At 38.7% G+C, this 144,179-nt stretch overlaps 2 protein-coding genes across 7 annotated transcripts in view; one reads left to right on the forward strand and one right to left on the reverse strand.

Moving 5' to 3' along the window:
• Positions 1-13,537, reverse strand: part of LOC131998147 (uncharacterized) — a 20,676-nt gene extending 7,139 nt beyond the window's left edge. The window contains exons 1-4 of one of the 6 annotated variants that reach the window (XR_009398614.1): positions 13,415-13,520; positions 13,109-13,200; positions 12,796-12,873; positions 6,625-7,170 (exon numbers count right to left, since the gene is read on the reverse strand). The gene's annotated coding sequence lies outside the window, so the exon portion shown is untranslated. Of the gene's footprint in view, positions 1-6,624; positions 7,171-8,869; positions 9,101-9,158; positions 10,151-12,795; positions 12,900-13,108; positions 13,201-13,414 lie in introns of those variants that run through there. The other 5 variants (XR_009398611.1, XR_009398615.1, XR_009398612.1 and 2 more) reach the window with 5 other exon arrangements.
• Positions 13,538-36,453: 22,916 nt separating this feature from the next.
• Positions 36,454-105,805, forward strand: LOC106092836 (paired box protein Pax-6). The gene is made up of 5 exons (XM_059360511.1): positions 36,454-37,154; positions 73,249-73,446; positions 103,172-103,312; positions 103,874-104,403; positions 104,501-105,805. Exons 1-5 carry the CDS (start codon positions 36,995-36,997, stop codon positions 105,326-105,328), a joined length of 1,857 nt encoding a protein of 618 aa, XP_059216494.1. The 5' UTR covers positions 36,454-36,994; the 3' UTR covers positions 105,329-105,805.
• Positions 105,806-144,179: the final 38,374 nt, after the last annotated feature.

The raw sequence follows: 144,179 nt of genomic DNA on the forward strand, positions 1-144,179 counted from the left end.
CTCAAGAAGTCAAATCCCCAGATCTGTTTATATGACAGCTATATCAGGTTAAGGACCGATTTCAACCATACTTGGCACAGTTGTTGGATATCATAACGAAATACTTCGTGCAAAAATTCATTCAAATCGGATAAGAATTGTGCCCTCTAGAGGCTCAAGAAGTCAAGACCCAAGATCGGTTTATATGGCAGCTATATCAGGTTATGGACCGATTTAAACCATACTTGGCACAGTTGTTGGGTATCATAACAAAACACGTCGTTCAAAATTTCATTCTGATCGGGTAAGAATTGCGCACTCTAGAGGCTCAAGAAGTCAAGACCCAAGATCGGTTTATATGGCAGCTATATCAGGTTATGGACCGATTTGAACTATACTTGGCGCAGTTGTTGGATATCATAACAAAACACGTCGTGCAAAATTTCATTCCAATCGGATAAGAATTGCGCACTATAGAGGCTCAAGAAGTCAAGACCCAAGATCGGTTTATATGGCAGCTATATCAAAACATGGACCGATATGGCCCATTTACAATACCAACCGACCTACACTAATAAGAAGTATTTGTGCAAAATTTTATTGTTTATTGTAGCCCAGTTCGTGAGAAATTAATACATATGTACAATTAATTTAAGCGACATTATTTTGCTCATAGGGGCTGGTACTCTTTCATGTGAAAAGCTGTCAAACTCAAAAAAAAAAATTTATATGAAAACTGTATGCAAAATTTAAATGCTTTTTTAGCCTAACGCCCTTAAAATAAAACAAGTAAAAACATTTTTGGTTCGGCCGTGCCGAACTTTGGAAACACAGCAACAAGGATACAATAATCATCCTAGTTTATCATAACTCCACTATACTGCTATATCCATAGTAAATAGGGGCTGGTCTGGATCATATTTTTTCAGGTCCCGATAACTCATATACAAGTAACAGTTTCAGCGAAATCAGGATAGAAACCCGCTATTTATGGGATTAAGACCCAAAATAAAGAGATCGGTGTATATGACAGCTATATCTGTATAGTCTGATCTGATTCATATTTGGGTCGGATGTTGGAAGGCTTAAAACAACTCACTGTTTAAAATTTCAACGAAATTGGGTAATAAATAAGGCTTTTCTGGGCTTCAGACCCTTTGTCGGCAGATCGGTCTATATGACAGCTATATTTAAATTCAGACGGATCTAAACCATGTTTGGGTCAGATGTCGGGAGGCCTAAAACTACTCACTATTTTAAATTTCAGCGAAATCGGGTAATAAATGCAAAAAGGCAAATGCAAATTTCCCTATGAATATTCCATTAAGGTACAGGGGCAAACTTATCACATATCAATGAGTGCAGTCCGATTCATGTTTAATCCTATAGGTAAGGGGCATCCTTTTTATAGCCGAGTCCGAACGGCGTGCCGCAGTGGGACACCTCTTTTGAGGAGAAGTTTTTACATGGCATAGTACCTCACAAATGTCGCCAGCATTAGGAGGGGATAACCACCGCCGAAAATTTTATGATGGTCTGTCCAGGATTCGAACCCAGGCGTTCAGCGTCATAGGCGGACATGCTAACCTCTGCGCTACGGTGGCCTCCAATCGGTCTATATGGGAATTATATTTAACTATAGTCCGATCTGAACCAAATTTAGGTCGGATGACGGGAGGCCTAAAACATTTCACTCTTTCAAATTTCAGCGAAATCGAGTTTATGTTTATGGCTTCAAGATCCTTAATCGGGAGATCGGTCTATATAGCTGCCATATCCAAATATAGTTCGATCTGAACCATATTTAGGCCTGATGAAGGGAGGTTTAAAATAACTCATTGTTTAAAATTTAAATGAATTCAAGAACTTAACAAGCGTGCGTCAAAAATACGTATTTGTGCCAAATTTCAGCTCAATATCTCAATTTATGAAGGCTGTCGATCATCTTAGAATTTACGAAGATTCAAAACACACATACTTTGTAGGTTCAGAAATAGATATTTCAATGTGTTTCAAACGGAATGACTAAATGAATATACCCCCTATCCTAAGGTGGTTGGTATTAAAATATAACAATTAGAAACTATTAATCCTAGTGTAATTGAGACCACGATTGTGTTGGTACATATGTGAGACGTTTGCCCCTGTTCCTTAATGGAATGTTCATGGGCAAATTTGTATTGGTAAAAATATTCGGATATGTGCCGTTCACTTAAAAACAAATTATCACCTAAACAAAAAGCCAACATAATTTCTTGAAGTGAAGAGCTTCTTTAGTGGTTTCAATGAAACAGTTATTGCAGCCCTCATGGCAGCGAGATGACGGCAGAAGTGAGCGATGGCTTTGCTAAGCTCACAAGCAGAGCGAGAAAGCGATCCGGGGCACGACGAAGGATACAGGGAAGTATGTACCGGCAGCGCAATCGGCGAGTGCAGGATGCTGGAAGGGATAGAACTGACATTCCAAGCACTTCTATGGAAACTGGAAAAATAATCAGTTCTCCCGAAGAGCATAACACTGCTAAAATTCTGAAGAAGAAAAAGAGCTCCCCGCATTCAAGCACAAAACGAAAGACCAATTCATTATATGATGGAATGTCAAAACATGCCGTACAATATTTGCAAAAGGCGCAGAAGAACACAGATAAAAATTTGCGACAGAGCAGTTATAGTCCTGACATTGCAATGGCCATCCTGTACCACCTCAGTAGGGTGCGGCAGCTTCACCACATCTAGGACATGTCCCTAAAAACACGAAGTTTCTTCCTTTTGGTAGATAATAGTACTATATGAATCTCTCTGGGATTTATGCCGAGCTCATAGGCCATCTAGTCAGCTTCATATTCTCAATTCCATAGGTCTTCCTATTCATTCTCAATTGTTAAAATGTAGAAACATTTTCTGAATCCCAAATTCATTGTTTCCAAAATTTTTTAATTGGTTTCCCAAAATTTAATCTATTTTCCTTAATTTCTATTCATAAAGAATTTCACAATTTCAATTTGATTTTTTTCCATTTCGATTCCAAAAACGATACATCGATTTTTCTTTTCATTGCCTTTTTCTTTTTCTTAAGCGTTATTTACACGGTTCATCAAATATTTATTTATCGTGTGCAAGTGTTGATTGCAGCTTTTCCCAAAACGATATACGATTTCCTTCTTTTTTCCTTTTTCTTAGGTTTTTTTTTCTTTATTTAATTTATTTCACAAAAATCTTGTTATTCAATATCTGTAAAGTTATAATAAAAAATTTTTGTTTAAACGATAAGTCGGTCGATACCAATCATCGCAAAAATGAAATGATTTTAATTTTTGCCGTGAGAGATGGTCCTATGAACGTGTGACGCATACACCTTAATTTTCGCCAATTCAATTATTAGTGAAAATAAATGTTTATGCGTCAAATGTATACATGACCATCAGTCATGGCTCAAAATCATTTAATTTTTCGATGATTGGTACAAAAAGAGAAAAAAATTTAAGAAAAATTAATAAAGCAAAGAAAAGAAAAAATCAATGTGTCGTTTTTGGGAAAAACTGCAATCAACACTTACCCACGATGAATAAACGTTTGATGTACCGTGTAAACTATGCATTAAAAATTTTTGATTAAACTATAAATCGCTTGACGGCAATAATCGAAAAATAAAATAATTTTGATGTGTACATTTGACGCATATACATATATATTTTTTATAATGATCACGCATCATGATGTGCCCATGTAAACTCCTCAGTATGGCCAATTTACACGGAAAGTCATGAAACGTGATTATTATAAATGTATTAGTCGTAGCTTGCACGATATATCAAACGTTAATTCATCGTGTTTATGTGTTGATTGCACTTTTCCCAAAAATGATACATCGATTTCTTCTCTTCTTTGCTTGTCTACTTTTCTCTTACAATTTTTCTCTTATTGTACTCTATTTCGCAAACATCTTGTTATTCAATATTTGTCATGTAATAATTCCATATTTCGGTTTAAACGATAAGTCCGTTAACATCAAGATAATTTTGATTTTTAGCCATGACTGATGGTCATGTGCGCATGTGACGGATGCACATTTTTTCACTGATAGCACAATGATATACCGTGTAAATTGGCCAAAAAGCAAAGAAAGATAACAATTAAAAAGTAAAAGCGTACTAAGATCGGCCGAATTTTATGGGAGAAGCCGTTGTTCAAAAGCGTTTGTAAAAAATGTCAGCCAAATCGGATAATAATTACGCCCTCTTGAGGTTCAAGAAGTCAAGATCCCAGATCGGTTTATATGGCAGCTATGTCAGGTTATGAACCATAATTGGCACAGTTCTTGGAAGTCATAACGAAACCCGTGGTCTAAATTTTCAGAGTTAAAGTTAAAAACAGAATGTCGAAATTGCTATACCCCCATCCTATGGGAAAAGGTATAAAAAAAGCCATAAGCAGAGTTTACATGGCACATCATTATTGTTCTCATCGTGTGTAGGTGTTGATTGCAGCTTTTGCCCTAAACAGTACATCGATTTTTTTTCATTGATTTTATTTAATTTTTCATACTTTACTTCTCATTTCAAAACCTTATTTGTCACAGAACGTGTTCTTCAAATCTGTCAATTAATGATTACACATTTCTTTGAAAACGGTAATCGATAAACGTCATTCATCGAAAAAAATCAAATGATTTTGATTTTCAACCATGACTGATGGTTATGTGTACATGTGACGAATACGCGTTTGTTTTCACCAATACTATTACAATGACCATACATCAGATGAGCCATACATCAGCAATAAAAGAAAAGAAGAAGAAATGAAAATTGAAATCGGATTCGAAATGAAAATTGACATAGCCTTTTATGCAGAGTTTACATGGCACATCTACATATTCGTCACATGTTCACATAACCATCAGTCATGGCTGAAAAATCAAAATCATTAGATTTTTTCGATGAATGACTTTTATCGATTACCGTTTACAAAGAAATGTGTTATCATTAATTGACCGATTTGAAGAACACGTTCTGTGACAAATAAGGTTTTGAAATGAGAAGTAAAGTATGAAAAATTAAATAAAATCACAGAAAAGAAAAAATCGATGTACCGTTTAGGCAAAAGCTGTAATCAACACGTATACACGATGAGTACGATCATGATGTGCAATGTAAACTATGCTTTAAATTCCAAAGCCAAAATAACAAAATTTATTTGAAATTGGGAAATTCATAACAAAAAAATTTTGGAAACTGAACTGAAATTGAGAAAAAATAGATTAAATTTTATGAAATAAAAAAATTAATTGTTAAAACATAGTTTGGCAATTTGCCCATGAACCATCAATAAAGGAACAGCGGGGACACCTCTCATATCAATGGGTGCTGTCCGATACCAGTTAAGCTCAACCTCAACCTCCACTCTAGCGAAAACACTTAGTAGAGAAGTTTACACGGCTGTTTGCAAATTTTCCCATGAACATTCCACTAAAGAACAGCGGATACTTCTTCCATATCAATGAGTGCTATCCGTTTCAAATTTAATCTCAATGATAAGGGACCTTCTTTTTATTGCCGAGTCCGAACGGCGTGCCGCAGCGCGACTCCACTTAGTAGAGAAGTTTTTCACGGTTGAATATCTCACAAATGTCGCCAGCATTAGTAAGGGTTAAATTACCCTTTTTCAATGTTCTTGCCGGGATTTTAACCCAGTCGTTCAGCGTCAAATACGGACATGGTAGCCTTTCAGCTATGTTGGCATCCTAAACATAGTTTGGAATTATGAAAATGAGTGAATTTGTTCAAATTGTGAAACAACTTCCTCAATGCACACTGAAATAGGTAATAGTAGAGATAGATCGACCAATCAACAGGATGACCTCAACCGTGTTGGCAACAACTTGGACCCTATGCTCTTCAAAACCTCTGAAAACCCCATTGATAACGAAGTGCCTCAAAACTGGGAAACAATCCCCTTCTTCTTTTGTTCCTTTAGCCACAATCTTCGCAATTCAGCCCATTGCTAGTGACGCTCTAATAATACGACCTTTGAACACCGCATTAATTTAACTCAACAAGATGAACATCTACGACTTTGCCACCAACCCCATCCCATCATCTACCGGATCGTAGGTCAGCCGGAACTACTTTAGTTTGTAGTGTGAGGAAAACTTCATCAGATGCTGCGTAGTTTACACGGTATCGCAAACGTTTATTCATCATGTCTAAGTGTTTATTGCACTATTTCCCAAAAACGATACGTCGATTTCTTTTTTCTTCGCTTGTTTACTTTTTTCTTCTTTTTTTGTACTTTATTTCGCAAACATCTTGTTATTCAATATTTGTCAAGTAATAATTACACATTTCTATTTAAACGATAAGTGCGTTGACTCCAATCATCGAAAAAATCAAAATGATTTTGATTTTTAGCCATGACTGATGGTCATGTGCACATGTTACGCATGAACATTTATTTTCACTAATAGTATTTATAATGATCACATATCATGATGTACCGTGTAAATTGGCCATAAAGCAAAAAAAAAGATAATAATTAAAAAAAAACCATAAAAGAAAAGAAGAAATCGATGCATAGTTTTAGATCGAAATCGAAATGAAAATTGAAATCGGAATCGAAAAGAAAATGAAATTGGCATAGCCTTTGAAATTCTAAAGCCAAATTAACAAAATTTATTGGAAATTGTGAAATTCATAACAAAAAAATTTGGAAACTGAGCAGAAATTGAGAAAAAAATAGATTTAATTTTGTGAAATAAAAAAATAAATTGTTGAAACGTAGTTTGACAATTTGCCCATGAACACTCAATTAAGGAACAGCGGGGACACATCTTATTTCAATAGGTGCTGTCCGATACCAGTTAAGCTCATTGATAAGGGACCTCCACTCCAGCGTCAACACTTACACGGCTGATTGCAAAATTGCCCATGAACATTCCCCTAAAGAACAGCGTGATAATTCTCTCATATCATTGAATGCTGTCCGATTCAAGTTTAATCTGAGTGATAAGGGACTTCATTTTTATTGTAGGATCGTATGTCAGCCAGAACTTCTTTAGTTTGTCGTGGGAGGAAAACTTCATCAGATGCTATGCGCGGCGGAAGTTCTCCATGAAGGGCGATTACGCGGTAGATATTTACCTATTCCGCTACTGTATGTGAATATTACTCAGGAGGATACGCTGCTTTCCTGATCCTAAAATTTTTAGATTTTCTAATTATTCTATAAGCTGGGTTCGGTCATGCGTTGGCATGAGCTTGTATGCTACTGGTGTTTGTGGATAATGGCCATTGTGGAAAATAAAAATTTATGTTTCTTCATTAACAATTAAGAAAATTAAACATCTTGTTTGTTACATGAAATTTTCAAAAATGTTGCTTTGTTTTAGTAATCTGATTTGGTTCGAAATTTACAAATTGGAAAAAATATGTACATATATTGAAAATTGACACATAAGGCTGGAAAAGGGCATATTTATTAGGTTGCCGCATCGACGAATTGCCACAACAAAAAACATTTTTTGGGAAATTGATGTAAAAATTTTTTGAATAAGGCGAATAAAATTCAATTCGCGAGACATTCTATGGGCTGGGTTCGGTCATGCGTTGGCATGCGCTTGTATGCTATTGGTGTTTGTGGATAATGGCCATTGTGGAAAATAAAAATTTATGTTTCTTCATTAACAATTAAGAAAATTAAACATCTTGTTTGTTACATGAAATTTTCAAAAATGTTGCTTTGTTTTAGTAATCTGATTTGGTTCGAAATTAACAAATTGGAAAAAATATGTATATTGAAAATTGACACAAGGCTGGAAAAAGGCATATTTATTAGGTTGCCGCATCGACGAATTGCCACAACAAAAAACTTTTTTTGGGAAATTGATGTCAAAATTTTTTGAATAAGGCGAATAAAATTCAATTCGCGAGACATTTAAAATCTGCTGCAATCAATCAGACCAAGAAAAATTAGAAAACAAAACCAATAAAACCGTGCTAAATTCGGCCGGGCCGAAACTTATATACCCTCTGCGGAATAAAGGAAGAAAACGTACGTATAGTACTGTAATGGGTGGACGCCACCGACGCTGAACGCCTGGGTTCGAATCCTGGCGAGACAATCAGAAAAAATTTTCAGCGGTGGTTTTTCCCTCCTAATGCTGGCAACATTTGTGAGGTACTATGCCATGTAAAACTTCTCTCCAAACAGGTGTCGCACTGCGGCACACCCTTCGGACTCGGCTATAAAAGGAGGTCCCTTATCATTGAGCTTAAACTTTAATCGGACTGCACTCATTGACATGTGAGAACTTTGCCCCTGTTCCTTAGTGGAATGTTCATGGGCAAAATTTGCATTTTCAGTACTGTAATGGGTACTTTCTTTATGGATTTAACTAGAGGTCTGAAATTGGGGATACAGGTACATGATAACAATATATATTAGGCAAATTTAAGATTTGTTTGAAATTCGTACATCTGGATACTAAAATGTACAAGATGGCAGTTTATAGATTGAGCTACAGCTCTCGAAATACACAGTTTATAGCTACAGCTCTTAAAATACACAGGATACAGTTATAACTTGGCCGTATATAACGGGCGACTTGAATTTTTTTTTGGAAATACGTAGAATTAGGTAGAAACTTACAAAATGGTACTTTCTCTACGGATGAATCAAAATTTTAAAAAATGGGATACAGTTAGCGCTTGACAGTTTATATTGGCCGACTAGAAGATTTTTCAGAAATTCGTACATTAAGATACTAAAACGTACAAAATGGTGTTTTCTTTACAGGTTGAGCTACAGCTTTCAAAATTGGAATACAGGCACAACTTCACATTATAAATCGATTGACTAGACTTTTTTTTTGAAATTGTATATTAAACAACTCGTATTGTGCATTAAACAACATTGTGTATTAAAACATTTTTCAAAATTCGTACCAAATTGGTAAAAAAGTTATTGTTGTTATTGATACTATTTGGCTTCTACCCATCCAAAATCGCCAAATTTAGATGTTTTGGTTAGACGTAACGATTTTATGACGTTTCTTGAGAAGAGAGAAGATTTGACAATGTTTTATTTCTTAATGTTGACGACTTTTCGAGAAAAAGAACTGGCGGCACTGGTGAAGAAAGAAATCAATAAACAAAAACACATGAATTCAATGAAAAAAGTCTACGTTGGTTGATGGAAATGATTTTTTAATTAATTTATGTATTTTGAGAAATATAAGCCTTTGACAATATTTATTAGATATAGGAACATGTATTTTATTTACTCACTAAAGACGAATATAAACTTATTAAAAAACTTAACTACATTAGTAAATTCTTTGGAGTTAATAGGGGTTTACTAAGAACGCAAAGAAAATCGGGCATATAACAAATTAAAAAACATATAATTAAAATGTGTACCCACCAGCATTCATTTTTCGAATGGATTTAATGAAAAATGTATATCTAAGTTGGTGGGGATAGTTTTGTTTTATATATTTATTATGAAATTATAAAACATTGATTGACAATTGACAGTAGTATTATAAAAACGAAATATAAACATACTTATAACGAGTAAAAGAAAAGTTATTAAAAAATTTATTTTATTTTGGCTATATCGAGGTATGGTAAAATGTAGCATATCTTTGAGATGACAACCGATGGAGTAAAACGCATCTGCATAGATGAGAAAACCCATTACATATTTGCAATACTTTAGCGTGATAAAACAGACGCACTCAAGGATAAATAGAATGTGTCAACATAAGTATGGTGTAAATAAGGATTGGGTCGTGGGTATATAAAAATACGAATATAATCAAATAAAAATTGTAATAGCAAAAAAAAAAATATAAAAGCCAATAAAAAAATGGAAAGGAGGTTCTATTATGATCGACGCTTCCACAATTTAGACTAAGGATACGACAAAACCGACTTAGAATATCAATAACATCATCAATATATAGGTCATGGGTGAAACATCTCAATTTCGATGTGTTATAAATTGAATAACCGGATATATTATCACATAAACTTCTGGCGATGGAGTATTGTAGATTTCTACAATTTAATATATGTTGACACTTTTTGTAAGAAAAAATCTCCCTTTTCCACTCAGGCAACAAAGGGCAGAGAATTGTGGCAATTATAACTCATAATAATCTAGCGAGTATATTCTAAAATATAGGGTGATTTTTTTGAGGTTAGGATTTTCATGCATTAGTATTTGACAGATCACGTGGGATTTCAGACATGGTGTCAAAGAGAAAGATGCTCAGTATGCTTTGACATTTCATCATGAATAGACTTACTAACGAGCAACGCTTGCAAATCATTGAATTTTATTACCAAAATCAGTGTTCGGTTCGAAATGTGTTCATTCACCGTAACGTTGCGTCCAACAGCATCTTTGAAAAAATACGGTCCAATGATTCCACCAGCGTACAAACCACACCAAACAGTGCATTTTTCGGGATGCATGGGCAGTTCTTGAACGGCTTCTGGTTGCTCTTCACTCCAAATGCGGCAATTTTGCTTATTTACGTAGCCATTCAACCAGAAATGAGCCTCATCGCTGAACAAAATTTGTCAAAATTTGAACACATTTCGAACCGAACACTGATTTTGGTAATAAAATTCAATGATTTGCAAGCGTTGCTCGTTAGTAAGTCTATTCATGATGAAATGTCAAAGCATACTGAGCATCTTTCTCTTTGACACCATGTCTGAAATCCCACGTGATCTGTCAAATACTAATGCATGAAAATCCTAACCTCAAAAAAATCACCCTTTATATGCAGAGACAGTCAAAAGTAATTACACATGGTACATTTTTATACCCACCACAATAGGATGGGGGTATAGTAATCTAGTCATTCCGTTTGTAACACCTCAAAATATTGATCTAGGACCCCATAAATTTCAAATATATTCTTGATCGTCTCGCTTCTGATTCGATCTAGCCATGTCCGTTCGTCTGTCCGTCTGTTGAAATTACGATAGCGGTCCAACGCGGAAAGCTATCCGCTTTAAATTTTGCACAGATTTCCTACTATTAACGTAGGTCGTTGTGGATTGCAAATGGGCCATATCGCTTCAGATTTGGATATTGCTCCCATATAAACCGATCTCCCGATTTGACTTTTTGAGCCCTTACAAGCCGCAATTTTTGTCCGATTTGACCGAAATTTTGCACGTAGTGTTTCGTTATAACTTCCAAAAACTGTGCGCATTATGGTTCGAATCGGTCAAGAACCTGATATAGCTTTCATACAAACCGATTTCCTGATTTGATTTCTTGAGCCCCTGTAAGCCTCAATTTTTATCCTATTTGACTGAAAATGCATGTAGTGTTATGTTATGACTCTCAATAACTGTGTCAAGTACGGTCCAAATCAGTTTATAACCAGATATAGCTCCCATATTTTAGCAGAGTCTATGCACATAGTGTTCTGGTATGACTTCCAACAACTGTGCCAAGAACGGTCCAAATCTGTGTATAACCTGACATAGCTCTCACATAAACCGATCTCCCGATTTGACTTCTTGAGCCCCTCAAAGCCTCAATTTTGATCCGATTTGGTTCAAATTTTGTACATAGTGTTATGTTATTACTCTCAATAAATGTGCCAAGTTCGGTCAAAATCAGTCTATAACCAGATATAGCTCCCATATTTTAGCAGAGTCCATGATGGTAGGTTCCCAACATTCGGCCCGGCCGAACTTACCACACTTTTACTTGTTAAACATATTTTTACATTTGTTGTGGGATTGTTTTATAATTGATTTTGACAAGTGACCACAAAAACTTGTTTATATGAAATATGTGTGTTCCTAACAACAATAACAAGTAACAAAAATACTTGGAATTTGTCCAAAAACGGTCTATTTATAAATAGTTTTGAATACCTTTGCAAACGCGTTTACATGTTAAAGAACCTACATTATAGAACAATTCTATAATGACAAAAAACAATGAAATCATCAATTGAGACATCTTCGTAAAGATACGGGAAAAAATTTATAAGAATGAAACCCGGCAGAGCACCACCTGCGAGCTTGTTACGCAGGTGACAACCTAGAAAATGATGAGTGAGGAACTGGGTTTCCACCGCAATGTTGAGCCATTCCAATTTCGGCAAACTTGAGATAAACATTAATTTGATAAAAATTTTTGAATGTAAATTTTTCGTAAAACGCCTTATCAAAAAACATTTTGAAAGTCGTTTTGTCTGTGAAATCTTTTCTTTCGAAAAATTGATTGGATTAAATATTTAGAATTTTGTCTTAAGAGCCAAAACACATATGAAATTTTTTAGATGAAATTTTATTTAAAGAGAAAATTAAAATGAAATTTTGTCTTGGAAATTTCATTGAAACTTTATTGTAAGAGAAAATTAATAGAAGATTTTGTTTTCAAAATTCATTGAAACTTTGACTTCAAAAAATTTCAATGGAAATTGTGACTTCAACGAAAATTTATTATCAATTTTGGGTTTAAAGAGAATTGGATCGAATTTTGTCCAAATTCTTTAGTTCTTTTGTCTTTAAAAAATCAGGTCCCTTGATCAATCTAGTAATATTAATAGGGAAATCGCAAAATAATCAAATTGTTTTTCCTATACTCTTAATATAACCCAAAAACACGAATATGAAGTCCAAACGATCAATGCGGTGGGACAAGGAGATGGACTTTGGAGATTCCCGACCAACAAAAAAATAGCTTATCGCGATATTAGCCACAAGATTTAGTTTTTTTGCCGTTTTTCCAAACAAACTACACTTTTGCTCAAAATAGCATACTTGTTTACTTTTTACATACCAATATTCTGCTTTATGCTCCTCTGTCAAATCCGATGCTTTACTGTCCCGATGCACTGGTACACATACAGCTGCCAAACTAAGCACAATGAAAAATAATAGTACCTATTATCATACAAACATATAAAAAAATTTTTTGGTACTAAGACAAAATTTCAATAAAATATTCTTTAAAGATAAAATTTCAATGATTTTTTTTTTTAAATTTTCTCTGAAGACAAAAATTTTAATGAAATTTTCTCCACAGACAACATTTTAGTAAAATTTTCTTTAAAGACAAAATTTCAGTGGAATTTTCTCTAAATTCTACTTACCTATATTTTTTGTGGATTGTTATCTCCGTTGCTTTTGAAAATTGTCGATGTAAAATTTAATGGCAAAATTGAAATAAAAATCCGCTTCCAAACTAAAAAAATAACTAAATTACACATTTCTTCGCCATGATTAAAATAAGAGGTTGTGGATGGATAATGGTGAATGACGTTCAATAAATAAAAAATAACCAAACAACATTATCCATAAATTCTTTGGTGTATAAAAAAGTGATTAAATATTACCTAATAACAAACTATATACATACTAACTGAAATTTTATTAAAAATTTAACAATAAATTCTTACCTGAGCACATGGATTGCCAATGCTTAAAAAATTTATGGCAAACCCATGCGTCCTGCTGCTTTCACGACCAAATCAAAAAGGACAGAAACAAGTGAAGTTGGTCCCGAAGCCATGACGTCGAATGCAACTATGGCAGAGATCAACGATGTTGCATTAAAAATGCAACCATGTTTATCTTCATTATACGGGTATTTACGAAGGGATGTTTACACCTAAAGATTTTTTTGTACCGCTGAAATCAATGAATACTTTTCATTAAGCATGTTTTATTGGGCATATGGTTTTAGTGAACTAGTAAAAGCAAAACGATTTTTTTGCCTTCAAAATTCCATTGAAAATAAATAAATAACGAAAATAACAATAAAAACTTACCTGACCGAATGGATCACGACCGCTTAAAAACACGTCTACACTGATCAATAAAGCTTATTTAGATGGTACAATCATCTGTTTCCCCTTTATAAAATCAACTGACATGACGCGGTTTAAGATTCTATCGGACTATATGTATTCTCAAATTAAGCATCTCTGAAAGTTTAACACATTGACTGACACATATAAAAAATTTGCTACGAAAAATAAGCATTTTGAAAAATATACCCTGAACGAAAAAACTGATACCAACGGTATTGATTGTGAATTATTACCAGAACAATACCGGATGGTATAGGTGATAGAAATCGTTATATATACCATATGCTATTCTTTTACCATCACTACCATTGATATCATAGGGCATACATTTCTTCGATTAAAGCGAGCTCTTATTTCATGGAACATACATGTAGACACATGTGTATAAAAAAACAACAATACATGCCGATTTGAGCTTACTTTATTCCTATTTGGCGCATGTAAGAAAATGCATACATATCGCTTGAAAGCACCTTTTAAAATTCTTTGCAAACAAAAAGGACGGAAAGGAAACGAAGGTGAAGTTTGTCTCTAACCCATTACGTCGATGAGATCCCAAATGAATCTATTGCAGAAATAATGATATTGCACAAACATGCAACCTTATTAAATTTTTTATTTGGGTACTTATGAAGGGACGTTCACAACTAAAGACTATTTGTATTCAAGGCTGAAATTTTAAAAACTTTTAATTATGCATGTTTTACTGACGTATTGATACATTAGTGCACTATAATATTTATTATCACGGAAATCGATTCGTTTACTCTAAACATTTTAGGCTGAACTTTGGGTTAAAATTTACTGCTTCTTCCGGATAAGCGCAACATATTCTGTTTATACATAGACTAGCTTTTTCTCAAATGGTTTCGGAAAACATTTAAACCATTCACACCGTTATAAATGTTTTGTAAATTTCATTTTTCAAAATTTCAACCGATACATTCCAATGTAATCGAAAATAGAAAAAGACTCAATAAACATCACTGCAACTACTCCATTTTTTCTTCAACGCTTCGCAATGACGATTATACTTCGTTCGCCTAATTTAACTTCCTCGGATCGCACAGGGGATTATTTTTCATCAAATTTTGGAGAGGATTACTTTATATTAGCCGTCTTAATGCCCGGACTTTTTCGTGAAAAATGGCAAAAATTGAATAAAATGTATACATATCTTCAAATAATAAAACCAATAAAATCGCCACATCTAAAATTTGACAAATTGATTTATATTTCGCGATTTCCAATGCTTCATTTGGTTTATTATTATCTTCAATAATACCTAGAACATATCATATCCAATGACAAACTTTTTGTGAAGTATTTTACTGAAATTTTCTCTAAAGAATAATTTCAAATAAATTTTCTTTTAAGACAAGAAAATTTCTTTATAGTCAATTGTTTGCTTGAAAGGAATTAATCAAGACAAAATTAGTATTTAGACTGATCATTTATAATATGTAAAGGTCAAATATATCCAACATTCATAATCGTTAAGTATGAACGACCCATACAATTTAAAGCAAATGATTCGAAGTACCAAGTACCAAAATATATATTTTGGTACTTGGTTTTGTACCAAAGGCAATGTAAAAAGTTCAACAGAGTGAAAAAATTTTGCTATCCAAAGAAAAATGAAAATAAAGATTGTATATTAAATTTGGTGAAATTTTTAATATCACATCAAATTTACAATGCAATGCATCCTTTTCTTTGAGTAGCACGATTTGTTTCTCGACATTCTATTATACAATTTAAAGAAGATATTTTGCTAGAAAAATTCATCTCTTATAACAACAAAATTAATTGATGTATCGTTAGAACCTACTTTCCCCATCTGAAAGTAGGTTTTGCAGGAAAGAATAAATCAAACCAATTTCTGCTTCCATCGTAACATTGAGTATTCGGAATGGGCCAGAGGATCACGGAGACTGTGTACCGAAATCAATTGATTCTTTTGACACGAGACCATTATCTTCCATCAAAACAACGCTCTGCGATCGTTTGGTCCGACTTCTTCATCACCAGTACCAATAGGATGCAAAGGTGATTTCTTGTTTAACATTAAAGCTGCGTTGACGGAATGCAAAATCGCCTTTCAACATATCTAGATTTAGTGAATATGGAACCTACTTGAGTTAAATAGGGGTTTCCAATAAAAGGTGTTATTTTAGTATTCAAAGATGTTAATTTCATAATAAAGAGGAAGGTATGGCGTCAATAAGGAAAAAGAACATCAACAAAATTGCCACCACGATTGGTTATGAAATTTTCCATAACCAAATCGCAAAATGGCTTATAATCTTACGAACTCGATCGATAACCTTACGAATTCTATCTTTGAGATCTTGAATCGACGCTGGGCTGTTAGCGTACACCTTATTTTTCACGTTGGCCCAAAGAAATAAACCGTAAGGCGCTTATTCACAAGATCTCGCTGGCCAATTGCGTTTACCTCTTCGAGAGATAACATGAGCGATTAATTGCTCAAAAGTTCAAAATTTGTATGTCCCCAAAATTAGCGGGCGACATATTGGAAAGCACTATATTACCCCTCTCGATACGCATGCCAAATAGACCAGAAGCTGCAGAGGTTAGTATGTTCGTCTATTACGCTGAATGTCTGGGTTCGAGTCATTTCGAGAACATCAGACAAAATGTTTAGCCTTGTAACCTCTACTAAGTGGTGTTACTCTCTCGTACGCCTTTTCGCCTTTGGTAATAAAAAGGATATCTTTTATCAGTGAACTTGAAAATTACATTGGACAGCACCTTTTGATGCGAGAGGAATATCTCCGCTGTTCCTAGCTTCTACATAAACCCATCTCCTCATTAAGGGTTGGAAATGCGCAATTCTCAGATTTCGCGCAATGTTGCCGGACCATGCATGTTATCTAGGTCTGACCACTTTGTTTAAATATCTGAAAAAAGTTATTTAACATTTGTCGGTTTGCGCTTATTTATACCCACCACTGAAGGATGGGGGTATATTAATTTTTTCATTCCGTGTGCAACACATCGAAATATCCATTTCCGACCCTATAAAGTATATATATTCTTGATCAGCATAAAAATCTAAGACGATCTAGACATGTTCGCCCGTCTGACTGTTGAAATCACGATACAGTCTTCAAAAATAGATATTGAGCTGAAACTTTGCACAGATTTTTTTTGTCCATAAGCAGGTTAAGTTCAAAGATGGGCTTTATCGGCCTATATCTTGATATAGCCTCCATATAGACCGATCCGCCGATTTAGGGTCTTAGGTCAATAAAAGCAACATTTATTATCCGATTTTGCTGAAACTTTGGACAGTGAGTTGTGTTAGGCCCTTCGACATTCTTCGTCAATTTGGCCCAGATCGGTCCAGATTTGGATATAGCTGCCTATTGACCGATCCTCCGATTTAGGGTCTTAGGCCCATAATAGCCACATTTTTTATCCGAAATTTGGTACCGTGAGTTGTGTTAGGCCCTTCGACATCTTTCATCAATTTGGCCCCGATCGGATCAGATTTAGATATAGCTGCCATATAGACCGATCCCTCGATTTAATATTTTGGGCCCATAAAAGGCGCATTTATTGCCCGATGTCGCCGAAATTTGGGACAGTGAGTTAAGTTAAGCCCCTTGACATACTTCTGCATTATGGCACAGACCGATATAGACCGATCCCTCGATTAAATGTTTCGCGCCCATAAAAGGCGCATTTATTTCCGATGTTGCCGAAATTTGGGACAGAGAGTTAAGTTAAGCCCATCCACATATTTCTGCAATTTGGTCTGGATCGATCAAGGTTTGCATATAGCTGCCATATACACCGATATCTCGATTTAAATTCTTGGCCCCAAAAAAGGCGCATTTATAATCCGATTTGACTGAAATTTGACACATTTGGCTTTTCGACATCTATGTTGTATATGGTTCAGATCGGTTTACTTTTAGATATAGCTACTAAAAGACCAATATTTTGTTATACACAATTAAACTATGACTTGTATTTATTAGTATTTGGTCCAAATCCGATCATATTCCGATACAACTGCTTTGGGACTTAAGGTATGCAATTTTCACCGGATTTTGATGGAAGGTGGTTTTCATATATACCCGAGCTGGTGGGTATCCAAAGTTCGGCCCATCCGAACTAAACGCTTTTTTACTTGTTTGTTTGATCTTTGGTTATTTAACATTTTAACAACAAATTGGATAACATATTTAGATTATATCATGACATAGCTCATATATAGTCTGATCCTCTGATATAACGTCAACAGCTCATAAGACGTATTTTTACACAATTTCGCGAAATTATTAACATCGAGTTTTCCAAACCCACCGAAAACGAATATGGTAGTGAGGTGACTTTTATTGATATAGGTGCCAGCTTATAAAATATACATATATTATAAAATTTTTAGAAATGTGTGCAGAGAGTTTTAGTAGACTACAAATCTTCCGTCCAGAATATGCCCCAATGTTAGATATCCATAGCTCCCAAAGGCCAAACAACTCACTAATTTTTAAAAATTAAACTTTAAGAAGATCGGATGGATGAAGATTGGATTCAGATCTGTACTGGGATTACAAAATAACATGGACATAAGCTATGTAGTAGTGTAGTGCAGTAGTGACCCCGTAGTCCACAATATGGGCTCCTCATTTCCATGTTAACATTTTTGCAATTGAAAAACCCAAACAAATTTGTTTTTGTATAATTATACTTCGTCACAATATATGTGTTCACGTACTGACAAATTACTGCAAATTCGCACAAATTTTTAATGGAAGCCGTTCGAGCATTTTATTTGCCAGTAGAAGAGAGTGCGAAAGTATGTTTATTCTTTCAGCTGCTTTCCTGGGAAAAACATCGAAGTCGGATAGAAAACAACAACGCCGACACTTAGAAATCACAAAAAATTAAGAGGTGATGGCAATCCTTTTTTATTTGTTTACAGCGTTAAATTTGAGGACGCGTCCTCAAAACTAGCGATATGTAAAATGGTGTCCCTGATATTAACGGTATGTAATAAATTTGTGTTATATAAAGAATGAATAGGACAAAAATCTTTTTTTTGATATAAAAGAGGTTGAAAAAGTCTGGAGAATATATTTAATCGGTCAAAAGTTAAAAATTTTGATGTCCCCAAAATTAGCGGGCGACATATATATATATATATATATATATATATATATATATATGTATATATATATATAAATGAATTTGTGTTTGTTTGTTTGTATATTTGTTTGTGGGTTTGTAAATTTGTTTGTTCCGTATAGACTCAATAACGGCTTAACCGATTTCTTTGAAATTTTCACAGATTGTTGGGAGTGGTCAGGAAGGAAGGCTATATAAGTACAAGCCAAAAATAAAAGTGGACCAATTGGGACAATATGGGACTTAAATGAAATGTATTCAAGAGTAGAGTACAAATTCCATATTAAAAATTGAGTCCAAGTAATTGGGGGGCCGCCCCGACCCCAAAACCCCCCAAAATAGGTTTATTGGACGATAATGACAAAATGGGAATCGAATGAAAGCTATTCGGGAGTATATTACGAATATGGTCCGGAAGGAGCAATAGGCTATATAAGTTTTTTATATCGCCAGATGGGCGCACCCTCCTACTTACCCCAAAAGTACCACCAAAACTAAAAGTGAACCGATTGGGACAATATGGGACTTAAATGAAAGGTATTGAGGAGTAGAGTACGATTTCCATATTTAAAATTGAGTCCAAGTAGTTTGGAGGGCCGCCCCGACCCCAAAAACCCCCAAATTGGTTTATTGGACGATACTAACAATATGGGGCTCGAATGAAAGGTATTCGCGAGTAGATAATGAATATGGTCAGAAAGGAGGTATAGGCTATATAATTTGTTAGAAGGTGGCGATTTGCGATGCGCCTTTTATGGTCCCAAAACCTAAAACCGAGATACCGGTCTATATGGCAGCTTCCAAATCTGGGCCGATTTGTGCGATATTGCAGAAATATGTCGAGGGGCTTAACCTAACTCATTCTCCAAAACTTCGCCGACATCGAACAATAAATGGGCCAAAAACCTTAAATCGAGAAATCGGTCTATATGACAGCTATATCCAAATCTGAACCGATCAGGGCCAAATTGAAGAAAGATGTCGAAGGGTCTAAGACAACTCACTGTCCCAAATTTCATCAAAACCGGATAATAAATGTGGCCTTTATGGGGCTAAGACCCTAAATCGAAGGATCGAAATTAACGAAAGAAGTCGAAGGGCCTAACACAACTAACTGTCCCAAATTTCAGCTAAATCGGCTAAAAAATTTGGCTTTTATGGGCCTAAGACCCTAAATCGGAGGATCGGGCTATATGGCAGCTATATCCTAATCTGGACCGATCTTAGCCAAATTGACGAAGGAAGTCGAAGGGCCTAACACAACTCACTGTCCCAAATTTCAGCTAAATCGGATAATAAATGTGGCTTTTATGAGCCTAAGACCCTAAATCGGCGGATCGGTCTATATGGGGGCTATATCAAGATAAAGACCGATATGATCCATCTTTGAACTTAACCTGCTTATGGACAAAAAAAGAATCTATGCAAAGTTTCAGCTCAATATCTCTATTTTTAAAGATTGTAGCGGGATTTCAACAGACAGGCGGACGTGTCTAGATCGTCTTATATTTTTACGCTGATCAAGAATATATATATACTTTATAGGGTCGGAAATGGATATTTCGATATTTTGCAAACGGAATGACAAAATGAATATACCCCCATTCTTCGGTGGTGGGTATAAAAAAAGACTAAAATTTAATAGGTAGTCATATGGTATGATGGTTGTCTATGAATGACTATTCATAGACAACCACCATACCATATGATCCACTCTAGGCGAGTAGCACTAACATTTAAATTAGCGTCATCTGGCAGTCTTTAACTGAAATTGTTTGATCCAATTGGATTTAGTTTATCTAATTAAAAACATGCTAACATGAACAGAGAGAGGGCAGAGTGGTAAAAATCAGCATCAGCATGTATCTTTGTTATGACAATCTATCGGTCTTTTGAATAAAAAAAAATAAAATATAGGAAGGATATACAAGCAAAAAATTTGGCATCAAATTCTGGGTTGGGATGCCTTGGAGTGCCGCCCAACCCCAAAACCCGGCAAACGGATTTATAGACCAGCCACTACAAATTGGGACTCAAATTAAAGGTATTTGAGAGTAGGAAACGAATCTGATATCCAATTGCGGCACTTAGTGTTTCGTGGGTCACCCCACCAATGTAAAACCCCTCAAATCGGATATATTTACCGACCATGGCAATATGGATCTTAAATGAAAGGTCTTTGGGAATAGAGCACGAAATTTACTTTCACTTTTAATACCAAGTATCTGGGGGTCACCACATCCCAAAAAGGACTTTAACTGACCATTGCAATGTGGGGTTTAAATAAGAGGTACTTGAGTGTAGAAAAACCCATAGGAAAATTGGAGTACATTTTCAACTACAATTACGCAGAAATGTTCAAGTTTAGAGTACTTCTCTCCAACATAGCTAATCGGGCGCAGCAGAGCGCTCCGGGCTCAGCTAGTCTTACATATATAACAAGTAAAAGCGTGCTAAGTTCGGCCGGGCCGAATCTTATATACCCTCCACCATGGATCGCATTTGTCGAGTTCTTTTCCCGGCATCTCTTCTTAGGCAAAAAAGGATATAATAAAAGATTTGCTCTGCTATTAGAACGATATCAAGATATGGTCCGGTTTGGACCACAACTAAATTATATGTTGGAGACCTGTGTAAAATGTCAGCCAATTCGAATAAGAATTGCGCCCTTTGGGGGCTCAAGAAGCAAAGACGGACGGACGGACGGACATCGACAAAAAATGTCACGACGATCAAGAATATATATACTTTATGGGGTCTCGGACGAATATTTCGAGTAGTTACAAATAGAATGAGGAAATTAGTATACCCCATATCCTATGGTGGAGGGTATAAAAAGCTAAGTTCGGCCGGGCCGAATTTTGGGTATAAATCATAGACTCCTCCAAAAATTGACCTTTATTAATGCAGTTGAATTATTTTGCAACAATCAAACCAGGAGTTGATTGCGACTTCTATGATCAAGAAGATCTTTCGGAATATCGATATTTAAGGAGGCCTATATCAGTATATAGACCGATTAAGATCAGATGCTGGAAGTCATAACAGAACTCGCTGTGCGAAGTTTCAGCCAAATAAGGTGAACATTGAGGCTTCTAGGAGCTCAAGAAGTCAAGTCCGGGGATCAGAAACTATGGGGGCTATTTTATATATAAAAATCAATTTGTGTTTGTTTGTGTGTTCCGTATAGACTCAGAAACGGCTGAACTGATTTTCTTCATATTTTCACTGCGGTGCATAATGATCCCGTGGTGAAAATAGGGTACTACATGTTTTGGTATCTGAAGTGGGAGCGGACCCTCCCCCTTACCCTAATTTTCAGAAACGCCAGATGTCGGAAATTTTGTGTGCTCTCTTATAGTAACCCCACCCCAAAACTTACAAATATATATATATACACCAATCACGACAATATGGAACTTAAATAAAAGATATTTAAGGTTAAAAAACGTATCTGATATCGAATTTTCGGACCAAGTGTTTGGGTGTACACCCCAACCCCCAAACCATTGCAATATGGGACTCAAATGAAAGGTATTTGCGAGTAGAATACGAATCTGATATGCAAATTTGGGACAAAGTTTCTGGTGGTCCACTCCTTTCCCAAAACACCCCCAAACAGGACTTATTTACTGACCATGACAATATCGGGCTTAAATAAAAGGTATTTGAGTGTAGAATAAGAATCTGATTTCTAGATGTAGGACCAAGTGTTTGACGGGCCGGTCCGAGAACATCCCCCAAAGAAGACAAATTTACGATGGTGCTCAAATGAAGGGGTCTTTGGAAGTAAAGGACGAATCTGATATCAATGTACGGGAAAGTGTCTATGCGCTCACCCCACCCCCATAACACCACCAAATATTAAGTATTCGCTGACCATTGCAATATGAGGCTCAAATAAGAGGTATTTTAGAGTAGAACACGAATCTGATATATATTTTCAAAGCCAAGTCACTGAGTGGCCGCCCCATCTCCCAAAACACCCCCCAAACCGGTCATGTTTGCTGAGGAGCTCAAATGAAAGGTATTTGGGAGTAGAATCTGATTTCAACATTCGGGACCAACTGCCTAGGGGACGTCCCACCACCATAACAACCCCCGAGTAGGACTTATTTGCTCACCAAGACAATTTGGGTCTTCAAAACAGTGGAGCTCGATATTCAAAGTTTTTAGGGCCCATACCCCAAACCAGATATATTCGCTGGCTTTTCCAATAAGGGGTTTAAGTGAATGGTATTTGAGATTAGAAAGCGAATTTGATATCCAATTTTGAGGCCAATGGCAATGTGGGGTTCAAATATATGAGAATAGAGCATGTTGCTGATATATTTTCAGGGCTTAGTGATTGGGGGACAACCCCACTCCCCAAAACACCCCTAAATCGGGAATATTTACCGACCATGTCAATGTGGAGCTTAAATGAAAGATATTGGGGGGTAGAGCAAGAATTGATATCCACTTTCGGGACAAATTTTTTGGGGCTCTACCCATTCCCAAAATACCCCACAAACAGCAATTTTTTACTGACCATCGCAATATGGGGCTCAAATAAAGGTATTTGGGAGTAGAATACGAATTTGATATCCAAATGTAGGACCATGTATTTAAGGCATCACCCCTTCCCCAAAACACCCCGCAAAGAGTAAACATTTTTCGACCATATGTGCTAATATGTGCCTCAAACGAAAGGTATTTGAGATTAGAAAACGAATTTGATAACCAATTTTGGGACCATGTGTTTGGTGGACGCCTCATCGTGTAAACTCCTCTCAAAACCAATGACAATATGGGGTTTAAATAAATGGTATTTGAGCGAACAGCACGATGCTGATATTTTTTCAGGGCCAAGTGTCTGGGGGACCACCTCACCCCCGAAAACACTCCTAAATCAGACATCATGGGTATATTGGGCTGAAATAAAGTATTTTAAGAATGGAGTACACCTTACATCCAAACTTAAATTCGTGGACCAATAAAGATCATATGGGATTCAGATAAAGGCACTAATATTGTTAAACTGTTTGTCAACGATATACTATTTTCGTAGCATGACATTTCACTAAAAGCTCTTTAATTGTCGAAAATAAATATTCCAATGGAAATTTTGTTCCACATAAAGTAAAAGAAGCGGGGCGGGCCCGGTCCACCTAGTATCAGTATATAGAGCGATTCCGATCATACTTAGTATGGGGCCTATGTCCAAATCTTAACCGATATGGCTCATTTGTTATCCCTAATTACCTACAACGATAAATTTCAAATTTCGAGCGGATATATATATATTAGTCTGAACGCTATCGTGATTTCGACAGACGGGCAAAGCTAAATCGAATCAAGAAGTGACTCAAAGCCGATAGGAATACATTTTTGAATGGCTGTAGCTCTTCTAATTCTTAGCGTCACAACCCAGCAAACAATTTTTCCAGTCTTGGAAGCGATACGAAAATATTCTAACATACTAATGCTCATTTTGAATGCTCTATAAGTAAACATGAAACTATAATATAATGTAAAGCAATATTCTTTAAAGTTTTTCCAGAGAAATATGGTTTTAACATACTTTTGTGCAGAAATCTATTACATAGGGTATGCATGAAACATGGCTTCAAAGTATGGTAAAGACGAATTTGTTTTGCATCCATATTGCTTCTGATCAGCAGTTGTGTATGCTAATAGTGTTTTGAGCTCATTAAACGAAGATCAAGTAAAACAATTCTTGCTTTACGAAAGCTGGAAATTGGCACTATATTTATCCGCATGCTTCAAAGAAAGTTTAGTATCTTCAGTTGAATTTGCGAACTCGAACCAAAAAGGTTATGTTTATTCTTTTTAGCGCAGTATTCTTAAAAGATTTTAGACTGAATTCAAATTTAAAAACTTTTATTTTATACCATTAATTTTTTTTAATTAATTACTATAAAACGCCACTTTGTATGCATGCATTTGGAATCTTTAAACAATCGCATTTAAGTGGGACATCTCCCACAAAAATCATACATGCCGGAAGCAAATGTGTATGCTAATGTCACGATAATATTAACTTACACTATTGCATCCAGGGGTGCAATATTTTCTGCTGGGATGTTTAGGTTTGGTTGAAAAGAGGGTGCAGATATTAATTCGCTCCATGCCATTGTAGACATACACCTAAGCCAGTAATAGGCTGTGTGTGTTGTGTGCTCTAAACACTATACAGTAACCTCCAAAAAGAAAATTTATGTTAGGAATTCCATGCTACTTGCAAAATCCTTGATTGTATTTATGTCTCGTATTGTGTCCCCACTTAAGAGCCGGAATTTGTTAGACGCGAAAGTCGGGCAATGGCAAAGGAAATGCTCCAACGTCTCATCATCTTCCTCGCATGCCCTACTCATGCTATCACTTGTCGCACCGATTTTACATAAGTGAGCTCATAGTCCTGTGTGTCCCGTTATGATACCAATGGCTATACTGACCGTCTTCTTACTTCCTTTCCATGTTCGAAAATCCGCCGTTAACCAGATCCTCCACTTAGAACCTATGATCTGGTGGAATCCTACAGTCAGCTCATCTCTGTTGGGCTTCCTTGCCACTCTGCCGTAAGATGGCGGTTCCTTACCATTCTCATTAACCATCTTCTCCCTCAATGATGGCTGTGACCTTCTTTTGGAAGACACAGTACTCCATGAAGACCAGGGGCCGTGCGCGCTTCCTTCGTTCCTGATCCAACTTTGTCTACCTCCGCAGGACACTGTCTGGAGTCACCATTGCGGGATGGCTGGCTTGGTTTTTCCAGAGTACTTGAAAGCTTGGAGCTCTTTTTCTTCTTCAGCATTGTAGCAGTGTTATGCTCTTCGGGACATCTGATTCATTTTCTAGCTTCCGTAGAAGTGCTTGGAATTTCAGTTCTATCCCTTGCAGCATCTTGCATTTTCGCCCGATTGCGCTGCCGGTATATACTCCCCTGTGTCCTTCGTCGTGTCCCGGATTGTGAGCTTATCAAAGCCATAGCCTACCTCTGCAGTCATCCCGCTGCCCTCATCACTCGATTCGGCTGCGATGACTGTTTCGTTGACACCGTCGCTGTCTGAATCCGAGTCGGGTACACCTTACTTACTTTACTTTAATTGGCTATGACAGACCATTTGCTCCACTAACCGAACATAGAATGGTGTTCCAAGCGACTCGATCTTCTGCGCTCATTCTAAAATATCTGACATCAAGTTTCGAGGTATCATCCACCACTTGATTTTCCCATCGGGCTTATGGTCTTCCCGGTTTGCGTGTACCACCATGTTTGCCTTCAAAAGACTTCTTTGCTGAGACTTCGTCATCCAATCTGACAACATGACCTAGCCAAGCTAGCCGTTGCATTTTGGTGCGTGTAACTTTACTATCGTCGTCATACACCTCGTGGTTCACACGTCGCCTATATTCTCTATTAACGCAAACTGGTCCATATATATTACGAAGAATCTTTCTCTCACATACTCCAAGCACTGCCTCATCTGTTTTCACAAGTACCCATGCTTCAGAACCATATAACCGCACTGGTAGTGTCAGTATCTTGTAAAGTGTAATCTTCGTCCGTCGAGAGGTGGCCTTGTTTCTAAACTTCTTACCTAGTCCAAAGTAGCATATGTTTGCCATTATTATTTCTTGCTTTATCTCAAAACTGGTGTCATTCGTTTTCTCAAAACTGGTGTCATTTGGGAAACAAAACTGGTGTCATTTGTGAAACAAAGTTGTGTTTCCCAAATTTTGCCATTTTTTTTATCTGCCCGGTTGTGCAAGGTGTTTTAAGAGTTGAAACTATCCATTTCGTCTTATCTCCATTTACTTCCAGACCCATTTTCACTGACTCTCTTTCAAAGGCTGCAGTTACTACTACTTCCAGTGACCGACCTATGAATGTCGATGTCGTCGGCATTGGCGAGTAGCATGTGTGCTCTTATGATAAGTGTCCCATATCTATTCACATCTGCTTTTCGTATAATCTTCTCCAGCAGGATATTAAAGAGATCACACTATAGGCTGTCCCCTTGTCTGAAACCTCGTTTGGTATATATCGTTCCGAGAGATTCTTTCCTATTCCTACTGAGGAACTCGTATCAGCAAGTGTCATCCTGCAGAGTCTCATAATTTTACAGGGATACCAAACTCAGACATGGCGGCTTTGTAGCCAACAAAGAGATGGTAGGTGTTGATTTGTACTTCTCAGGGCTTTTCCAGGATTTGGCGCAGTGTGAATATCTGGTGCAGGTTAAATTTATCAGGTGTAAACCGCATTGATGGGGCCAATTATCTCAACGACTTTAGGTTTTATTCTTTCACACAGTGCGCTCGAGAGCATCTTGTATGCGATGGGGAGGAGACTTATTCCTCTGTAGTTGGCACATTCCGTCTTGTCTCCTTGTCCGCGAATCATCGGGTATGCGTTCGTCTAGCCAGATTGCACAGATAATTTGATGCATGTCGCGTGTCGCCTACGGTCTTAAATAGTTCAGCTGGTAACGCGTCGGCTCCTGCTGCCTTGTTGTTCTTTAGTCGGGTCACTTCTACCTGGACCTCACTCTGGCTAAGAGGTAAACATTCTATACCATCATCTGGGATTGGTTCTGCGGTATCCTCTTCGCCGCCAACGTCGGACACTAGCAGTTGGGTAAAATGTTCTTTCCATGTCCTCAGCATGTTATTTGTGTCAGTTACCAGATTTCCTTCTTGTCTCTGCAGGAGGATGTGTCTGAACCAAAGCCATCGGTTGGATGCTTAATTCTTTGGTAAAATTTCCGGACTTCATTCTGGCTCCTGTACATCTCAATTCGCTCACACTCACATTCACGCCTTTCCATTTCCTTTTTCTTTCAGCGGAATAGACGTTTCTATTCTCTCATTTTCTCCCGATACCTCCATCATCTGGCGCATTGCCACTGATTGCAGGGTTGCTCTATATGCCGCATTCTTGGCATCTCGACACTCTTGGTCGTACCATGGGTTTCTTGGAGGAGGCTTCCGGTACCCAAGTACAGATTTCGCTACATTTTCTATGGAGTGGGCAATAATTTGCCACTGCGCCATTATATCATCGGAACAAGGAATGTTGGATACACTACATTTACTTAAAGGCTGGGGAAGACCTGTGAATCCCTCTGGTTTATCCGTCTCGTCTTCATTAATTATTCTGACGACTAGTAATGCGCTTGAAGCATAACTCTCGACTACAGGTGCAAAGGCACCCACAACTATAGGAGGGGAGAATAACATGCTACGGTCTGACGCCACCACCGCAGCTGTTGGGTTTTTGGAGTTCATTTCTAGCTACTGAGAAGCAGTTGTCATGGAATGACTTGTGGCATTTTTAATGGCTGACGAAATACTGTGTTTGAGGCCTTCTATTATAATACAATATGCTACAAGTTTACTGTGCATGTGTATGAGCTCTCATATAAAGTCAACTTTCATAAGTTTTTGAGAGAAGGGCAAATGCTGGGCTCCAACATGATATAGCTGCCATATAAACCGATCTTAAATCTTGACTTTTTGAGCCACTGGAGGGCGCAATTCTTATTCGATTTACCTGAAAATTTGCATCACTTGTTTTGGTATGACTTCCGACAACTGTGCCAAATATGGTTTAAATCGGTTTTGGGTTTGTTATGACTTCCAACTAATGTGCTAAGTGTGGTTGAAATCGGTCCATAACCTGATATAGCTGTCATATAAACCAATCTGGGGTCTTGACTTCTTGAGTTTCTAGAGGTGCAATTATTATCCAATTTTACTGAAATTTAGCATGACGTGTTTTGTTAAAACTTCCAACTACTGTGCTAAGTACGGTTCAAATCGTTTCATAACCTAATATATTGTAGCTGGCATATAAACCGATCATGAATCTTGACTTCTTGAGCCACTGGATGGCGCAATTCTTATCGGATTTAGCTGATATTGCATGACGTGTTTTGGTATGACTTCCGACAACTGTGCCAAATATGGTTTAAATCGGTCCATTACCTGATATAGCTGCCATATAAACCGATCTGGGATCTTGATTTCTTAAGTCTCTGGGGAGCGCAATTGTTATACGTTTGGCCGAAATCTTTTACAACGGCTTCTGATCTTCAACCTATGTGTCAAATATGATCTGAATCAGTCTATAGCCTGTTACAGCTCCCATATAAATCGATCTTCCTATTTTACTTCTTGAGTCCCTAAAGGGCGCAATTCTTATTCGAATTAAAAATTTTGCACAATGACTTCTACTATGGTCTCCAACATTCAGTTCGATTATGGTTCTAATAGGACCACAAGTTGAAAAAGCTCCAATGGCATGACAATTATTTCATTTTAGCCTATGTTGGTATAAAAAAAGAGATACCGGAAAAGGAACTCGACGAATGCGATCCATGGTGGAGGGAATTTAAGATTCGGCACGGTCGAACTTAGCACGTTTTTTTTTTTTGATAAACGTTAGTCAACGATTTTTTGATTGGTACTAGGGAAAAAACTTTGCAAATTTACATACGTATGTCAATTACATGAACTTAATGCGATTTCTTTGGGAATAGAATATAATTTCCATAATTTAGTAAAATTGCATAACATAATAGAAAGTTTGCACAAGGTGAAAGAAAATGGTTTTACCACATTGGAATAAATTTGCTACTAGAAAGTAAGATACTCTTTCTACAGTGTGTTCCTGTGATATCACAAAGGACGAGCATGTCGAAGTGGGTCTGACAACAGACTGCCACTTGAACTTATCCTAACATAAAATGGACGCAGCCAGTTTGTGGGTAGAAAGTAGATTGAATATATTTTTATACCCTCCACCATTTCGTCATTCCGTTTGTAATATCTCGAAATATGCGTCTAGGATCCCATAAAGTATAAATATTCTTTCTGTCGAAAGCACGGAAAATTTCGAAGGAGTTAATCTAAGCGCTTGAAATTTTGCACAAACACTTCTTATTAGTGTAGGTCGGTTGGAATTGTAAATGGGCCAAATCGGTCCATGTTTTGACATAGCTGCCATATAAACCGATCTTGAGTCTTGGCCTCTTATGTCTCTAGAGGGCGCAATTTTTATCCCATTTGTCTTGAATTTTGCACATATCGTTGATGAATGACTTCCACAAACTGTGCTAAATATGATCTAAATCAGACCATTACCTGATATAGCCGCCATATAAACCGATTTCCCCATATGATCTTCTTGAGCTTCTGTAGGGTGCGATTCTTATCCAATTTGGTTGAAATTTTACATATAGTTTTGGTATAACTTGGTATAACTTTTCTATGACTTCTAACAACCATGAGGTCATCGGAGGTTATTAGGGAATTTGTGTCTGAGCCGAAAATCCTTTGGGCTATAAGAAGTTTCTACTCCTTTAACTTGCCAGGCCGTGATGATGTATCAAAGGTTGAATTACAAGCTGTGTCTGATAGACTGGTTCCTTGACTTTCGGAGTTATACTCTGCTTGTATCAGAATGTCATATATACCTGTGGGATGGAGGGACATGAAGGTCATTTTCATTTCGAAAGCAGGAACACCCTACCACACGAAGGCGAAAGATTTTCGCCCTATTAGTCTGTCATCCCTTATGCTGAAGACTCTTGAGAAGTTGACAGAAACATATCTTTGGGCAAAGATCCCTGGAGATTGCTTGTCGCGGCAGCACCATGCATATACTAATGGCAAATCCACTGAAACAGCCCTTCACGACCTAGTCGGTTACATAGAGGGTTCTCTCGCTGGTAGCATTTCTTGACATTGAAGGTGCTGTCAATAATGTAAAACCGACGTCAATCATGAAGGAGTTGGAGTTTCTAGGCATTAACTCTACCGTAAGAAAGTTTATTAATAACTTACTTACTAAAAGATGCATTACGGTAGGCTTGGTATCTGTGGAATATAAAAAGATGGGTCAGCAGAGGAACACCTCAAGGAGGCGTACTGTCTCCTCTACTTTGGAATATAGCCATTAACAATATGCTGATGACGTGGCAATTGCGGTTAGGGGAATGTCTCCCAGCACTCTAAGAGATATACTTCAGGAAGCTCTACGTGCAACAGCAAAGTGGGCTAAATAAAGTGCTCTAGGTATAAATCCTTGCCAGACAGAAGTAGATCTTTTCAGCAGGAGATACAAGTTGCCTATAGTGGAATCGGACAGGAAATTGAACTTCAAATCCAACATTTTGGAAAGGGCAAGAAAGGCAATTCTTGCCCTATACACCTGCAAGAGAGATATTGGCAAAACTTGTCCACTATCGCTTCAAAAGTCCACCTTCTGTTCTTAACCGGATCCAAAGGATAGCTTGCTTGTGCATCAGAGCCGCACTGAGGACGGTACCATTTGACGCACTGAATTTAATGCTACATCTTATGCCTTTGGACATTGTGGCTAGACAAATTGCAACGACCACTGCCGTGAGGTTAAGAGAGCTTTCTCATTGGTCATGTGGCGGCTACGGACACTGTGTTATCCTGGATTCAATATGCGATGTTCCAGGCAGTGTGGATTACACCCTACCCGAGCCGCCTTTGGATAAAAAGTACTGTACCACTATTCCTGATAGAAACGATTGGAACTATGATATCCCTGGTAACAGAAGTTACATAGATTTATATACGGATGGTTCCAAACTAAACGACCAGGTGGGCTTTGGGGTGGACTCTAAAAAGCTAGAATTGGTCATATCGACACCTGACCACTGCGGTGTGTATGAAGCGGAGAAACTTGCAATTAAGGAAGTGGTGGAATGGCTAAGATATAATGTCATTACGACGATTGGCAAAAATATCTGCTCAGACAGCCAGACAGTCATTCAAGCCCTAGAAAACGTATTTCTGAACACAAAAACCGCCCTCGACTGTCGCAGATCTCTCAACGAGATGGCTGAACAGTTCAAAATTCACCTGTTCTGGGTGCCCGGCCACAGAGATGTAAGCCTTGTAAGCGGACGAGCTTGCGAGACTAGGAACTACCATACACACTCCAGGGATACTGGAATCTATAAGTATGCCTCTGGCGACATGTAAGCTAAGTCTTGAAGAGGTATACCGCTTTGCTGTCATTGGCTAGAACAAACGTCTTAGTCATTGTGTCCGTCATGACACGTCACTGTCTAATGGGAACATATGCTGACAGACAGAAGGTTGTCAGCAACAACTTTTGCAGAAGCTGTGAGGACATCGAAAAAGAAGAGAGACTTTGGAACACCTTCTGTGTGTATATGTCCCGCGCTAGCAGTAAGAAGGAGTTCCACTTTAGGTTCTTATTTCTTTGAGAACCTGTCCGATTTAGCGGATGTGAACATTCCCAAGTTATTGGGCTCTTTAAAGCTATCTAGATGGTTCGACGGTAGGAACTAAAAGGCATCTTCCTTCTTCTGTCCTGTGGTATCACAGTGGACGCAAACGTCTAAGTGAATCTGATGGCAGACTGCCGCTTAAACATAACCTAACCTAACAACCATGACATGTACGATCCATATCGGTCAATAACTTGATGTAACTCATATATATATATTGAAAAGTCATTCAAAGAACTTGACAAATACGATCCATGTTGGAGGATATACAAGATGCGGCCCGACCGAACTTAGCACGCTTTTCTTGTTTTTTTGTTGTTCTTTCTTGTTTATCTTGGAATTTTTCTACTGGGCTGCCGTCGTTCGACCTCAATATAAAAAGAAGATCCCATGGATTGGCACAAAAGCTTGAATGAGTGAATAAAAGTGTTACTCACATATTTCTTATGAGTCATGTCAAATTTGGCACATTTAAAAGTTTTACATCTGGAAACATACGATCAAAAAAGTTTATATATAAAAGGGTGATTTGGTAACACTGGTTTACCCAGCTCACGCACGGATATTTTCTACGAGCGTTTAGAGAGAGAATATGACGGCTACCCGCCCCGCCCATGATATTAAAATCGTTCTGGCTGGTTTTAAAGCAAAGATAGGGAGGAAGACATTTTTGGTCCAACAGTCGGAAAGTTTAGCATCCACGAGACAACGTCCAGTAATGGGTTTAAGCTGATAGATTTCGCCGCGACTAAAAACATGGTAGTCAGTAGCACCATATGTCAAAATAAAAATATTCACAAAGCCACATGGCTGTCACCCGATCAAAACACGAGGAAACAAATTGATAACGTTGTGATAGATGGAAGGCATTCATCCAGCGTGTTAGATGAATCATCGATCCGTGGATCGACTATAGATGCGGATCATTACCTTGTTGCAGCAAATGTTCGCAGCCGTTTAAACATGGCGAGGAAAGTACGATCTGACACTACACGGAAGCTGGACATTGAAAAGCTGCAAACACAACAGATGGCAGCGGCATACTCCACTCGATTGATTGTAACCTCAGCATACTATGTCCCGTACACAAGACAGGAGAAAAGACGGAATGTGCCAACTACAGAGGAATAATTCGCATACAAGATACTCTCGAGCGTACTGTCTGAGAGATTAAAACCTAAAGTTAATGAGATAATTAATTAATCCACCCTAGATCAAATGTTCACACTGCGCCAAATCCTGGAAAAGAATCAAAAAGGATAAATCAACACCATACATCTCTTTGTTGACTACAAATTCGTTTTCGATACCCCTTTACGTTCAAAGGTATTTCAAGCCATGTCTGAGTTTGGTAACCCAGCAAAAATAATAAGACTCTGCAGCATGACACTTGCTGATATGCGTTCCTCAGTTAGAATGGGAAAGAATCTCTTGGAATCATTTAATATCAAACGAGGTTTCAGACAAGGAGATCCTGTTGGAGAAGATTATACGAGGTGCAGATGGGGATAGATATGACACACTAACCAAAAGGCACGCATGCTACTCGCCTATGCCGACGGCATCTACATTATAGGTCGGTTTACCGGAAGTATTGTAGTAACTGCAGCCTTTGAAAGAATCGAAAGTGAGTCAGTGAAAATGGGTCTGGCAATAAATGGAGATAAGACGAAATGGATGGTTTCAATGCCAAAACGCCTTGTACGACCTTTCAAATAAAGAAAATGGAGAAAGTTGGGAAACACAACTTTGAGATAGTCAGCAACTTTATCTACCTCGGTAACCGCGTCACCGAATCGAATGACGCCAGTTTTGAGATAAAGCGAAGAATAATACTGGCAAACAGATGCTACTTTGGCAGTTTAGAAAAAAGGCCCCTCTCGACAGACTAAGCTTACACTATACACTGACACTGATGACTGACACTACTCGTGTTGTCATATGGTTCTGAGGCATGGGTCCTTGTGAAAGCAGATGAGGCAGTGCTTGGAGTATTTGAGAGAGATTCTTCGTAAAATATATGGACCAGCTTGAGTTAATAGAGAATATAGGCGTTGTATGAGCCACGAGCTGTATGACGTCGATTGCATAGTTCCAGGTATCAAAATACAACGGCTGCATTGGCTAGTACATGTTTGATGAATAAGCTCCAGCAATGAAGTCTTTCGCAGGCAAACACGGTGGTACACGCAAACCTAGAAGACCAAAAACCCGTTGTAAAGATCAAGTGGTGAGATACATCTCGAAACTTGGTGTCAGAGATTTTAAAATGAGCGCAGAAGATCGAGTCGCTTGGAACACCATTCTATGTTCGGCTAGTGGAGCAAATGTTCTGTCATAGCCAATTAAAGTAAGTAAGTATGTTAAAGCTCATGGCTATACAGACAATCCTGCTTGAATTGACGCATTGAAAGTCAACATTGAAGCATTTATTCGTGAGAAACCGGCCCAAATGTTGGAAAGAGTATGCCAAAATTTAACTAAGCGGATGGACCATTTGAGGCTCAGTTACGTTCAATATTTGGATGAAATAATATTCAAACTGCGAAATTATAATATTCGAACATAAAATTATATGGATCGACTCAAACAAAGATTTCATGCATTTTTCTGAATTTTATGTTTTTTTTTTTTTTAAAGACTTTCCTATAGCGTGATATATACATATCTATGTCGTTTAGAGCTTGCTCTACTACTTTCATACAGATATAGGAAAATATATAGGGATACAAATGTGACAGACCATATGTGAAATACATGTCGTCTGATAGGAGCTTAAGGAAAAGTTCGTTGAAAAAACTGCCAGGATTCGAACCCAGGCGTTCAGCGTCGTAGGCGGACATGCTAACCCCTACGCTACGGTGGCCTCCGTTTTAACATGCCAGAATACCTTACAAATGTAGCCGGCGTTAGTAAGGGATTAACAACCGCTAAAATTTTTTGTTGACGTTCACGTCGGGATTTTAACCCAGGCGTTCGGCGTTATAGGCGGACATGCAAACCTCTGCGCCACGGTGGCCCCGGTTTATTAACATACTACCGAAAATATTGATTTATTTTGATACTCTACTAGCGCTGCTTAGATATGTTTATAACACTTCGTTTGAACTTTTCCAGTAAGTTTTTTATTTGAAGTTAGTTTTTCAGTTTTCGAGGATGAGGGCGTAAATTCAAAGTGGAATTATTTCTTAATTTCCTTCCCTGATATGTCCATCCACCTACACGGCAAATACAATACAATCACATTTTAAAATATTCATGTTTGAGTACATTCATGTTTAATTGGCACAAAATGTCCGCACGTCACATGCCTTTCCCGCCAGACCCTTTCCCAGACGAAACACACACGAACACGAGTGCAGCTAAGTGAAGAATTTGCAAGGCGGTGTAACTTTAATTGCCCTTCCAATTAGACGACCATTGCTTCTATACAGCCAGACACTCAAACAACTAAAGACATTCGGCAGCGGCTAAGGCCCCACGGGAAGTGTTATTGTTTTATTCGATTAGAAGCGATTTACTTATGAAAGTATGAGCGAGCAAAAAGGTGAGACCGAATGAGTGCTCGCATACTCATTCATTCGTCGTTCACTCTTGCTGCTTCTGTAACACATTCATCCACACCCACCCGAGTGCACAAACATTCCTATTAGCAAACATACATTTCTACAAACACATAAAGTCACACAAGCAGCCAACAGTACAAGGGATAGGAAGCGGTAGCAGTCATTTGTTGGCTGTGGCGTGGCGCATTGTTGACATTCAAAAACGCAAGCATGTGCAACTAGTTCTGCCCACTCGAGATGTTGGCCAGTGATAATAGTTTCGTGTCGGTTAACGATGGGAAGGGCTTTAGGCGAGCGAGTGCGAAGTAAATAAAATTATGGAACCCTGACAGGTCTGTTGTCTCTGTCACACAGTGCGAGCTATACACCCCAATGGCAGTAATGGCGGCATCCCAGCAACTATCAAGACTTTGTATTGGCGGAGTAAGAATAACTGGTTTTATAATCGCATAGCTATAGTTAGCTTGCTATGTTGTTCTCTCTCTTCCCTTTACTAATGAGTACAACAGCGACCAGTCTCACTCAAAACATTACAAAGAAAGTCAATCGAGCAAAAACATACTCACACGGGCATTCAATGTGCGTGTGCTTCACTTGCCTCGGGCACTAATGAGTGAATAAGCGGTGAGCGAAAGCAACGGACAGTTCGACTCAAAAGAAGAAACCAGAGTGAACATCTCAGTCTGATTACTGGTGGTTTCGTGTTTGGATCGTGATTGCGCTTCAATTTTTTTTTTTAATTTTGACGACGGAAAATCGGAAAGGAGAACATGTTTCACAACTCGTTTCATTGGGGCTCTTTTTGTGTTAATGACGATTTGAATTACTTATGTGTCCCATAAATAAGTGAACGGAAAGATACATATATACAGAAATTCTCTCGAAATTAAGGCAGAAGTCCCAAACTGAAGTGCATGAAAATAAATAAATAAATAAATAAAATAATAACAATAAAGACGGTAGTGCGCATTGAGTCAAATTATTAAAGAAGTGATACTACACATGCGGGCACCCTTCCTGAACGGTTTATACGGAATTGAATTATATTTTCGCACATTAATACAATTGAAAAGCACCAATAAGTGAAAACGCCGGGAAAAAGATTGCGCTTTACTTTGGAAAAGCGAAAAAAATAAATTGTCATGTTGATTGAATCGGGTATCAATCGAGATTTTGGACCTATTGCACCAGCCAGCTTTAACATACCAGCACACTGGAAAATGGATCCACCCAGAATACCCACACTCAATGCCCCCGCCGCTGGAAGTGTCGGTGGATCGATGCCACCTTTACATCCAAATGGTAAGTAGAAGGTCGCCGTCCAAAATTGTTTTAGTTCTTCAAACAAAATTCCGCCGGGATTTCATCGGAAGTGTGTATCACAATTGGCAATACGCCCATTAACCTGCTGCTGTTGGACCCGTTTAAAAATAAATTCCATATGCGAGCCTAATAAGGACTTTGAATCCAGTGGGCCTAATTGTCCTCCTTGAATTTTGAAGAGCAATTCTAGATAAGCTCCTTGGAAGGAATTACTGATATGTTGGACAGTGGAACTAGTGGCCTTTTAAAAATCTTCACCCGCTAAAGAAAAACTGCAGGTCGTTGTTATTGTTTACTAATTTCAATTTATTTAATGTTGTTGGAATTCCGTCCAGCTTAAACCACTGGGTTTTGCTTCTATTTAGAATAGAAGAGCAAACAAAATTAAAACAGTTTAGGCCAAATGCATTGGCAGGCTACAGTGTTAGAGATTGCGGCCTTATCAGGGGCCTCTTTGGACTGCACTCAAAGATGACATGCTTCCACCTCCCCACGAATTAGAGAGCAGTGCACCGGATATCCCAACTCAGAAGAACTATAGACCTAAATTTAACCGATTAAACATGGTATTGACTTTTAAAAAGCCTTTCAAACCAGGAGTTAATTGCTTTTGTTATATATGACATAGTAATTGGATTTTTTTGGATGACGGCAAGTGATTGGTAAAAAGGCATACTTTGAATACAATTATAACTGTACAAATTAAACTGTTATTTAATAGAATAAATTGTGCATTGATAAAATTGTATTGTGTTCCGTTTTACTATATGTTATGCGAAAAGAAGTACGTATGAATCAAATAGATGTCAAGCATTTGTCAAACACATACACAAAGTGGTCTGGTTAGACAAAAACAATATTAAGAAAAATTTAAAGTGTGTTTTCTTTTTTATTATTTTTCCATTAAGGAATGTTTGCTGTTTCACTTATAGGCTGGTACTAAGTTCATTTTCATACCCACCACCGACGGATGGGGGTATATTCATTTTGTCATTCCGTTTGCAACGCATCGAAATATCCATTTCCGACCCTATAAAGTATATATATTCTTGATCAGCGTAAAAATCTAAGACGATCTAGACATGTCCGTCCGTCTGTCTGTTGAAATCACGCTACAGTCTTTAAAAATAGAGATATTGAGCTGAAACTTTGCACAGGTTCTTTTTTTGTCCATAAGCAGATTAAGTTCGAAGATGGGCTATAACGGACTAAGTTCGAAGATGGGCTATATCGGACTATATCTTGATATAGCGCCCCATATAGACCGATCCTCCGACAGTGAGTTGTCTTAGGCCCTTCCACATCCTTCGTCAATTTGGCCCAGATCGGGCCATATAGACCGATCCTCTTATTTAGGGTCTTAGGCCCATAAAAGCCACATTTATTGTCCGATTTTGCTGAAATTTGGGGCAGTGAGTTGTCTTAGGCCCTTCGACATCTTCCGTTATTTTGGCCCGGATCGGTCCAGATTTGGTTATAGCTGCCATATAGTCCGATTTAGGGTCTTAGGCCCATAAAAGCCACATTTTTTATCCTATTTTGCTGAAATTTAATGCAGTGAGTTGTCTTAGGCCCTTCGACATCTTTCGTTATTTTGGCCCGGATCGGTCCAGATTTGGCTATAGCTGCCATATAGCCCGATCCTCCCAATTAGGGTCTTAGGCCCATTGAAGCCACATTTACTATCCGATTTTGCTGAAATTTGGGACAGTAAGTTGCCCTGATCGGATCAGATTTGGATATAGCCGCCATATAGACCGATCCCTCGATTTAAGGTTTTGGGCCCATAAAAGGTGCATTTATTGTCCGATGTCGCCGAAATTTGGGACAGTGAGTTAAGTTAAGCCTCTTGACATACTTCTGCATTATGGCACAGATCGGTCTAGATTTGGACATAGTTGCCATATAGACCGATCTCTCGGTTCTAGGTTTTGGGGCCATAAAAAAGCGCATTTATTGTCCAATGTCGCCGCAATTTGGAACAGTGAATTGTCCCAAATTGCGGCTTCAATTTCACTCAGATCGGTTCAGATTTAGGTATAGCTGCCATATAGACCGCTCTCTCGATTTAATGTTTTGGGCCCATAAAAGGCGCATTTATTGTCCGATGTTACCGAAATTTGGGACAGAGAGTTGAGTTAAACCCCTCCACATATTTCTGCAATTTGGTATAGATCGATCAAGATTTGCATATAGCTGCCATATATACCGATACCTCTTAAGCCTTGGCCCCAAAAAAGCGCGATTATAATCCGATTTAACTGAAATTTAACACATTGACTTATCGTAGGCTTTTCCACATCCATGTTGTATATGGTTCAGATCGGTTTATTTTTATATATAGCTACCCAATATTGTACTTATTAGTATTTTGACCAAAGACCAAATCGGATCCTATTTCGATACAACTGCTATGGGACATAAGGTATGCAATTTTCATTGGATTTTGATGAAAGGTGGTTGGTGGTATATATGTATACCAGAGGTGGTGGGTATCCAAATTCGGTCCGGTCGAACTTAACGCCTTTTTACTTGTTTAAAGCTGAAAACACATGTTTTCGCGATTATAACATAATACTTTTATTAAAATTTTCTCAAAAATAATGGGTGAATGTCCACTGAATGAAATCAGTAAGTTTCAAAAGCTTCAAAATCAATTAACAAAAAAAAAAAGAAAGTTTATCACGAAAAAATTTCGCGAAAAACAAACTTAGTACCAACCTTTTTGTAAAAATTCTCAAAAAAGCGTTTTTGTAGTGGTATCACAAAAAATATGGAAGAGCTAAAACTGATCTTAATGCCACCTAAAAGTAGAATTTATTTTATTGTAATGTTTAAGTAAAATAAATGTTTTGTAAAAAATGTTACGCTGAAATAGCGTAAAACAGAAAAAATCGGGGCTTGAAAAATGGAATGGATAAATTCCAAAAACAACCAATTGCAGGATTTTGTATAAAGTGAATATGGTATATATTATATAAAATAAAAAAGTGCACTTAGTGCTTTTCTATTCTAAATAGAAACAAAAATAAAATCCCATTGGTCTAAGCTGGTCGCAACGACAACATGAAATAAATGTGGAAACAAAATAAAAAGAAGCACAGAAATAAATAATTTTAGTTCATTCTAAAAAAAGGTTGTTAAACTACATTTTGTGATCGGGCCCGATAGCCTCCTGGCTACGTCGCAGCTCTGAACGTCAAGGTTTTCCGAATCCACTCCTGTTCCTTGGTAATGATTGTTCACACTCGACTGAAATTGTCGTCTCAGTTATCCGTAATCGCAAAAGTCGGCATATGCCAGCATGGGTCCATTGTAATAGCCTTATGTTTTATTTTCTCTCCTGTTAGAAAATTAACTTTGTACAAATGAAACATACTCATCTTGAGTACAGATGAAAGAACTTACAACTCAGGTAAAGTTTGTCACTTTCTTGGGAATATTCAAGAAATTTACTGAAATGTTAAGAAATTGAACTTCTTAAAGTTATTTACGGCCTTTTTCACAAAACTAAATATACACATTTCGTTAATAGAACTATCAACTAAACCGATTTTATCAAGTTTTGTGAATAAGGCCGTTAAATTTTTAGTTCAATATAACTCAAATGCGCATTTTCATGTCCATTTGTTGAGTCACAATACATGCTCGAAATTTATAACAATTAATTAACCGTTAGTTCGGTAGGTAAGTTTGAAAAGAGGGTGCGGATATTAATCCGCCCATGCTACTATGGACTTACACCTAAGCCAGTAATCAGTTTGTGCGCTCTATTTATTTAAAAAGGTAATCTCAAAAAAGAAAATCTAAGTTTGGAATTCCGTTTCTAAGTGCTGAACTGAAAATACAGTTTGAGAACTGTTGCATTAATAATTGCAAAAATTATTTAAATTTTTTTGTTTCCCCATAAATCCGTGGAATCTTAAAATAGTGAAATAATTAGTGGTCACCGTAGCGCAGTGGTTAGCATGTCCGCCTATGTTGCTGAATGCCTGGGTTCAAACCCGGGCGCGAATATATCAGCGGTGTTTTATCCCCTTACTAATGCTGGCTACATTTACGAGGTACTTTGGCATGTAAAAACTTCGCCCCAAGGATGTGTTGCACTGCGCAACGCCGTTCAGACTCGGCTATGAAAAGCAGGCACCTTATCATTAAGCTTAAAATTGAATCGGACAGCACTCTTTGATATGTGAGAAGTTCGCCCTGTTCCCTAGTGGAATATTCATGGGCAAATTTGGAAAAATAAAATTGCATTGCAATAATTAAAAACCATATTGCTGGTCCAAGATTCCAACTCGAAACGTTTGTATTGTAAAAGAGAATCGCATGCTCTGTGCCTCAAATCTCCTATTCATTTTATAGCAAAATGTTATTTTAGATTATACTCACTTCTACTGGCGAGATATTGTGTCCACCATAAATAGAATAAGTTGAATCTAAACAAAAAATCTTGTTGTTGGCAAATATTGAAGGGAGAAAGTAGTTTCCGATTCAAATAAAAACAAGTAAAAGCGTGCTAAGTTCGGCCGGGCCGAATCTTATATACCCTCCACCATGGATCGCATTTGTCGAGTTCTTTTCCCGGCATCTCTTCTTAGGCTAAAAAGGATATAAGAAAAGAGTTGCTCTGCTATTAAAACGATATCAAGATATGGTCCGGTTCGGACCACAATTAAATTATATGTTGGAGACCTGTGTAAAATTTCAGCCAATTCGTATAAGAATTGCGCCCATTGGGGCTCACGAAGTAAAATAGAGAGAACGATTTATATGGGATCTGTATCGGGCTATAGACCGATTCAGACCACAATAAACACGTTTGTTGATGGTCATGAGAGGATCCATCGTACAAAATTTCAGGCATATCGGATAATAATTGCGACCTCTAGTGGTCAAGAAGTCAAGATCCCAGATCGGTTTATATGGCAGCTATATCAGGTTATGAACCGATTTGAACCTTATTTGACACAGTTGTTGAAAGTAAAAATAAAATACTTCATGCAAAATTTCAGCCAAATCGGATAGGAATTGCGCGCTCTAGAAGCTCAAGAAGTCAAATTCCCAGATCTGTGTATATGACAGCTATATCAGGTTATGGACCGATTTCAACCATACTTGGCACAGTTGTTGGATATCATAACGAAATACTTCGCGCAAAAATTCATTCAAATCGGATAAGCATTGTGCCCTCTAGAGGCTCAAGAAGTCAAGACACAAGATCGGTTTATATGGCAGCTATATCAGGTTCTTTACCGATTCGAACTATACTTGGCACAGTTGTTGGGTATCATAACAAAACACGTCGTGCGAAATTCCATTCCAATCGGATAAGAATTGCGCCCTCTAGAGGGTCAAGAAGTCAAGACCCAAGATCGGTTTATATGGCAGCTATATCAGGTTATGGACCGATTTGAACCATACATGGCACTGTTGTTGGATATAATAACAAAACACGTCGTGCAAAATTTCATTTCAATCGGATAAGAATTGCGCACTCTAGAAGCTCAAGAAGTCAAGACCCAAGATCGGTTTATATGGCAGCTATATCAGGTTATTGACCGATTTGAACTATACCTGGCACAGTTGTTGGATATCATAGCAAAACACGACATGCAAAATTTCATCCCAATCGGATAAGAATTGCGCACTCTAGAGGCTCAAGAAGTCAAGACCCAAGATCGGTTTATATGGCAGCTATATCAAAACATGGACCGATATGGCCCATTTACAATACCAACCGACCTACACTAATAAGAAGTATATGTGCAAAATTTCAAGCGGCTAGCTTTACTCCTTCGGAAGTTAGCGTGCTTTCGACAGACAGACGGACGGACGGACGGACAGACGGACGGACATGGCTAGATCGACATAAAATGTCACGAAGATAAAGAATATATATACTTTATGGGGTCTCAGACGAATATTTCGAGTAGTTACAAACAGAATGACGAAATTAGTATACCCCCCATCTTATGGTGGAGGGTATAATGATGTGGATGAATGCGTACAGCGTCTGATTAGTAAACAAAAATTTCTTGGTTCAATTCTCGACTGCGACAAAAGGTAAAGTGTTATTTAATTTATAATTGCAATGTTAAATGGTAGTTTAAAGCGAACTAATACTGGATAAAAATAATTTAGCTGTTAAAAAATGTTTGACCTCAGAATAAGTACGTAATTCTTTGGCGCTATGCAAAATTTCTTCAATTTTGCCCATCAACGAACCATTAAGGAACAGGAGCTAACTTCTTCTCTTAATGAGAGCCGTCCGATTAAAGCTGAAGCTTAATGGTAAAGGACCTCCTTTTTATAGTCGAGTCCGAACGAAGTGCCACAGGGTATATCCTCTTGGGAATGTATGGTTCTCTCCTCCTAATGTTGGCAACATTAGATTACACAAATAGGATTACTCGTATATCTTCATTTCGTTTTTACATCTCGAAATGTTGACGCTAGATCCTATAACGTACATAGTTTCTTGATCGTCATGATATTTTTAGTGAATTTAGCTTTATCCGTCTGTCTGTCAGTTGAAATCACATTAATTTATTAACGGAAAGCGCAGAAGATCGAGGCGCTTGGAACGCTATTTTACGCTCGGCTAGTGGAACAAATATTCTGTCATAGCCAATTAAACTAACTCCACCATAGGATGGGGGTATACTAATTTCGTCATTCTGTTCGTAACTCCTCGAAATATTTATTTAAGACCCCAGAAAGTATATATGTTCTTGATCGTCTTGACATTTTAAGTCGAACTAGCCATGTCCGTCCGTCTGTCTGTCGAAAGCACGCTAACTTTCGAAGGAGTAAAGCTAGCCACTTGAAATTTTGCACAATTACTTTTTATAAGTGTTGGTCGGTTGGTATTGAAAATGGGTCAAATCGGTCCATGTTTTCATACAGCTGCCATATAAACCGATCTTGGGTCTTGACTTCTTCAGCCTCTAGAGGGCGCAATTCTCGTCTGATTTGACTGAAATTTTGAACTTGGTGTTTTGGTCTCACTTCCAACAACTGCACAAAGTATGGTTCAAATCGGTCCATTATCTGGTATAGCTGCCATATGAACCGATCTTGGATCTTGACTTCTTGAGCCAATAGAGCGCGCAACTATCATCCGATTCAACTGAAATTTGGCACGTAGTGTTTTGGTATCACTCCCAACAACTGCACTAAGTATGGTTCAAATCGGTTAATAATCTGGTATAGCTGTCATATACACCGATCTTGGATCTTGACTTCTTGAGGCAATAGTGGATGCAATTGTTATCCGATTTGGCTGAAATTTTGCATGAGGTGTTTTGTTATGACTTCCAACAACTGTATTAAGAATGGTTAAAATCGGTCCATAACCTGATATAGCTGCCATATAAACCGATCTGGGATCTTGACTTCTTGAGCCTCTAGTTTTGTCTACCCACGCCACTTTGTGTCTGTATCTGATAGAAGCGAGGCATATATATGAATTATTCTCATTTCTTTTCGCAATGGATATGAGAAAGGGACCACAATATTATCTTGTTCAATGCACAATTTATACTATTGTATGGCAATTTAATTCGTAAAGTTGAAAATATGTTCAATGTATGCCTTGTTTGCCAATAACTTGCCGCGATACAAAAGAAAATCGAATGTCTATTTCAAAAATATTATTAAAGCAATTTACACCTTGTTTAAAAAGCGTTTTATAAGTCAATATTATATTTTATCGGTCAAATGTAGGTCAACTGTCATTTTAATCAGTAAACTCTACATTTTCATCATAGTAAAGAACACGAACGAACAACGTTTGCAAATCATAAAAATTTACTACTGAAATGCGAAGTCGGCGACCGCTATTTTAAGAGCATTAGCTCCAGTGACATTAACTTAGTGGCGAAGCTAATTTTGGCTGAATGGGTACGTCAATAAGCAAAATATGCGTTATTGGTCAGGTAAAATTCCACATGTGCTTCACGAGTCAACACTTCATCCACAAAAAATTACAGTTTGATGGGGCTTGCATTGCGGCGGCGTGATTGGGCGATACTGCCAATGGTCACGTTACCATAAATTGACAATGCTACCGCACCATGCTCACTGGTTATTTTTGGCCTGAATTGGAGGATATGGACCTGAACGACATATGGTTTCAGCAGGACTCACAGAGTCACGACCGTAGCTAAAAGTGTCAAAACTCAACATGTTCGGAATGTAAATTTGTGGATGCGATTTGATAGAGAACATTCCACATATTGCAAATGTGAATTTTGCTGTGCATAGTATACAAAAAACTATTTGGGTTCAAACCCCGGCGTGAACATCAGAAACACTTTCAGCGGTGGTTATCCCCATATTGATGCCGGCTACATTTGTGGGATATCCCGCAATGTGTGAACTACTCAACCAAGTTTATATTATATTGTTTATAAATGACTTGCCTGAAGTTCCAACTACATGCAAATTCCAAATGTAAGCTGATGAAGTCCAATTGCACTTGCGCAAACTCTATGACATACAATCCTGCAATTCCTGATTCCAATATGTAAGAGAAATTTAGCAATTACTGAAAGCGCTGGCATTAAAATCTGCAACTCAGTGATAAGCCATGTTCAGTAAGCTACAGTCCTTGGTCTTACCTTTAACTCAACTTAATCTAGGGCAAACCATATTATTGCTACTGCTGTTAAGTGAAGTGAAGTGTTCGCAAGTCGTGATGCAGACGATAGCAATAAGCTTAATGTTTGGGTGTTTAATATACTTTATTCTTAAAAGTCTTTATGACAGCCACATATTGTCATGCTGTCCGATTTGGGGGTGTTTTCAGGGGTTCCCTAGACACTTGGACCTGAAAAATATCAGCATCGTGCACAAATAACATTTATTTATTGCCATTGTTTTAAGAAGAGTTTATGAGATGGGGCGTCCTCAAACACTTGGAACCAAAATTTGTACTCTTTGGGGGTGTTTGGAAAAGGGGCGGTGCCCCAAATACATGGTCCCACATTTGGATATCAGATTCGATTTCTACTCTCAAATACCTTTATGTGAGACCCACATTGACGTGGGTCTCACATTGACGTGGGTCTCTACTCTCAAATATCATTTATTTGAACCCCATATTGGCATTGGCCTCAAAATTGGACATCAAATTCGTTTTCTAATCTCAAATATCTTTCATTTAACCCTTTATTGCAAAAGTCAGCAAATATGTACGGTTTGGGCTATGGGCCCTAAAAACTATCAACATCGAGATCCACTCCCCTTAATATCCAAATTGCCATGGTGAGCATATCGCCCCATTTACAGGTTGTTATGGGGGTGGGACGTTCCCAAGACAGTTGGTTCCGAATTTTGATATCAGATTCGTGGTCTACTACCAAATACCTTTCATTCGAGCCCCATATTTCCATAGTCACAAATACGACCGGTTTGGGGAGGTAATAGAGGTGGGGTGGCCCCATAGACCATATTGCTATGGTCGTGAATTTGTCCTCTTTTGGGGGTGTTTTTGGCTCCACATTTGGATATCAGATTCGTATTCTACTCTCAAATACCTTTCATTTCAGTCCCATCTCAAAGTGGAAGTCCGATTTATTGGTGTTTTCGGCTGGTCCCCCTAACACTTGGTCCGACAATTGGATATCAGATACGTTTTCTCTTCCTAAATACCTTTCATTTGAATCCCATTTTGTCGTAATTGATCTAAAAATATATATTTGGTAGGTTTTAGGGTAGGGCGGCCCTCCTAGAAACCCCATCCAAAATTTGAATACCAAATTTTTATTTTTAGTGTACTATAAGAGAGCGCACAAAATTTCGCTTAAATCGCACCACCCATCACCGAAATCTGGCGTTTCTTAAAATAAGGGTAAGGGGGAGGGTTTGGTCTGGTCTATCGATGAGCTAAAAATAGTTGCAATCTTACCGTTAAAGTTTGCAACTCCTCCTATCACGGCGAACGTCATAATTTTTGGGGTATGGCGGCCTACATTTATTTGTGTCCCTACATATTAATTAAATCACACACTGCCCTGTTAAGTCATTATGATTGTTTTGAGGTAAGGTGGTCCGCTAGATATATCAGCAGAATAAAGATATCAGATTCGTAGCTCACAAGCGTATACCTTTAATTTAACCCCAAATTGTCATGATTGGTGCATACGGCAGTTTGGTGGAGGGCGTCTATATGAGGGTTGTGTGCGCCACACTTCATCTGCCACTTGAGCACATATTTGAATGACGCACTCTACTCAAAAATATCTATCATTTGATCCCCCATTGTTTTAGTTGGTCAAATAATCTATTTGAGGCGATTTTTGGAGGTAAAGCGCCACCTAGTTTCTTGGACACAAAGTTTAATATCTTATTCGAAATTAACTCCCAAATACCTTTCATTTGAGTTATATATAGCTATGATCAAGTAAAATCCCATTTGGGGGGCATTTTGGGGGTGGGGCGAGCCGCAAATCTTCTCCCGACTACCTTACATTTGAGTCCCATATTGATATGTACGTGCAATATGTTCGTTTGAGGAATTTTTAGGGTTTGAGTGGCCCCTGGGTTTCTTGGACCCAACTTTTAATACCACATTCGTATTATACTTTCCAATACCTTTCATTTGATACCCATATTGTCCGGAACGGTCAACTTTGATTTTGGTTGATGTTTTTGGGGTAACGGGGGAGGGTCCGCCCATTTCCAATATTAACATATTATATAGCCTTTTCCTCCTTCCTGACCATATTCGTAATCTACTCCCGAATACCTTTCATTCGAGTCCTATATTGTCATTCTCGTCCAATATGCCTATTTGAAGGGGTTTTGGGGTCGGGGCAGCCCCCTAGGTACATGGACCCAAACTTTGGTATTAAATTTGTATTCTACTCCCGAATACCTTTTATTTGAGTTCCATATTGTCCCAATCGGTCCACTTTTATTTTTGAGCGGTACTTTTGGGGTAAGCGGGAGGGTCCGCCCCCTTGAGATATCAAAAAATTAAATAGCCTATTGCTCTTTCCGGACCATTCCCCACAATCTGTGAAAAAGTTTAAAGAAATCGGTTCAGCCGTTTTTGAGTCTATATGGAATAAACAAATTTACAATCCCACATATAAACAAACAAACATTCAAACAAAAATGTATTTTTATATGTATAGATTTGGCATGGTTGGGGTGGATGAGAGATGTATATGGATGCTAAACACTAATCTGACCCGATTTTTATAAAATTCAACAATATGTCGACAGTTATAAGAGAATTATATGTGCCAATATTCGTGAAAATCGGTTGACAAATGACAACATAATTGCAAATTACTATATCTATAAATCTTAACCGATTTCGACCAATCTTCTTAGATACTGTGGTAGTCGTCGAGGAAAGCGCTGTGCAAAATTTTGGCAAGATTGATCAATAAATGCGCTTGCAGTGGCTCCAGACGTGAAAATCGCTCGATATATAGTGGGGAGCTACATCAAAATCTGAACGGAATTCTATGAAATTCATCAGAAATGTCGATGGTCATAAGAAAGTCTTTCTGCAATATTAGTCCAAATCGGACGAGCATATGTATCGGATGAGCATATCTTAACCGATTTCTATCAAATTCACCACAGTGTCGAGACTCATAAAAAACTCTCTTTTGTCAAATTTCGTGAGAATTAGTTCACAAATAACGATATTATTATACAAAACGGACGAATATATGAGAGATATATCCAAGTCTGAACCGATTTGATTCAATTTCAATTGGCTTCGTCTCCAGGCCAAAAAAGATGCCAGTGCCAAATTTGAAGACGATCGGATGTAAATTGCGATCTGTACTTTGTACACAAATTAATTAGCCATCGAATCAGAAAATGATTCTGAGTCAATCGGTATTCTTATCAATGAGTGTAGTTCTATTCCTTCTGTGTGTTGCAAACAAATGCATAAAATACCACAGAGTATAATTATCTGTGCCAAGTTTTATTCACCTTTGCCAACTCCATATATTTTTGTGCCGCAGCCACAGCCACAAAGCACACATTACAATCGATTTATTACAGAGTAAGTTTGATAAGCGTGTTATCTCAAGAAATGGCCCAGTCGATTGACCGCCTCGTTCTTGCGATTTGACGCCTCTGGACTATTTGCTTTAGGTCTACGTCAAGTAATTGGTCTATGCCAACAAGTTGACGACGTTGGAAGAGCCAACATTGAACGGAAAATAGCGACCGTTTCCTCTTAAATGTGAAGCCGAGTCATCGAAAATTGGGTCCAAGGGATTGACAGATGCAGACGTGCCCACAGTGGCCATATGAACAAAGTCAAGTTCCATTCATAAATGTTTCGATTTTACAATACTTCAAGTCGATAATAAAGTTTTTGAAATATCTCAAATTGTTTGCGCTTTATTTAAAAAAAAAATTCAGGTACTTATTGGAAAACCCGAAAGATAATATGTTAAGGTTCACAATTCAATCTTATGGATTGAATGTCTATACGGACAGGTTGTCAAATTAATATTAGGGAGCAAACTACCAAATTTTAATTTAACTATGTAGTTATATATTATCTACTTACGAGTATATGTGTTTGTAGTAAATGTTAATTTTGTGAAGTAACAAAGCAAACAAAAGCATGATTTAGAATACAATACCATTTTTTCGGAATGCAATGCTTATCAGCATACAGAAAATGCTCTTCTTCCAAAATCCATGATTGTAAGGGTATGTATTTGGTTACATCAATTTGATATATGAGTTGCGTAATCCTATTGATGTTGACGGCCGTCATGCTCTCGCACTGTTTCAAAATTTTTGAACTAAAATTTGAAGAACTTGATCTAATGAAGACATTTCAAAAAAAAAAAAAAAAAAAAAATCCACTTAAGATTCCTTCATCACGATCATTCCAAAATTAACCACAGATACTAGAGAATAGTTTGTTTCAAGCCATTAAAATATGCTTTTTGGCCACATTTATCGTGATTTTTAAGAATCATTCAAAGTGGTGTTAGACAGTCAATCAGTTAAGAGGCAATTAAAATTCAAATAATTTTACTTAAATTCAAGCACTTTTCACAATATCTAAAGGGTGATTTTTTTGAGGTTAGGATTTTCATGCATTAGTATTTGACAGATCACGTGGGATTTCAGACATGGTGTCAAAGAGAAAGATGCTCAGTATGCTTTGACATTTCATCATGAATAGACTTACTAACGAGCAACGCTTGCAAATCATTGAATTTTATTACCAAAATCAGTGTTCGGTTCGAATTCAAATGTGTTCAAATTTTGACAAATTTTGTTCAGCGATGAGGCTCATTTCTGGTTGAATGGCTACATAAATAAGCAAAATTGCCGCATTTGGAGTGAAGAGCAACCAGAAGCCGTTCAAGAACTGCCCATGCATCCCGAAAAATGCACTGTTTGGTGTGGTTTGTACGCTGGTGGAATCATTGGACCGTATTTTTTCAAAGATGCTGTTGGACGCAACGTTACGGTGAATGAACACATTTCGAACCGAACACTGATTTTGGTAATAAAATTCAATGATTTGCAAGCGTTGCTCGTTAGTAAGTCTATTCATGATGAAATGTCAAAGCATACTGAGCATCTTTCTCTTTGACACCATGTCTGAAATCCCACGTGATCTGTCAAATACTAATGCATAAAAATCCTAACCTCAAAAAAATCACCCTTTACTATAACGCATTAATGACGTCCTCAGAATAGTGGTGGTATTACGAGAATAAATATTACATTTTAGAAGTTTGTTGGGAGGAAAATAGAGAGTTTCGTCTTCACTCACTAGCGATAATTTGAACAACGATTGTGATATTCCAACTAAGCAGATTTCTTTTCCTATAAAAGACTATTTAAAGCGGGTTAGTGCATTCAAATTGTAAAATAAAATTTAATTCTTTTACAAAATTTAAGATGTAAAATCACAATAAGTCAGGATGCAACGACAACAAACCTGTTGAACTTTTAAAATGTTGAGGGCCATATATAGACCTCAATATGCATGCAGCTAAAGGCATTCACACGGATTCCACTTCCCCTTGTATGTGTAAGTTGGTTTTCCGCTTTACAATACTTTACTTTCTAACCATCTAGCTATGGAAAAAGTTTGGCCAGGCTTTTTGAGAATATAATATGTCTCCTTTTTTAAGTCATGTATTGGGTTGCCCAAAAAGTAACTGCGGATTATTATATAGATATAGTCGGCGTTGACAAATTTTTTCACAGCTTGTGACTCTGTAATTGCATTCTTTCTCCTGTCAGTTATCAGCTGTTACTTTTAGCTTGCTTTAGAAAAAAAGTGTAAAAAAAGTATATTTGATTAAAGTTCATTCTATGTTTTATTAAAAATGGATTTACTTTCTTTTAAAAAATCCGCAATTACTTTTTGGGCAACCCAATATTTAAGCCACTCCATCAATTTTCTGAGTGTATCAGTGTGAATAAAAACAGCCCATCAGACCGGCCAAAGTTACATATCTCCTTATTGTAGTATTTATAATTACACGAGCACTATGAAATCTCTGAATCCAACCCTCACAAACCAATCACGGCCACACAAAACACAAAATAACTCCTTAAAAATGTATTATTGCAAATACGTTCCGAAGGATTCGTGTTGGTGTATCGGTAAATTGGTCAGAACTCCGAGAAACATTTATTTATAATTAAAATTACTAGTTTTAATACCCTCCACCATAGGATGGGGGTATACTAAATTCGTCATTCTGTTCGTAACTAACTAAGACCCAATAAAGTATATATATTCTTGATCGTCATGACATTTTAAGTCGATCTAGCCATGTCCGTCCGTCCGTCTGTCGAAAGCACGCTAACTTTCGAAGCAGTAAAGCTAGCAGTTTCAAATTTTGTACAAATACTTCTTATTTGCGTAGGTCGGTTGGGATTGTAAATGGGCTATCAGTACATGTATATCAAAACAAAAACATGCTGCCATATAAACCGATCTTTAATCTTGATTTCTTGAGCCACTAGAGGGCACAATTCTTAGCAGATTTGACTGAAATTTTACATGAGGTGTTTTATTATGACTTCCAACAACTGTGCTGAGTATGGTTGAAATCGGTCCACAACCTGATATAGCTGTTATATAAATCTATCTGGGGTCTTGACTTCCTGAGCGTCTAGACGGCGCAATTCCTATCCGATTTGGCTGAAATTTTGCACAGCGTGTTTCGATATGATTTCCAATAACTGTGCTAAGTATGCTTTAAATCGATTCATAACCTGATATAGCTGCCATATAAACCGAATTGGGATCTTTATTTCTTGAGCCTCCAGAGGGCGTAATTATTATCCGAAATTTTGTACAACCGCGTCTCCCATGACCTTCAACATACTTGTCAAATATGGTTCGAATCGGTCTATAGCCTGATACAGCTCCCATATAAACTGATTTCTCTATTTTACTTCTTGAGCCCTTAAAGGGCGCAATTCTTACTCGTATTCGCTGAAATTTTACACAATGACTTCTACCATGGTCTCCAACATTCAATTCAATTGTGGTCTGAATCGGACTGTAACTTGATATAGCTGCAATATTAAATCAATTATTTTCTTATCGGGAAAAGATCTCAACAAATGCGATCTATGGTGGAGGGTATATAAGATTCGGCCCGGCCGAACTTACCACACTTTTACTTGTTTGTTTTGTTGATGTTTGATTTCTTCAGGGAGTGTTACTGTTGATCAACTCTAAAATACAAAGGATTTAGCGGGATCAGCGTTTTATTTGTCCAAAAGCTAGCGAAATCGCAAGATTGGTAAATGGACAAACCCTACAATTGCACATTACTGTTTAAATACACAAGAAAATAATCCTTATCAAGCACATGGGCTTGCACAATTTTGTGCTCGTGATTGGTATAGACACATAATCACACACATTTTTTCCTTATTTTTCAATGAGAAAAGAGCAGTAAGAATGTTAAGCAGCTCTGTCGAGTGACGAAACATTTTAAGTTTCGTCTTATGTACAAAAATAGAGGAATGTTCAATGACAAGAAGCATTAGAGTAAATGACAAATGGTTACTAGGCGCAAGAAACCACAATAAAAATGTCTAAGGTAATATTTACGAAACATCCATCCCAAATAGGTATCTAAATCTGCGAAGACAAGAACTCATATAAGTAATTTTACATAACCATAATATAATTACGCAAATATAAATGATTTTTAACGTAGTTGTGTATCATAACATCGAAATAATTCTAAATTAACTCTGAAAAGGCTTGAATTGCTCAGATCCGACTCAGATCTGCTTATAAATAATTGCCAAAAATTTGAGTTTAAATTATGTTACAACATTAAATTGAACTTGGAATCCTTCTCAATATACACAACCTATTTTAAGTTAAAAATAATATACGTGTGGAAAAGTGTTACCTTAAATTTAAAATGCAAAAATGTTTCTTGTAACAACATAACATCGTTCCTTGGCTATAATGTACTTACATTCTAATCTGAACCAATCTTAATAAAATTCTCTGGAATATTCAACAGCCATAAGAGAATGCTACACGCAAAAAATAAAATGTTTGAAACATTTTCACGAGAAACCAAATACTTTTATTACGAAGTTTTTCATTTATTGTACCTATATAACGTTTCGCTTTAACACATTAAACGTTAGCCATAAACGAAGTGTTATCGAATGTAACTAACTTTGTTTATTGTAAAACCTTTAGCAACTTCGCCTGAGGTAAAAACACGTTTCTTTTGTTTTAACACCAACAAATATTTAATGTCAAAAGTGTTTCGAAAGCCGCAAACGATTATTCGTTTACCGGACCAAAAATTATTCTGTTGTGTCCCTCCTACTAAAAAGAGAGAAAGTGTGACTATTTATGCGTATAGACCAGTGGTAGATAAAAAGTGATGGGCGGATGGTAAACTCGGTAATTAAACATTTTTAAAGTTTCGCCATAGCTACGTCCAATGACAAAAATCATTGGAGCAACATGGAAGGCATTTAATTTAATTGTGTATCATAACATCGAAATAAATCCAAGTATATTCTGGAAGAGTTTGAATTATCAAACTCTTCCAGATTTTTACCAATGTAATTGGTAAAAATTTGAATTAGAATTGTATTACAACATTGAATTTAACTTGGTAGCCTTTTCAATATGCACAATTCACGATTTAAGATAATCGTGTGAAAATTGCGATCTGTATTTGGTTCACAAATTAACATCATCGGAGTCGAATCGTATTCTTATCAACGGGTCTATCTCTCGTTCCTCTCGATGTTACAAACAAAGTAAGTAATAAAACCCTAGACCACAGTGGTGGTGTAGGGTAGAGATGTACACATGAGTTGTCGTGTCATGCGTGATTCACGCGTGAGTCACATGATTAGAGGGTGAAATCCCAATCGTGATCGTGATCGTGCGTGAACGTGAGAAATTACGTGCTCACGACTCTAATCACGACTTTCGAGAAAATCACGACTCACAAGACACGACACGACTTACGGGGCGCTCACGATACATTATACATTCATTAATATTCGTACGTTCAAATGCTGCATAAATATGTTAAAATATCTTTGCAATTGTGACTCGTGAGTTTTTCGTCAGTCATAATTATCTCGTGAGTCGTGCGTGTCTCATGATTCGGCACGCATGACTGTGATTGTTTCGTGATCAATTTTTTTCTCTTGAGCGTGAGTGGAATATTACTCACTCTCACATTTTTAGTTAGGGGTATTAGTACCACAGTAGTGATGTAGGATATGATAAGAAGCCATCCATTTTGAACGAATCCCAATTTGTTCTCTTGTATTGTTTATGCTAATGGCAAAGAGACACAAAAGGTAAACAAATCACACGAATCATTTTATCGTGTAACAATGCGTATTTTGCTGTAAACAAAACATTAAAAAAATTGATTTTTTTTTATTTTGCCATTCACAATAGATGATTTCTTTGAGTGGCCACACTTTTTTGTGAAAAACATATCATGGCAGTCCTGACGTCAAAAGTTCTACATAAGCCTGCACAGGTAATTTATCCCGAACTTCGTTATCCTGGATAGATGTTATTTTCATAAAAATTTATTATACTGCACACATATAGTACTAAAATAAAACACAGCTGAAGTCGCAGTAAAAATAGTACAACCGATTTGCTTGTCGCAACGTTTGTATACCCTCCACCATAGGATGTGGGTATACTAATTTCGTCATTCTGTTTGTAACACCTCGAAACATGCGTCTAAGACCCCATAAAGTATATATATTCTTGATGGTCGTGACAACTCGAACTAGCCATGTCCGTCCGTCCGTCTGTCTGTCGAAAGCACGCTAACTTTTGAAGGAGTAGAGCTAGCCGCTTGAAATTTTACCACAAATACTTCTTATTGGTGTAGGTCGGTTGGGATTGTAAATGGGATATAGCTGCATGAGCCTCTAGAGGGCGCAATTCTCGTCCGATTTGACTGAAATTTTGCACATAGTGTTCTAAATTTTGCACTTCTAACAACTGTGCTAAGTATGGTTCAAATCGGTCCATAATCTGGTATAGCTGCCATATAAACCGATTCTGGGTTTTAGAAGGCGGAATTCTTATCCGATTTGAGTGAAATTTTGCACATGGTACTTTTATATCACTTCCAACAACTGTGTGAAGTATGGTCCAAATCGTATATCATAACCTGATATAGCTGCCATATAAACCGATGTTGGGTCTTGACTTCTTGAGCCTCTAGAGGGCGCAATTCTCATCCGATTTGGCACAGATTTCGTACAACGGCTTCTACCATGGCCTTCAACATACGCGTGCAATATGATCTCAATCGATCTGTAGCTTGACACAGCTCCCATATAAACCGATCTCCCGATTTTGCTTCTTGAGCCCCGAATCTGACTATACCTTGATATAGTTCCTCCTCCTCTTCCGAGCATATTTATTATTCTTTGTTTGCCTAAAAAGAAAAACTGCGCAAAGAACTCGACGGATGCGATTCATGGTGGAGGGAATATAAGATTCGGCCCGGCCGAACTTAGCACGCTCTTACTTGTTTTTTTTTTTTTGCTTATAAATGGAATTTTGAAAATTCTATAATTTAATATATATCTACTAAAAACTTGCTTATGAGTTTTTGGTTCAAAAATTTTAAAATGTTTTTGTGACTGTTACAAATTTTAATTTAAAATTAGCAAATAGTGTAAACGTTGTGTCTGTTACGTCAGAATGTACCGAACTAAGGAATAATGTTGAATGTTGGGCGGAAAGTTAACACGATTGAAATTAAAACGCAATGGTAAGGGACCTCCTTTTTATACCCTCTACCATAACATGGGGTATTCCAATTGATCGTCATGACATCATAAGTCGATTAAGCCATGGGTGTCCATCTGTCTGCCTGTCGAAAGCACGCAAAGTTTCGAAGGAGTAAAGACAGACACTTAAAATTATGCACAAATACCAAATGGGCCAAATCTGTTAATTTTTAAATATAGCTGCCGTATAAGCCGATCTACCGATTTAACTTCTTAAGCTTTTAGAGGGCGCAATTACCACCTGATCTGATAAAAAAATTGCTCGCAAACCAAATTTAGCTTAAATCGGTCTACACATCTCCGAAATCTGGCGTTTTTTGAAAATTGGGCAAGTGGAAGGCTCCGCTCTCCCTTCGGACATGAAAAAACGAGGGTACCCTATATCCATCGACGAAATAACCTTGTTATTCCGTTTGTAACACCTCGAAATATTGCTCTGCGACCCCATAACGCATATACAATATATTCTTAATCGTCTGGACATTTTGAGTCGATCTAGCCGTGTCCGTCCGTCCGCCTGCCGAATTCACGATAGCGGTCGAACGCATAAAGCTAGCCGCTTGAATATTTGCACAGATACATCTTATGGTTGTAGGTCGTTGGAGATTGCAAATGAGCCATATTGACTCAAATTTGGATAGAGCTCCCATATAAGCCGATCTTCCGATTTGACATATTTATGTTACACATATATCGGACAAGGAAATTTGCAATGGAAGAGTAGATTAAGATAAAATATTGATAAATTTGTAACGAAAATCCACATCCCTCTGGTGATAGATTTATTGGCTAGTCATTTATTTTACGGCTAGGCAATGCACCATGGCATAAAGGACCAAATTTTTATTAGATTATGTTAAATACATTAGTTTGGTCACCACCAGATCTATGGCAATTTTATGCATCTTACTCAAGCAAAAACGCTGTAATTTATTGACAAGCGCTTAAGAAGATACAATGGCGAAAAATGAAGCTTTACGATAAAAAATCCCAATTTATTAAAAAAAAAACTATAGTAAAATCCGCCCCAAACGATCGCCTAAAGTCACGCCCACTCTTGTGAACTCTATTTTCTATTAATTTGATCATAAAATTAATTTTTATTTTATTTATTCGTATAACAAAATTAAATGTCACATTACTTATGCCAACCAACTTTTTGATACTTGTCCTAATATTTTATTCGAAAATAAAGTTTGCATAAAAATAAATATGAAGTTTTAAATTAGACCATATATAACTACTTTTCGTCATATTAGGAAATTTTAATATTATTTTAAAAGATTTCTGTAAGCTAAACTCTTCGAAAATAAGTTTGTCAAAATACTTATGCCGATGACTGTATTTGAAAGTGCCATTCAAAGAAAGTGTCAAATGCGAACGGGCTTTTACATGTTTGGATCAATAAACAATAAAAATTAAAGCCATCCGATCAAAAACATGTTGATATGGTCAGATCTAAGAGTAGCAGATAAAATTGGATCTAATCCGATCAAGTTAGGTCTTCCATATCCAACTTTATCTGGTGCTGGATATAATTATAAATGATACTATTGTAGATATAATTCTATCTTGCCCTACACATAGTTACATCTGCTATATTTACTAACATCCAAATAGAAATGGCCTCAGATATAAGTATATATCTTGCGCCATATATATATATATATAAATATTTTTTGCATTGAATTTTATTCATTAAATGTTTAAACTAATTTATTTTATTCTATCTTCAAATTTACAGCCCAAATCAAATCACATTAAAAAGAAGTAAAAAGGCGTTAAGTTCGGCCGGGCCGAACTTTGGATACCCACCACCTCCGGTATATATGTAAACCACCTTTTATAAAAATCCGGTAAAATTGCATACCTTATGTCCCATAGCAGTTATATCGAATTATGATCCGATTTGGACAAAATACTAATAAGTACAATATTGGTCTTTTTAGTAGCTATATCAAAAAAAAAAAAAAAAAACAATCTGAACCATATACAACAACAAATGCGTCTTTTATGGCCCCAAAACCTAAAACCGAGAGATCGAGACCGATCTGTGCCATAATGCAGAAGTATGTCAAGAGGCTTAACTTAACTCACTGTTCCAAATTTCGGCGAAATCGGACAATAAATGCGCCTTTTATGGGCCCAAAACCATAAAATGAATTATACCCAAATCTGATCCGAGCAGGGCCAAATTGAAGAAGGATTTCGAAGGGCCTAAAAAAACTCACTGTTCCAAATTTCAGCAAAATCGGGTAATAAATGTGGCTTTTATGGGCCTAAGACCCTAAATCTGTCAAGTTATAGTCCGATATAGCCCATCTTCGAACTTAACCTGCTTATGGACAGAAAAAGAATATGTGCAAATATTCCCCCATCCTTTGGTGGTGGGTTCAAAAATGATGAAAATTGAACTAGGTGGAGTAAAATTTTCCATGATTTGGCGCTTAAGATTTTCTGTCCCGTTTGGTATATGCGTTCCTTATTTTAAGTATATGCGGGCGACTTAAAATCTAGTGATATTTTTAAGAAGTTGGGATATCTGAACTCAATCTCAGCATGTTTTAAACATAATGTGTTCTAATACCACCCAATCTTATGGTGGTGGGTATAGAAATAATAGCAATTGGTTGAAGTATACATAATATAATTATAACAATTGTGATAAAACTAATTTAAAAGGATATGTATCTGCTGTTTTAGATATTCATTTGCTGCAAAAAAGCAATGGTTTTGATTATTTTAACCAGAGTTTTAATTTTCCACAACGAATGCCTAAAATTAAAACCAAGAGACAATAAGTTATTGAAGTAACTATAAGATAATAAAACTTATTTAAATAGAATTAACCTTAAAGACGCTTTCAGCTATTAGTTGTACTCGATGCATCAGAAATGAAAAATATATATGTGTGATCACATAATCTCTAAATTTTGCGAGAAGATTAAATGATATATTTGTTCGCATTTAAAAATCAAGTCAGACAGCTACAACATTTTATTCTTTTTCTTCTAGCCACATTTGTCTAACGTCGCTCTTTAACGAACTGTATTCTATCAAGTAATGGCAGGTACCATGGTCAATTTTCACCGTTGAAAACCCCTTTTTCGCGATGAATTTTTTGTAACATTGCGAAAATAACAATGATTAAATAATAATTTTATTAAAATTTTACCATAAGTAATGAGGGAATGTCCTACTGAATTAAATCAGCAAGTTTTTCTGCTTTAAAATCTTATCTAAAAAAGTAATCGACGAAAAATATCGCGAAAAGCGAATAAAGTACCAGCCTTAAAATAGGAAACTGCCAAATAATAAAGGAACAGTCAACGAGCGACACGCCACAATACACACAGCGTGTCCAACAACCACAACCAACAAAAAAACTTTAACTTTTCTAACGGACACATCCACGGAAAAATAAAAAAACCCACAAAAACAAAAACATGACAAATAAAAACAAGTAAGAGGGTGCCTAGTTCGGCCGAGCCGTATCTTATATACCCTCCACCATGGATCGCATTTGTCGAGTTCTATGCGTGGTATCTCTTTTTAGGCAAACAAATAATGTTGAATAGGAACTGTTATGCTATTAGAGCTATATCAAGTTATAGTCCGATTCGGACCATAATGAATGCTGAACACTGCCGAGCTCAAGAGGCAAAATCGGAAGATAGGTTTATATGGGAGCTGTAACAAGCTATTGATCGATTCAGAATATATTACACACGTCTGTTGAACGTCATAAGAGAAGCCGTTGTACAGTTGCTAAATTTCTGTCGAATCGGATGAGAATTACGCCCTCTCTCAGGTTATGTACCGATTTGCGCCATACTTAACACAGTTACTGGAAGGCATAACAAAATACCTCATGCAAAATTTCAGCCAAATCGGATGAGAATTGCGCGCTCTATTGGCTCAAGAAGTCAAGATCCAAGATCGTTTATATGACAGCTATACCAGATTATAAGCCGATTTGAATCATACTTAACACAGTTGTTGGAAGTGATACCAAAACACGACGTGCAAGTCAAAATCAGTCAAATCGGACGAGAATTGCGTCCTCTAGAGGCTCAAGAAGTCAAGACTCAAGACCGGTTTATATGACAGCTATATGAGGTTATGGACCGATTTAAACCATACTTAGCGCAGTTGTTGGAAGTGCAACATTTCAGTCAAATCGGACGAGAATTGCGCCCTCTAAAGGCTCAAGAAGTCAAGACCCAAGATCGGTTTATTTGGCAGCTATATCAAAACATGGGCCGATTTGGCCCATTTACAATCCAATCCCAACCGACCTACACTAATAAGAAGTAATTGTGCAAAATTTCAAGCGGCTAGCTTTACTCCTTCGAAAGTTAGCAGGCTTTCGACAGACGGGCGGACGTCATCATTTCATTTTAAGTCGATGGCTAGATCGACTTAAAATGAAATGACGAGCATCAGAGCATATTTCGAGGTGAAAATAGTATACCCCATCCTATAGTGGAGGGTATGAAAAACCCATGCATGAATGACAAGACATGACACATTCATCTTCAAAAAAATCGTTAATGAAAATTTATGAAAAAAGTCTTAACAAAACATGTTGACTCTTTTGTGAAGGAGTATATCTATTACAAGATGCCATTGAAAATGTCTTCAAAGTGAATTTAAATATTTTATGCAACATGTATACTAAATACTAAAATTCCCACGAACATTCCATTAAGGAGCAGGTGATACTTCTCTCATATCAATTAGCACATGGCACGATACCTCACACATGTAGCCAGCGTTAGTAAGGGGATAAATATCGTTGGAAAATTTTCTGATGTTCACGCCGGCATTTGAACCCGGGCGCTCGGAGTCATAGGGGGTCATGCTCATCTCTGCGCCACGGTGAAGAATCCAAGAAGCATGCTTCTACCATAACTATTGCACTAATTAGTGAATACGCCGAAGTATGAAATTTTTTGGTGGCATCGCAATCTGATGAGGCCTCTGGCAATGGAGCGAAATCGCGATCATTGGCCGCCCCTGATACTTTTAACACACCACAATAAAAGCAAGAAATAAAAACACATTGGTCCAAGCTGGTTAATCCAACATAAAAATGAGATAAGTTTTTTGCCCAAACTAAAGAAGTGCAAGAAACAATATTTAATTTTTTGGCACTGAACTTCAATGGGACATAGATCATTACATATGTGACCCGTTTCCACGACGTTAAATTCAAAGCACCAATTTGACAACATTTATCGGGAATTCGTATCAAAAATGTTAACGTACATTAAGAAGCACATCATATTTTTTTTTTTTTGAAAACAAAAAAAGTTTTACATGACTTGCATTTCGTGGGTCCTCCTTTAGATGAGGCTTTTGGTTCCATTCTTCGATTCACGCTTTTAACCAGAATTTCGGTGTCGATTTCCTTTGTATAGTCTCACTTTTCTCATAAAGTAGTTTTTAGGTCTCCTCATTGCCACGTTTTTTCAACACTTGGTTCCAAATTATAACTAAATAAGTAAAATTAGGTTCAGATGAAAATGTTTACCCATTTTTTCTTTAATAAAAAGTATTTTACTAATGGCAGGGCAACCCCTGCTAAGCTTCAAAATAATATTTTTTTCCTTTAAAGCCTCATTATCTCACATTTTATTAGACAATTCGACACAAAAATTTTATCTTTTGACCCATCGCAAAGCCCAACATTTTCTAAAAAAGATGTCGACAACCCTAAGTGTTGTATTGCCAACTTCAAACAATTCTTTCTGTCGCTTTTGAAGCTACGGGTTTTTGACGTGGTATACAACCGGCCCTATACAAATTTGAACAGTTGGGAACTTAATCTTTATTGCTACATTCGTACACATATACAGCGGTCAAAAAAAGTATTCATCATTAGCAAAATTGATAATAAATTCACTTATTTTGGGTAATTGAAGAAAATTTAAAGTAAACAAATAATGCAGTTTTATGCAATAGTTTATTTTTCGTAATATGTTTTAAAATAAATTCAAAAAATAAATTTAATTAGCGCAAAAAATGCAATTTTATATAATAACACCAAAAACAGAACAAAAAAAGTATTCATCATTGATGTGCTATCATCAAAGTCAAATTCAAATATTATTTGGGAATCCCCCTTTTCTGTTTTATTTAGTAAAGGAGGCTTTGCCCTTGACAGCAAATATTTAATTTCATTGAAAATATAGTTTTTGTCAAAATGGGTCGTAAGCAAAACGAGGTTTCTGATGAGGTAAAAGTTTTGATAATAAAACACCACAGGAATGGTTTAACTCAAAAAACTATCAGTGAAATATTAAATAGACCACGATCTACTATACAATCCATCATCAGAAAGTGGACAGAAACGAAAACTGTTGACAATAAACCAAGATCTGGTCGACCAAAAGCACTTTCAGTTGGAGATGTGCGTTGACTAGTGCGGCAAGTTCAGAAAACTCCGAAGACAAATGCGACCATTCTTCGTAAAAACACTATGGAATATTTAGGGAAGGAAGTTACTACACAAACAATTCGAAATACACTCAAAAGGCATAGTTACAGAGAAAGAACTGCACGTAAGAAGCCCTTTATAAATAAAATAAACCGAGTGAAAAGGCTAAACTTCGCAAAAATGTATGTAAAACAGCCCGAATCATTTTGGAAAACAGTCATTTTTGCAGACGAGGGCAAGTTTAATCTTTTTGGGTGCGATGGAAAGGTCATAGTGTACAGAAAACCAAATACAGAGCTTGAAGAACGAAACACAGTTGCTACTGTAAAACATGGTGGAGGTGGTTTAATGGTTTGGGGGTGTATGGCGGCTTCAGGAGCGGGAAATCTTGAAATTATTAATGGAGTAATGGATCATAAGTATTACATTGACATTTTAAAGAGGAATTTAAAAGATAGTGCTGTAAAACTTGGGCTTGGTAATAACTTTCAATATTATCAAGATAATGACCCCAAACATTCTGCTTTAAATACCAAGATGTGGATGCTGTATAACTGCCCCAAAGTCATTAAAACTCCTCCTCAAAGTCCCGACTTGAACCCAATTGAACATCTTTGGGAACATCTCGAACACAAATTGAGAACGCGCAATTTTTCGAGCAAGAGTCAAATGCAACAGGTGATAATGGAGGAATGGACTAATATAGACCAAAATATAACCGCTAAATTAGTCCAATCGATGTCAAACCGTTTAAAAGAAGTTATAAGACGCGGTGGTCGAATAACAAAGTATTAATTTTTTTAAATTATGTTATTTATTTTTTTGTTTTTTTGCAATGATTAATACTTTTTTTGTTTAATTTTTTGTGTTCAGCTGTAAAATGGCCCTTTTTGTTCCAATAAATACTATTTTTTTCTTTAAAAACAATGAAATTGTGTACATATATATCACACAAGCACTACTGCATCATTAGTTTAATATGTTTTTATTCCAATTGTCTTTTGTAGACTTATTAAAAAAAAAAACATTGAATGATGAATACTTTTTTTGACCGCTGTAACAATAACTTAACTGAAACTTTAACTTAACTTAACAAAATTTGTGGAGTTTGGGACATTGTGATCAAAATGAAGCGCCCTTCTCTGGATTTATCATCCATATAAGGTCTTAATGACCATGGCTTTGCGACTGTTTATAAAATTATTTATGATTCTCTGTATTCATTTTTAATTTCACGTGAGGATATATATGTTACAAATACATTATAAAAATTAAATTTCCCATTTACACAGAAATTTCTGCTCCTTTGCATATTTTAAGCTATACCTTTGTACAATGAATTAAATGTGTGAAGAAAACATTTGGACCATTGTCCTTACATCTACCTACTATTTATAGACAATGTCAAGTGCCATATAATTCCCCAAAAGTCCCGCAAAATAGCGAAAACGTTTAGAGGCGTGTGTTGTGAAGTAGATGAGTATGTGATTCAGCAAAATAGAAAGAGTCATACTAAATGCTACTAAATTTCCCATGAACATTCCACTAAGGAACAGGGGATATTTCTCTTACATCAATGAGGGCAGTCTGATTAAATTTTAAGCTCAATCGAGTCCGAACGGCGTGCCGCATAGCGACGCTACTTGGTAGAGAAGTTTTAACGTGGCGGGATAGCTCACAAATGTAGCCAGCATTAGTAAGGGGATAACCACCGCTGAAAATTTTGTTGCTGTTCAAACTTTATAGTTATGAAAATTTTTCTAAAATTGTTACATACAATGCATTGCTGCACATCTAAAGAATTAAATCATATCTTAGTAATCAATTTTTTAAATTTTTTGCAAATAATTTTGATATATTTAACTACACTCCAAATTCACCGCTGAATTTGTTAGTATATTATCCGAATTCATTGCAAAACACAGGCAAATAAACAGCTGATAGCATTTTCATCCAAAACATTGCAGAATACACCAGTAAAATTTAAAATATGAATGATTATTAGTTAAGAACACAGGCTTTTGTGTGTTTGGAAGACGTTTTCTGTTGAATTTAGCAAATGTTGGTCTGTGCCAGTGTTCTTGCCATTTTTAACAGCTACTAAAAATGTGCGTGCATCGAATTGTGTCTGTCAGAATAGGAAATGGAGGCGTGCATTTTGTCATCGTACGATTCCAAAACCATTTAAGAACAAATATTGATAATATAGTATAATTATTGTGCAGTTTTAAACGTTATTTCTAAAGCAGATTAAAAGTAATTGACACACATAACGAATGGCGTATGCAATTAGGCAAAACATTTGACTCGTTTCTGCTACAGCTGTTTAAGTTTTGCCAACGAAATATAAAACCAGAGATTCAATCTATACATCGCAAGAATTGACTTCTATTCTCAATCGCAAAATTTAAATTCTTGAGCCCCTGGGAGCCGGCTACTAACATCATATAGCTCATATATATTTGAAAAGGTCATTTTAAGAACTTGGCAAATGTGATCCATGGTGGAGGGTATATAAGATTCGGTCCCGCCGCATATACTGTTTTCCTTAAAATTTCGATCCTGTTTGTTATAAACCCCAAATTAATAAAAATTGCACTAAATGAAGCAATTTGGATATTTATCTGTTGCAAAAAGCCATGGTTTGCTATGATTTTAAATACATTGCCCGAAGTTTTGATTTGCGCATTGAATGTCTACATTGAAAAAAAAAAAAAAAAAAAAAAAACTGAGTATATTAGCCGGGGTTTTATTGTCAATCCAGAATATCTCCAATGAAAAAAGAAAATATATAAAATAAATTAAAACAAAATTAAACAAAATAAAATTAAATGGAGAGAAATATAATAAAGTAAAATAAAATAAAAGAAAATAAATTAATAATAGAAAATAATTTTATTAATTGATACATTTATAAACAAATACATAGACCAATAAATAAATGAATTAAAAAATAAATAAGTAAATTAATAAAAAAATATAAAATGAATAAAACATTAATAAAAACAAAGTCAAATGATTTGCATAAATAAATATATAAATAATAATAATTTATAAATAAATGTAATAGAACTTACCTACAATTTTCTTCTTTGGCATTTGTTGTAATTAATGTTTTTTCAAAGTAGCTATGAAAATTAGCTATGAACTGCCATCAAGACTTAAACTAAATAAAAACAAAATTTTATTCGTTGGTAAATTAAAAAATAATTACACTTCATTTCACCTTTTCAAAATTACCACGATTTGTTACTTATTTTTCTGCATTTTGCTTTTTTCGCTCCGCTATAACGATGCGCATTGGAACTCGTAACAAAACCAACTGACTAATCCGTCCATCAACACGAATAAAAGAAGGTGATTGCCTAACCGATATTTGTATGTATGCATGCATGTTTACCCGCCTTACCCGCCAATTTACACATAGCCAATCATTTTACATCATTCACAAGCTTGCCCAAAAATGTAAACAAAACAGATTTGAATAAATTCCGACTAAAGAAGGGTATATGTTTTACTGGCAGCTAAGAAATATATATTTTCAGAAACGCCGCGTTGATATCCTCCTTACCCTAATTTTCAGAACGCCAGATCTCGATGATTGTTGGTGCGATTTAAGCGAAATTTTGTGCGTTCTCTTCTGGTACCCCAAAAATTAAAATTTGGCATCCAAATTTTGGATGGGGTACCTAGGGGGGCCAACCCACACTTAAACCTATCAAATATATATTTAGACCAATCACGGAAATATGGGAATCAAATGAAAGGTTTTAAGGATAAGAAAACGTATCTGGTATCCAATTGTCGGACCAAGTGTTAGGGGGACCACCCCAACCCCCAAAACACCCCTAAATCGGATATATTTACCGACCAACGCAATATGGAACTCAAACGAAAGCTATTTGCGAGTATAATACGCATCTGATATCCAAACATGGGACCAAGTTTCTGGGGGTCCACCCCTTCCCCAACACACCCCCCCCCAAACAGGACTAATTTACTGACCATGTCAATATGGGGCTTGTATAAAAGGCATTTGAGTGTAGAATACGAATCTGATATCCAAATGTGTGGCCAAGTGTTTGGGGGCCGCCCCTCCCAAAAACAGCCCCAAAAGAGGACAAATTGACAACCATAGCAATATGGGGCTCAAATGATAGGTCTTTGGGAGTAAAGCAGGAATCTGATATCAATACTCTGAAAAAAGTGTCTATTGGGCTACCTCACCCCCATAACCTCCCCAAGCCGGTCATGTTTGCGACTATGAAAATATGGGGCTCAAATGAAAGGTATTTGGGAGTAGACCACGAATCTGATATCAAAATACGGAACCAACTGCCTAGGGGACGTCCCACCCCCATAACAACCCCCAAATGGGACATATTTGCTAACCATGACAATTTGGGTTTTAAAGGGAGTGGATCTCGATATTGATAGTTTTAAGGGCCCATAGCCCAAACCGGACATATTTGCTGACTTTTGCAATAAGGGGGTTAAATGAAAGGTGTTTGAGATTAGGAAACGAATTTAATATAAAATTTTGAGGCCAATGCCAATATGGGGTTTAAATAAATGATATTTGGGAATAGAGAACGATGCCACACTAGCCTCGTATGGTACTTTAACTGAATACATTCCCAATTTTAAGGATATAAAGATTTTAGCGCAAGAAAACAATAATAAACGAAGATACATGCTTGAAATGCTTCACATTATTGATACACCCACTGACAAACGAATCATTTTTAAGACTGACACAGACCACCGTGCACAGATTTATAGGAATTTCGTCAATAAATATAGGCAATAGAGAGAGAAGTAGTATACTTTTAACATCTTCAAAAGAAAGTCATTTGTAATTGTTAAAAATGTAATTATTTCGTAAAATAGTTTTCCAGTTTGTATATTTTTATGTAAAATGTCAAATTTTCAGTGTATTTCCCAGATGAAGAACACCGGCGGTGTTCGAAATATTGGAGTTTTCAAAAACTTAAACATCGGTTTTTAATTATTGTTTCATGACCTTGATCCAAAAGAACCAAAAATGTATAAAAAATTAAGAATCTTTCTCTCAAACTGCCTCGTCTGCTTCCACAAGTTCCCATGCCACGGAACCATATAACAACACGGGTAGTGTCTGCCTAGAAGTGACCTTGTTTCTAAAGTGCCTTCTTAATCTAAAGTAGCATCTGTTTGCCAGAATAACTCTTTGCTTTATTTCAAAACTGGTGTCATTCGTCTCGGTTACGGCGGTACCGAGACAAATAAAGTTGCTGACTATCTCAAAGTTGTGGTTACCAACTTTCTCCATTTTCTTTATCTGAATTTTCTTTCGTTTTATGTCCATTTACTGCCAGACCCATTTTCATTAATTCCCTCTCGATTCTTTCAAAGGCTGCAGTTGCTAGTTCCGGTAACCGACCTATGATACCGAAGTCGTCGGCATAGGCGAGTAACATTCGTTCTCTTGTGTGAAGTGTGCCATATCTATTCACATCTGCATTTCGTATAATTTTCTCCAGCATGATACTGGCTGAATATGGTGGATTTACCAGCTCGAAAGCCGCATTGATAGGTCCAATTAGCTCATGGACTGTAGGTTTTAATCTTTCACACAGTACACTCGAGAAAATCTTGTATCCGATGGGGAGGAGACATATTCCTCTGTAGTTGGCACATTCCGTCTTGTCTCCTTTTTTGTGTACGGGGCATAGTATGCTGAGGTTTCAATCATCGGGTATGCGTTCGTCTAGCCAGACAAGCTGATGCATGCGCCTTTTCAGTGTGTCGCCTCCGGTCTTAAATAGTTCAGCTGGAACCCGTCAGCTCCAGCTGCCTTGTTGTTCTGCAGTCGGGTCACTGCTACATGGACCTCATTCTCACTATGAGGTAACCATTCTATAGCATCATCAGGGTTTGGTCTGCGGTATCCCCTTCGCCGCCAACATTGGACACTAGCAGCTGGGTAAAATGTGCTTTTCATATCCTGAGCATACTATCTCTATCAGTTGCTAGATTTCGTTCTTTGTCTCTGCAGGGGGATGTGCCTGTACCAAAGCCATCGGTTTAATGTTTGATTCTTTGGTAGAATTTCCGGACTTGATTTAGACTCCTGTACATATTGGTTGGCTGACACGCATTGAATTTCATTTCCTTTTTCTTTCTGCGGCATAAATGTTTCTCCACTTCTCCCGATAGCTTTCCCTCAATTGGCGCGTTGCTACTAATTGCAGGGTTGCTCTGTATGCTAGATGAATGCCTTCCATCTATCACTATGTGATCACTTTGAATTTTTTAAGTTTTGATCGAATGACATCCATGCGACTTTGTGAATTTTATGTTGAAATCTGGTGCTGCTAACTACCATGTTTTTTGCCGCAGCGAAATCTACTAGCCTCAACCCATTATCGGACGTTATCTCGTGCGTATACTACCGGACATTCAAGGTGCAGATCCGCAAATCATGGTCCTTTTTTTTGTTTGCGTGGGTCGTCAAAGTTAGAGGATTCCGTTCTTTTGTTTCTCAAAGTTATTCTTATAATTTTCCGGGGGCGGGTTACTGGCCCCGCGCCCCAATCGCATGGGTTTTGTGGGATCGCTCATTTATCCCCCGATGTCGCGAGCCGTTTGCTCCAAGAGCTATCCCTAACCTGGGAACACACGCAGATGTTAACGATTGGTTATTCGAAGGCGCCAGTAAGTCGCCTTGTTATCTCGAGTGTCATTGGCACTCAGTTTCTAAATAAGAGCCAGTGTCACCTGACAACTCACCGAGACTCTCCTCTCGAAATCATTGACTGCCCGCTGCCGCATTTGCAGATACTCTGCATAAAAACGAAGCTTTTCATCCGCAATCTGTGAACGCGTCTGGTAGCTTTCACCTAAGCTTCCCGTGATAGCGATGAACACCACACAAGTCGGAGCTCAAAGCCTAGCCCGCACAGAAAAAAAAACTAACTCTTAATAAACCAACTACCAAATTTGTATGTGAAACTTTAAATTCTCAACGAATTTTAGCATTGAATCGATGACATTATTTGATGAAGAACGTAAGTAAAAGTCTACAAGAGACTTGGCAAACAAATTTATTGAAATTTTGTGGAATTGCAACATATTCTCTAGTTGAGGTAGTTGTTAAAATAGGCGTACTACCGTCCCATGCCATTCAACACTTGCAAACCCAGGTCGAGTCCCCCGGTCGGCCAAAAAAAATTTAATTTTTTTCATTAAAATTCTTTTAGAAAATTTGGCATGAAAAATATTAATTTCGTATTTAGAAAAAAATGTTTTGAGTTATTTTTAACTTTTTTTTACTTAATTAATTGAAACACTTATTACTGTGTAGCAGTACTTATTGTTTTATTTCATCGTAAAGAAGATGATGTCGGTAGGCTAGAGGGTGCGTGCAAGACTACCAAACTGAGATCATGAGTCAATACTCTGCGACACTAAAGTTATTAAAATTTGTTTTTAAGGGTAATAGGAGAAAGAGTGACAGAGAAAATCCCGAGAACAGCAGTGAAACGAACGAGACATAGCAGCGCGAGCCGAACAAAGAAAACAAAAACACCACCACTCGAAGCAAAGCACATGCGTTGGCTGGTTAGATGGTTTTTTGCCTTGCTTATGGATATATTGTTGTTGTTGTTATATGTTGGCTTACAAAGAGTGCCATTCAATAACAAATTTGTACTTTGGGTCGTTGAGATTCAAAGTAAATTGTTGCAACTTTCGAACAACTTTCGTAGTTGTTTTTGCGACCAAAGTTGTTGTTTTTCAAAATTATTTTTATCTGTGCGTGTGGTGCTCACTGTTATCCCGTGTCGGCCGATCTAATTATGTAAAGAGTGATTTTTTAAGAGCTATATGAAAGTTTTTCAAAACAAAAAAAAGCACATAAAATTAAAAAAATACATGAAATCTTTAATTGAATCGATATTACGGATCATATAATTAAATGCTTAACGATTATTTCATGCAAATGTTGACCGTGACTGCGCCTCAAATGCTCCATCCACTTAGTCCAATTTTGGCACACTCTTTCCAACATTCCGGGCGGTATCTCACGGATAAATGCTTCAATGTTATCTTCCAATGCGTCAATTGAAGCGGGCTTGTTTGAATAGACATAAGCTTTTACATAGCCCTACAAAAAATAGTCTAAAGGCGTTAAATCGCACGTTCTAGGCTGCTAATTGACCGGCCACTACCGTGAAATAAAATGTTCACCCAACTCTCCTCTCAATAAGTCCATTGTTACGCGTGATGTGTGGCATGTGATATGTGGATTCTTGTTGAATCCACATGTCATGCAAGTCAAGCTCTTGCATTTTGGGCAAAAAAGTTGGAAGTCATCGCACGATAGCGCTCACCATTCGCAGTTACGTTAGGATTCGCATCATCTTTGAAGAAGTACGGTCCAATGGTGCCACCTGTCCATAAACCGCACCAAACTTTGACTTTTTTTAATGCATTGGTAGCTCTTGCAATGCTTCTGGCTGATCTTCACTCCAAAATCGACAATTCTGCTTATTTACTTGGGTCAAAAATGAAATTCGTCGTAACATGTTAGAAAAGCGCGATAAACTTTTTTAACAGAGCACGCATTTTGATATGTTTGACAGTGAAACAAAACACGAAAAGTGTGTGGGCTATTTAAGCAAGTGTTGCCAAAAAGATAATAGCTAAAAGATTCACCCTTTGTAACCATTTTTCGGATCCAATGTTATCTGGTGCCAGATATAATTGGATCTGACCATACCAACCATTTTTTACTCGTGAAACTATTTTTAAGCGAATTCATTTATTTCGATGGACATTTTTTTATTGCGAAAAATATTATCAAAGAATGCATAAACAGCGTTCCAGCCAATAATGACTGACCAATAAAAAATTAAAAAAAAAATGTTTTTGAGCGTCGAAAAGGCTCTACCATAAACATCAAATAATGTAGAATTAACGACTAACATTCAACTGTAAAGGAAATCTTTCACAGTTATTGCACACTTCCTCCATAATATAGATTTGTTTGCCACAAATATATTCCAAGCGTTATATTTTTTTGCATCCATATTTCCCTTTTGTAGATGAATTCCAGTTGGAACAGTAAATATTACCACTATAAAATGGGTATAGTTCTGAAATGCATGTCTTACTTAAATTACTTAAACAACCGTGTCGTCGCAACGGTTAACATGTTCGCCTATGAGGCCGAACGCTTACGTTCGAATCCTGGCGGAATATCAGTACATTTTTCAGCGTTGGCTTTAAGGGTGGGTCAAAAGTTTTGCCGAAGAAACCATGGGTGTACTATCAAAATATTGACATCACTCAATAATAACTTTAAGTAGCTGCTGATGAGTTTTCAAGTTCGCCTATTCAAAAATAATCCACAAATTTAAGCAGTTTCTTTGCAAGTAGTCCTTGGATTTAAAATTTAAATTGAAAATGTGACACACCACTTGGAAGATACATGTCACAAAAGGTTCAAAGAGTGCATTGCCATCTCCAAAAGTCTTCGCTTTCAAATGCCAACGAAGTGAATAGCAGCTATTGTGTTGCCATCTTTTAAACCCTGACTCTGTCCATTTACATCCGAATCGACAGTTTGGAGATGTTGCGATGCCGCTATTGACAAAATGTCGTTGATGCTGATGATCATGTCGCGATTTGGATGGCGTCGTAGATGACGAGGGGGTGATTAAGGTAGAACGATATGTCTCGGATCGAGTTCTTAGAGATATTGAATGTTGTGACATGTTCATATTTGCTCTTCATTAACCATTCTCTATTGTGCCGGCACGATACACAGGGAAACGTTGGTGTTTGTTCAAAACATGAAATGCTAAGCAAACGTCAGTTTCAACGTCGGCAGAGGGTGCTCCAGCGACAGCGTCTGTAATTCAAACTGAGTTGAGCTGTCTTGACTTGACTAGTATTGAATAGAGCCGACATAAATTATTTTGTGTGTGACACAAATTATAGGTATTCAATTAAGTAATTATTTATTATTGTACTTGCATACAGACACACATCCGCACAGCTATTCACATGCACAGGGTCCCATACAAGTGAACAATCGGCCAGTCGTCAATCGAGTCGCACTGCAACACGCAACGCAGTTTTGTTGCTTTTTTGTGCGGGCATGAATGTTTGAAAACCTAATATTGGTTTTGGGTGTATATAATATATATATATATATATATATATATATATATATATATGTATGTGGCGTGTCGTATTTTTGTGTTTATGCGTGTTTATGTGTGTGTGTGTGTGTGTGTGATTTGTAATGAGATTGTTTTAATTTTTGTTGGCACTTTTTTTCAGTGGGACTAGTTTCTTCCGGACAAATGCCAGGATCTGCTATGTTTACGGGCGGAGCCAATTGCCAACCATCACCCAGCACGCTCAGTGCTCTGGTATCTCAACAACGACTGCTGGAACTATCACGATTCAGTGGTTTGCGAGGATATGATATCGCACAACATATGCTGACACAACAGGGTGCGGTATCCAAGTTATTGGGTAAGTTTGAGCAATTAACATTGGCCACATTTAAAATCCTGCCCCCTTCATCATAAAGCCTGTATCATGTACACCGACTTAACGACGAAAGCGGGTGGGTAAGCTTGCAAACCACTTAGACCAACACAACCATAGAATTTCAATGTGTACGTAAGAATGGGCGATAAATGACGGCACAGAAAATTTTCCGAAACAAACTACCCCCGCGACGTCCATTTACTTTATTTGATAGACATTCGATTGTACTGGAAGGGTTGTTCGATGACAAAATTCTATTGCAAAATATGAGCAATTCCAAATGTCTCGTTGCAGTCGGAGGGTGAAACGTGGTTATAGTCACCAGATGTGCATGTGCATCTCAATGGCTTACCACACACAAACAGCTAAGGCGCTTTTACACAATATGTCCCTCCAAACATTTGGGAGATAATATCTCCCTCCCTCTCTGAATTGACACTCTTTTGATATTTTTTAAAGATAGTGTGTAGAGGTTTCATGATTTAAAACAACAAAATACACTACTATCGCCATTGTATCATTCATATTACGCTAAATAGTTTCATATTATCGACTGTTATTGGTACAAATCTAAAAATAGGTTTTTTGTTGTTGTTTCTGACGTTACCTCGAAATTCCCTACACATAAGTGAATGTACGTTTACTTAGCTCTCTGTAATCAAGTAAGGCGTGTAGCACAGAGGGAGAACATACGCCTCTCAATCGAGAGGTTGACTGTTCAAAAAAAATTATCTTCGCCCCAAAAAGCCGAAAAAACTTGGGAAAACGAGAATTTACTGTTTTTTTTAATGATGCACTTAATCAAATTTTAAACTTTTTGCAGTCCCTTTTTAGTTTCTAGTTGGGATATACCGCCAAGTGGCACGTTTTCTCCCATAATGAGGCACTAAATAGATTAAACAAGTAAGAGTGCTAAGTTCTGCCGGCCCGAATCTTATATTCCCTCCACCATGGATCGCATCCGTCGAGTTCTTTGCGCAGTATCTCTTTTTAGGCAAACAAAGAATAATGAATATGGACGGAGGAAGAGGAGGAGCTATATCAAATTATAGTCCGATTCGGGGCTCAAGAAGCAAAATCGGGAGATCGGTTTATATGGGGGCTGTCTCAAGCTATAAATCGATTCAGACCATATTGCACACGTATGTTGAAGGCCATGAGAGAAGCCGTTGTACAAAATCTGTGCCAAATCGGATGAGAATTGCGCTCTATAGAGGCTCAAGAACTTATGATCCCAGATCGGTTTAAATGTCAGCTATATCAGGGTATGGTCCGATTTGGACCATACTTCGCACAAATGTTGAAAGTGATACCAAAACACCACGTGCAAAATTACAAATCGGATGGGAATTGGCCTTCTAAAAGCTCAAGAAATCAAGATCCAAGATCGATTTATATGACAGCTATATCAGATTATTGACCGATTTAAACCAAATTTCGCACAGTTGTTGGAAGTGATATCAAAACACTATGTGCAAATTGGATGAGAATTGCGCCCTCTAGAGGCTCAGGAAGTCAAGACTTAATATCGGTTTATATGTCAGCTATATCAAAACATGAACCGATTTGGCCCATTTACTATTCCAACCGACCTACACCAATAAGAAGTATTTGTGCAAAATTTCATGCGGCTAGCTCTACTCCTTCAAAAGTTAGCGTGCTTTCGACAGACAGGCGGACGGACGGACAGACGGGCGGACATGGCTAGTTCGACTTAAAATGTCACGACGATCAAGAATATATATACTTTAGGGGGTCTTAGACGCATATTTCGAAGTGTAACAAACCGAATGACGAAATTAGTATATCCCTATCCTATGGTGGAGGGTATACAAATTATATAGCCTGAGATGGTTTCCACTTCTTTGAGTGCAGATTTAGTGACTCGTACGATAGTAAATGTTTGCAGGTGTGCTGTAACTTTCTGTGCCCTAATGACTTCCCTTATATACGCGAAATTTAAATACAGCGCGCCTTAATCGACATGTATTCTCATATATATTGTACGTTTTAGTAGACATGGTTTCACATGTATGTTAATTGAAATAATAGATCGCTTTAATCGAAAGAGTTTCATATTATTTCCAAAATCAATTTAGCGTATTAAATGTTTTGTACTTTCAGAGTTACTACATTTCAAAGTACATATGCGAATACATGTCGTCTAATACCAACTTCAGGCGCCAAATAGACATGGAACCAGACTCAACCAAAAAGAAATTAAAAATAAAAACAATTTCTCTTTGCTTCTATTACCTCTATTATCCACCGCACACACGATTTTTTGATGACAAATTCTGGGATTCCGCTTTTAATTTTGTCTTAAATTTGAGTACCAAATTACATTAAGTCTGCAATTGAAAGTTGAGTTTGTTCGAAAATGGTTCCGTCAACAAAATAGAAAAAGAGCTCGTAAAATTATTTTAATTAAGGAAAAATTATAATTGATTAAAGTTCACAGTAAAAACATGTCCGTCGATTTAATATCAGAAAAATATGATGTAGACAAACTGTACGCCATTTATTAAAAATAAGGAAAATAATTTTTAAATATGACTCTTAAAGTGAATCTATAGATGTTTTGCTTTTGTGCTTTTGCTTCTGGATAAGTGAAAACACAACCAAGTGTAAATGTTTTGCTATCTGTAAAAGTTACAGTAACATTTCATCCACCGGATTCCACATGCTCTATTCATTCTATGAACCGATGTGCAGTCTGAATCTTCAAACACCGTAAATTAATCATCCAAAAACTGTTTGGCGTCAGACAGCAAACATGATTTCGCAAAGTCTTTGAATATCAAGACAGCTTTGTGGACTGCTGCTTAATCTTGGGACAATACGAACACTACAAGTTTAACGCAATGCTTAGAGCAACCTGTCAAGATAACTAAAAAGTTGAACTATGCTGCTTATACACAATCAAACAGTGTAATAATGCCTGGATGTCCAATGTGAGAGGTCATAAATTGGACATCCATGAGTTCTTACAATGTCCTGTGCTATTTTATCTGATGTCTCAATACATACGGCTAACCAAAGCGAAGAATACGAGACTGATGGCGATTCCAAAGAATCAGACGAAGGAAACTCAAATAAATAAGAGCATGCTAAGTTCGTCCGGGCCGAACTTTATATACCCTCCACCATGGATCGCATATGTCGAGTTCTATGCGCAGTATCTCTTTTAAGGCAAACAAAGAATATTGAATAAGTACTGTTATGCTATTAGAGCTATATCAAGTTATGGTCCTCGATTATCCGGCTCGCTCGAGACCGTGCTTAACAGTAACAAGTAAGAGCGTGCTAAGTTCGGCCGGGCCGAATCTTATATACCCTCCACCATTGATCGCATTTGTCGAGTTCTATGCGCGGTATCTCTTTTTAGACAAACATAGAATATTGAATTAGAACTGTTATGCTATTGGAGCCATATCAAGTTATAGTCCGATTCGGACCATAAATGAATGCTGATTGATATTGTAGAAGTCATTGTGTAATATTTCAGTTCATTCGGATAAGAATTGGGAGCTGTATCAAGCTATTGATCGATTCAGACCATACTAGACACGTATGAGAGAAGCCCTTGTACAAAATTTCAGCCAAATCGGATGAGAATTGCGCCCTCTAGAGGTTCAAGAAGTCAAGATTTATCGATTTACGCCATACTTAGTACAGTTATTGAAAGTTATAACAAAACACCTCATGCAAAATTTCAGCCAAATCGAATGAGAATTGCGAGCTCAATTGGCTCAAGAAGTCAAAATCCAAGATCGATTTATATGACAGCTATACCAGATTATGAACCGATTTGAATCATACTTAGCACAGTTGTTGAAAGTAATACCAAAACTCTACGTGCAAAATCAGTTAAATCGGACGAGAATTGCGCCCTCTAGAGGCTCAAGAAGTCAAGACCCCAGATCGGTTATATGGCAGCTGTATCAAAATATGGACCGATTTAAACCATACTTAGCGTAGTTGTTGGAAGTGACCCAAGATCGGTTTATATGACAGCTATATCAGGTTATGGACCGATTTAAACCATGCTTGGCAAATTTGTTGGATATCATATCAAAACACGTCGTGTAAAATTCAAATCGGATAAGAATTGCGCACTCTAGCAGCTATGGCAGCTATATCAGATTATGGACCGATTTCAACCATACTTGGCACATTTGTTGGATATGATAACAAAACACGTGATGCAAAATTTCATTCCAATTGGATGAGAATTGCGCCTTCTAGAAGTTCAAGAAGTCAAGACCCAAGATCGGTTTATATGGCAGCTATATCAAAACATTCACCGACATGGCCCATTTACAATACCAACTTACCTACACTAATAAGAAGTATTTTTGCAAAATTTCAAGCGGCTAGCTTTACTCCTTCGGAAGTTAGCGTGCTTTCGACAGACAGACGGACGGACGGACAGACGGACGGACATGGCTAGATCGACATAAAATTTCGCGACGATCAAGAATATATATATACTTTATGGGGTCTCAGACGAATATTTCTAGTAGTTACAAACAGAATGACGAAATTAGTATACGCCCCATCCTATGGAGGAGGGTATAAAAAGCCCATAAATAACCAATTTTTACACTAGTCGATTAAATGGCTATGAAAAATTAAATGTGTAGCATTAAAATAGTATTTTATTATACCCTCCACCATACGATAAATGGATGATGACGTTACAAACGTCATTCTGTTTGTAACACCTCGACATATGCGTCTAAGATCCCATAAAGTAAATATATTCCTGTTCGTCATGACATGACGGACATGACGTCCGTCCGTCCATCCGTCTATCGAAAGCTCGCTTACTTTCGAAGGAATAAAGCTAGAAGCTTGAAATTTGGGTAGGAAGGGATATTAAATGGGTCAAATCGATACATGTTTTTATTAAACTGTCATATATGCCGATCTTCGGTTTTGACTTCTTGATCCTCTAGAGGGCTCAATTTTTATCCGATTTGACTGAAATTTTGCACTTATAACAAGTGTGCCAAATATGGTCTAAATCAGTCCATAACCTGATATAGCTGCCATATATACCGATCTTGGGTCTTGACTTCTGGACTCGTATAGGCAGCAATTTTTATCCGATTTGGCTGACATTTTGCACATGGTATTTTGGTATCACTTCCATCAACTGTGCCAAATATGGTTTAAATCGTTTCATTACCTGATATAGCTGTCATTTAAACCCATCTCCCGATTAGATTCCTTGAGCTTCTAGAGGACGCAATTCTTATCCGATTCAGATGCAATTTTGCACATACAGTTGACGACTGACTTCTTACAACTGTGCCAAGTATGTTGTAAATCAGCCCATATCCTGATATAGCTGCCATATAAACCGATCTCCCGATTAGACTTCTTGAACTACAAGAGGGCGCAATTCTTATTCAATTTGGCTAAAATTTTTCACGTGGTGTTTTGGTATAACTTCGAACAAATGTGCCAATTCGGTTGAAATTTTGCATAGCTCGTTTTGGTATGACTTCCAACAAGTATGGTCTAAATCGGTTGATAACCCGAAATAGCCTGAAATTTTGGATGTGGTATTTTTCTGTGACTTCTAACAGCCATGACAAGTACGGTCCTTTTCGGTCAAGAACTTGATGTTGCTACTATATATATTGAAAAAGTCGTTCAAAGAACTTGACAAATGCGATCCATGGTGGAGGGTATATAGAATTCGGCCCTGCCGAATTTAGCAAGCTTTGCTTGTAAAACATTTCTAAGTGTAGCCGTTGATTGAAGCAGACGTGTTTTTATTTCGCTCCTCAAAAGAAAATAAATACATATTCCTATCTCGGAATAGGTGTAGTACCTATGAAAAAATTTTAAAGCCTTTTGGGTAGCACCAACACTAATGAGCTGTGCTACGCCCTGGCAGAGTTCTTGAATACTTACGACTTAATAACACTCAATATTGGTAACACCGCTACCTTTGTAATAGGATTAGGGAGGAGGTATTAGATGTGACGATATGTTCCGAAAATCTGATGCATGAGGTTCAGTATTGGAGGGTCTCCATGGAACACTCCTGTTCTGACCATCGCTACATTAGGTTTAGAATAGCACGGCCAGCGGCGAATCCGATAAGCTTCCGGAATAAGCTGAAACCAACTGGACAAAATTCGGAAGGCTACTCAAAAGAAAACTGGGGCAAGATAATTTAGATTGTCCAAGCATAGAAGAGATTGACGAGAATATCAACAGGATTACGACTGTGCTGGTGGGGTCTTTCGAAGGTAGTTGTCCTCTTCGGGAAAGGAAATCAGCCCAAGAAAAACTCTGGATGACCGGGGGTATCCGCAACAATGGGAAAGAGGTCCGCAGTCTTAATAACAGAGCACGTTGTACAAAAGCGGAAGTTTATTGGGATATGTATTATACACGGCTCAAGGAATACAATAAGATTACCAGAGCGGCATAACGTGTCTCGTGGAAGCTTTTCTGCGTACAGGTCGATAACTTTAATGACGCCGCTAAGATAACAAAGTTTCCCTCAAAAACCCATGTCCAAACTGAAACTTAAGTAGACGACATGGGAGTGAGATCAGAGACAACCGAGGACATGTTGAGGCATTTGATGAAAACCCATTTCCACAGGATACGACGAGACTCACGGAAACACCGGAAACTTGGAATAACGATGTTGATCGAAGGATTGTAATTACGGAATTTATGGTGAAGAAATCCTTGAGGAGCTTCAAACCATTTAAGACACCCGGACCTGATGGAATATTTCCGTCGTAAATACAGAAAGAGACAGACTGTCTGGCACCTCCTCTGGCCAATATTTTCACAACGTGCCTAGGACTTTAATATACTCCGAAAGCCTTGCAGGAGGCAAGGGTGGTGTTTATACCCAAGCCCGGCAAGGCAAGTTATGCAACATCAAAGGCCTACAGACCCATAAGCCGTACGTCCTTTCTACTCAAAACCATGGAACATATTATGGACACCATGATAAAGAGTATGACATCCAGCAAACTGCTTAAATACAAGCACCATGTCTATGTCAAGGGAAGGTCGGTGGAGACTGCCCTTCACGAGGTTGCGCATAAAACAGAAGACCACTTAAGTCACCCGGACCTGATGGAATATTTCCGTCGTAAATACAGAAAGAGACAGACTGTCAGGCACCTCCTCTGGCCAAAATTTTCTCAGCGTGCCTAGGACATTCATATACTCCTAAAGCCTTGCAGGAGGCAAGGCAAGTTATGCAACACCAAAGGCCTACAGACCCATAAGCCGTACGTCCTTTCTACTCAAAACCATGGAACGTATTGTGGACACCATGATAAAGAGTATGACATCCAGCAAACTGCTTAAATACAAGCTCCATGTCTATGTCAAGGGAAGGTCGGTGGAGACTGCCCTTCACGAGGTTGTGCATAAAATAGAAGAATCCTTCGATGCCAAAACGTACACCCTGGTGGTATGCATTTACATCGAGGGGGTTTTAACAATGTGCGGACCGACACACTGATTCAATCCGTAGACCAGTACCGGTTGGACCCGGTCCTCAGAGACTGAATAAACCATATGCTATAGAACAGGTGGATAAATTGTGTGTCCCGTGGCATAAAAATAAGGTAGAAAGTGGTATAAGGCACACCACAGGGGGCATTTTATCATCACTTCTATGGGTGACCACCATAAATGACCTATTACGTATGCTGACTGAGGAGCGATATGAACCCGTCTGCTATGCAGGCGATGTTATAATACTTCTGAGATGTAAGAGTCCGAACGAGCTATGCAGAAGGGCCAAAAGGGTCTTGCATATTGCATATAACTGGGCTAGACCCAGAAGTCTCAATGTTAACCCAGAGAAGACTAAAATATGCCTGTTCACTAGGAAGACGAAAGTGAGCCAATTTAACGCACCACATTTCCCAATAAGACGATTTCGATATCTGACAAGGTCACATACTTAGGTGTGATCTTGGACAGGAAACTGAATTGGAAGTGTCACATTCAGGAACGTACTGAGAAGTCTCACAGATGTTGGGCAATATGTAGACGAGTCGTAGGCTCGAAATGAGGCCTGAATCCGAGGATAATCCGTTGGCTCTATAAGAGCGTGATTAGACCAATACTTGCTTACGCCTTTTTAGTTTGATGGATTGAGGATGGGAGCAGTTCATGCCATCGCGGTATAATCGAGGCGACCATAGGAAACCTGGAAGGAAGGGAAGAGGTTTCCGATCGGATACCTTAGATGAACCTTGAATTCAAGTGCGACGCACTGCTGCCTTTGGCACAGTCTTGGATTGACGGAATTCTAGTATTGCCATCTGGAAGATCATGTTACAGAGATGGATCAAAGCTAGAGTACAAGGTGGCCCTGGGGGTCTACATTGAGAACCGAGGGACTGGCATCTGTTTTAGACTGCCTGACCATAATACGGTCCTGCAAGCGGAGATTCGGGCGATCATGGAATGCGTGAGGAAGTGTGGTGCTAACGCGAGGACGTCGAGTGTGAACATCTTCACCGACAGTAACATTGTCATAAGGGCAATAACAACCAGGACGGTAATGTCACGAACAGTCTTGCAGTGTTAGAAAGAGATTAACGCCTTCTCTGAGGATGCCAAAATCCGCATCGTTTGAGTGCCGGGCCATAACGGAGTAAGGGGAAACAATTTGGCGGTGAAGGCCAGAGGACTGCCGTCATTAAACTTGGTGAACCCGAAGCCTTTCGGGTCGACGCAGTCCGAGTTAAGGGAGTGGGAGACAAATGCGCATGCAACATTGTGGAACAGCGAGACAGTCGTAAACTATACACCTCTGGGGCCATCGTATGGTAATCCCTCCTGGTGGTGTCGCTCTGCGTCAAGCCATTCGTATTAGGCAATAAAAAGTAGGTTCCTCAATGATACATTTAAGGTTAATGATGAATTGAGCTTAAACTTGTATCGGACAGCCCTCAACGATATTAAAGAAGAATCCGCCCGTTCCCTAATGGATTGTTAATTGGCAAATTTGCATTTGCAAACTTTATTCGTCTATATAACAAATCATTATTGGGCTATGATGTCAAATAGCACATAAAACTTCGTTGCGTAAAGTCCTGCAAACTCAAAGATTCAGTGGGTGTTTATAATGAAATCGGCTTTCACATTTTTTCCTCATGGCAGGAGTCAAATTTCTTTACCTACAATCAAACAGTGTGGAAATTATTGCATCTGTATAAAAAACCTCTCCATTTATTATGTGGTGCTACATTTTCAATGACTACTCAACCCTTCCATTCACCGTGTACAACACGAACGGCAATCACCATCATAATTGGTGGCTTCATTTTAGTCAATCCAATTATTAACTCTGGCTGGCGGTGATGTTGGTGGTTTTGGTTGGTCTGCCTTGTTGGGTAAATGAATTATCATACAGTGCAGATCATTTTATAAAAAAGGAAGCGGGAAATTATCTTGTCTTCTCTACGGAAGTGCTAAAGGAAAAATAAACACAGTTTATGTATTTTAATTGTCAAAAATGAAAATTTATTCCGACCTTACTGCAGACATTGTTCTCACAACTCATCGCTGGTTGTATAGACGTGGTTACCACCAACAGAGGGATGGGATCGGCATTTTAGACATGACTTAACGCAAAACCATCACAACAAAGACGAAAACCTTCTGCAGTGCCATTCGTGCGGTCCGGTCATTGAAAGGATGGACGGACAGACGTTAAAACAAACACGTACGGTAATCATTTATCACAACTCACCTCGTCTCCATTTGGGATTGGCCAAGCCGACAGGTTACTTTAGTGCAGTATCTAACCTGCAAATGGATGCATTGTATGAAGTATAGACTATGGAAGAGTAAGTATATTCGTACGCGAAATACTGTTTTTTTTTTTTTTTTTTTGGCCAATGCTGCGAATAAATATATGAATGCTCTTATCTGTGTGTGTGTTTTAAATAAGTATCTGTTTACTATAATAATACTACATATATATTTATTATGCCTAGTCATTAATGTTTGTGTTAGAAGGATGATGATATTGGTTCAATTGGACAATAAATATCATTTGCTGTATATTACAACACAACAACAACAAGCGATTTAAAAACGGCGGAAGTCTGCCAATCGCAACGCATCCCAATGTATAAGCAATGTAGGATAGTGCTCTTTTGTTCGGCATGTACCAGTAGTCGGCACTTTTGTTTTTTAAACTCAACTAACTAAGAATTTGTAAAACTTTCTATTATAAAAATGTCAATAAATTCCTCGATTCTCATTGTAGGCACAAATATTTGAGCTGAGGTTACAGATTACGGCAGAAACTCGCTTTTAGTTAGAGGGCGTCCATCAACAAGTGCGAAAGCGCGACTTTATAAGTTAAGAAGGCGTAGACAAATTGAGCATTTTTAATCACAAATATTTTTTAATGGTTACGTACAATGACGGACATGCTAATCTCTGCGCTGGAGGCCACCGTAGCGCAGAGGTTAGCATGTCCGCCTGTGACGCTGAACGCCTGGGTTCGAATCCTGGCGAGACCATCAGAAAAAAAATTTCCAGCGGTGGCTTTCCCCTCCTAATGCTGGCAACATTTGTGAGGTAATATGCCATGTAAAACTTTTCTCCAAAGAGGTGTCGCACTGGGGCACGCCGTTCGGACTCGGCTATAAAAAGGAGGCCCCTTATCATTGAGCTTAAACTTGAATCGGACTGCACTCATGGATAGGTGAGAAGTATGCCCCTGTTCCTTAGTGGAATGTTCATGGACAAAATTTGCAACGTACAATCAAAAAAACATTTTAGTCACACAAACTATTTTTATATGTTTTTAGTCTATACGGCCTTTAGGCACCATACAAAATTGGATTTTCCAGTAGTCAACATTTGAGGGCCGAGTGAAAAATGGTTCTTCTGCGCCCTTCAGAAATCGAATTTGCAGATCGGTTTATAAGTAAGGTATATCAATATATTGTCCGATGTGGCCTATCTTCGAGATTACCCAGCCCAGGTCTCCGCGGCACAGTAGTTACATGTCCGCCTACGAATTTCAATCTCCGGGTTTGAATCCTGGCGAGAAAATCTGAAAATATGTCCCTTAACTGATATTATCACGTTGCAGCCTCTTGAAATTAACTGATACGGATTACGTTTTATCCAGTGGCGTTCAGATCGATTATAGTGGCCCATTTTCGAACTACATGTTTATACAACCCCTTTATAACCGATCACCCTGTTTAACGTCTTCAGCTCAGAAAAAGAATATTTTTTACACAATTTGTTCGAAATTTCCAAAATTGTGTTAAATAAGATCTCTTCCTATTCGAAAATGGCATATATCGTATCATATACTGATAAAGCTGTCACATAAATCGATCTCTCAATTTAGCGTTTTGAGCATATAAAAGGGGCAACTTTTTTAAGCTTATTTCGCAAAATTTGGACAGGGGTACGCTACCCTTTATATTCGCATTGAATACTATATAGGTCCATATTTCGGTATACCTCTTTGTAGATCTACTTGAACTTCTTGGGCTCATAAATGGTTTTTTTTAGTCGATTTCCCTGAAATTTGGATAACTTTTCCAAATACGGTCTACATCGAACCTTAGTTAAACGTAGCTTTTATATATACCGATGTCCAGATGAGAAAATATCTATGATTGTGGGTATCTAATTTTTGGCTTGGGCTAGCTTAATTTTTGTCTTTCCTTGTCATTTTGTGTTAAGTATGTGAGCAAATAAAATGAAACCTGTGTTTTACAACTAACTTTATTTCACTTTAACTTTCTTTAATAATTAACATTTTTACCAAAATACTATATGCCGACTTTAGGAAACATGTCATGCCGAACTTTGGAGAATGGTGCCGACTACTGTTAAAAAAAACACCTTTTTTAAACAATTAAAATTTCAAAAAATTAATAAAATAAATTGAAATTTTTGATTAAAACATCTAAAGCAAAAGAAAATTTCGAATTCTAAAAACCAAATTTCAATTGAATTGAACATTTGTTGCCTGTATGAGGATGGATTGAGAAAGGCAAAATCCTTAAACTGCCGCCTGCTGTAACACTTACGCTACACAAAAATTGTTTTTGATTCGCATGTGTTTGATTCGAATGTAGCCTGGTAATAATCAGCGCTGCGGAGTCGAAGTCGGAGTCTTGGAGTTGGAGTCCAGCAATTTTGCCCGGAGTTGAAGTAGAAAAAAATGTTTCTAGACAAAATTTTAAATTCTAAAATGTTCTTAAATTGAAATTTTGACTTTGAAGAAGAATGCCATAAAAATTTTGCCTCTAAAAAATTTCTTTGAAATATTTTCTTCAAAATTGTCCTTAAAAAAAATTAAAATTAAAAATTTTTCTTAAAATAAGATTTAGTTGAAAACTTCTTTAGAAAAATTTGCATTAAAATTTTGTTTGAAAAAAGAATTTATTGAAATTATATGATTGCAATCAATATATAGTTATTAATATCTTGTCTCTCAGGAGAAAACTGTTTCAAACAGGACAAAAAAGGTGTTTCCTTTTTGTGAAAATTTTCAGTTTTTTTCATATTTAACAAGTAAGGATGGGCTTAAGACGGGCAAAGCCGACCTTTTGATACCCTACACCAAATTGGGTATCCAGGCTAATCTGTCGAAATTAAATTTTGCTTTAATTTGACCGAAATCCGTAAACATACTCGTATTAGGATATTAGGAGTCATAGAGAAAATTGTAGTGCAAAATGTTGATAACCTCGGATGATAAATGCGTGCCCTCTATCTAAGGCCGAACCAATTTCTAGAAAATTAATCAGTGATAAGAAGTCATTTGAGAAACCTTCATGCATAATTTCGTGAGGATCGGTAATGAAATAACCAAAACATTGCAGTATTAGGTAAAATCGGATGAAAATATATACAGGAGCTATATCTTAGTCCAAACCGATTCCCATTAAACTCTGTTTATGTAAGAAGCCTAAAAGGAACTTTTGAGCCAAATGTTGTGAGTATTGGTTAAATGCACTTGCAAAGGCTCTGGAAATGAGAATCAGACGATACATATATATGGGAGCTACATCTAACTCTAAACTTATTTCTATCAAATTCCCCAGTATTTCATTGTGCAAATTTCAGTCAAATCGAAAAAAATGTGCGATATATGGAGGTTCAAGAAGCATAATCGGGAGGTCGTCTTATATGGGAGATATATTTAAACATGCACAGATATTTTACTCCTTCCAAATCTAGCGTGCTTTCGACTTGATCGACTCTAAATAACATGTATATACTTTATGGGGTCTTAGAAGAATATTCCGAGGTTTTACAAACGGAATGAGAAATTAGTATACCCCATCTTATGGTGGTGGTTATAAAAATATTAAAAGCTTGCACCCGTTTTTTGAATACGCTCAGTTGTTGAAGAGTTTGGAAGTCCATACCCAGAAGCGTAGTGGGAAATAATTTTTAGGTATTTACAATTTATTTTTGTATTATAAACTAAAACCAATCTGGCCCATTTGCACTGGCCAACGACCTGCATCACGATAGCGTCATTCGTTTGGACGCTATCGTGATTTCGGCTATCTGGTGAACGAACGGTTGAGACGATTGAGAATATATATACTTTGTTAGGTCACAGATACATTTTTCGTGCTACAAACGAAATGGCTAGATTTGCATACCCCCATTCTATGATGTGGGTATAAAAACATAGCATTTTTAAGAGCTCGTAGTGGACTCCGGAGTTGGAGTCGAGCAATTTTCCTGGAGTCGGAGTCGAGCCAACTCCCCACTCCTGGTCGTAATATCTGGTACCCGGAATTACTTAGTGATATTCAGAAGGGATCGTCCGTATTTTTGCGCTCTAAATACTCAAAAGTAGCCTAGAAAAATTCCAAGTCAGGAATACCATGCTGATAACAAAGTCCATAATTGAACCACATACAAAGCCTCTAAGCCGGTTCATGCCTCGAACTGTGTCCCCAACTAAGTTCTGGCGTCTGTTCGCAGCAAAACTCGGACTGCGTCGCCCCGTAAGGCTTCGGGCTAATCAAGTTTATTGACGGCAGTCCTCTGGCGTTCATGGCCAATTTGTCTATCATTCCTCTTTAATCCTCTTTGGCCCGGCACCCAAACGATGTGGAACGTGCCATCCTTAGAAAAGGCGTTGAGCTCCTTCTTACACTCCAAGGCTGTTCGTGACCTTACCGTCCAGGTTGTTATTGGCTTATGTCCAGTTTACCGTCTACGAGTTAACACCACATTATGCATTAAATGATTGCTCGGATCTCCGCCTGCAGGACCGTATTATGGTCAGGCAGTCGAAAAAAAAAAATCAAAGTCTCTATGTAGATCCCCAGGCTCACTCTGTCCTCTAAATTTGAACTTCCAGATGGCAATGCCATAGTACCGTCAATCTAAGACGGTGCTGATGAAAGTAGTGTCCGCACTCGTCTCTTATTCCTATACTGCGATGATGTGAGTTGCACCTATCTTCTATTCATTCACCCAACGCCTTAAATCTCATAGCCTCAGTGGCTGCCTCACTCATAATCTCTATATCAATGGGTCGAATATCTAGAATAGTCTGCATTGCCCTAGTGGGCGTGGTTCCATCGCACTGCCTTTGCCATAATAACATGTTCCCCGAGCCTGATGATTATCTTTATTTCTTCATCGCAGTCCACCACTTTGTTTGTTGTTAACCCTTTAGGAGCTACGCCTACGATGCCTCCTTTTTTTGTACCCTCCTTCTATGGTGGAGGGTATAAAAAACTAGGTGCTTAAAATTTTTCAAAAATACTTTTTTGTAATTTGGGTCGTTTGGGATTGCAAATGGGTCATATCGGTCCATGTTTTGATATAGCTGCCGTATAACCCGAATTTGGATCTTGAATTCTTGAGCCATAGAGGGTGTAATTCTTATTCAATTAGGCTTAAATTTAGCATGAGGTGTTTTGTTTCGACTATTATGCCAAGTATGGTTTAAATCGGTTCATAGCCTGGTATAGCCCCCATATAAACCGATCTTATCCGATTTGGTTGACATTTTGTATAACATATTTTCCTATGGCCTTTAATGTGCGTACTAAATTTGATTTGAATATGTCCATAACCATATATAGCTCTCGACTTCCCGATATTACTTCATGAGCCTCTATGGGGAGAAATTCTTTTTCGATTCGGCTGAAATTTTGCACAATGACTCCTACTGTGGTCTCCAGCATACAAACCAAGTGTAGTTTGAATCGGTCTATAACCTGATATGGCTCCTATACCATGGTATTTCTTATTCATTATCGTTTGTTTGCCTATAAAGAGGTACCGGGCAAAGAATTTGGAAAATGCGATCCATTGTGGAGGGTATATATTGGGTTGCCCAAAAAGTATTTGTCGGTAATATATTGGGTTGCCCAAAAAGCAATTGCGGATTTCTTTAAAAGAAAGTAAATGCATTTTTAATAAAACTTAGAATGAACTTTAATCAAATATACTTTTTTACACTTTTTTTCTAAAGCAAGCTAAAAGTAACAGCTGATAACTGAAAGAAGAAAGAATGCAATTACAGAGTCACAAGCTGTGAAAAAAATTGTCAACGCCGACTATATGAAAAATCCGCAATTACTTTTTGGGCAACCCAATATATATATATATATTTTTTATTTTTTTTATATATATAAATAGGTTGTGCATAAAATAGAAGAATCCTTCGATGCCAAAACGTGCACACTGGCGGTATGCATTGACATCGAGGGGGTTTTAACAATGTGCGGACCGACACACTGATCCAATCCTTAGACCAGTACCGTGTGGGCCCGATCCTTAGAGACTGGATATACCATATGCTAAGAAACAGGTGGATAAATTGTGTGGCGTAAATATAAGGGAGAAAGTGGTACAGGGCACGCCACAGGGGGGCATTTTATCGCCACTCCTATGGATGACCACAATAAATGACCTATTACAGATGCTGACTGAGGAGGGATTTGAACCCGTCTACGCAGACGATGTTATAAGACCTCTAAGAGGTAAGGATCCGAACGAGCTATGCAGAATGGACGAAAGGGTCTTGCATATTGCATATGACTGGGCTAGACCCAGAGGTCTAATGTTAACTCAGAGAAGACTGAAATATGCCTGTTCACGAGGAAGACGAAGGTGGGTGAATTTACCGCACCACGTTTCCTCAGTAAGACGATTTCGATATCTGACAAGGTCAAATATTAGGTGTGATCTTGGATAGGAAGTGTCACATTTAGGAGCGTACTGAGAAGGCTCACAGATGTTGGGCACTATGAAGGCGGGCAGTAGGCTCAAAATGGGGCCTGAATCTGAGGATAGTCCACTGGCTCTATAGGAGCTGGATTCGACCAATACTTACTTACGCTTCAGTAATTTGGTGGACTGCTATGGAGAAAAAGTGCAACATAAGGACCATACAACAGGTTCAGGGAACATGTTGTCTTGGCATAGGTGGAGCGATGAGGACCACGCCTGAAATATTGCATGACTTCTACTATGGTCTCCAATTGAACTGAATACAATTATGGTCCGAAATGAACCATAACTTGATATTGTTCCAATAACATAGCAATTCTTTTCTTTTACCCTTTGTTTGCCTTAAAAGAGATACCGTGGCAAGAGCTCGACAAATGCGATCCATGGTGGAGGGTGTATAAGATTCGGCCCGGTCGAACTTAACACGCTTTTACTTGTTAGTATTTAACCTATCTTATTATGATCTTTGTACTGTTGTATTCCCTATATCTAATCATGGATTTATATTAAAGGTATTGTCAGCATGGTTAGTGCAACGGCCATTGAACTATTATAAGGGGCGTTACCTTTACAATGAGCGAAATTTGCAGGTCTTTCGCCTATCTCATCATTGCCTACAAATTGTTGATGCGAGAACCTCTTACCCTCGAGGGCCTAATAATGCAAATGCATTTTTGTATCGTCTAAAATGGTTTTATTATTTTTCATAGTATCCTCCAACACTTTCTATACCCTTCTGCATGCGCTTAAGCCAATTGTCGAAACACTTTTTGCACTCCGATTGAGACACCTCCAGAACATTGTGATTGAACGCTTCGACAGTATTTTCTGGCGACAAAAATCATTCACCACAATGTTTATACCATCCACCATAGGATGTGGGTATACTAACTTCGTCATTTCGTTTGTTACACCTCGAAATATTCGTCTAAGTGAATATATTCTTGATCGTCATTAAGTCGATCTAGCCATATCCGACTGTCCGTCCATCTGTCTGTCGAAAGCACGCCAACTTTCGAAAGAGTAAAGCTAGGCGCTTGAAAGTTTGCACAAATACTTATTAGAGAGCGCAATTCTTATCCGATTTGGCTGAAATTTGGCACGTGGTATTTTGGTGTAACTTTCAACAACTGTGCAATGTATGGTTCAAATCGGTTCATAACCTGATATAGCTGCCACATAAACTGATCTCACAATTTGACACTCTGAGCGACTGGAGGGCTCAATTTTTATTTGATTTGCCTGAAATTTTGGACGTGGTTGCTCATATAGAAATATTAAAAAGGTGGAGGGTATGTAAGATTCGGCCCGGCCGATCGTAGCATGCTTTTACTTGCTTTTCTTAATGTGCGGGAATATAAAAGGTTATTGAGTGCCAGTTAGGGCTGTATGGCGTTTTGGTTGGCTAAAAAGGAGCTGGTTTGAGACGATGCACAGTGAGATGGAATCGAATCGTAGTAAAAAATATGCCATTTGAGGTGTATTAAGATTATGCGCAAACCTTCAAGGTCCTAGGTGGTCCGGGTGCCTCTTAGCAGGGCCCTAAATTTGGTCACCTCGGTTTGTGGTTCGATACTCAAGAGCTTACAATATTTCCACTGATTTCGGCGATATTCGAATTTTAATTTTTTGAAACTTTTGCCGATATTGGCTTCGTATTTTGCGATTTACGGAGGCATTTGTTTTTCGACTGTGATGCAGTATGCGTCAGTTTAAAAATAAGTTCAAAAGTTCTGAAAGCAATATCGAATGTATGATAGTGGAAGAAATGCTCAAGGATGCCTCTATCTCACGGTATGTCGCATGACGATCTTGCATTATAGGTTAACTAAAGTTGCAATATAAGTTCAGGCGCGACATCAATGTTCTCTGGAACATCGGAGCATCGTTAATTAACATTAGCGACCTTCAAGGAATTAGACTTTGAGAAACGTCGACCACGACTGAATTTATTAAACTACAATAGTTTTTCACGGTGCTGTAGGATGTTGCTTCAAAGCCATGTAAAGATTTATGTTCATTAATACACTCCTGTCGTGATAATCCAAGTCGAAAGTTGTGAAAAATGGTTGCATTTTTTTTATCAAATTAATTTTTTCAAGTCCTGTAAACAACACAAATGATGGTCCTGTGGCAAAACGTTCTGCGTACCATAATGCAAGAAAACGTCAAACTTTACAATAAAAATGCCAAATTGCAAGAAACTAGACCAAAAACTTATATAACAGCGCTCGTAATAAGTTTTGACATAAAACATTATGTAAATTTTTTCAAAGGATTTTTCCACCTTCAATTTCATAACCTTTCCAAAAATCAGTGCTTTATTTGTGACGGTTGTTAAAATTAAACGTATAGGGCGTTACTGGTAGTCTTAATCCTTATACCAAAATACAAATTTTGCCCAAGAACATTCCACTAAGGAACGGGAGCAAACTTCTCACATATCAATGTGTGCAGTCCGATTTAAGTTTAAGCTCAATGATAAGGGGCCTCCTTTTTACAGCTGAATTCGAACGGCGTGCCGCAGTGCTACACCTCTTTGAAGAGAAGTTTTACATGGCATAGTAAGTACCTCACAAATGTTGCCAGCATTGGGAGAGGAAAACCACCGCTGAAAATTTTTTCTGATAGTTTCGCCAGGATTCGAACCCAGGCGCTCAGCGTCGTAGACGGACATGCTGACCTCTGCGCTACGGTGAACTCCTTATATCACTAGGGACATATTTCTCTAATGTAAGTTTTTTTTTTTAGCAAATGCAATGTATTTCAACGTAACCTTCTCATGCCCAATGTTGCGTACACTCAACCAAATTTGTTTTTCAAAATAGCAAAAATGATTGCTAAAACAGTGGTTTTTGTCTGCTGAAAATGGGAAAGCAGACATTACTGCTGTTTCAGCGAACATAGGGCTGCTGTATTAGTAAATATTTCTTACTGCTATTTCAACTAACAAAATAAGCGGTTTCGAATACACAAGTCTGCTGAAAAAAATGTGCTTTTTATGGTTGCCTGGCACTTTCTCTGATTACTTTAGGCAGTTTGGAGAATTTTTTTTTTGAAATTTTGTTGGAAGAGATATTTTTAATTTGTGGAAAAATACTGTAAAGAATTTCGAAATGGGGCTGAGCTATCTCGCATTTTTTGTTATTGCTCTACTAATGTGCACATGACTGACATGGCCTATTGTATTGGGTTGCCCAAAAAGTAATTGCGGATTTTTTAAAAGAAAGTAAATGCATTTTTAATAAAACTTAGAATGAACTTTAGTCAAATATACTTTTTTACACTTTTTTCTAAAGCAAGCTAAAAGTAACAGCTGATAACTGACAGAAGAAAGAATGCAATTACAGAGTCACAAGCTGTGAAAAAAATTGTCAACGCCGACTATATGAAAAAACCGCAATTACTTTTTGGGCAACCCAATATGTAACTTTAAAGATAAAGGTATACATTTAGTGGCGATTATGAGCATCCACTGAGACACACATTTACATATGTGTTCTATATTTTCTTCCAACATCCCCTTCACAATAAAGCAACAGTCATTTTCAGCAAACTTCAGAAGTAAGCATGCTACTCTAAAATTGCAGTACTACTGTTGTAAAAGTAGAACTACTGCTACAGTAGCAGCAAATACTGAATACTAATATTCAGCAGACAGTGTTTGCTTCTTGCAGCACACTTTTTTCTATGAGTGTATGTGCAACATTGTGTTTATGAGCATCTAAGTACCGCCATTTTTCATATTTTTCTTTGATTCTTTCGCAAAAATATAGCCTAATGTGTTGTTTAATCTTACAGCTGATAAGTTAGTGGTCAGCAATGCACGTGTTCAGTTAGTAGCTATTATCCCGAGAGCAAAGTTGACAAAGTGTTAAAAACATAAATAGAATTAATTAATACATCCTAAAACCAAGTTCAGTAACATAAGAAAGAGACGTAAATAGATAATTCAAACAAGTAAAAAGGCGTTAAGTTCGGCCGGGCCGAACTTTAGATACCCACCACTTCGAGTATATATTTAAACCGCCTTTCGTCTTAAGCCGGTAAAAAAGGCATAATTTATACCCTTTATCAAAATATGGTCCGATTTGGACCACATTTGACACGAATATTGAGTGGCCTAATAAGTACAAGTAATTGTTCAATTTTGTAGAAGAAAATATTGGTCGTTTTGGTAGCCATATCCAAATATAGACCGATCTGAACCATATACGGGACGAATGTCGAAAAGCCTAACATAAGTCACTGTGTCAAATATCAGCGAAAACGGATTACAAATGTGCCTTTTATGGGGCAAAGACTTTAAATCGAGAGATCGGTCTATATGGCAGCTATATCCAAATCTGGACTGATTTGGGCCAAATTGAAAAAAGTTGTTGCACCTCACTTTCTCAAACTTCAGCGAAATCTGACAATAAATGCGCTTTTTATGGGTCCAATACCTTAAATCAGGAGATCGTTCTATATGGCGGCTATATCCAAATCTGAACCGATCTGAGCCAAGTTAAAGAAGAAGAATGTTGAAGGGCCCAACAAAACTCGCTGTCCCAAATTTCAGAAAAATTGGACAATAAATGCGCCTTTTATGGGCTCAAAGCCTTAAATCGAGAGATCGGTCTATATGGCTGCTATATCCAAATTTGAACCGATCTGAGCCAAATGGAAGGAAGATATCGAAGGGCCTAATACAACTCACTGTCCCAAATTTCGGCGAAAACGGGTAATAAATGCGCCTTTATGGGCCTAAGACCCTAAATCGGCGGATCGGTCTATATGAAGATATAGTCCGATATAGCCCATCTTCGAACTTAACCTGCTTATGGACAGAAAAAGAATCTGTGCAAAATTTCAGCTCAATATCTCTATTTTTAAAGACTGTAGCGTGATTTCAACAGACAGACGGACGGACATGGCTAGATAGTAGTTTTACGCTGATCAAGAATATATATACTTTAGGGTCGGAAATGGATATTTCGATGTGTTGCAAACGGTGGTGGGTATAAAAACTAATGAAAAATTAAAACTTCTTGAGCCTTTAGAGGGCGCATTTCTTATCCGATTTGGCTGAAAATTTGCATGAGGTGTTTTGTTTTGACATCCAGCAACCGTACCTATAATGGTCAAATTCAGTTCTTAACCTGATATAGCTGCCATATATACAGATATCGGATCTTTACTTCTTGAGTCTCTAGAGTGCGTAATTTAAGTGGAGAGTATGGTCCAAATAGTTTTATAATCTGATAAAGCTCCCATATAAACCGATCGCTCGTTTTGACTTCTTGAGCCTCTTGGGGGCGCAATTATTTTGCTGCAATTTTAAACGTGGTATTATTGTATGACTTCTTATAGCCATAACAAATACTGTCCATCGGTAGATGTATCTCCTATATATTCGGAAAAGTCATTCAAAGAACGTGTAAAATGCTTCTCAAGATGAAATGTACATAAGGTTCGGCCTGGCAGAACTTAACTCTCTATTTTTTTTGTTTGTTATACCCTCCACCATAAGATGGGGGGTATACTAATTTCGTCATTCTGTTTGTAACTACTCGAAATATTCGTCTGAGACCCCATAAAGTATATATATTCTTTATCTTCGTGACATTTTATGTCGATCTAGCCATGTCCGTCCGTCTGTCCGTCCGTCCGTCCGTCTGTCTGTCGAAAGCACGCTAACTTCCGAAGGAGTAAAGCTAGCCGCTTGAAATTTTGCACATATACTTCTTATTAGTGTAGGTCGGTTGGTATTGTAAATGGGCCATATCGGTCCATGTTTTGATATAGCTGCCATATAAACCGACCTTGGGTCTTGACTTCTTGAGCCTCTAGAGTGCGCAATTCTTATCCGATTGGGATGAAATTTTGCATGACGTGTTTTGCTATGATATCCAACAACTGTGCCAGGTATAGTTCAAATCGGTCAATAACCTGATATAGCTGCCATATAAACCGATCTTGGGTCTTGACTTCTAGAGTGCGCAATTCTTATCCGATTGAAATGAAATTTTGCACGACGTGTTTTGTTATTATATCCAACAACAGTGCCATGTATGGTTCAAATCGGTCCATAACCTGATATAGCTGCCATATAAACCGATCTTCGGTCTTGACTTCTTGACCCTCTAGAGGGCGCAATTCTTATCCGATTGGAATGGAATTTCGCACGACGTGTTTTGTTATGATACCCAATAACTGTGCCAAGTATAGTTCGAATCGGTAAAGAACCTGATATAGCTGCCATATAAACCGATCTTGGGTCTTGACTTCTTGAGCCTCTAGAGGGCACAATTCTTATCCGATTTGAATGAATTTTTGCACGAAGTATTTCGTTATGATATCCAACAACTGTGCCAAGTATGGTTGAAATCGGTCCATAACCTGATATAGCTGTCATATAAACAGATCTGGGGATTTGACTTCTTGAGCTTCTAGAGGGCGCAATTCCTATCCGATTTGGCTGAAATTTTGCATGACGTATTTTATTTTTACTTTCAACAACTGTGTCAAATAAGGTTCAAATCGGTTCATAACCTGATATAGCTGCCATATAAACCGATCTGGGATCTTGACTTCTTGACCCCTAGAGGTCGCAATTATTATCCGATATGCCTGAAATTTTGTACGATGGATCCTCTCATGACCATCAATAAACGTGTTTATTATGGTCTGAATCGGTCTATAGCCCGATACAGGTCCCATATAAATCGTTCTCTCTATTTTACTTCGTGAGCCCCAATGGGCGCAATTCTTATACGAATTGGCTGAAATTTTACACAGGTCTCCAACATATAATTTAATTGTGGTCCGAACCGGACCATATCTTGATATCGTGTTAATAGCAGAGCAACTCTTTTCTTATATCCTTTTTTGCCTAAGAAGAGATGCCGGGAAAAGAACTCGACAAATGCGATCCATGGTGAAGGGTATATAAGATTCGGCCCGGCCGAACTTAGCACGCTTTTACTTGTTTTCGTTGGTCTCGCCAGGGTTCGAGCGCAGGCGTTCAGCGTAATAGGCGTACCGGTAACCTCTGCGCTACGGTGGCCTAAAATAGTTTCCATAGTGTACTGGTGAAGAGCCTGCAAAATCCATACGATTTGATGGTAATAATCATCGACCAGAATGGGGAAAAAGGAGCAGATATATTATGCAACACTGGGTTGCCAAGCTGTGAATGCAGCAAATGCGATATGCACTGCTACTCCAATACTCAAAAAAATTGTTTTGTTTCCTACCATACATATATAAATAATAAAAGCAGTGAGGAAAGGCAAAAGTCGGGCGGTTCCGACTTTATAATACCCTACACCTACCCTATAAACACAAAAGGGAGGGCTCCATCTAAAATTAGATGGACCTTGGTGGATGTAACCAGATAGATTATTAAAATTCCTGCATCAAATTTCGAGCGAAGCAAATATGTTCAAAATGTTATAACTACGGTTGACAAATGGCAACAAAATATCCAAAATCTGACGAACAAATACATGGGAGCTATATCTAAATCTGAACCGATTTCGACCAAACCTTATGGATATTGTGGAATTCGTCGAGGAAGCGTCGTACAAAATTATATATATGAACAGATTTCTATGAAATCGGTTGACAAATTACCATTCTATTGCTGTATTACTCCAAATCTGAGGAAAATATATATGGGAGCTACATCCAAATCTGAACCGATTTTTATCAAATTCACCAGTAGTGTTGGGAGTTAGAAGAAAATCCTTTCCAACAAATTTCAAAAGAATCGCTCAACAAATGACAATTTTACTGCTGTATTACTGCAAATCGGACGAACATATATATGGGAGCTATATCCAAATCTGAACCGATTTCTATGAAATTTACCAGTAATATCGAGAGTCGTTAGAAAATCCTTCCTGCCAAATTTCGAGAGAAACTGTTTATAAATGACTATTTTATTGCATTATACTGCAAATCGAACGAACATATTGGGTTGCCCAAAAAGTAATTGCGGATTTTTTTAAAGAAAGTAAATGCATTTTTAATAAAACTTAAAATGAACTTTATTCAAGTATACTTTTTTTACACTTTTTTTCTAAAGCAAGCTAAAAGTAGCAGCTGATAACTGACAGAAGAAAGAATGCAATGTCACAAGCTGTGAAAAAATTTTTTAACGCCGACTATATGATAAATCCGCATTTACTTTTTGGGCAACTTAATATATATGGTCCAAATCTGAACCGATTTTTTTCCAATTTCAATATGCTTCGTCTCTAGGCCGAAAAACATGCCCATACCAAATTTGAAGACGATCGGCTGAAAGTTGCGACCTGTAGTTTGTACACAAATTAACATGGACAGACGGACAGACATACATACAGACAGACAGACAGACAGACGGACATAGCTACATCGAATCAGAAAATGATTCTGAGACGATCGGTATACTTATCAATGGGTCTATCTCTCTTCCTTTTGGGTGTTACAAACTAATTCACTAAGTTATAATACCCTGTACAACAGTAGTGGTGTAGGGTATAATAATAATCGGCAATTGAAAAGAAACAAATAAATTAAATCTTATATATAAAATCAATTTGAGTTTGTTTGTTTGTGTGTTCCTTATAGACTCAGAAACGGCTGAACCGATTTTCTTGAAATTTTCACAGATGGTTCATATTGACCCCGTGGTGAAAATAGGGTACTACATTTTCTGATATCTGAAGGGGGGACTGACCCTCCCCCTTACCATAATTTTCAGAAACGCCAGATCTCGGAGATGGGTAGTGCGATTTAAGCGAAATTTTGTGTGCTCGCATATAGTACCCTAAAAATAAAAATTTGGTATCCAAATTTCGGATGGGGTACCTAGGGCGGCTGCCCCACCCTAAAACCTACTAAACATATACTTAGACCAATCACGACAATATGGGACTCAAATAAAAAGACGTATCTGATATCCAATTGTCGGACCAAGTGCTAGAGGGACCACCCCAAGCCCGATAACACCCCTAAATCGGACATATTTACCGACCATGGCAATATGGGACTGTTTATCTATATATATATCTAATATCCCAAAACACCCCCAAACAGGACTTATTTACTGACCATGGGAAAATGGAGCTTAAATAAAAGGTATTTGAATGCAGAATACGAATCTGACATCCTAATATGCGACCAAGTGTTTGGGGGGCCGCCTCTCACCAAAGACATCTCCCAAAGGGGACAAATTTACGACCATAGCAATATGGGGCTCAAATGAAAGGTCTTTGGGAGTTAAGCACGAACTTGATATCAATATTCGGGAAAAGTGTCTATGGGGCCACCCCACCCCCACAACACCATCCAAATAGGAAGTATTTGCTGACTATTGCAATATGAGGCTCAAGTAAAAGGGTTTTTAAAGTGAAACTCGAATCCGGTATATATTTTCAAGGCCAACTCACTGAGTGGCCGCCCATCCCTCAAAACACCCCCCAAGCCGGTCATGGGGCTCAAATTGAAGGTATGTAGGAGTAGACCACGTATCTGATATCAATATTAGGGGCCATCTGTCTAGCGGACGTCCCACTACCAAAACAACCCCCAAATAGGACGTATTTGCTCACCAATACAATTTGGGTCTTAAAAAGAGTGGAACTAAATATTCATAGTTTTTATAGCCAATACCGCAAACCGGACATATTAGCTGACTTTTGCAATAAGGAGTTTAAATGAGATTAGAAAACGAATTTGATATCCAATTTTGAGGGGAATGGCAATATGGAGTTCAAATAAATGATATATTGATATATGAGAATAGAGCACGTTGCTGATAAATTTTCAGGACTTAAAATTTGGGGGACCACCCCACTTCCCAAAACACCCCTTAATCGGGCATATTTACGGACCATGACAATGTGGGGCTTAAATGAAAGGTATTGGGAGGTAGAGCAAGAATTGATACCCATTTTCGTGCCCAATTTTCTGGCATTTCCCAAAATACCCCACAAAAAGCAATTTTTTAGTGACCATCGCAATATGGGGCTGAAATGAAGGTATTTGGAAATTTGATATTCAAATGTAGGACCATGTATTTAGGGCATCACCCCTTTCCCAAAACACCCCCATAGGGAAACATTTTTTCGACCATGCCTATGTGCACATGCATATGTGGCTCAAATGAAAGATATTTGAGATTAGAAAACGAATTTGATAACCTAATTTGGGGCCATGTGTTTGGGGGACGCCTCATTCTGTAAGCTCCTCTTCAGCCAATTGGGTTTAAATAAATGGTATTTGAGATAAGAGCACGATGCTGATATTTTTTCAGGGCCAAGTGTCTGGGAGACCACCTCTCCCCCGAAAACACCCCTAAATCGAACATCATGAGAATATCGGTCTGAAATGAAGTATTTTAAGAATGGAGTAAACCTTACATCCAAACTTAAATTCGTACACCAATAAAGATCATATGGGATAAAGATCATATGTTAGTCTAGCGATATACTATTTTCGTTGGTATTTCACTAAAAGATCTTTAGTTGTCGAAAATAAGTATTCCTAGGAAATTTTTGTTCCATGGAAAATAAAAGAAGGCGCAGCGGAGCGGGCCCGGGTCAGCTAGTTGTAAAGGGTGATTTTTTTGAGGTTAGGATTTTCATGCATTAGTATTTGACAGATCACGTGGGATTTCAGACATGGTGTCAAAGAGAAAGATGCTCAGTATGCTTTGACATTTCATCATGAATAGACTTACTAACGAGCAACGCTTGCAAATCATTGAATTTTATTACCAAAATCAGTGTTCGGTTCGAAATGTGTTCAAATTTTGACAAATTTTGTTCAGCGATGAGGCTCATTTCTGGTTGAATGGCTACGTAAATAAGCAAAATTGCCGCATTTGGAGTGAAGAGCAACCAGAAGCCGTTCAAGAACTGCCCATGCATCCCGAAAAATGCACTGTTTGGTGTGGTTTGTACGCTGGTGGAATCATTGGACCGTATTTTTTCAAAGATGCTGTTGGACGCAACGTTACGGTGAATGAACACATTTCGAACCGAACACTGATTTTGGTAATAAAATTCAATGATTTGCAAGCGTTGCTCGTTAGTAAGTCTATTCATGATGAAATGTCAAAGCATACTGAGCATCTTTCTCTTTGACACCATGTCTGAAATCCCACGTGATCTGTCAAATACTAATGCATAAAAATCCTAACCTCAAAAAAATCACCCTTTATTTAAATTTAACACCGTTACCCAATATTGAATACACGATACATCCTGTAGTTCTTGAACCAGGGCACCTAGGAAAATTTTTCATTTAAAATAGAGGTTAACTCTATCTATCTATCGGAGCCCTGCAGAGACCGATCTCTATATATATATCATTTAGAGTTTGGGAAAAACACATCTTTCGTCCGATTTCGCCGAAATTTGGTAAATGGAAAACAACCCTCGATAACCCTTTTAAATTTTGTTTAAATCGGACTATATGCGGACATATGTAGCTGCCAAATATTCCGAACGTAAGAGTATTGATTTTATTCGATTTAGCTAAAATTGTAGGATTAATTTGATTGAATTAACAAATATGGTTTAGATGGGATCATAGTTGGATATTAGAGTTATGTTGACATATCTAGTGTTCGAATTTTAGGAAGTCTTTGAGATCTTTTTAGATTAAAAAATTACTGGTGGAAATCAATAGAAGTAACCTACAGTTCCTTAATGGAGTTGTTATCAACTCAATTCTCAATTTGCTAGTAAATTTCTTATTCGTTAAAGGAAAATTGCTCATTATGTCACCTTTAACGAATTTCGTCTAACGTAAAGAGTAAAGAACATGAACTAATCTTTATTAAATCATACACTTATGTTTACGAAATGCGTTAACGCCTGAATACCAGGGGTTTAAAATACCTTTTCTATTCTTTCCAATAAGTGTCTATTATTGGCGTCATCGAAGGTTCTTTTACCGGTAACACAGATGGTATTCCTGTTGGTAACTCGTTATATTTTAACAGCTAGAATATCTAAGGATAATAAGTTATGCACTCGTTGCTATGTGAGAAATGTGCCACTGTTTTTAACGGATAGTTCATGGACAAATATGCAATAAGCATGAATCTATTTGTTAAATAGCCTGTTTGTTGACAATGAACAAAAGTCCAGACGTACAAACGACAATCGCTCGAAATCGAATTTTTCGGAATCCGTGGTGGTTTTCTAAGTTTATGAAAGCTAAAAATTGTGTTTTTATACCCTCCACCATAGGATGGGGTATAATAATTTCGTCATTCTGTTTGTAAATCCTCGAGATATTCGTCTCAGACCCCATAAAGTATATATATTCTTGATCGTCATGACATTTTATGTCGATCTAGCCATGTCCGTTTGTCTGTCCGTCCGTCTGTCTGTCGAAAACACGCTAACTTTCGAAGGAGTAAAGCCAGACGCTTGAAATCATGCACAAAGACTTCTTATAGGTGTGGGTCGGTTAGGAATGTTAATGGGCCATATCGGTCCATGTTTTGATATAGCTACCATATAAACCGATCTGGGATATTGGCTTCTTGAGCCACTACACGGCGCAATTTTTATCCGATTTGGCTGAAATTTTGAAAGAGGCGTTTGATTTCCATCAACTATGCCAAGTATGGCTGAAATCCGTTCAAAACCTATTATAGCTGTCATATAAACCGATCTGGGGTCTTGACTTTCTAGGGCAACTAGAGGGCGCAATTATTATCTGCTCTGGGTGAAATTTTGTACAACGGCTTCTCTCATGACCTTCAACATACGTGTCAAATACGGTCTGAATCGGTCTAAAACCTAATACAGCTTCCCTATAAAACGATCTCCCTATTTTACTTTTTGAGCGTAATTTTTATTCGATTTGGCTGAAATTTTACACAATGACTTCTACAATGGTCTCCAACATGCATTCCATGATGGTCCGAATCGGGCCATAATTTGATATAGCTCCAATAGCATAGCAATTCTTCTTTTATCCTTTCCTTTGTTTGCCGAAAAAGAGACACCGGGAAAAGAACTCGACAAATGCGAACCACAGTCGAGGGTATATAAGATTCGGCCTGGCCGAACTTAGCAGGTTCTTTATTTCTTTCCATTTGTACTAAAAAATTCTCGCTCGAGAGCCAACTATCGAGTGAGTGAATTTGACATTTGCTTCGCCGTTTTTACAACTGTTTCGATATACATAAATCCATCCTGGTATGGGAATGCTTACGTTTTTGTTCGACTTGTCGCTCGAAAAATTTTTCGTTTAAAATGAGATACACAAACAGGTATCAGTTTTTTTCGCTTGCAGACCGAGCGAACGCCTACGTTCGACGTCGACAAACAGACTTTAAGAGTTTGTTGTATAGTTCGCTTCCCCGCTTAGCCCTTTAACATGTATTATTCGGCATACTGTAAATCCATGTGTACGACTCAATGATTAATTGAAATAATTGACTTTGTTGCAGGTTCCTTACGTCCACCTGGCCTAATTGGTGGCTCAAAGCCAAAAGTTGCGACCCCAACCGTTGTTTCCAAGATCGAACAATACAAGCGCGAGAATCCAACGATATTTGCTTGGGAGATACGAGAGCGGCTAATATCTGAAGGTAAGCTCACACATAAGACTGCCTTGGCAGAGGCAAGACTGCTATATATTAAGGCAATAACAACAAAAGGGTTAACAATTTCAGAAGCAAAAAGTAAAAACAAAATATTCCCACACACTTGAACAGTTTTCATCTTTCTTATCGGAATCTGTAATCCGTGTATTAGGTTTTTTTTTTATTTGTCCATTTCATAAAGTGATTGATCGCGGTCGATGCTTCCAACTAGCATCACTCACTCACACTCGCGCAAAAAAGCGTTCAGCCACATTTAATGTTATGCAAATGTACAGAGAAAGACTAGCCCCCTCCCACTTATGACTTTGCGAGTGTGTGATGCGTATGTTTCCTTTGTCGATTGACCTTTTGTGATGTTTTGTGCTTAAGCGTCGTCATTGATGAGATTTAAGATTAGCTCATTGATCGCCTTAACGATTTATGGTATTTACTGTCAGACGAACGGATATATTTTTCTAAAGAATCAACCTCTATTTGGGCAATATTCCAAGCGTGAAGTAGGCAGAGTAATGGATATATTTTTTTCTTCATTTCGCCATTTCGCAGGTGTTTGTACAAATGCAACAGCTCCCTCGGTGTCATCCATCAATCGCATATTGCGAAATCGTGCGGCGGAACGGGTAGCAAATGAATTTGCTCGTACTGCGGCCTATGGCTTATATCCTCCACATCCATATGGAGGATTTTCATGGCATCCTGCTGCTGCTGCGGCAGCCGCTACTACAAGTGGTACAAGCCCACATTTTTGGTCGCCAGCTATGAGTGCGGGAGCTGCTTTGGCGCCGATACCATCTGTGAGTCATGCGGCGACCACAGTTCCTAACAACAGCACAAACAGAGCAATTTCTCCAAGTTCGGGCAGCCATGATACTCTGGAATCTCCTGATGATAGCCGACATGTTGATTCAGACTATTTGGACGATGACGACGAACCCAAATTCCGACGTAATCGTACCACATTTACCCCTGATCAGCTTGAAGAGTTGGAGAAGGAGTTCGATAAAAGTCACTACCCTTGTGTAAGCACTAGAGAACGTTTGTCCAGCCGTACTTCATTGAGTGAGGCTAGAGTACAGGTAAGGATGGTAAAAATTGGCTTGAAGACAAGACAAGCAGAATCTTAAACATCGTCGCGGTATTTATTTCCGCCATTGGTTTCTTGTTTCGTTTTAGGTATGGTTTTCAAATCGCAGGGCAAAGTGGCGTCGGCATCAACGTATGAATCTGCTAAAGCGACGCTCTAGTCCCATAAGTAATTCTTCAGCAGCTCACTACTCTCAGCAATCGTTGGAAACATGCAGCAATCATACTTCTGCATCTCCTACCCCTAGCACCAATAGCAATGCATCGACTTGTCCCAATGATCAACCGCCAATGGCCACGCAACAACTCCAAACAGCTCCACCAATTTCCGATGTTTCCCATTCACAAGGTCCACAGCCCAGCCTAGCGGTTCAACCCACTACATTGCCTGCTCACATACCACCTATGCACACGCACCATCCAGATCCACAATCGGCAGCAGCGGCCTTACTGCTCAATCACTATCATCAGCAACATCAGCAATTGGCTAAAGGCCAATCGCCGACTCTAAGTATGTCCTCAGCTTCCTTTGGGGTGTTGGGTAATGAGTCGCATCAGCAATTGGCAGCAGCGATAGCAACGGGATCGCCTACACTTTCTATGGGCGGAGAACACAGTGCATTTCGATCCCTGGTCAACACACCCTCTGCAGCGGCATTTGCGTTAGGGTTGGCAAGACAATACGCTGTAGCCGCCTCTTTATCTGCTGCAGACCATGATAATCATAATGCAGCTCCTAGTGAACATATCTCAAAGCCGGTTTCGGTGAATGACTCCGATTCCGACGAAGAGGAAATAAATGTCCATGACGACTCCAACGATGCCGAGACTAGTTTCTACGCTTCAGCTTCTGGCTCTGGTTCTGAAGCCAATCAGCAGGCTAGGGCTCCCATTCAACTTGTAAAGCATGAGCGTTGATCGCAGGGTGCCGGTGATGTTTACCATGGTGCTATCAACCCAGTGTAACACAATTGTTAATGTGCAATCATACGCTTACCAACGATATCTTTACCAAAGTTTTTCAAGACTTAACAAATACCTACATTCAAATCATACGATGCCACAGGCTTCTGGTAGTTATACGCGAACGCCAAATCCTGTTCTGCTTGTGAAGTCTTCAAGGCACTCTTATTCAATCATACCTCACTTCTAACTTTATTACTACTCTAGGATCCGTGAGATTGTCCATAGCTACACAGCTGAGGTGGAGACGGAGGTTCTTCCCAATCAACTACATTTTGACGACTTAGATGCAATCACATCAACGATGTACAGTAGAATACGATGGTTTAAACTAGGAATAATTAATTTAAATTTTCCCTCCTACTACTTCTTCATTATCTAGCAATTATAACATAAATAAATCCAATGCATATCAGATTTTTCAAATTCAAACCCAAGTGTTTTGTTTTTCACTGTCGGTCAATCTATTACAAGGTATGTACCCATCAAGTCATTCTTGTTATCATAGGAAAGAAGGAATAATTGCAACTGGACAACAGGCCTTTGCCAGAAGGTCCACTCTGCCGATTGAGACTCTCTGCCTTAAACTTGGCATTGATGTAACTATAAAGAAGTTCAATATGTTACGTTCTCAGGGACAACTATTAGCGATTCACAAACGACATGAATATCGTCATTAAACAAATTTTTAACGATCGCCGAAAGAAGTGTGCTTTTGAGCAACGAGTTAAGATTTTTTTTTTTTTTTTTTTGAACTCGAGTTATGTTGGAAACAATGTTGATCCACCTCCGTCGGTGCATTGAATGTGAACTTTTACGTCCGCACAATGAGAAGTTTATGGCTTTTGACCACATAAAACAGAGCATCGGCAGTAGAGGCTGGCTACTCCTCAATGAAAACAGCATAGATTGGACCAAGTTATTTGTGATGGACCATAAATGCGTATGCCCATTGCCCAATTACTCAAACTGATCTGAACATTCCGGCAACTATGTTGCAAAATTTTATGTCATGTTTGCTTCAAGCCCACATGTAAACGGTTATCCACCCATCTTTGAAATGGAAGTGGAACAAAACAAAACACTCCATGTTGTGCGAGGTTTAGTCGTAAAATGTCTTGCTGTTATATGGCGTTGTTTAGCGCCGTCGCTACGTGCTCTCATCCTTGTAGAAAGCAATTGCGTTTGAGGCAAACATGGTAAGAAGGCACAGCATTAATTGCATATTCAAACAAGCATGGGGTTCGCCGTAGGTACAATGTAACATAACGTCTACCATTGTACAGTGTGACAGGAAATAAAATACTTTTTACCAAATACTAGCTGCATTATATGGAACAAAATTTCCATTGGAATATTTATCTTCGACAACTAAAGAGTTTTTAGTGAAATACCATGCTACGAAAATATTTAGTATATCGCTTGACAAATAGTTTAACAATATAAGTGCTTTTATCTGAATCCCATCTCTATTGGTCTACGACTTTAAGTTTGGATGTAAGGTGTACTCCATTCTTAAAATACTTTATTTCAGCCCGATATTCCCATGATGTCTGATTTAGGGGTGCGGTGGTCCCCCACACACTTGGCCCCGAAAAATATCAGCACCGTGCTCTTCTCTCAAATACCATTTATTCAAACTCCATATTGCTATTAGTTTTGAGTGGAGTTTACATGCTGAGGTGTCCCCCAAACACATGGTCCAAAAATTGGTTACCAATTTCGTTTTCTAATCTCAAATACCTTTCGTTTGAAGCACATATTAGCACATATGGTCGAAAAATGTTTACTCTTTGGGGAGTGTTTTGGGTAAGGGGTGATGCCTAAAATACATAGTCCTACATCTGGATATCAAATTCGTATTCTACTCCCACTTGAGCGCCATACTGCGATGGTCAGTAAAAAAATGCTGTTTGTGGGGTAATTTGGGAAAAGGGTAGAGCCCCAGAAAATTTGTCCCGAAAGTGAGTATCAATTCTTGCTCTACCCCCCAATTCCTTTCATTTAAACCTCACATTGACATGGTCGGTAAATATGCCCGATTTAGGGGTGTTTTGGGGAGTGGGGTGGTCCCCAAATCACTAAGCCCTTAAATATATCAGCAACGTGCTCTATTCTCATATATTTGAACCTCATATTGCCATTGGCCTCAAAATTTAATATCAAATTAGTTTTCTAATCTCAAATACCATTCACTTAAACCCCCTATTGGAAAAGCCAGCGAATATATCCGGTTTGGTGTATGGTCCCTAAAAACTATGAATATCGAGCTGCACTGTCTTGAAAACCCAAATTGTCTTGGTGAGCAAGTACGTCCTACTTGGGGGTTGTTAAGGTGGTGGGACGTCCCCTAGGCAGTTGGTCCCGACTCCTGGCTCCTCGGCAAACATGACCGGTTTGGGGGGTGTTTTGGGGGATGGGGCCGCCACTCAGTGATTCGTGTTCTACTCTAAAATACCTCTTATTTGAGCCTCATATTGCAATGGTCAGCAAATACTTCCTATTTGGTGGTGTTATGTGGGTGGGGTGAACGCATAGACACTGATATCAGATTCGTGCTTTACTACCAAAGACCTTTCATTTGAGTCCTATATTGCTATTGTCGTAAATTTGTCTTCTTTGGGGGATGTTCTTGGTACCACATCTGGAAATCAGATTCGTATTCTACACCCAAATACCTTTTATTTAAGCCCAATATTGTCATGGTCAGTAAATAAGTCCTGTTTGGGGGGTGGACCCCCAGAAACTTTGTCCCAAATTTGCATATCAGATTCGTATTCTACTCGCAAATACCTGTCATTTGAGTCCCATATTGCTATGGTCGGAAAAAATGTCCGATTTAGGGGTGTTTTGGGGGTTGGGGTGGTCCCCCAAACACTTGGTCCGACAATTCGATATCAGATACCCAGAAAAAATTTTCAGCGGTGGTTTTCCCCTCCTAATGCTGGCAACATTTGTAAGGTACTATGCCATGTAAAACTTATCGCCAAAGTGGTGTCGCACTGCGGCACGCCGTTCGGACTCAGCTATAAAAAGGAGGCCCCTTATCATTGAGCTTAAACTTGGAACGGACTGCACTCATTGATATGTGAGAAGTTTGCCCCTGTTCCTTAGTGGAATGTTCATAAGCAAAATTTGCAAGTTTGCAATTTGCCATGTTAAAACTCCTCTACCAAGTGGAGTTGATATTCGGCACGCCGTTCATACTCGGTTAAAAAAGGAGGCCCCTTATCATTGAGCTTAAACTTTAATCGGACTGCATTCATTGATGTGTGAGAGGTTTGCCCCTGTTTCTGGGCAAAATCCTCCAGTTTGTGACGATGCAGGCTAGTATTGGGTGCGATACAGACTGATTGCTTTCGGGGATCAACGCTCAATTGAAAAGTATCGTTGCGCCCCAAAAAAGATTGGCGAGATCTGGCCAGGTGCGGCACTAGATTTAGTCAAGAAGTGAGATATTCCTTCTCGACCAGTGCCGCATGCTTTGATACCAAGGATTCCCTCAGATCCTGAATCCATACTTGGAAGACTAAGGGAATATAATCCCAATCTTTCAACCACCAACTGGAAGATTGGTAGATTGGATGAGGCTGATGGTGACCAGAGACATGTAGTATTCGTACTAAACTGCGGCTGTCTCGCAGACTTCAACAAGTCGGAAGGAGTTGTATCCTACGGATTCAACAAGTTGGAACTGAAGGTTTATAAAAGCGGTGAAGGTTTATAAAAGCGGTGAAGGTTTATAAAAGCAGGAGATGACTCAGCAGTGGTTGCTTAACACTTGCCTGAGGAACTATTATCTGGCGGATCGGAGGAGACTGGAATTCTCGCTGCCACGATCGACACTGGAGGGGAAGGCATCGAAACGCCAAGTCTGTGTGGCTGGGTTACTCGGTTGGACTGGACTCAAGGCTTACTCCAGCGGGGAAGGACGGAACTTAAAAAGTACTTCGACAGCAACAGCTAGTGAATCATCAAAGGAGGGGGATCTAACGAATCTTGTGAGGATGAATTTCTGGCGTAATCAAAAGACAAGGCTAACGCAACATTGGTGGAAGTTCTGAGTCCTGACAATGGTCTGGTTTCTGCAGATAAATCTCCTCCATTGTGGGTCCACTTCAGCGGCGCTAAAGGTCTTCCTGATAGCAGGGGGATTTGACGTAGGTTTTTATCCAGGAACCATTGGTGTGTAGAGAAAAGGTTCGTAGACTGAAAATTCCGGGATTTAAACTACTCAAGGGCACGGGAATGGGAGACATAGAGCCTGTATTCTTGCAATGAGTAGTCTAAATGTTTTTCTTCTTCCGTCGCTAAGCACTGAAGACTTAGTAGTAGCCAGTCTCATTACTTTCTGGCTTCCTTATGTATGGCACAGGATTCAGAGATGCCGCCTTCAAACCTTAAGTTGCTGGTTGGAGCCGCTTCTGCAGGGAAGATGAGCCTAATTGTAGGAAGTTATGTTAAAGCACATTACCAATTTGCAAGTTTGGATGTCAACGAAAGGGGTGAGCTGCCTATCGAATATATTATAAGTTGTAATCTGGCGATTTGTAGTAAAGGGGATAAACCGAATTTTATTACCAAATGAGTAGCCGTTGAGTGGAACGGACGTACTTTTATTTCGCTCCTTAAAGAAAAATTTCCATACCCGGAAAATGTTAAAACCTTTTTGGAGTAGGCATAAAATGGACTCCAAAAACCAAACAGCATCAGGCTGTAGCATGTTGTCTTCTCCTCCTATAGGTGTGGGTGCCTTGGCACCTGTAGTCGAGAGCAATGCTTCAAGCGCACAACTAGTCGTCAGACTAATTAATGAGGACGAGACGGATAAACCAGAGGGATTCACAGGTCTTCCCCAGCCTTTAAGTAAGGGTGGTGTTTCCGTCTCGTGTTCAGACAGCGACGCTGTCAACGAAACAGTCATCGCAGCCGAATCGAGAGATGAGGGCAGCGGGATGATGGCAGAGGTGAGCTATGATTTTGATAAGCTCACAAGCAGTCCGAGACATGACGAAGTAAACGGAGGAATATGCACCGGCAGCGCAACCGGGCGAAAGTGCAGGATGTTGGATGGAATAGAAGTGACATTCTAAACACTTCTTCAGAAGCTGGAAAGAGAATCAAAACTCCCGAAAAGCATAACACTGCCAAAACCCTGAAGAAGGAAAAGAGCTCGCCCCATCCATGTACTTGCCAGCCTTCCTGCAATGGAGACTCCAGGCAGTGTACTGCAAAGGGAGACAAAGTCAGACCAGGAACGAAGAAAGCGCACGAAGAAAGGCCTCTGAGCCTTCATGAAGGACTGAGACTTCCAAAAGGACGCCACTGTCATCACGGAAGGGAAAGATGGTCGGTGAAAAAGGTAAGGAGCCGCCCTCTAACGTCACAGTGGCAAGGAAGAACAACAGAGATGAGATGATTTATGTGCATGCGGTAGGATTCCACCAGATCATCAGTCGCAAGTGGAGAATCAGGTTAACGAGCGGATTTTCGAACATATGTGGAACTCTGTTGTGGGTCCACCCATACAAATGATGAGCTGCGAGTATAGAGGGGACATCTCTACGCTGCATTTTGCGTCGGCGAAATGTATTGATATCGGCAAACAGCACGTCGGAGGTATGCACCCTCCCTGGGAGACCTGGTGTTGAAGATGGACATCCGGACGGTCTTCATCAAGGGATGAGGCAGTAAATTTACGACGGAACGCATGCTGGGATTCTTAGTCGCAGAGAAGTAAGAGGTCTTCGACTGGGAGGAAAAGGAGGAAGGAACTATCCTTGTGGTTGGCATTGATCAAGTCTTCTTTACAAGAATAAGCTAAGAACTCAATACTAAAACTACAGCCAGTGCAGGGGCGACCCAACACAGCCTAAAGAACAGGGATCCGACGACGGACCCATCACCGACTTTAAGATTCCGAAGACTAGGATAGATAAAGATCCAAATATTGAAGCTTCAGGCAGCGCAGGGACAGGAGTCTTAATGCAGCTAAACGAACAGGAATTCGACGATGGAACCATCACCTACTCCCAAAAAGGCCATTTACTTAAGATTCGGAAGACTAAGATGCAATCACCTAAATTTGTTACTCAAAACAGCAAAAAGTTTGCTAAAACAGTAGTTTTTGTCTGCTAAAAATGGGAAAGCAGACATTACTGCTGTTTCAGCAAACATTGGACTGCAGTATTAGCAATTATTTTCTACTGCTATTTCAACCAACAAAATCTGTTGTTTTGAGTACACAAGTCAGCTTCACAATTAAGCAACAGTAATTTTTAGCAAACAACAGACTTTTCAGAAGTAAGCCTGCTACTCTGAAATTGCAGTACTACTGCTGTAATATCAGAACAACTGCTATAATAGCAGCAAAATTAACTACTAATATTCAGCAGATAGTGTTTGGTATTTGCAGCAAACTTTTTTCTATGAGTGCAGGAAAAGATCGTAGTATTGAAACATTAGGTAGTACAGGGACCGCAATCTCAATACAGCCTTACGAAGAGGGACCCGATGATGGAACCATTGCCGACTTTATAAAGATTCGGAAGACTAGGATAAGCAAAGGGCCTAATACAAAAATATGAGGCAATGCATTGACAGGAAAGTCAATTAGCAGGGAGCGGGCGATGAGATCATTACTCATTCCCAAGAAGCCCATTGGAACACCAAAGATAACGGTTATTCAGATAAACCTCCACCGGAGCGAGACAGCTACACACGGAGAAAATCAGCAAGGGAAAAATGCATATTGTCTTAACTCAGGAGCCATGGACGACCCGAAACATATCAACTACCAATTATTCTATCCTAACACTGGTACTCGGTCGAGGACCTGCGTTATTTGCCTTACAAATTTTAATAACGTATTTCCCCCAGAGTTGTCATCGTCGGATGTAACAGTGGTGAGACATGGAGATGGTGGACCATACCTGGCATCACTTATCCACCTTTCTACTCTCCGATACCGCAATCCACGTCGGAGTTGCAACAGCTGGTAAAGAAAGCAAAACAGACATGAAACGGGGTACTAATAGGGTGCGATGCGAACTTTTACCACATTTCGTGGGTAGTACCACCACTAATATGCGGGGCCAAGCCCTAGCAGAGTTCTTGAACACTAACGACCTAATAACACTCAATATTGGTAACACCGCTAACTTTGTTAATAGGATTAGGGAGGATATATATATATGTTCGGAAAATCTAATCGATGAGGTTCAGGATTTAATGGTCTCCATGGAACACTCTTTCTTTGACCATCGCTACATTTGGTTTAGAATAGCACTATAAGCTTACGGAATAAGTTGAAATCCAAATGGACAAAATTCGGAAGGAGATAATAAGAAGAAATGGCAAGATAATTTAGATTGTCTCTCTCGAAGATAGTTGTCCTCTGCGGGAAAAGAAATCAGCCCAAGAAAAACCCAGGATGACTGGGGAGATTCGCAATATTGGGAAAGAGATCCACAGAATTTATAACACGGCACATCATAAAAAAACGGAAGTATATTGGAATGAGTAGTACACGGCTTAAGGAATACAATAAAATTACCAGAGCTGCAAAACTTGCCTCCTGGAAGTTTTCTGAATCCGGAATCTTGGAATAATCACGTTGATCGAATTTTTATAATTAGGGATTTTATGGTGAAGGAATCCTTGAGGATCTTCAAACCATTTAAGTCACCCGAATGTGATGGAATATTTCTGACGTTACCGCAGAAGGAGGCAGACTATCTCGCTCCCCACCTGGCCAATATTTTCACATCGTGCCTGGGACTTTAATATACTCCGAAAGCCTGGCAGGAGGCAAGGGTGGTAATTATACCCAAGCCCGCCAAGGCAAGTTAATGGACACCAAAGGCCTATAGACCTATAAGCCTTACGTCCTTTCTTCTCAAAACAATGGAACGTATTGTGGACACCATGATAAAGAGTATGGTGTCAACAATCAATCGAACTGCTCAAATACAAACAGCATGCCTATATCAAGGAAAGTTCGATGGAGACTGCCCTGCACAAGGTTGTGCATGAAATAGAAGAATCCTTCGATGCCAAAATGTAGACACTGGCGGTATGCATTGATATCGAGGGGGTTTTTAACAAAGTTCGGACCGACACTTTGATCCAATCCTTAGACCAGTATCGGGTAGACCTGGTCCTTAGCGACTGGATAAACCATATGCTAAGTAACAGGTGGATAAATTGTGTGTCCCATGATATAAATATAACGAAGAAAGTGGCATAAGGCACGCCACAGGCTCAGGAGCGTGATAAGACCAATACTTACTTACATCTCAGTAATCAGTAAAAGCTCATACCATCGCTGTGTAATTGAGGCCATGATAGGAAACCTGGAAGGAAGGAAATAGTTTTCCGATCGGATACCTGAGATGAACCTTGAAGTTGAGTGCGAGGCACTGCTGCCATCGGCATAGTCTTGAATTGACGGAACCCTAGTATTGCCATGTGGAAGATCATGTTACAAGAATGGATCAAAGCTAGAGGACAAAGTGGGCCTGGGGGTCTACATTGAGAACCCAGAGACTGAGATCTGTTTTAGTCTGCCTGACCATAATACGGTCCTGCATGCGGAGATCAGGGCGATCACGGAATGCGTGAGGTGGTGTGGTGCTAACGCGAAGACGTCGAGTATGAACATCTTTACGGACAGTTAAATTGCCATATGGTCAATAACAACCAGGAGCAATTGGGAGGACCGGATTGTGAGACAACGAGACTATTACTAAAAGGAGGAGGTCAGTGTGGCTTTTGGTATCATAACGGGACACATAGGACTACGAGCTCACTTATGTAAAATCGGTACTGCAATTGATACCATGTGGAGGGCATGCGTGGAATATGATGAGACGTTGGAGCATTTCCTATGTCATTGCTCGTTTTTGCATCTAACAGATACCAACACTTAGGTGGGGACAAAATACCAGATATGAGCCAACTTAGGGGATTGGGATGGAAAACAATAAAGGATTTTGTAAGTAGCACAGAGTTTCTAACCTAGATTTTCTTTTTCAAGGTTAACTTTTTTGTATTTAGAGCCCACGACAAACCGATTATTGGCTTAGGTGTATGTCCATAGTGACATAGGGCTGATTATTATCAGCACCCTCTGTTGAACCTAACCTTATCTAACCCCGAATACATCTCCTTTGAGCCCCATAATACAAATTCAAATTTGCGCATGAACATTTCATTAAGGAGCTATATCAAAACATGAACCGATTTGGCCCATTTACAATCCCAACCGACCTACACCAATAAAATGTATTTGTGAAAAATTTCCAGCCCTACTCCTTCAAAAGTTGGCGTGTTTTAGACAGACTGAAGGACGGACATGGCTAGATCGACTTAAAATGTCACGACGATCAGGAATATATATATACTTTATGGGGTCTTAGACGCATATTGTTACACGAGGTGTTACAAACAGAATGACGAAATTAGTATACCCCCATCCTTTGGTGGAGGGTATAATAAACGCTTAATTTTGTGAGCTCTAATTCAATCTGTAAAGAAAGTACCAGTTTGAACGTTTTAGTACCTGAACATAGCTCGAGCTAAATCCGCAAGTACATAACAGTACCTAATGTCGTCCTAAATGTACCTTCTCCCAGTGTCCGTACCTCTTTTACTACATTATTGTTTAAGAGGCAATTGCCATTGTGGACTAAGATATATCATCATCATCATCATGTCTTCTTTTGTACTATGCATAACCTAAAGGTACGAATTTCGGAAAACACTTCTATTGCCCAAAAACACTGGCAAACTGTTTTCTAATTCTGTAAAGAAAGTGCACGCAGAGAAATCATTGGTTGGAATTCGATTACAGATATAAATTGATGATATTGTAAACAATTTTTGATTGTAAGCACCAAATAACAGTCATTTTCTTAGTTCAGTAGTCAAATTGATTACGATACTATTGAAACCATTAAATGAAGATGTTCATAATTAATCTATTGGTTTTGCCAATTGTTTGCATACAAAATAAATTTGTTTTGACGCTAGTTGTTGTTTCAACTACTTAATATTTGAAAATTCCTAACGGAGTACAAACAGTCACCTCAACTACGATTTCAGTCATATGCATACTATTTCTGTTTTAGTTTGTGCTTCAACCCATCAGTTACTTTAACCGAATGTGTCATTGTCATTTATATTCGGAAAAGCATTAAAGTTATTTCTTCTCTGTTTTAAATATGACACTATTTATTAGTGCAAAAGTAAATGTCCCGCATGGACTTAAATAATTATACAACGAAACAGTTTTAGAAGTCTGTATTTCAATTCGCGAAGGAGCTCACTGAATTTTTTGGATAAGCCTGGATAGCTCAGCTGATGGTTATTGACCGTGATGCAGTTATTTCATCATTTTGGCGTAGTCCATTTTTTTATAATTGTTCCAAAACACGTAAAACCAATTTACGGTTCCCAGCTGGAAATTATCTGTTGATTGTAGAAAAGCTATAATCTTCTTGCATATTTCCATATTGGGATTCTTCAAATAAAGAAACATAAATAAAAAATATGTCAAGAGCCTGCTCTTTTAATTTTTTCATACAGTACTGAAAGTACCATTCTGTACGTTTTAGTACCTAAATGTACTAATAGCTAGAATCTTTCCTAGTCAACCACCTCAATCCGCAAAGAAGTACCATTTTGTAAGTTTAAGAACTTTAATGTTCGAATTTCAAAAAAAAAAATCTCCATGTTCCTCCACATGTACTGTGAAGTAGTAACTACAACCCGATTCTGGGAACTGAAGGTGAATCTGTTAATCCAAAATGTACAAAATTAACAAAAAAAAACCTTTGTTCAGGGCAAACCGTTGAATAGGAAGGTAGCTTAGGAGTAAGCTGGAGCACAAAATATCTGCGTGAAACAAACCTCTCTTGAGCCGAAACAAACCAATAGAATTCACAATTAAATTGGGTTGTAACTCAAAGGCATCGAAACGAAAACCAGAAAATAAAACACAAGTAAATTAAAATTGAGTTTAGGAACCAATCCATGTATTTTTTTTTTGGTTTTAGGAGTGGATCTTACCAGTTTGATGTGGATTATCGATGAGTACAAGGCAACAGAATTTTGTTGCGAAAACTGCAATTCCACCATGGCTGCTTTTTGTGCGGCAGCTTGGTATGAAGGTTAGATTAGGTTGAAAAGAGGGTGCAGATATTAATCCGCCCCATGCCACTATGGACATAAATCTAAGCCAGTAATCGGCTTGTTGTGCGCTCTAAAAACTATAAAGTAACCTCTAAAAAGAAAATTTTAAGTTAGGAATTCCGTGCTACTTACAAAATTCTTAATTGTTTTCAATGCGACTCCCCTAAGTTGGTTCATGTCTGATATTGTGTCTCCACCTAAGCACCGGTATCTGTTGTACGCGAAAGCCGGGGGATGACAAAGGAAATGCTCCAACGTCTCATCATCTTCCCCGCATGCCCTACACATGCTATCACTTGCCGCACCAATTTTACTTAAGTAAGCTCGTAGTCCTATGTGTCCCGTTATGATACCAATAGCTATACTGACCTCCTTCTTACTTCCTTTCAGTAATAGCTTCGTCTTCTCACGGTCTGGATCCCCCCATAGGATTTTCGCCGTCCTACCGACCGTTTCGCTGTTCCACAATGTTGCATGCGCATTCGTCACCCACACACATAACTCGGACTGCGTCGACCCGAAAGGTTTCGGGTTAACCAAGTTTATTGACGGCAGTCCTGTTGCCTTCAACGCCAAAACTTACTCCGTTATGGCCCGGCACCCAAACGATGCGGATTTTCCCATCCTCAGAGAAGGCGTTAATCTCCTCCTTACACTGCAAGACTGTTCGTTACCTTACCTTCCTAGTTGTTATTGCCCTTATGGCAATTTTACTATCGGTAAAGATGTTCAGACTCGACTTCCTCGCGTTAGCACCACACCACTTCACGCATTCCGTGATCGCCCTGATTACTGCCTGCAGGACCGTATTTTGGTCAGGCAGTCTAAAACAGATGCCAGTCCCTCGGTTTTCAATGTAAACCCCAAGGCCCACTCTGTCCTCTAGCTTTGATCCATTCTTGTAACATGATCTTCCACATGGCAAGTCCGTCAATCCAAGACTATGTCGATGGCAGCAGTGCGTCGCACTTGAATTCAAGGTTCATCTAAGGTATCCGATCGGAAACCTCTTCCCTTCCTTCCAGGTTTCCTATGGTTGCCTCGATTATACCGCGATGGTATGAGCTGCCCCCATCCTCAATCCATTCTCCCATCCCCTTAAGTCTCATAGCCGCAGTGGCTGCCTCACACTTAATCTGTATGTGAATGGGTCGGATATCTAGAATAGTCTCCAATGCTCTAGTGGGCGTGGTCCTCATCGTTCCACCTATGCCAAGACAACATGTTCCCTGAACCTGTTGTATGGTCCTTATGTTGCACTTTTTCTCCATAGCAGTCCACCAAATTACTGAAGCGTAAGTAAGTATTGGTCTAATCCAGCTCCTATAGATCCAGTGGACTATCCTAAGATTCAGGCCCCATTTTGAGCCTACTGCCCGCCTTCATAGTGCCCAACATCTGTGAGCCTTCTCAGTACGCTCCTGAATGTAACACTTCCTGTCCAAGATCACACCTAATATTTGACCTTGTCAGATATCGAAATCGTCTTGCTGAGGAAACGTGGTGCGGTAAATTCACCCACCTTCGTCTTCCTCGTGAACAGGCATTTTTCAGTCTTCTCTGAGTTAACATTAGACCTCTGGGTCTAGCCCAGTCATATGCAATATGCAAGACCCTTTCGTCCATTCTGCATAGCTCGTTCGGATCCTTACCTCTTAGAGGTCTTATAACATCGACTGCGTAGACGGGTTCAAATCCCTCCTCAGTCAGCATCCGTAATTGGTCATTTATTGTGGTCACCCATAGGAGTGGCGATAAAATGCCCCCCTGTGGCGTGCCCTGTACCACGTTCTCCCTTATATTTACGCCACACAATTTATCCACCTATTTCTTAGCATATGGTATATCCAGTCTCTAAGGATCGGGCCCACCCGGTACTGGTGTAAGGATTGGATCAGTGTGTCGGTCCGCACATTGTTAAAACCTCCTCGATGTCAATGCATACCACCAGGGTGTACGTTTTGGCATCGAAGGATTCTTCTATTTTATGCCCAACCTCGTGCAGGACAGTCCCACCGACCTTCCCTTGACATAGACATGCTGTTTGTATTTGAGAAGTTCGCTAGATGTCATACTCTTTATCATGGTGTCCACAATACGTTCCATGGTTTTGAGTAGAAAGGACGTAAGGCTTATGGGTCTGTAGGCCTCGCATAACTTGCCTTGCCGGACTTGGGTATAAACACCACCCTTGCCTCCTGCCAGGCCTTCGGAGTATATGAAAGTCCTAGGCACGATGTGAAAATTTTGGCCAGATGAGGCGCCAGATAGTGTGCCTCTTTCTGTAGTTACGCCGGATATATTCCATCAGGTCCGGGTGACTTAAATGTTTTGAAGCTCCGCAAGGATTCCTTCACCATAAATTTCGTTATTATAAAACTTCAAACAACGTCATTATTTCAAGATTCCGGTGTCTCCGTGAGTCCCTTCGTATCCTGTGGAAAATGGGTTTTCATCAAAAGCCTGAACATGTCCTCGGTTGTCTCTGGGCATGGATTGTTGAGAGAAACTTTGTTATCTTGGCGGCGTCATTAACGCTATCGACCTGTTGGTAGAAAAGCTTCCAGGAGGCACGTTTTGCCGCTCTGGTAATCTTATTGTATTCCTTGAGCCGTGTGTAATACACATCCCAACATACTTGCGCTTTTTTACGACGTGCTCTGCTAAAAAGTCTGCGGACCTCTTTCCCAATATTGCGAATCTCCCCGGTCATACAGTGTTTTTCTTGGTCTGATTTCCTTTCCCGAAGAGGATAACTATCTTTGAAGGATCCCACCAGTGCAGTCGTAACCCTGTTGACATTTTCGTCAATCTCTTCTATGCTTGGACAATCTAAATTATCTTCTTCTGAGTAGTCTTGCGAATTATGTCCAGTTGGTTTTCAACTTATTACGTAAGCTTATCGGATTCGGCGCTGGCCGTGCTATTCTAAACCTTATGGTCATAGAAAGAGTGTTCCATGGAGACCCTCCAATCCTGAACATCATCGATCAGATTTTCTGAACATATCATCACAACTAATACCTTCTCCCTAATCCTATTAACAATGGTAGCGGTGTTACCAATATTAAGTGTTATTAGGTCGTCAGTATTCAAGAACTCTGCCAGGGCTTGGCCCCGCTTATTAGTGTTGGTACTACCCCACGAAATGTGGTGAGAGTTCGCATAGCACCTCGTTTCCTGTCTGTTTTGCTTTCCTCACCAGCCGTTGCAGCTCTGACGTTGGTGGCGGTGTCGGAGAGTCGAAAGGTAGATAAAGTGATGCCAGTTATGCCCCACGTTGACAACTCTGGGGAAAATATATAATTAAAATTTCTATGACAAATATTGCAGGTCCTACGCCGAGTTCCAGTGTTAGCATAGAATAATTGGTAGTTGATATGGTTTAGTCCAGAGACTTTGTTCCGGGTCGTCCATGGCTCCTGGATTAAGGCAATATGAATCTTGCCCTTGCTGATTTTCTCCATCAGAGCGTGTGTAGCAGTCTCGCTCCGGTGGAGCTTTATCTGGATTACCTCAATCATTGGTCCTCCAGTAAATGGGCATCTTGGGAGTAGGTGGTGATCTTATCGTCTGCTCCCTGTTCTTTAGACTGCATTGACTTTCCTGTCACTGCACTGCCTGATGTTCATTACCTAGTTTAGTCTTCCGACTTTTACAACGGTAATGGTTCCATCGTCGGGTGCCTGTTCGTTTAGCTTTATTGGGTTTCCATTCCCTGTTCTGCCTGGTGTTTCAATACTAGGATCTTTGCCTATCTTAGCCTTCCAAATCTTAAGTAAATGGGCTTCTAGGGAGTAGGTGATGGTACCATCATCGGCTCCCTGTTCGTTGGGTTTCATTGAGTCTCCTGTCGCTGCGCTGCCTAATGTTTCAATATTAGGATCTTTACCTATTTCAGTATTCCGAATCTTTAATTCGGTGATGGGTCCGTCGTCGGGTTCCTGTTTGTTAGGCCTTGTTGGGTCTCTCGCCACTGCACTGCCTGATATTTTAGTATTAGGAACATTGCTTCTTCTAGTCTTTCCAATATTGAAAGATGCCGTGATTGTCTCGTTGTTGGCCCCCTGTTTGTTGGGCGGTGTTGAGTCACCTGCCACTGCATGGCCTGATGTCGCAGAATGAAAATTTCTGCCTATCCTAGTCTTCACAATCTTGAAAAAGACAGATTTGCTCCCGTAGTGCGCCATGCCTTTAGTCTTAGCCAAACTTGTTTCGGAGACTTGATCAATGCCAACCCCAAAGGAGTTCCTTCCTCCTTCTCCTCCCTGTGGAAGACCTCCCACTTCTCTGCGACCAAACCTTCGTTTTGCTTGCCAAGAATCCCAAAATGCGTTCCGTCGCAAATTTACTGCCCCATCCCTTGATGAAGACCGTAGCCTTTGTGAGCTGGGGAATTTCCACCTTTCTCACAAGGTCGAGCTTTGCGCCCTCCCAGGGAGCGTAAATACCTCTGACGAACTGTTTGAAGGTATCAATACATTCCGCCGACGGAAAACGCAGCGTAAAGATGTCCCCTCTAAACTCGTAGCTCATCATTTGTATGGGTGGAGCCTCTACAGAGTTCCATACATGTTAAAAATCCGATCCGATTGGTGGAATCCTTCCGGATGCATGGCCGATATTGATGACTACATAAGACAGCTCATCTCTGTTGTGCTTCGTTGCCACTCTGGCATGAGAGGGCGGCTCCTTACCATTCTCAGCGACCATCTTCCCCTTCCGTGATAGCTGTAGCCTTTTGGAAGACACAGTCCTCCAAGAAGACTCAGGGGCCGTGCGCGCTTCCTTCGTTCCTGTTCCAACTTTGTCCACCTCCGCAGGACACTGTCTGGAGTCTCCATTGCGGGATGGCTGGCTTGGTTTTCCCAGAGTACTTCAGTATTTTAGCAGTGTTATGCTCTTCGGGAGATCTGATCCTTTTTCCAGCTTCCTTAGTGGTGATTGGAATGTTAGTTCTATACCTTCCAGCAAAGAGCTTAGCAAAGCCATCGCTCACTTCTGCTGTCATCCCGATGCCCTCATCTCTCGATTCAGCTGCAATGACTATTTCATTGACACAGTCGCTGTCTGAATCCGAGTCAGAAACACCACCTTTACTTAACGGCTGGGGACGAACTGTGCATCCCTCTGGTTTTTACGTCTATTTCTCATTTGTTAGTCTGACGACTAGTTGTGCGCTTGAAACATTACTCTCGACTACGGGTACCAAGGCACTCACACCTATAGGAGGGGAGGATAACATGCTGCGGTCTGACGCCACCACCGCAGATGTTGTGACTTTGGAGTCCATTTCTAGCCTACTCCAAAAAGCTTTAAAATTTTTTCGTAATATGTAGTACCTATTCCGAGATACGAATATATATTTATTATTTCTTTGAGGAGCGAAATAAAAATACGTTCGCTTCACTCAACGGCTACAATGAGTGAAGTATGAAAGTAACCAGATACTTTCTTGCAACTAAATGGCGGAATTGTACAATTGTATTTATGAACGAAAAGTTGGGGTTCTATAATCCTAATTAGGAAACTACGTTTTTTGACGTAAACATTCTGCCTGCCTTGCAGAATCATTGCTACAGCACAAAGAAATCGGTATTGAAAGTGAGTAAATTATAACAAGTAAAAGCGTGCTAAGTTCGGCCGGGCCGAATCTTATATACCCTCCACCATGGATCGCATTTGCCGAGTTCTTCTCCCGGCATCTCTTCTTAGGCAAAAAAGGATATAAGAAAAGATTTGCTCTGCTATTAGATTACATGTTGGAGACCTGTGTAAAATGTCAGCCAATTCGAATAAGAATTGCGCCCTTTGGGGGCTCAAGAAGTAAAATAGAGAGATCGATTTATATGGGAGCTGTATCGGGCTATAGACCGATTCAGATCATAATAAACACGCATGTTGATGGTCATGAGAGGATCCGTAGTACATAATTTCATGCAAATCGGATAATAATTGCGACCTCTAGAGGCTCTAGAGGCTCAAGAAGTCAAGACCCAAGATCGGTTGATATGGCAGCTATATCAGGTTATTAACCGATTTGAATCATACTTGGCACAGTTGTTGGATATCATAACGAACCACGTCGTACAAAATTTCATTCCAATCGGATAAGAATTGCGCACCTAGAGGCTCAAGAAGTCAAGACCCACGATCGGTTTATATGGCAGCTATATCAGGTTATGGACCGATTTGAACCATATTTGGCACATTTATTGGATATCATAACAAAACACGTCGTGCAAAATTTCATTCCAATCGGATAAGAATTGCCCACTCTAGAGGCTCAAGAAGTCAAGACCCAAGATCGGTTTATATGGCAGCTATATCAAAACATGGACCGATATGGCCCATTTACAATACCAACCGACCTACACTAATAAGAAGTATTTGTGCAAAATTTCAAGCGGCTAGCTTTACTCCTTCGGAAGTTAGCGTGCTTTCGACAGACAGACGGACGGACGGACATGGCTAGATCGACATAAAATGTCGCGACGATCAAGAATATATATACTTTATGGGGTCTCAGGCGAATATTTCGAGTAGTTACAAATAGAATGACGATACTAGTATACCCCCATCCTATGGTGGAGGGTAGAAACAGAAAAATATACAAACGTAAACTTTGAATATACGACTGCATCTTCCGGCATAACTTTTCATGTCGAAGAGGCCGGCAACATCATGACCAGTATGGGTAAACGGACGAGAAATTTCACCACGTTCAGTAGGCAACGCAGCTAATATTTGCTTTTGGCAATTTTTCTTGTAAATAATACAAATTTTGCACCAGTGAATAATGGTCTTAATAAGACTTTGTACCTTTAGAATCCAATATTAAGTACGTACAAGACGGAGTACAAGTTGATTTCCACCATGCAAAAAGAAATAGGGATGTAAAATTTGATGTCTCTCGTTGTAAGATAACATTGGAGACAGTTCTAATCTGCCGCATACACGTATAACTCCTTCGGCATCAATAAATGTGGTAGGATAAAATTGGACTCATTAAAGGAATGAGCTTTTTGGAACAAAGCACCATGTACTCGTTCGGATAATATGCTTTTTGGCAAATGGAATGTTTTCGGACAAATAGAATTTTTGTCGGATTGTTGGTAGTTGGGACGAAATTTTGGATGTGTGTTGAAAAACAACTTGAAGTGCTTTGGAGAACGAAGAGAATCGGTCAAGTATGTCTTCGAAATTTTGAAAATACGTAAAGAGAACCTTTACAGGCTTTTTCTCCAGATCGGTCTCTTTATTTGTCTTTTGTCGAAATTTTAGACCAATAATTCGATGATTTCGATAACCATTGGGGTCCGTGCCACCAAAGTTTATTCTTTATTAAATCGATTGGATAAGTACCCCGGCTCGCCATATCTGCAGGATTGTCTCAGAATCAACATGAGATCATTTGGGTGGGTCTACTACTTGGGTTATTTTCAATCCTTTATTGCCACAAACGTATTCCAACAATAAGGGTGTTTTGCTAACCACGACAATACAATTGTGGAATCCGTCCAATGACTTGGATATAAATAGCTGCAGCGTAGGCCGTAGGCCTGAGGCATTGGAAAACCCATGAAATTCGATGGTGCCTCCCGGGTAATAATTAATCCATCGTGCAATTTTGATATCGTCTATTTTGGCATAGTTCAACTGGAACGACCTCCACATGGACAGAGGTTCCGAAGAAATGACCTCATTCCATTCAACGTGCTCCAATCAGATTCTCTGCATAATAATTTTCGCCGCAATAAGATAGCCAGCCAGCTGGATCGAATAATTTGGATATTTGAAAAGGGACTTTTCTTTAGATATGGGAATAATCTCATCAGAATGAACTCCTATGGTCTTGGCCGAAATGTCGTCTTCAAAATCCAACAGATCTGTGCTCAAAAGATGATGTTCAGGAAGTTCTTCGAGAATAATTTTCGAGTTGGAAATCCACTTTCTCATTCCGAAACCTGCTGATTTGAGGACTTGGATTAGTTCATCACTGGGATCTATCGCCACATGGATAGAATGAGCATACATACAATGTTTCAATATCTCACTAGCCAATGGATACGTTTCCCGAATATCGTTTGCCAATTGAATCATGATAAAAGTGGCTAAGTATGGACAGCAGTTTAGTCCAAACGTAACAGTTTTCAATTCAAATTCCTGGATCGGAACATTTTTGCATTTACGGAACAGAATACGTTGGAAAGGAGTATGAGAAGGATTAACATGGATTTGTCGATACATTTTCTGTGTTTCTGCGTTGAGGACAAACTTGTAAAAACACCACATGAGAATTAAAACTCGATTTGTAAGACAGGACCTATGTAAAGGATATAATTCAAACTAATTCCCTTGGACGATGGAGAAGATGCATTGAAAACTACCCGGACTTTGGTAGTTTACCATTCAGGTTTTATTACCGCATGATGAGGCAAGAAATAAGACGACTGGGGCATATGATTCTGACTTGTCATATTCCTCCTTTAATTCCAGATTCCTAAGGAGTCGCCCCTTGTTGCGAAGGAATTGGGCCACTGCGATCGACCTAGAGTGTCCAAGGCTTGTATCATTCGGATATGTTACCTTAAATGATGACGATACTACATATGTCCCTTCATCATTTCTTGTAGTTGTCTTCTGACACAACTTTTCACAAAACTTATCGTCTTGGGATGGTAAACGTTTGTGTGGAATATTATCCACCTCCCAAAAACCTGATATCTCCTTGTCCAATGAGATGTCACAAAAAAAAGATAATCGTGTCGAATAGGATGAAAGAGCTTTAGGGGAAATGGGGCCGGTAAGAATCCATTCGAAAACGGTCTGTTGTGCCATCAGAGAACCACAAATATCATGGGGGTTTCTGGATAACATTATCGAAGGGAAAACGTCCGCCCCAGTTAATGTCAACTTCAGCACTTTAATAAAATCTCGGATCAGCCAGTTGAAGAAGTTGAAAATCGAACAGAGATTGGACATCAATTGTTCCAAAATGAAGGTTGATGGAAAGATGTAGTACTACCTGAGCCGATACAATCAGCTCAAAGTTCACATCTATCTCCGAACTCATCACAAACCCACATTCCTTCTGAACTCTCGGAATTATTGTCGGATTAATGTCCCTTTCGAACCAGAATCAAGAAGGGCAAGAGCTCTGTTGACCACGCCGGAATGAAGACTTCTTAAAAAAGCCGTCCCCAATAAAACTCCCTTCGAATTGGAAGCAAAACATGTCTGTACAATGTAGCCTGAATAATTAGTGGACTGTATTTATAAGGCTGTGAAACAAAAGGTGGAGGAAGTGCATCACCTATTGCAAACTGCTGTGCATTTGCGGTGAATGAAACAGAACCTTTCTGTTGTTCTGATGCCTTACGAAGTAGTGTGTTGTGACGTTTGCCGCATTTGTAGCAGGAGTGCTTACTTTTGCAGTCCTTGACAGTATGAGCACCCGGAAAACAATTCAAACACAATTTATGCTTTTTAACTTACCCCAACCTCTGGCTGTAATACATGTCCAGAAATTTCGGGCACTTTCTAATCACATGAATCTATTTTGGGCAAAGTTTGCAAGTGGCCTGGTCGACTTACAGTTGATCTGGTTCTTGGACTTGGGAGCCGAAGTCTGGTCTGTAGAACCTCTGATTTCGGACACCGATTCCAGAGTTTTATGTCGATTTGTAACGAAATCCGACCATTTCGGAATGCTGGTCTTATCACCCAATATCTGTTCTCAATGAGTCAGAGTGGAGTAGGGCAGACAGTTTGAGCACAGAAATACAAAAATGGGATTCCAACTCTCCTCATCGGAGATACAGGAGTTAATATATCTCTGCAACCTCTTCAGAGATGTCGCCGCCTCGAAACTCATGGGCGTAAGGCTGAACAATGTCTTTAATTGTTCATTGATCAAAACCCGATTTTCATAACCAGCGCAAGCCGTGTAGAAACCCTCATTTGTGACGGTTTCCACACGGACACAACCTCACGTGCCTCACCTTTCATCACCTTTCGTCATCTGAGATAAATGGAACAATATCTCCACCGGACTTAACCTGGAATTCTCAATGCAAACAGCAGTGAATATGTCTCGGAAAGTCGGCCAAGACTTAAAATCACCATGAAAACATTCAATTCTATAGGAGGCAAATTGAAACTCTGACTGGAATTTGGACTTAGAGACGAAACCTCAGAGGAAAATGTCTGAATAGTTTCGCTCAGTTTTGACACACACGGACAGTATGTACAATAAGAAAGTCAGTACTTTTCCTTAATTGACTCAATCTCCTGAACTCCTACGATGCCACCTGACTTCTCGGTGAACCTATCGATAAGACATTTCTCATACGTCTGTTTCAGCCGAGCCCAGATGGATTTAGCTTCCTCCCTATGTGTCTCCAGAAGGCAAATTGAGGTGGAAGGAAGTTCATTTGCATTCAATGAGCCTCGAACTCGACCAAGTCGTCGGCCAGAAGAATGAACTTCTTTAACGGCATGTTAAAGAAAACAAGTAAAAAGGCGTTAAGTCTCTGTATCAAATTTCAGTGAAATCGGATTATAAATGCGCCTTTTAAATCGAGATATCGGTTTACATGGCATGTTGAAGAGCCTAACACAAAGCACTGTCCCAAATTTCGGCGAAATCGGACAAAAATGCGCTCTTTTATAGGCCCAAAACTTTAAATCGAGATATCGGTCTATATGGCAGCTATATTCAAATCTGGACCGATCTGGGCAAAATTGAAGAAGGACGTCGAAGAGCCTAATTAAACTCACTGTCCCAAATTTCGGCGAAATCGGACAAAAATGCGCTCTTTTATGGGCAAAAAACTTTAAATCGAGATATCGGTCTATATGGCAGCTATATCCAAATCTGGACCGATCTGGGCCAAATTGACGAAGGATGTCGAGGGGCCTAACACAACTCACTTTCCCATATTTTATCAAAATTGGATAATAAATGTGACTTTTGTGGGCCTAAGACCCTAAATCAGAGGATCGGTCTATATGGCAGCTATATCCAAATCTGTACCGATCTGAGCCAAATTGACGAAGGATGTCGAAGGGGCTAACACAACTCACTGTCCCATATTTCAGCAAATTCGGATAATAAATGTGGATTTTATTGGCCTAAGACCCTAAATCGGCGGATCGGTCTATATGGGGGCTATATCAAGATATAGTCCGATATAGCCCATCTTCGAACTTAACCTGCTTATGGACAAAAAAAGAATCTGTGCAAAATTTCAGCTCAATATCTCTATTTTTGAAGACTGTATCGTGATTCCAACAGACAGACGGACGGACATGTCTATATCGTCTTTAGATTTTTACGCTGATCAAGAATATATATACTTTATAGGGTCGGAAATGGATATTTCGATGTGTTGCAAACGGAATGACAAAATGAATATACCCTCATCCTTCGGTGGTGGGTATAAAAACACAGCGGATGGGAAACCAAAAAAAAAAAATTAAATGAAATCTTTAATCCGATGAAAGGTGATTTTCCAATGCAAATGTGCTAATTAAAACTACGAAACCACTAGTTAAAACACCGAAAAACGCAGAAATATCTGTATGTTCGTACTACTCTAGGATAATTTGGTGGACTAATGGACTTCTGGCTTTAATACACAAATGTAATAAAAAATGCTACAATTTGAGAAAAGGGAAAACAGTTGAGCTCTGCGATATAATCAGAGATTTCCACCAATGCGAAAGAAGATTTGATAGGAAAGAGGACAAATCCTATAAATATATATGATGTCTATTATTTCCTGGCAATTGCAAATATTCTGTATGGAAATACGCTAAAGTCAACTATCCCAAACAAAAAAAAAAAAAACTAAATATGAAACCTGGTAACTCTTTAGAAGTATCTCACACCAAAGGCTGTGATAATAGTACAAAAAATAAGTAAAAAATTCGTCGTAAATATATATGTACGTGTGCCACAAGTGCAAACACGACCAGAACATCGCCAACATATGATTTGCTATGCAAGTACAAAGAGGTCAATGAACTCCAAAAAAGTGAAAGAAATTGGAAGCGTTGGAAGTTTGTTTATTTGGTTCTTCTTTATACACTATCACTCAGGGAGTAATTGAAAACAATGATGATAGAAGAGTGAAAAAAAAACAAAAGTAGAAGAGTAATGAGTGTTGATAAATCCTCCCACTACGCCACCACACATACTAGAGCTGGCAAAATATCGATGGCACCATCGATGCTATCGATATTTAATTTTTTGACTGAATATCGATTGGTATTTTTCCGATGGATACTATCGCAAAGTTTAATTTTTTTCCAAAACTAAACAAAAAATAAACAACTCGACACTGAATGTATTATTTAAGATACTTTGCGTCATTAGACCCCATAAATTATATATATTCTTGATCGTCATGACATTTTATGTCGATATAGCCATATCCGTCCGTCTATCTGTCTGTCTAAAGCACGCTAACTTTCGAAGGAGTAAAGCTAGCCGCTTGAAACTTTCCACAAATACTTCTTTTAGGTGTAGGTCGGGTGGGATTGTTAATGGGCCATATCAGTCCATGGTTTGATATAGCTTGTAAATGGGCCATATCTGCCCATGGTTTGATATAGCTGGCATATAAACCTTCTTCTTGAGCCACTAGAGGGAGCAATGTTTATCCGATTTGGCTGCAATTTTGCATGAGGTGTTTAAATAATATAATTTTCTTTATAATTTTTTTTTATAACTTTCAATAACTGTGGTAAGTATGGTTGAAATCAGTCCATAACCTGATATGGTTGTCATATAAACCGATCTGGGGTCTTGACTTCTTAAGCCTCTAGAGCGTGCAATTCCTATCCGATTTCGCTGAAAATTTGAATGAGGTGTTTCATTATGACTTTCAACAGCTGTGCTGAATATGGTTTAAATCGGTCTATAACCTGATATAGCTGCCATATAAACCGATCTGGGATCTTGACTTTCTGAGCTTTTAGAAGGCGCAAATCCTATTCGATTTCGCAGAAATTTTGCATGAGGTGTTTCGTTATGACTTTCAACAACTGTGCATAGTATGGTTCAAATCTGTATATAACCTGATATAGCTGCCATATAAACCGATCTGGGATCTTGACTTACTGAGCCTCTATAGGGCGCAATTATTATCTGATCAGGCTGAAATTTTGTACAATGGCTTCTCCCATGACCTTCAACATACGTGTCAATTATGGTCTGGATCTGTCTGTAGCCTAATACAGCTCCCCTATAAAACGATCTCCCTATTTTACTTTTTGAGCCCCTAAAGGGTGTAATTCTTATTCGGTTTGGCTGAAATTTTACACAATGGTTTTCACTACTATGGTCTCCAACACTCATTCCATTATGGTTCGAGTGGGACCATAACGGACAATAGTATAGAAATTGTTTTCTTTTATCCTTTCATTTGTTTGCCTACACAACTGTTTTTATGAACGAAAAGTTTGGATTTTATAATCCTAATTAGGAAACTATTTACCTGAAATATGCTCTCAAGGTGTGGCTATATCCCATATTTCAAAGCTCTAGTTCTTTGAGAAATTACCATTTTGTACGTTTTAGTACGAAAATGTATGAGTTTCAAAATAATCTCCTAGCCCCCACTATATAAAGCCAAGGTGTACCTGTATTGCATTTTAAAGTGATGGAGCTCAATATGTGAAGGAAGTGCCATTTTGTTCGTTTTGGTACCTAAATTTACGAATTGCAAAAAACTCTTTTAGTTGCTTTATATATTATATTGCCAAGGTGCTCCTGTACACCGGAAGAATCTGATACTGTATGGTATCAATTGTATTGATAGAAGAGGTGTGCACGTGAGTAGCCGTGTCATGCGTGAGTCACGTGACTCGTGAGTGAGATCCAAATCTAGGCACGTGATCGTGCGTGAGAGTGATTGAATTGCGACTCAAAATGCTGATCACGACTCACGAGAAAATCACGAACCATGAGATATTATGACTCATAAGAAAATCACGATTTAGGGCTGGTATCCTATTCATGCACATTTTGCCCATGCCCAAGGAACAGGAACATTCTATCCTGCTTTCGGAAAAGTCGCGAACATTTTTAATTTTTTCGTGAACGAAATTTCACAACAATCAAATGATCTTCTTTCTATACCAAAACACATTTTTTATCTGCACTACATTTAATTTACAGTTGATATAAATATTTCTTACGGTGTATCCCAAATTTTAGAGCTCAAGCTTAATCTGTAAAAAAGTAACATTTGGTACGTTTTGGTTAGAAAATGGACAAATTTCTAAAGAGTACCTGTCTCAATTTCAAGAGCTTTAGATCAATCCGTAAGGAAAGTACCATTTTGTATGTTTTTCAACACAAATGTACAAATTAAAAAAAAAAAAATTGTTCTCCGATATACTCGGTCAAAGACTAACTGCATCACGAGAGTTGTAGCTCAATCTATGTTTTGGTACCTTCATGTACTAATTTCAAACGATTCTTCTAGTCGGTCGGTATATATACTCAAGATGTACCCGTATTTCAAATTTCAGAGTCCTAGCTCAGTTCGTAAAGAAAGTTCCATTTTGTACGTTTTAGTACCTAAATGTATGAATTAAAAAGAAAAAACATATGTAAAAGCGTGCTAAGTTCGGCTGGGCCGAATCTTATATACCCTCCTCCATGGATCGCATTTGTCGAGTTCTTTTCCCGGCATCTCTTCTTAGGGAAAAAAGGATATAAGAAAAGATTTGCTCTGCTATTAGAGCGATATCAAGATATGGTCCGGTTTGGACCACAATTAAATTATATGTTGGAGACCTGTGTAAAATGTCAGCCAATTCGAATAAGAATTGCGCCCTTTGGGGTCTCAAGAAGTAAAATAGAGAGATCGATTTATATGAGAGCTGTATCGGGCTATAGACCGATTCAGACCATAATGACGAATGTTGACGCTTATGAGAGAATCCTTCGTTCAAAATTAGAGGCAAATCGGATAATAATTGCGACCTCTAGAGGCTCAAGAAGTCAAGTCCCCAGATCTGTTTATATGACAGCTACATCAGGTTATGAACCGATTTGAACCATTCAGTTGTTGGATATCATAACAAAATACTACGTGCAAAATTTCATTCAAATCGGATAAAAAATGCGCACTCTAGAGGTTCAAGAAGTCAAGATCCAAGATCGGATTATATGACAGCTATATCAGGTTATGGACCGATTTGAGCCATACTTGGCATAGTTATTGGATATCATAACAAAACACGTTTTGCGAAATTGCATTCCAATCGGATAAGAATTGCGCACTATAGAGGCTCAAGAAATCAAGACCCAAAATCGGTTTATATGACAGCTATATAAGGTTATGGACCGATTTGAACCACACTTGGCACAGTTGTTGGATATCATAACAAAACGCGTCGTGCAAACTTTCATCCCAATCGGATTAGAATTGCGCACTCTAGAGGCTCAAAAATCAAGACCCAAGATCGGTTTATATGGCAGCTATATCAAAACATAGAACGATATGGTCAATTTACAATCCCAACTGATCTACACCTATTAAAAGTATTTGTGCAAAATTTCAAGCGGCTAGCATTACTCCTTCGAAAGTTAGCGTGCTTTCGACAGACAGACGAACGGACGGACAGTCGGATGGACATGGCTAGATCGACATAAAATGTCATGACTATCAAGAATATATATACTTTATGAAGTCTGAGACGAATATTTCGCAGAGGTACAAACAGAATGACGAAATTAGTATACCCCCATCCTGTGATGGAGGGTATAAAAAATCTACGTGGATGTATAGGTATATTGGACGCCTGCTCGATATATACTGTTAAGGTGTATGTGTGTCTTACATGGAGGATCGGTCCCAAGTGGAGGATCTGGTTAACGATCGAATTTTTGAACATGTGTGGAACTGTGCAGAGAGTCTACCCATACAAATGATGAGCTGCGAGTTTAGAGGGGACATCTTTACGCTGCGTTTTGCGTCGGCGAAGTGTATCGATACCGTCAAACAGCTCATCAGAGGAATTCACGCTCACTGGGAGGGCGCAAAGCTCGGCCTGGCGAGAAAGATAGATATCCCCAGCTCACAACGAGACAATCACGGCATCTTTCAATATTGGAAAGACTAGGAGAAGCAAAGATCCTAATACAAAAATATCAGGCAATGCAGTTGCGAGAAACCCAACACAGCCTAACAAACAGGAACCCGACGACTATCCCATCACCGAATTAAAGATTCCTAATTCTGGGTTAGGTAAAGATCCTCATATTGAAACATTAGACAGCGCAGCGACAGGAGTCTCAATTCAACTCAACGAACAGGGAGACAATGCTGGTACCATCACCTACTACCAAGAAGCCCATTTGCTTAAGATTTGGGAGGCAAAGATCCTAGAATTGAAACATCAGGCATTATCAGGAATGGAAACATACAGCTTAACGAACAGGGACCCGACGATGGAACCATTAGCGACTTTATAAAGTGTCGGAAGACTAGACTAGGCAAAGAACCTGAAACGATGATATCAGGCAGTTCAGTGACAGGAAAGTCAATGCAGTCTAAAGAACAGCGAGCAGACGATAAGATCATCACCTACTCCCAAGATGCCCATTTACTGGAGGACCAATGATTTAGGTTATCCAGATAAACCTCCACCGGAGCGAGACTGCTACATACACTCTGATGGAGAAAATCAGCTAAGGCAAGATACATATTACCTTAATTCAGGGGCCGTGGACGACCCGGAACAAAGTTTCTCTACTGAACCATATCAACTACCAATTATTCTATGCTAATACTGGTACTTCACCGAGGACCTGCGTTATTTGTCATCAAATTTCAAATATATATTTTCAACGTCGTTGTCAACGTCGGATGCAACAGTGATGAGACAGGGAGACGGTGGAGCTTACTTCACCATCACTGTACCTGCCTTTCGACTCTCCGACACCGCCACCCACGTCGGAGCTGCAACGGCTGGTGAGGAAAGCAAAACAGACAGGAAACGAGGTACTAATAGGGTGCGATGCGAACTCTCACCACATTTCGTGGGGTAGTACCAACACTAATAAGCGGAGCCAAGCCCTGGCAGAGTTCTAGAATACTAACGATCAAATAACATTTAATATTGGTAACACCGCTACCTTTTTAGATGTGACCTTATGTTTGGAAAATCTAACAGAATTCAGAGATCTAGCTCAATTTATAAAGAAAGTACCAAATAGTACCAATTTTGACACTAAACGTACTATTTCTCCCCATTCCGGTACGATTTTGTGTTATATTTTCAAAACGCTTTCAATTTGGTCGCAAAAACTTTGTCATAGGTCTAGCCCTTTCGGTACCTCCCAGCCAAATAGTCTCATTTTCGTACTATTTGGTACCATTTAGTACCTTAACGTACGAATATCACCAAACTCATCCTTACCTTGCGCCTACGACCCAAGAGCAATTTTCGTGCAAAATGTCATTATAATAGCTTTAGCCGTTTGAGCTGGGCAGTGATTAGTCATTCAGTCAAGCACGCGTCTCTTTTATATATAGCAGACTATCATACGCCCAGTCGCTTCGCTGCCCCCGATAGTATACCCAATATCAAGTTGTAACTATCTCACAATTCAAATATCTTAAATTTAATCCATACAGGAAGTAAAATTTTGTACTCTTTAGTACCAAAATGTACAAATTAAAAAAATCTAGTCAGCCGGTAAATACTGCCAAGATGCACATGTATTCCAAATTTCAGAACTGTAGCTCAGTCTGTAAAGAAAGTACTATTTTGTACATTTTAGTACCAATATGTACGAATATGAAAAAACCGTCTAGTCATCCTGTACATTCTGCTAAGATGCAACTGTATCCCAAATTTTAGAGCTGTAGCTCAGTCTGTCAAGAAAGTAAAATTTTGTACGTTTTAGTATAAAAATGTACGAATATCTAAGAAAACTAAAATATATAAAAAAAAAAACTGTATTCCAAATTTCATAGGCCAAGCTCAATCTAAAAAGAACGTACCATTTTGTACGTTTTAGTACCTTCATTGACAAATTCCAAAAATTTTCTAGTTGCACAATATATATTTCAAGGTGTACCTGTAGCCTTAATTTCAGACCTCTAGGCCAGTCCATAAACAAGGTACAGTTTTGTACGTCTTAGTACCTAAATGTTTGAATTTAAAAAAAATATTTTGGTCGCCAGATATTGCCTGCCGGGATGTTACTGTATTCTAATTTCTGGAGCTGTAACTCCATACATATTGAATTTTGTACGTTTCAGTACCAAAATGTAAGTGGTGAAAAAATCTTTTAGTCAAGCAATAAATACTGCCAAAAAGTACCTGTAGCCCAAATTCCAGTCTTCCAACCCAGTTTGTAAGGAAAGTACAATTATGTATATTTTAATGCCTAAATGTATGACTTCCAAACAAGTAAAAAAGTGCTAAGTTCGACCGGGCCGAATCTTATATACCCTCCACCATGGATCGCATAGGCAAACAAAGGATACAAGAAAATAATTGATTTAATATTGGAGCTATAGTCCGATTCAGACCATAATTGAATTGAATGATGGAGATAGTAGAAGTCATTGTGTAAAATTTCAGCCAATTCGAGTAAGAATTGCGCTCTTTAGGGGCTCAAGAAGTAAAAGGGGGAGATCAGTTTATATGGGAGCTGTATCAGGCTATAGACCGATTCGGACCATATTTGATAGGTATGTTGAAGGTCATGGGAGAAGCCGTTGTACAAAATTTCGGCCAAATTGGATAAAAATTGCGCTCTCTAGTGCCTAAAGAAGTAAATATTCAAGATCGGTTGATATGGCAGCTATATAAGGTTATAGACCGATTTAAAGCTTATTTTACACAATTATTGGAAATCATATCGAAACACGTCGTGCAAAATTTCAGCCAAATCGGATACGAATTGCGCACTCTAGATGCTCAAGTCATGACAGCTATATCAGGTTATAGAACGATTTCAACCATACTCAGCACAATTGTTGGAAGTCATAATAAAACACCTCATGCAAAATTTCAGCCAAATCGAAAAAGAATTGTGCCCTCTAGTGGCTCAAGAAGTCAAGATCCAAGATCGGTTTATATGGCAGCTATATCAAAACATGGACCGATATAGCCCATTCACAATCCCAACTGATCTATTCCAATAAGAAGTATTTGCGCAAAATTTCAAGCGACTAGCTTTACTTCTTCGGAAGTTAGCGTGCTTTCGACGGGCAGACGGACGGACATGGCTAGATCGACTTAAAATGTCATGACGATCAAGAATGTGTATACTTTATTGGGTCTTAGACGAATATTTCGAGAAGTAACAAACAGAATGATGAAATAAGTGAACCCCCATCCTATGGTGAAGAGTATAAAAAATCGTCTAGTCGCTCAATATATACTACAGACGTGGAACTATATCGCAATTCTGATATCTTTAGCTTAATCCGTGAATAAAGTACAATTTTGTACGTTTTTGTACCTTAATGTACAAACTTGAAAAAAGTCTTCTAGTCACCCGGTACATGCTTCCAAGATGTACCTGTATCCCAAATTTCAGAGCTGTAGCTTAGTCTGTAAGGACCATATCCATATTCTACGGTTTATTACCAAAATGTACGAGTATCAAAAAAAAACTTCTAGTCGCCCGGTACATACTGCCAAGGTGTACCTGTATCTCAAATTTCAGAGCTGTAGCTCAGTCTGTAAAAAAAGTACCATTTTGTACAGTTTGGTACCAAAATGTTCGAGTATCACAAAAATTTTCTACAATAGTAGCCCAGTACGTAAGGCCAAGATGTGTACCTGTTCCCAAATTTCAGAGCTCAATCTATAAAAAAATGTGTCAATTACAGCACTTAAGTTCGTTTACTTCCACTCCTGGTGCCACCAAACCTTATTGTTTTTACCAAACTTTACTTTTTGTTTTGAGACTCTCTTTAATTTTGGCAAATATCAAAAAAATCTTCTAGTCGCCCAGTACGTACGGCCAAGATGTGTACCTGTTCCTAAATTTTAGAGCTGTACCTCAATCTATAAAGAAAATACCAATTACAGCACTTAAGTACGTTTTCTTCCACTCCTGGTGCGATTTCAGCATTTCGTATTTGGTAAAACTTATCGCACTTTTTTCAAGACTACGATAATTTTGACCAAATAATTTAATTTTACCCGTCTCCGTTCTCTGTAAAAGTAAATAAACTATTTCGTACTTTTTAGTACGAAGTAAATCTAGCCGCTTGAAATTTTGCACAAATACTTCTTTTTAGTGTAGGTCGGTTGGTATTGTAAATGGGCCATATAGGTTCATGTTTCGATATAGCCGCCATATAAACCGATCTTGGGTCTTGACTTCTTGAGCCTCTAGAGTGCGCAATTCTTATCCGATTGAAATGAAATTTTGCACGACGTGTTTTGCTATAATATCCAATAACTGTGCCAAGTATGGTTCTAATCGGTCCATAAACTGATATAGCTGTCATATAAACCGATCTTGGGTCTTGACATCTTGAGCCTCTAGAGTGCGCAATTCTTATCCGATTAGAATTAAATTTTGCACCACGTGTTCTAAACTGGATCATATCTTGATATCGCTCTAATAGCAGAGCAAATCTTTTCTTATATCATATTTTGCCTAAGATGAGATGCCGGGAAAAGAACTCGAAAAATGCGCTCCATGGTGGAAGGTATATAAGATTCGGCCCGGCCGAACTTAGCACGCTTTAACTTGTTCCATTTACCTCATTATACCCTCCACCATAAGATGGGGGGTATACTAATTTCGTCATTCTGATTGTAACTACTCGAAATATTCGTCTGAGACCCCATAAAGTATATATATTCTTGATCGTCGTGAAATTTTATGTCGATCTAGCCATGTCCGTCCGTCCGTCCGTCCGTCCGTCTGTCTGTCGAAAGCACGCTAACTTCCGAAGGAGTAAAGCTAGCCGCTTGAAATTTTGCACAAATACTTCTTATTAGTGTAGGTCGGTTGGTATTGTAAATAGGCCATATCGGTCCATGTTTTGATAAAGCTGCCATATAAACCGATCTTGGGTCTTGATTTATTGAGCCTGTAGAGTGTGCAATTCTTACCCGATTGGGATGAAATTTTGCATGACGTGTTTTGTTATGATATCCAACAAATGTGCTAAGTCTTGTTCAAATCGGCCCATAACCTGATATAGCTGCCATATAAACCGATCTGGGGTCTTGACTTCTTGAGCCTCTAGAGTGCGCAATTCTTATCCGATTGGAATGAAATTTTGCACGACGTGTTTTATTATGATATCCAACAACTGTGCCAAGTATGGTTCAAATCGGTTAATAACCTTATATAGCTGTCATATAAATCGATCTTGGGTCTTGACTTCTTGAGCATCTAGAGTGCGCAATTCTTATCCGATTGGAATGAAATTTTGCACGACGTGTTTTGTTATTATATCCAACAACTGTGCTAAGTATTGTTCAAATCGGTCCATAACCTGATATAGCTGCCATATAAACCGATCTGGGGTCTTGACTCCTTGAGCATCTAGAGTGCGCAATTCTTATCCGATTGGAATGAAATTTTGTTGCGATATCCAACAACTGTGCCAAGTATGGTTCAAATCGGTCCATAACCTTATATAGCTGTCATATAAACCGATCTGTGGTCTTGACTTCTTGAGCCTCTAGAGGGCGCAATTCTTATCCAATTTGAATTTTGAATTTTGGCACGTAGTATTTTGTTATGATATCCAACAACTGTGCTAAATATGGTTCAAATCGGTTAATAACCTGATATAGCTGTCATATAAACAGATGTGGGGACTTCTTGAGCTTTTAGAGGGCGCAATTCCTATCCGATTTGGCTGAAATTTTGCAAGACGTTTTTCATTGTTACTTTCAACAACTATGTCAAATAAAGTACAAGTCGGTTTATAACCTGATATAGCTGCCATATAAATCGAACTGGGATCTTGACTTCTTTATTATTATCCGATTTGCCTGAAATTTTGTACAACAGATCCTCTCATGACTATCAACATACGTGTTTATTATGGTCTGAATCGGTCTATAGCCCGATACAGCTCCCATATAAATCGATCTCTCTATTTTACTTCTTGAGCCCACAAAGGGCGCAATTCTTATTCGAATTGGCTGACATTTTACACAGGTCTCCAACATATAATTTAATTGTGGTCCAAACCGGACCATATCTTGATATCGCTCTAATAGCAGAGCAAATCTTTTCTTACATCCTTTTTTTGCCTAAGAAGAGATGCCGGGAAAAGAACTCGACAAATGCGATCCATGGTGGAGGGTATATAAGATTCGGCCCGGCCGAACTTAGCACGCTTTTACTTGTTTTCTATTCACCTCTATTCGCGTTGGGCAAACATTCACCATTTTGTCCATTTTGGCACCTACTTAATTATAGAATAGCGTTCCAAGCGCTTCGATCTTCTGCGCACATTGTATAATCTCTGACACCAAGCTTCGAGGTGTCTCCCACCACTTGAACCTTCCATCGGGCTTTAGGTCGTCCCAGTTTGCATGTACCAACGTGATTGCCTTCAAAAGACTTCTTTGCCGGAGCTTTTTCATCCATGACAACATGGCCTAGCCAACGCAGCCGTTATATTTTGATACGTTCAACTATGGTATCATGGCGCCCCGGTAGCCGAGTTGGTAGCGTGCTTGGATTACTAGTGCAGGGGTCGTAGGTTCGATTCCCGCCAGAAACCTTGGTCTGTCGCTACTGTGGTATCACAATGGACTTAAAATTGTCTAAATGAGTCTGTAAAATGACTGCCACTCTTTCCTAACCTAAATATGCTATCGCCGCCATACTGCTCGTGGTTCATACATCGCCTATATTCTCCATTAACGCAAACTGGTCCATATATTTTACGAATAATCTTTCTCTCAAATACTCCAAACACTGCCTCATCTGTCTTGTATAAGTGTTGTATATTACAATCTTCGTCTATAGAGAGCTGGCCGTGTTTCTAAATTGTCTACTTAATCCAAAGTAGTATAGTGTCATTCGTTTCAGTTACGGCGGTGCCGAAGTAGATAAAGTTGCTGACTATCTCCATTTTCTTTATCTTCTCGGTTGCACAAGACGTTTTGGGAGTTGAAACCATCCATTTCATCTTATCTCCATTTACTACCAGACCCATTACTCTCTTTCGATTCTTTCAAAGGCTGCAGTAACTACTTCCGGTGATGTCGGTGTCGTCGGCATAGACGAATAGCATGTGTTCTCTTGTGATTAGTGTGCCATATCTATTCACATCTGCATCTCTTTTAATCTTCTCCAGCAGGTCTCCTTGTCTGAAACCTCGTTTGGTATATAGTGGTTCCGAGAGATTCTTTCGTATTCTTACTGAGGAACTCGTATCAGCAAGTGTCATCCTGCAGAGTCTCATAATTTTACAGGGAAACCAAACTTAGACATGGCTTGAAATACCTTTGAACGTAAAGGTGTATGTAGTCAACAAAGGTGTATGTAGTCAACAAAGAGATGGTAGGTGTTAATTTGTCCTTCTCGGATCTTTGAGTATCTTGTAGACGATGGGGAGGAGACTTGTCTCCTTTCTTGTGTGCGGGACATAGTATGCCGATGTTCCAATCCAGATTGCGCAGAAAAGCAGATGCATACGCTTTATCAGCGTGTCACCTCCAGTTTTAAATAGTTCAGCGGGTAACCCGTCGACTTCTGCTTTCCTATTGTTCTTCAGTCGGGTCACTGCTACTTAGATCCCATAGCGACTAGGAGGTAAACATTCTATACTATCATCAGGGATTGGTTCTCCGGTATCCTCTTCGCCGTCAACGTTGGACACCAGCAGTTGGGTAAAATGCTCTTTCCATATCCCCAGCGGAGGCCACCGTGGTGCAGAGGTGCCTGTGAGAAGAAACGACTGGGTTAAACATTTTTGACGGTTGTTATCCTCATATTAATGCTGGCTACATCCTGCCATGTTAAAACTTCCCTACCAAGTGGTGTCACTTTGTGGCAAGCATAAAAAAACGAGGCTTTGTCCTTGAATTTAAACTTAATCGAACTGCACTCATTGATATGAGAGAAGTATCCCCTGCTCCTTAGAGGAATGTTCATGGAAATTTAGTATTAGTAATTCATATTCACAGCATCTGTGTCAGTAATAGAGTTCCTTCTTTGTCTCTGCAGGAGGATGTGCCTGCACTAAAACCATTGGTTGATGTTTAATTCTTTGGCAGAATTTCCAGACTTCATTCTGACTCTTGTCCAACTCAATTCGCTTACACTCACGTCTCCATTTCCTTTCTATACCCACCACCGGATGATGGGGGTATATTCATTTTGTCATTCCGTTTGCAACTCATCGAAATATCCATTTCCGACCATATAAAGTATATATATTATTGATAAGCGTAAAAATCTAAGACGATCTAGACATGTCCGTCCGTTGAAATCACGCTACAGTCATTAAAATAGAGATATTGAGCTGAAACTTTGCGCAGGTTTTTGTTTTGTCCATAAGCAGGTTAAGTTTGAAGATGGGCTATATCGGACTACATCTTGATATAGCCCCACATAGACCGATCTCCCGATTTTGGTCCCACAAAAGCCACATTTATTATCTGATTTTGCTGAAATTTGGACAGTGAGTTGTCTTAGGCCCTTCGATATCTTTCGTCAATTTGGCTCAGATCGGTCTAGATTTGGATATAGCTGTCGTATAGACCGATCATCTAATTCGGGGTCTTAGGCCAATAAAAGCCACATTTATTATCCGATTTTGCTGAAATTTGGGACATTGAGTTGTGTTGAGCCCTTCGACATCCTTCGTCAATTTGGCCCAGATCGGATCAGATTTGGATATAGCTGCCATATTGACCGATCCTCCGATTTAGGGTTTTAGGCCCATAAAAGCCACATTTATTATCCGATGCTGAAATTTGGGACAGTGAGTTGTCTTAGGCCCTTCGACATTTTTCTTCAATTTGACCCTGATTGGTTCATATTTGGATAGAGCTGCCATATAGACCGAACTCTCGATTTAAGGTTTTGGGTCCATGAAGGGCGCATTCATTGTCCGATGTCGCCGAAATTAGGAACAGTAAGTTATGCCCCCTGACACACTTCTACAATATGGTACAGATCGGTCCAGATTTGGATATGGCTGCCATATAGACCGGTGTCTCGGTTTTAAGTTATGGGGCCATAAAAAGCGCATTTATTGTCCCATTTCGCTGAAATTTGGGATAGTGCGTTGTGTTAGACTCTTCGATATTTTTCAGCAACTTGGCCCAAATCGGTGCAGATTTGGATATAGCTGCCATGTAGACCGATCTCTCGATTAAAGTCTTGGCCCCATAAAAGGCGCATTTATAATCCGATTTCACTGAAATTTGACACAGTGACTTATGTTAGGCTTTCCGACATCTGTGTCGTATGTGGTTAAGATCGGTTTATTGTTAGATATAGCTACTAAAAAGACCAATATATTGTTATACACAATCGAACAATGACTTGTACTTATTAGTATTTGGTCCAAATCGGAATGTATTATAACTGCTATGGGACATAAGGTATGCAATTTTCACCGGATTTGGATGGAAGGTGGTTTATATGTTTACCCGAGGTGGTGGGTATCCAAAGTTCGGCCCGGCCGAACTTAACGACTTTTTACTTGTTCTTTCTGCAGAATAGACGTTTCTCCTCTCTCCTTTTCTCCCGATACCTCTCCTTCATCTGGCGCTTTGCTACTGATTGCAGGGCTTTCTTGGCTTAAGTAGCATCTCGACACTCTTTGTCGCACCATTAATTTTTCGGAGGAGGCTTCCGGTGCCCAAGTACGGACTTAGCGGTACTTTCCATGGAGTGAGCTATTGTTTGCTACTGTGCCATTATATAATAGGAACCAGGAGTGCTTTCATCAAGCAGTTGGTCAGTCGAGTGGAGTATGCGGTTTCCATCAGTTGTGTTTGCAGCTTTTCAATGTCCAGCTTTCGTGTAGTGTCAAATCGTTCTTTTCTCGCCATGTGTCAAACGGGTGCGAACCTTTGCTGCAGCAAGGTATATTTGCTGCATGAATTAATCGTGCATCGAACGCGATAGATGAATGCCTTCCATCTATCACAACGTGATCAATTTGGTTCCTCGTGTCTTGATCGGGTGACAGCCATGTGGCTTTGTGAATGCTTTTATGTTGAAGTTTTTGCTACTAACTACCTTGTTTTTTGCCGCGACGAAATAAATCAGGCTCAACCCATTACCGGACGTTATCTCGGTGAGGCTAAACACTCCGACTGTTTGCATAGATGTCTTCCTTCCTTATCTTTGCATTAAAATCCCCCAGAACGATTTTAATATCATAGGCGGGGCAGCGGTCATATTCTTCTAGGCGGTCTTAGAAAATATCCTTCAGCTCGTCAGCATGCCTTCCGTGGAGGCATGGGTACAAATAAGGCTGATGTTGAAGAATTGGCTTTTATTCTGATTGTGGCTAGCCTCTTTCCCACCGGAGTAAGGCTTGAGGCAAGGTGTTTCAGTCTCCGTCTAACTAAAAATCCACACCCAAAATGCATGCCTCGTGTTATAGCAGCTATAGTATAGTTCATCACCCCTTGGTGTTGTTGTGTACCATTCCCAGTCCATCGCACTTCCTGTAAGGCGGTAATATATCTTGTACTTCTCTAATACATCCGCCAGCGCGTATACTACACCTTCTTTATAGAGAGTGCGGACATTGCAGGTGCAGGTTACTGACCCAGCTCCCCAACCTCATGGGTTTTGTGAGATCGCATATGTATTCCTCCAGTATCATTGGCACTCAGTACTTTATTGTGAGCCAGTGCCACCTGACCTTTCATTGAGACTCTCCTCCTTAAAATCGCTGACTGCCCCTGGCCGCATTTGCAGCTACTCCGCACAAAAACGGAGCTTTCCACCATCTGCAACCTGTGGACGCGTCTGTTAGCTTTAAGCTAACCTTCCCGTGACAACGATGGACACCACACAAGTCGGAGCTCAAAGTTCCAGCTTGTGTGGTGCTCATACTTAATGTCACGAGATATTATTCTCTGACTTCTAAATGTATCCCATCGTAATAGGTCTCGAGGATAGGATCTTCCTTAGCCTAGAGGCCTCAGATGCAGAATGTGTGCAGAATGTGTGCTATAATTTATCCCAATCCCCATTTCTTTTGTTTAGCCGACTTCTGCAATATTTTCTATAAAGCTGAACTAATTTAACGATAATCAGAGAAGCTGTGGTCATCCAACAATTTCCAGTCGCGTATTCTTCCGCTTAGATCCTACTATACAAATGTAACATGAAGTACCTACTGCCTGCTTCCGCTAATAAAGGTCAGTTTATTCCCTTTATTACGAATAGTCAAATTGGAACTTGTAATATATTCGATAAGCAGCTCGCACCTTTCGTTGATATCCGAACTTTCCCATATCTGGTGATGTGTATCAACATAACTTTCTGCAATGAGGCTCTTTTTTTCTGCAAAAGCGGCTTCAACGAGCAACATTAGGCTTAAAGGCGGCATCTCTGAATCGTGTGGCATATATAGGGAAGCCATCCAGGCAGAAGAAGAAAAACATTTAG

Source organism: Stomoxys calcitrans, chromosome 1 (genome assembly GCF_963082655.1).
Source record: "Stomoxys calcitrans chromosome 1, idStoCalc2.1, whole genome shotgun sequence".
In the NCBI taxonomy this organism is placed as follows: domain Eukaryota; kingdom Metazoa; phylum Arthropoda; class Insecta; order Diptera; family Muscidae; genus Stomoxys; species Stomoxys calcitrans.

Coding starts and splice junctions, on each gene's coding strand:
- LOC106092836 (XM_059360511.1), top strand. CDS start 36,995: ATGTTGATTGAATCGGGTATCAATCGAGATTTTGGACCTATTGCACCA. Junction 103,313..103,873: donor AGAGCGGCTAATATCTGAAG/GTAAGCTCACAC, acceptor GCCATTTCGCAG/GTGTTTGTACAAATGCAACA. Junction 104,404..104,500: donor TGAGTGAGGCTAGAGTACAG/GTAAGGATGGTA, acceptor GTTTCGTTTTAG/GTATGGTTTTCAAATCGCAG.